The sequence below is a fragment of the Dermacentor silvarum genome, chromosome 1 (genome assembly GCF_013339745.2).
Source record: "Dermacentor silvarum isolate Dsil-2018 chromosome 1, BIME_Dsil_1.4, whole genome shotgun sequence".
NCBI lineage: Eukaryota > Metazoa > Arthropoda > Arachnida > Ixodida > Ixodidae > Dermacentor > Dermacentor silvarum.
In genome coordinates, this window is record NC_051154.1 from 54,820,879 (window position 1) to 54,965,057 (window position 144,179).

Genomic DNA, 144,179 nt, shown 5'->3' on the forward strand with positions numbered 1-144,179 from the left:
TAGCAAATGCTATGAGCGCTTAACCCTTTAACTGCCACTACCGAGATAACTTGTGAAACCACCCTTGCGCACTCCCCGCTACTCCCGAGTATACTCATAGTGCTTTTTAAACTCGCTCCCTGCCACTCCCGAAACAACTTGTGCAAAAAAAAATTGCGTTCATGTCCCGCCATCTATGGAGAGGTCACCTAAACACATAGAACTTCTAAATTAAATTTTAGACAACAGATGGAGCACACGTGTTTACACCCGCGTCACTTCGTCTCGGCAGAGCGCAGCAGCCATGGCGAGTTAGCACACCACGTGCGTCTGCGCTTTGACGGACGAAGAAATTCAAGAACTGCTGATGAATATCTTTACATGTCCTGTGGAGTATCGTGGTGCATTACTAGCATGAAATTTGCACTGAACCAACATGAAAAAAAAAAATACGCGGCAGGGGGTGAGAAGCAGTCAGAAAAAAACTCGGCAGTGAAAGGGTTAAATATGGCTGTACTTCAATGACGCCAAACAACTATTACGTTTTCTCAGAATAACTGAGCATACATAAACAAAAACAATTGTAAAAATGGACTGCGTTTCAATGGCACAATTATGCTGCTTGCGTATTCCTTGTCTATTCTCGCTGGCAGTATGGCAACCCAGTCTTGCATTTCAATATTTTCCCTCTTCAGCATTTGATAGTACTAAGAAACTAATTTTTCTTGCACTACTAAAAGAATGTAAGCACACAACAGAGCATACAAGGCAGGCATTGTCTAGTGCACTTGCATCCCTTTTGCACTTGGAGCGAAATTAATGTCAACCAAATTACCTAACTGTGCACTTCGCACTCTTAGGAACAACCTTGAATTGACATGTCAATGCAGAAATGACACTTGAATGGAAATTGTAAGCCACATTTCTTGCTAAATGGAAATGACAGCATGATTATTGCTGTTTTGTTAACTAGCTAAGGTGGCTCAGTAGGCAAAGAAGCTGCTAAACTTAGAGTACTGGTGAAAACATTAGGTGCCATTGTTGCAAACAAAGCAGACTCTAAAAAAATGCAAGCTAGTAGTAGTTTGTTGTATTAAGGACAAAAGGGGAAAGCAAATCAAGGGTCGCCGGCATCGAAACTCTCACTTGCCAGTGGGCACCTGAACTGTCCCGCTGCTGCGAGAGAGGTACAGGCTACGAGAAAAGATAGGGGAAAGTAAAGTTAAATAAAATAGATGTGAAAAAAAAAACAAAAAAAATTAAGAGAATTTACCTATAGGTACACTGTGCACTTAATATATTAAGTAGTACCTCACCCGGACCAAGTTATAGCATTCACATTTGCACATGTTCTGCGAGTTGCCACGTACAGTGGCAGCGGTATATTCTGTGCATTCTGCTAAGCATCAAGAATCATTTGCCATTAATTAGTTTTTGTAGCATCATTGAATTCTGTGACTCATTTCTTTCTTTTTTTTCTCTCAGGTGACAGAGGCCATGCAGAAGATGCATGACCATAAGAATGTTGGTAAGCTGACACTGAACCCCAGCCTGGAACCAAAGCCCAAACCCCAGCCAGAGAAGGTAGGCACACCTGACGCACACCCACGCCGTTTTAGTCTCAAAGTGAGCACAAGTCAGTTATCTCATTTCCTCACTAACACTAGCATGTTCATGTAATGCTGACTGGTAGTGATTACCAACAATGCACTAACCTCTTTCCTTGTCCGAGTTTGCATTGTGAATTTTGTGCTTTGTGAAAGTCATAATCGACAGCAAGTCAGCAAATGGTATGCTAGGGTTTTCCAGATACTGACTTCAAAGTATTTACATTATCTACTCCGTTTAACTGGGCAGAACCTTGATATAACCAATTTCGATTGAATAAAATTCTGTTGCCTTTATGTGGTAGATGGCACATTTTATTCAGTTCAGCAAAGTAGTTCTGCATTGCAGCTCTTCAGAAGCCTACATGAGGACTTGAAGTGACAAGCACAATTCATTGCTGCTATTAACTAACCTGGCAAGTGTAGCCAGTGTGCTCTCTTGCTGGCATGTCACCATTCATGTCACATGCTGCTATTGCGCTGTTGTCGGTCCGACTCTGCATTGTTGCAACAAGTTTCTAGACGATTCTAACTTGTGGTTGCCACAGAAGCTGCCATCACAAAACTGTTTTTGCTGCAACTCTGAACTCTCAACACGTGAAAGCATTGGTCTAGTCAAGTTCATTTCATGCAGGTTTGAGTACATTCATCCTTGCATACTAAGCTACAAATAACTCGCCCAGAATTTTTTGGGATATCAACCTGTTGATGTCCCAAGACACTCGGCTCTTCAATAACTGCTGTTATGCGAGCTGTACCACAGTTAAGCTAAACGACCTTGTAACTAATATAACCCTTCGAATCTTCGACCGGTTGCCTTCTGTTAACTCTTTCTGGTTCAATGATTCCTGTAGGAATAATACTTTACAACAAAGATCAGACATGGAAAAGACCAAGACTAATCTTGGAAATCTGAGCGTCAGCAATTACTACATAATTTTTCAGTTTGGTGTCGGATAAATGCGGTTCTGCCTGATATTTCGTAAATGTTAATGCATTGCATCCTGCTGACATTGGGCCTTTACAGTCGACCTCAGTTAATTTGACCCTGACGGGACCGATGAAACTCATTATCCAGCGAGTAGAATTAAGCAAGATGCAGAAAAAATGTCAACTGATTACTTTTTGATAGTATTTTCCCAATTCAACATGCCTCTGAATTACACACCCACCCAAAGTAGAAAACAAACGTAGATAACATTAAAGCTCTTAACCAAAGCATAAGATAACGTGCACCTGATTTTTAGCAAGAAAGAGGGACTAGGGTCTAATGTGTTGCAATGTGGTGGCCGGTTTTCTCAAGTTAGCTTCGCAGTGTTTGTATGCCATGCTGCATGACACAGCTGTATTGCTGCAAACATGGTTTTTGGCTCAATTTTCTTGCAAAAACAAAACGCACACCTTAGAATCCAGTATATACTGTAATTGGACAGTGCGATCTACTGTTATTGCTTGAAAACATTCCTAGGGCAGGCCGAAATAGTTTTCGATGGGAGATTTTGACATGTATTCAAAGCGGTCACTGTCCCCTGAGCTCTGCCAAGACAAACACTGCCAGTAAAGGCATTGGGCTCACCATAGGGGTCAGGCGCGTGCATGCCGACTGGTCAAGCTCAAATTATCCAGCGAAGACCAATATTAGGATCGAAATAACCAATTTTAGGATCGAAAAAGTTTAGACCCATAGAAATGCATGGGTACTGGTTGGGACCTTCGGTCAGGATCAAATTAACCGAAAAATTGAATTATCTGGAGTCAGGTTACTGGAAGTCTACTGTATATGGAAAATCAGTTTTGCAGAATCCCGCAAGGTGGATGAAGTGGCATGAAAGGGAAAATTGTCATCCACCCGAATGTAGCACGAAACTACAAAGGAAACCCATATGGGTTTCTTGGAAGCTTCGCATTTCAGGAAAAATTCTTGGACCAGGGTATATTTTTCCTCAACTGCAAAGCTTTCTTTCTGAAAGAAACTCGTACATGTTTCCTTTGTAGCTTTGTACCACATTCGTGTGGATAATTTTCCCTTTCAGGTTAGGCCTTTGTGCAGCATTGTTGGAGTGTGCTGCCATTGTTGTAGTGTGCATACCAGTTGGATGGCACAAAAATTGTCATGAAATATGTTGTGGCCAGATTTCACACCGTTTTGATTGTTGAGATCGTTGAGAAAGGCCTTGCCAAAAACTGCGCTGAACTCTTTCTTTTGCCTGCGTTTTGTCATTCAGATGCAGGAAATTCAAATTTCACTTGGACCAGAAAGATCCCTTTAAAAAACGGACGAATGTTGCCTTTTCGGTATTGAGTAGTTTCGTAAATGTCTTTTACCAATGACGAGCAGCAAGCATCATTTATTGGTTTAGAGCAGGAACACAGGAAGACATAGTAGTAGTAGTTCGACATGAGACTCTCAATCTTTCAAAAGCACGTTCATACAATACAGATTCCATATGTCTGGCTGCAGTAGTGTCAGAAGTGTCTGTACAAATTCCAAAGCCCTAAGTGGCTTGGGGTGAAGCCCACTTTGCTGCCTGGGGTTTTCCTCTTATTGCTAAAAGATTCCAAAAAATAGCTTTTCTTTTCATTGATTATGTTTATTCTCGATACGTTTTGCACATTTAGATTGAAAATAAATTTTTTTCTGGTATTTATATAGGTGCCGTCATTAAAAAAAATGCCAGAGGAGTGCAATATAGTTAGTCACTACGCTTTATTTGCTCTTCGAGATGCTTCTTGCTGGCTTCAGGCCAGTGCATGTGGTGCATTTTCATCTGCAAAAAAACTCTCCTGCTCCCATATTCACTTACCTTGATATTACAAATGCCACACCCCAAGTAACAGGCCTTGTGCTTGTGCTGCCATGGCAGCACTTTAGCCATTCTTCTCCTCAAAGCATATATTCATGCCTTGCCTAGTTGTATTTTCATTGCTACACAGTCGTGGTGCAAGCTTTGCAATCGTGTCATCAGAATTTCTCATTAAATCTTGCTTAATGCTCATTTACATGTTTGACAGTACTGTTACAGGGACAGAACATTTGCATTGTTTGCAGTGTTTATTTAATCAAATTTTAGTTACTGGTCAGGATTTACTTTTGTAAACTGAACTGCATGCATATGTAACTATTTTCCAAAGTTTTGCACATCCCTAGTGCATGCATGTGTGCTGCCCTAGAAAAACTACCACTGTCATGCATTTGTACATTTTCATTGTATTTGTAGCAGTGCATGTCAAGGCTGTGTGCATGGCAATACCATTGCTGTTAGTCATTACTAGTGATTAGATCTGTACCTTTTTTCATTTTGTTGCATGATGTTTATGAACATTTACCAATTGCTACCTTCAGTCAAAGGGAAAAGACAAGGAATCAAAGGATGGGAAGGCCCCCGTGCCTTCAGGTGAGAGCACGGATACAGAGAAAGATGCCAAAGAGGAACAGACCCCTCCTGCCAGTGAGTTTTCCTTCAATGTTTGTGTTTCTGTGCTTAAGTACTTTGCAATCTTTCCTAACTTGGTTACAACAGACATTACACAGATAACACAAGGTCTCTTGGAGATATCCTTGCAATGTCCAAATTTCTCTATCCTCGTTTGGGCGTCCTGAGGATGTCTTTGGTATGTAGCTCATAGAATTACTGTAGTATATGCCTGTGCTCCCTTTCAGTCTACAAGGCGATTCCAGTAGGTTGCAAGATTGCTTAAGGATGTCATTGAAATACCTCACAAGTGTCCATATAAACACAGCTTCACTGCATCAGTTTTCGTTGCAGCTATTTCACTCACCTTTACATGATAGTATAAGTTTTTGCAACTGTAGTTGGCAAAACATAATAAAGTGCATGCACTATGTAGGATCAGATATGTGGCTGTTTTTCATTTGCATGAAAAATGTGAATCGTACAGCCAGAACACTACACTCCAAACAACCAGAATTCAACCAACCAGGTTGCTAGCAACACGAAGCACTTCCCAAAAATGTGTTTACTGTATTTTAATGCAATACATGTAGTGTTACTGGAAATGTACCAGAAAGTCTCCCGAAGGTGTACCCTCCATGTTCGCTCAGTGTTTATAGCTGCTGCCAAGCACAAAATTGTGGGTTTGATACCTGCCCATGGCAGCCACTTTTTGATAGGGATGCAAAAATGTTTGTGCACTTACACTGATTGCAAGTTGCAGAACCTTAGGTAGCCGAAATCTGGGGCCTTCCACTATAGTGTCTCATAGCCTCAGTGCTTTGCCAGCACTGCATGAACTGCCCGAATTGTGAACCACATTTCCGATGTGCAAAAATTGTTGGCAGAAGCAGACAAAAAACGGCGCGTCAAACGTTGGAAGCATTTTTAATCAGAAAGGCAGGTGAAGAGTGTGTCAGTGACACTTCTATTGCGCTGTATAAAGCTGAAATTGATTTTCTTTCGCGATATGTTTGATGTTGTGACGATGCGCCTGCGCAGCCTGTTGGTATATATAGCTGGAGATCGGCCTTCAATAAATCAGTTGTCAGTTTGCGCCTGTGCTCGTCTGGTCTTATCTTGTGTTGTGTGGTTTTGCGCTTTTAACAATGGTTCCCTCAGTGCTTCTCTGGGACTAAACGCCATGAATCAAATCCTAGAGGTTTCCCGAGAACATCCCTGAAGTTGAGCAGTAAAGTATGAAAGCACTGTTGACATTTGTGGGTGTTGACATTTGTGGGTGGGTGTTCAAGAACACAGAAACCAGTCTCCCACAGATATGCAGGCACAGGCATGAACTCCATGCCAGCACACTTGCCAGTACTTGCTAGCTGTCCTTACAATTTACTAGAAGTTCCATGTACTAAAAATTTCCTGTGCTCACTGAGGGGTAGTAAAAAAGCTTGTGCAGAATGCTGTGTTCTGAACTACCAGATTCTTGCACAAGAGGAACAAGAACAGTCAGAGGAAATTAGTTTAGCTTCCCAATGTGCCTCCACAAGATCGGACAGTCTTGTATTGGCAGTACACTAACAGCACTGACCTGCTTTGTGTGTAGATTTCAAGCGTCCTCAAGGCCTTAATACTTTAAAATAAGGCCAGTGCTGACATCACTGCTGCTACATAACTGTCTTATCCAGCTGAATGTGCTTTGGCCTGATGATTTGCTTATGCTTTGGCTAGTCCTGATAAAAAGCCTGATCTTTGACCAGCTATGAAAAAAAAATGGGAATCTGTCTTTTTGCTTTTTGCTTTTACAATTGCTATCAAGGCAAATTCCATTTTCTTGCCAACATCTATTTAAAAGAAAATGCATGTTACCTGCCATGCACTCACTGCCTATATGTTTAGTTCTTACGCTTCTCACCTTAAGGCATTGTTTGTGATCTTCTGTGACCAGTAGTCTTTGCCATACAAATAAAGAGCCTGTGTTTAAATGCTTTACAGATGCAAGCTAAACAGCTTGCTGAACATGGGGCCCGGACATCTGTTGTTGCTGCAGGCTGCTCAGGAGCGTGAAGAAAACATTGCATGGTGGTCAAAGGAAATTTGTGTACTTCAATCTTGTCTGGAAGCTGCTTTGAAGCGAAGGGGTTTGGGACTAGCACTGCCAGCCCAACTCCTCCTAAACATGTCTTCAATCTGTGCTCGAATGACATTCCCTTTTCGTGCAACTCTTTAAAAGCCTATGCTTTGTCAGTGTTGTTCAAACAGTATCTATGCGAGTCTATTTGTTGTCTTGACTCCCAACTCTTGTTGACACTTAAATGTGCAGTTTTTCCATTGATTACATACTTTTGGGATGTTGTAGCATGTGGTCAATCAAGATTGTGGCTTTAAAGAAATGTGGCTATTGCTTCCCTTCCCTCCCTACCTGCCACTGGGGCTGTATCTTGGTACGACATATCATAATAGGCAGTTTTGCACAACTTTGGAGTCCCTGGCTGTGTTCACCAACCAACAGGTGCAAGTGGCTATTGATATTGAAATTGCACACATGTAATGTGAGCCCAAAATTTGCAAGCTTAATTTACAGCCTTCTGTGCACCCTTTGTAGTGCTGGTACAGAGTGGTCCTTTCCTGCCCTTTTGTGGAACCTTTTCCTAGCATTGTGCATTCTCTCCAAAGAGCACTGCAAGGTGTGCCACTCCTGATTTCATCGGTTCTTCAGGCTGTGCATTACAATGTTGGTCGCAACTTAATTGAAGGTTGGCTCTTGCAAAGATAATTTACATGTGTCGCTTTAAAGATGTGTATTTTTATGGCCGCTGTGCGTGCTGTGTTTCCACACTGCCTGTGATCTTGTTTGCATTAAAACTGTCTGTACACATATCTTCAAGTGCTGTCTGAAAAGAAAATGCACGAGTACAGTGTCAACATGCATGTTCATACTTGATGCACACAACTGCACATTTCAGATTGAGCTTCTTGCAATGCAGACTGCACATTACTACCTCAACCACTTAAATCATATCACTTGTACAACACAGAATTCAATAACGGTAAGTTAATATATTTCAGAGCTAAACAAATTGTAAATGAAGACATACCAAAGGGCAGGTGCTATCTTGGTAGTGTTCGCCCCCGTATGCACCAGCTAGCCAAGCAACATTTTCTCAACAAATCCTGTACATGCAGCCGCATCTACCGCATTTACTAGTGTACGGCCTGCACTTTCAAAATTTTTGTGTGCAGGCCTTGCAAGAGGCAGGCTTGCAGCTACTTGCAGTAGCCTCTAACTGCGCTTGGACTGCTATGCAAATTAATGCAGCCACTATCCGCAGACTATGAACACATTTAGGCCTACAAATATTTCGGCCACTTGACTAGTGCAATCTTGAAGCGGCCAACAGGTATTAACCAGTGCATGAGTATGCAAATGTCGCGGACCTTACACTAGTAAATAAGGTAATTAGGTGCACACTAACAAATCTGAACTTGTACAATTTTATCAATATGGACTCGAAGCAATAAGCACATGATGCACTCTGCCTGGCTTTTTTCTGAAAAGCCCTTTTGACACCAGCAGTTCAGTAAGTAAAGTTTACAACTTCACAATGCTCTTTGTTGCTGTACATGCCACATTTAGTCTCCACTCAAGTATCGAAAACGCATCAGTAGTCGACGATCGTGACGGCCAAAAGCAGACGTAGCTTTGAGGTGTGACATTGTTTAGTTAACCACTGCCAGACAGGAGTTCTGGTGCATCTTAATTGCAAATAGTCCTGCACAAAATGGTAGGGAGAACCATCACTTGCAAGGTGTGAACTATGGGAGCTGAATGGCAACTCGTTAGGTATGCACACTATGAAACTCCACACGGAAGCTTTTCCATGACAGCATGCAATGAATTGTGTACTATAAAGAGTACTGTGCATGCTTGTGCTACTTACTGTTTGGAAATCCTTTATTTACAGAAGGGTGCTACAGCCACTGCTTTTTTGAAACTGATCAATGTCCATGCACTCAAATAGTAGAGCCTTGAAAGCTAAAGCAAGCATCTGTTTCAGCTTTAGCCATTAGGCTATTGCTTCTGCCACATTAAACTTCAGGAAAATACAAGTGCAGGTCTGCCTGGTATGTAAAGCAACCCCTGTATAGTGAGAAAGTACCAGTTTGTTGCATTTGGCAAACCGTGAACATGTAGAAGAGGCATTCCTGCCAAGCACAGCCACAATTGGCACTTGGTCACATGTTCAGTACTAGAAGTATTGTGCTAGCATCTACATGAGCGACTTGTATATGAACTTATACAATTTTATATGGACTCGAAGCAATAAGCACATGATGCACTCTGCCTGGCTTTTTTCTGAAAAGCCCTTTTGACACCATCAGTTCAGTAGAGGCACTCCTGCCAAGCACTGCCATAACGCGAGCAGACCATCGCTCTGACACTGACCAAGCGCAAAAATCGCGAAAAGGCACTAGCATCGGAAAGGCATTGCTACAAAATACCAGCCCTGGTGTCAAACACCTGTAGACCCAGTGAACTGCTCTACCAGCATGAGAAAATGGATTTGTGCAAACTTCCTGCTTCAAGCACCCTTCATATGCAAGTTGCCTTTGAAGCTAATCTTTTAGTGCAAATTTGTTGCATAGGAACTAGAATTCTGAATGCTAAATTAGATTGGTGGCCTTCCTAATACCGTGAACAAATAGTTGTATGGCAAATCTTATTAAACCCCTAGTAAGCACACACGCACGTGAAAATGCTAATGTTCAGAAAATTATGCAATGGCAAATTGTGAATGTAGGCCTCTTAACTGCTCTTAAAGTGTTGGTATAGCATGCAGTGCAATTGAACTACAAATAAATTAAAAAAAAAAAGCTGCAATGCATTTTCGCAACAAGCCCTTCCTAAACTGAAGAAAAATACATGAACTACCCACATTTCCTGTAGTCAATTTCCCTCCAGTGGTATCAACAAATCTATGCTTAGTCCTTGACTGATGTACCACTTGTTCACAGGAAGAATGAACATTTAAATTCCCAGTAACAAATGTGGCAATATTTTTAAGATCCACTTCTTTGCAACTTTCTTGCCCTTTGTATTATCTATGGCATTGTCACATCATTAGCACCAGGATCAGCTGCTTGGCACAAAAGGTTAAAAAAAAAGTTACAAAATGCCTCTTTGTAGAGCTGGGGCACCCCTTCGACCTTCCTAGGCCTGGGCCGGTATTTTGTAGCGATAAGTTATGCTTTATTCTTTACTAGTCTTATCATCCACCGTTCATGGCCGGCTGATCCTGTTGATAACACGAGCGGACCATCGCTCTGACCACTGACCAAGCGCGAAAAGGCATTAGCATCGGAAAGGCATTGCTACAAAATACCGGCCCTGGTGTCCAACACCTGTAGACCCAGTGAACTGCCCAAAGTGTACTGCTACAGCTCCTACAGTAGACATTCACCACCTGTTGTGGCTCTACCTAGGAATAGGACTACTTTCAAAAGGATGCTAAGAGCTGACAAGCTACAAATGGATCAGGCAGATAGTTTAGGGCATAGGCTCATGGAAGAAAAGTTTAAGCCACTACTGCAGTTTCAACTTGAGGATTTAAATATCCAACACAGGATACGCATCAAGAACGAAAATTCACCGATTACGATACTCCCTGATGCGAAATTTGAGTGCAGCTCTATAAGTGTTTTCATTTCGCGATATATTGGCTGGCATAGACAATGTCTTCTGCAGCACGTTCCAACGCAGCAAAGTGTGGCGCAACTGCCTTGTTAATCAGGGGATTGCGAGAGGCAGTGCATGGCTGATGCATGGGCGTCATTCACAGCAGCCGCCACAGACAGACCTACACTCATGCAGCACTTTGGTGAATAGACAACGTGTAGATTGCCTTGATGCGCACACCCCCATGAACAGAGCAGAGGTGAGTGAGCGCATCGAGGCACCCTAACGATGCGCGCTACTCTGGCACCATCTTGTCGCCACAGTCCGCCTTGTGCAGCATTACGTTTTTCTTCTTATGCTTTCGCCATACCCTCCTCCACTTTCCTCCTCGTGCTCATCGCTCTTGCAGTCTTTCATAGCCCGCTGCACTCCACATTCGCTCATCTTTCGCTGTGCTCGTACAACACCGACGCTTGCCGCAGGAACGGGCGCCTAAGTTAAAAATGCATGTTTACAAAATAACGGAATAAGTGGGGGAGAAAAAAACTTGTGCAGCACTCGCAATGAGAATGACCTCACTGAAACTTTTAGCTCCTAGGTTTGATCATGGCAGTTTGTGCCATGACTGGCAAGGACAAGCCCTACTTGTCCAGGGCACAGCTCCATTTGCTTAGGTTCTCCTTGACTGAAAATATTACTGTCCAAATCTGGGAGTTCAAGGGTTGGGTGGCTCTTAAGACATGCCAAATTCTTCACCGCATTTGTCTGTAGACTGGCCAAGCTCCATTTTACTGCAGAACTGTTGCACACAATGCATACCACTCACTTCGGTGAAAAATTCAATGTGGTGCCTTTGGGGTTTCATACTAATACTGGGGATAAATCTGGTGGTGCAATCATTCAACCACTACAAAAATTGGGTAGTACATTGATTTACTTGGGATTTTTACATATTCTTTTGTGGCCGATCTGCGTGCAAGCCTGGAAGCACTCCGGGGCACTGACCAGACGTTTTGAATTTTATACCAAATTCATTTTGTCAAAGAATTTGGAGCCCACAAGTCATTCTCGGCACTTTTTATGCGACATGTTCAGACAGTCGCACCACATTTCAAAATATTCTTAGTGTGAAACTGTGTGGTGCAGTGTAGACATTTTTTTCCAAAATGCAAGTGGTGGTAGATATGAAATGTGATCCCTAACTGGCAAACTAGAGAATCTGCATACCCTAAAGCTACAAATTAAAGCTGGATGTTAAGACACTAAAATTGTAATTATAGATTTAAAGAAAGTCTATTGTCAAGGCATGTTCATTCTTGTTCTCAAGCTAACGCCAGCTGTCTGACATAGCCTTAATATGTGCCATGAAATACGATGTTCCCACAGTGTTGTTTCCAAATGTGTTTTACAATACATTTTAGGGGACATATTTTGAAGTCAATGATAGTCCAGAAATCCAGTACAGGAAATGCTTTTTGTAAACTGAATTGCTTAATTGGTGCATATAGAACAGTTCATGGCATCTGCCATTGAAGAAAGGGACACTTCCACCTCTCCAGCTCTGTTAGTGGTAATCTCAGTGAAACTGGCAGTAAGGCACAAGTACAAGAGTAGAGCAGAAATGTCAGTTAGGCTGCTATGTTTGGATTGTGTAGCTTGACAGTGTTATCAGTTGGAAAGAGGGATAAAGTCAGACAACCATTTATTTTCGCCATTCATCCAACATTTTCACTTTGTTCTAAAGGTAGCTGTTTGTGAAGGAGAAGCCTAACCTTGGAAAGGCAGCATATAAGAGGTCTTTAGCAAGCTATCCCATTGGCTAAGTTGAAACCTTCTCGTCATGATTGCATTATGAAAGACACTGATACAGCATCTAACGGGATCAACATTTGGGCTAGTTGGTAACTATCCATCTTTGACAACACTACTGCATTTGGAATGAAGGTTTAGTTGAAAGTGAACATTCATACGCGACCCACAAGCTGATGCCAACGTTAAGCCCTTGCTGCACAGCGAGTGCCATCAGGCTTGTGCGTGGTTTTTACATAGCTTGAATGTATGTCATTCAGATGCCTGCTTGTGCATTACATATAAATGTTTGCTTGCAAACAACCTTCAGCCTCAAGTGCAACTTTCTGTACACTGGTCAAGTGAAAGATGACAGTGACGAACTATTCCTGAATACCCAAACTGCGGAAGGTTGAGCTTGTCCAGTAAAAACTTGATCACGTTACTACCCAAAAAAATGTCTTGCATCATTCCACTTTAGCGGATGAACCTAGCTTTTCATGGTAAAATTTAACCTAAAGGTAGGAATGCTGAAACAAAAATTTTTCGCATAAAGAACATTTAATTCACTGAACATGCAATGTAGTACAAATTTTGCAAACTACTAGATAAAATAAATTGTGAACACCGCATCAAGATGGAACACATTTCTATTTCATTCTCTTCAATACAGCACCTGATTCAGAGACTTTATACAATACATATTCAACTAGCCTTTTGTTATGTACGAGGCCTGCCTCGGGAACACCTTAAGCCAATGCTAGTAATTGTACAAGCCCACGGGGCAACAGAACTATACAAAGTGAAACATTGCATTTCTTCAGCTCGGTGCTCAGGCCACAGATATTTTACAAGTATGTAGTAGCTCTTCACACAGCATTTTGACCATACATCATTTGTCAGCTTCTTCAACTCCTGCTTGTGCCATGAGGTCCGTGATGTTTCTTTCCAAGTCATCTATGCGATGCCCCATTTCATCAAGTACACATATTAAGGAAAATATACAAAGATACACAGCATCTTTAACATAAGCACTTTATCACATTGTCGTGTCCAACTGTAGTAGTTCGCTCAATTCACTAAATATTCTTGGATTATGTCAGAACTTGAAGTAAACATGAGCTGAAAAAGGGATGGTTACTATTTTTTTTTTTTTTAATTTTGGGGTTTACACACCAAAACCATGATCTGATTACGAGGCACACCGTAGTGGGAGACTCCCGATTAATTTTGACCACCTGGGGTTTTCTAATGTGCACCCATGAACGGACAGGCGTTATTGCATTTCACTCCCATCAAAATGCGTCCACCACAACCGGGATTTGATCCCACGGCCTCATGCTTAGCAGCGCAACACCATAGCTGCTAAGCCAGGGTGGTTATTAGAACGCAATGGTTCAAGCATATACAAGGTGTTTCTTTTTATGCGGAACACTTAAAAAAACTTATCTAGAGGCCCCTGCCATTATTGCTGATAGGACGCATGGCTAGGCAGACATTAGCAGCAAGAAAAGCTTCGATTACGATAATTAACTAAAATATGCTACCTAACTTTAATTACTAACTTTAGGACACATGTTGTAATTGGAAAATCAAGCTGAGGAATAGTGAAGTCACGTCTGCTTATCAGAAATCCTAAGAATGGCATCACTTTCAAGATAAGCAACCTTAACCTGTGCTATGAAACACATTGGCATTCCAGTTAAGTTACCCAAAAGCGTGCCTCTAACAGTTCGAGACCATCTTAACTGGAACACCAGGGCCTTATTTTTTATATATTGGGAATGGATATCTCTGAAGTAGTGCTAGTCTTACGACTTCTGCAAGGCAGACATGACTTCACTGCTTGGCTTCAATTTCGCAATTGCAACATGTGCCCTAAAGTTAGCAATTTAAACCTGTAATGCCCAATGTATCATAAATGCTACACAGAGCTTCATACCTGAAAATTCAGATTTAAACATGGAAAAAAGGTAATGCACAGCATATAGTAGCATTTTTTATACACTGGAGAGTGTTTTCAGATGTAGATAGTTCAGCACACCAATTACTCATTAATTACTATACTAAATAGTTTTAATTTAAATACCATTTGTTCTTGTTTTTTTTTTTTTTTTTTTTTTTCATGAGATGTATTCGCCGTGGCCAGAAATAAAGGTAACCAATTTTCTAATTGTCCTTGATGTGGAACTCTGTTTGGGCATTACAGTGTTAAATGTTACTTAGCTTACTTTAGTGTGAAATTATTGTTTACATTTTTCTTGCTGCTAAAGTCCGCCCAGTCATGTAACCGTTCTGCAAAAATGGCAGGAGCCAACGTATGACAATATTTTTTAAAAGTTTTCTGCATAAAAATCGCCTTGTACACTGAGACAATAATCAAGGAATTCCTTTATTCCTGCGGATGATGTAGATGTCTTTTTATCATCGCACTATTTGGTAGTTACGGAAAAATTTTCAGTTGCAACTGATAAGCAGTCTGAATGATAGTTTAGAGCAGGTGATCAACAGTGGTTGAACAAAGGAAGTCTCTGGAGTTTGGACAAGCAGGTTAACGAAAACAAAGTCAAAGTCAACCAATGTTGATCACTAGAGATAAGCAAACATTTGTGCAGATCAAGCTTTATCGCAATATTGCTGCACTGGACCAGTCTGATATTGTGAACCATTTTGCAATTCAATATATATAATTGTTACTTATAATTGTTGCACCGGTTATAATTGTTGCACCGGCTATATATATAACCAGTGCCAACATATGGGGCAGAAACTTGGAGGTTAACAAAGAAGCTTGAGAACAAGTTAAGGACCGCACAAAGAGCGATGGAACGAAAAATATTAGGACTAACGTTAAGAGACGGGAAGGGAGCGGTGTGGATCAGAGAACAAACGGGGATAGCCGATATTCTAGTTGACATTAAGCAGAAGAAATGGAGCTGGGCAGGCCATGTAATGCGTAGGATGGATAACCGGTGGACCATTAGGGTTACAGAATGGATACCAAGAGAAGGGAAGCGCAGTCGAGGTCGGCAGAAAACCAGATGGGATGATGAAGTTAGGAAATTTGCAGGCACAAGTTGGAATACGCTAGCGCAAGACAGGGGTAATTGGAGATCGCAGGGAGAGGCCTTCGTCCTGCAGTGGACATAAAATAGGCTGATGATGATGATATATAATTGTTCACTTTCTCAGATTGATTTCCAGACACCACAATACAAACAGACCTGGGCTGCAAAGTGCATCTGAGCTGCACGTCACTCAGCTGGATACTGTGTACTATGATAAGGATTGACAAAACAACTACAGTAAACCCTCATTAACTCGAACTCTGATATCTTGAAATATCGGTTAAGTCGAAATTCTTTCCTGGATCAGTGTCAACTCCATGTACTTTTCACCTGTTTTCTCAAATGCTTTGCACTGTACTCCGCATATCTTGAAATCTCAACTGCAAAAACGTCTGCAAAATGTCACTACCCAAAGGTGTCATACTTTGCGCACAACTGCGATATCGCCAAAACTTGACGGGACCGCAAGTTCATAGTGAATTGCGCTTGATTCTTTGCCACCCTTATAATCCACCGTTCACGACCAGCTGTGATCTCATTGATAATGCCAGCAGAACGCCGCTCTGACCCCTGTCAAAGTGCAAGAAGGTACACGTGACCTCCATCTACAACATTCATGCACACGTGTGCGCGGAGCATCGTCAGTTTGCTTATTCGTCGTGCTCTGTGTTTCTATGTTTGTGGATCCGTGTGCTAGATTAGGCAAAACAAGAAAGGCCATTTCTTAACAGAGAATTTCCAATGCCTTTTCCCATACAGTTTCTTATCACGCTTTGTCATTGGTCATAGCAAGGCTCTGCTCACGTTATCAATGGGATAAGCCAGCCAAGAACAGTGTATGAAAGAGTGGCATATAATCGAATGTAAGGCATGGCTACAAAATCACACCCCTGGGCTGCAATATTTCTGGCCGACAGAGCTCTGTGCAAGGATCGCTGTTGCCCATAGACGCTCGACATGGTGGGTGCAGAGTCGCACAATATCTCGCAAAAGTGACTAACCAAAAATACCGCTCCTGGTATAGTGAGCTTTTGTGAGAAATTTAGCAAATACTGGCACCTATTTCGAAAGGTTATGTGTCGTCTATGCACTGCCAGGGGTTTATATTTTCTTGAATTCGCTTATTGCAAAACTCCACTTATCTAGAAATGTTTTTTTCGGTTATTTTCGGAAGCTAGTGCTTCCAACTATGCCAACGCGGCCTGGTTAAACATCATAAAGACACTTGAAGAGCAAGCAGCTCGCAAGAACAGTAAAAAAACTTTGCAGTTTTGCCCATAATGCAAAGAGACACTACAGCTGGCGTAATATTATGTGCATTAAGTGTTGCATTGTTTTGTGTGGTATCAGTTGGACTAATCTGCAGATGTGCACGATCCAATCTCCTTTTGAAAACAAGAAACTTCAGTCTGATGCCTCTAATTTCTAGTACACTCAACCTCTAGTCCGAGTCATCATTTACGTAAGTGGCAATGGAGAAGGCCATGGTGGTGGAGAAGGCACAGCAGGCCACGAGTCCTGTTACAATAGCAAACCAGATGCACAAGTTCTGAATGAATGAATTGTTGAATCACATGTTCAGGGGGCAGGCAGCTCCACACTTGCAACTATTTTAGAGTGAACAGGAAACAACAGCATTTCACCTGACACTGGAGTCGAACTTTTAAGGTACTGTGCTACAGCTGCTAGGTTCTCATATATTTCCTTGGTACTTCACATGGTGAGCCACAGGCTGTGGCTCATGTAGCATTCACAGTGTTCCACAACACTAAACTATACAGCAGGGCTGCACAACTCTAAACCAGCAGGGGCCAAGACCAACTTTGGGAGTTACAGGGGCCGCATTTTAGTGAGAAACGTTGCATGTTTTGCTAGCAGAAAGCCAGTCCATCCACATTTTTGGTGTCATTGCACTTGTTGCTGTCCTCAGGATGCATTGTAATGTCACGTCTGTCAATAAAGACAGAAGGCAACTCTTGTTCATGTAGGTCAAACATAATGTCCGTTCACAGACCAAGGTGCTTCCAAAAAGAGGTGCCACTTTCATTACCGTCAGCCATGTTTCCGTATTAATCCTTATCGAGGTTATTAAAAAACCAAAGGAAGAGCTGCCCCCCCTTTTGTGTGTCATTTGGCTCCAGCAAAAAGAACAGCTCGATGAGCTCTAGTTGCACTATATATTCTTCTGGCATCCTTATGAAAAGGTCACAAAACACATTCTCAAGATCAAATGACTTGAGACGCTGTTGGAACTGTGCTAAAAGTGTATCAACTTGTTCTGCACATTTGGTCTTGCACCTTCTACTCCACATGCATGATGAACTTTTCCATTCGATTTTCAAAGTATGAAACGGACAAAAAACATCCTGCCTTTCACCATTAGAATGAGTCTCTGCCGTCTGTATCTAAATACTAATATTGCAAAGCAGGCTACCAGCAAGCCAATAAATCGGCCCACCAAGCTTTGGTGACTTTATTACAAGCTCCTTAAAATGTGCTGATGAAAAGCGGCATGTTAATTACCCTAGTGCAAATTATTTACCAAAGTCATTGGTGCTTTAAAACTCGTTTTCAGGCTAATTTATATCAGAATATTATGCTTTTTAATATATAATATTGATGCGAGCAAAAAATAATAGAACACTGAAATACCACTAATGTAAAACAACCAAATTTATGAAAACGCTACTTTGTACTTTGTAACCTATGTTGTGCTGAGTAATATTGAAACTTCAAAGTCTATTTCACCCTGCATGACACAGGCTACAAATTAGCGTATATTTTCGAACGGCGCAATGTAGAAGCATAATAATTTTTGCAATAGGTAAAGTGCTGGGTTACATCAAAAATTAAAAAATAATTTTTTTTAGAATTTCTGTTGGAAGAGTGTCTTCATATTTTAATAAGTTCATCATGGAAATATCACAGAAGTTTGGCATTCTAGGTGTACATTGGCATAATGACAGTGTTGTTTAATATGCTTTAAATGCATACATAGGACAGTGCACAATATGCCTTTTTGTCTTTTAAGTGGGGCAGGTAAAATGGTTGAAAAAGCTAGAATCCAATATTTTTTGGGTTGGCGAAGCTAGCATGAAGCTAAAACATAAGCTGAACTATGGTAACAATGGCATTTTCTCACTTATGTAATGCCCAGTGCTGCAAATTGCCTCAAGCATGTGATTACAAGTGCTTGTTGGCATTGCTTTAATGTTGCACCTAAGCAGAGTTCATCAACCTATGTCACATAATTATAGATCCAACCAGCAACTTGTAGTGGGACATCTGAATGCCCAGTCACCCTAGCTTGCAACATTACACCACATTTTACCTGTATTTCCAGCAACTCGGTCTAATACACGGGTCAGCTTTACTGCAGCCATCACTATCCAATGTGGTGAAAAATTATAGTTGCAGGCAACAAACACCTAAAGTCTTGCATAGCTCTCTTAGAAATTCATCGCAATGCAGCTGAGTTCACCCAGTAACACACCAAAGGATATTCCTTGTAAGTATCTGATCCGACATCACTTGAAATTTGTCTTGCATTTGCTGAAGCAGGGTCTGCACCTAAAAAGCAAAATATCATGCTCAGTACACTACATTACAGACACGGATGTAAAGTGAAGAACAGTAAACCTTAATTATAATGAAGCCATAAGGAAGGCAACAGTATGCTTATGAGTGGTGTTCAAGGGTGGAGGGGCCTTGACACAGCCATAATAATGTAGCAATAATTTTTAAATAATATGCAAGTTTTTTAAAACAGACAAAGTAGACAGATGCTTCTCATGTACAACATAAAAGCATTTTTGCGTACACAAAAAAGTGCAGACTGCCAAAATTTGTTGCCACCTACAACTCGCAATAGTGTCCCTCAACTCTTGCACACATCATAAGGCAATTCTTCTTGTCCTTATATCAAGAACATGTCACACATTGTATGTTATCTAAAGGAAGAGGGGGAGCTTTTGGACAGCATATAAATGGAAATAACCACACGTATTTTAAGAATATCTGGAAAAAAAAAAGGCAGAATTGCTCAAAGAACCCAGTACTAAGTCATCATAATACATTTTCATCAGGCAATGTCATTGAATGAAAGAAGAGAGAGAGAAAAAAAATTAATGTTGTCATAGGCACATGGTTACTATGCTACAGTAACAATTAATGCTTCTGTATGTATCGCGACGTATACAAGAACACTAATAACCAAGTGCACTGGTGCTACTATCTGCTGGCAGAAAGTAACCGAACATGCTACATGGCCAGCAGTAGCAGCAATGTGCTCTGCCAGCAGATGGCGGCACCAGTGTACTTGTCCAGATCTGCCATGGGCAGGATGTGCACATGACAGCAGCTTCTCAATTTTGCCAGACAAGCAGAGCAAGTCCTGCTGCAAACTGCTATATTTTACAAAACAGACAGCAATACACGACCTCAATGTGGCGGCAGACGTCAGCAAATTCTGTTCTGGGTTTGTAAGTAGATCTGGCATTTTAAGGTTCTTTAATGCATAGGCAAGACACTTGTACACAGTGGTGACTGTGATGGGTGAGGACGATGTCTTGACAAAGTTCATCGGCATGGTGCACTTGAATTATGGTCACAGTTGAAGCAGTGCCCAAAGGAAAAGAATTATGTGGTGCTCTTCCACTGGGGAGGTATTCTGTAAGTGTTTAATAAGTGGACTGTCAATTTGAGCACACGCTGAATGGATAGAGCTTCAGAGCCGGCAGTGATGAATGGTGCCTGCCTACTTTCTTTGAGCTCTATCCAATCAGTGCACGCTTAAAGGGACAGTCCATTTAGTGGACACTTACAGAATAACCCCCCTGGTTCTTCTGATATGATGATAACAGGGCCTCTTACCCTTTTATTTAGGTGTTCCCATTAGCACACCCAAATGCACTCCACACACTCAGGTCACAACATTAAATAATCTCGTACTGGTACTCTTATCACATTTACTACTTGTGAGATGTGCATGGGCAGTGGACACTTTTTAAAAGAGGCAGTTGTCATATTTCACTTCATTCACCCTATGTGCGTGGAGTTCACTACCACTGTGCCACAGACATTCATGTTTAAGAGAGAGAGGCTCTTTAATGAATCTTGGAAAGGTTTGCCTCAGTCATGTTTAAGGATTCACTCAGGACTATGGTAAACTGACTACAGCAACCATCTCTGTAAAATGACTGCACAGTAACAACCATTTAATGTATAATGTTGAGATCCCAGTAAACTTGCACATGCATTATGGTAGCAGCAATATAAAAATTGCAACCCATTTTATAGACAAGAACAGATGAAAATATGAAATGCTTTTGCTGAATTACTTGAGTGCATTCACTGCCAAGGCTACAGACACCTTTTGGCTGCACCATCTGTATGGGCCTGACCAGAGGCACAGTCAATGAAAATCACGGACAGTGCCTCTGGTCATTGAAATCGTTAATGATATGAACTCATGTCTCAAATCACTGGCTACCAACGTTTGTTGACTTCTAAGTCGTGCACCACAGAAATTGGGCATGGTTAACAGTGTCGCACTATAGTTTACTACACTACACACACTGTGCTATACACCTACATCCACTTGCCATCTTCCCTATCATAACACATGAGCACAATATTGCCAGAACTGGTTGTTTCGCACTTTTCGTGAACCAAACGTTTTCTTCGCCAATGCTGTCCACCATGCAACTTTCTTTTAAGCTATATTTTGAAACATGTTCTGGCATCTACAAGGCTGCAGCGGTATGGCTACATACAGTGCTTCCATGTCTTCAAAATTGGCTTATGCCCTTGGTGAAATGAATGTTTTTCAAGCTTTTCAAACATAACAAACAGCTAACATATCGTCAACACATATGTGCATAATTAAGCCTGTAGTTCGCCGAAAAACTAAATGAGAAAACCTTGATCAATTGTACCGTGCAACCTAAACGAGCTGGCTGGTTCTCCTACACGTTGCAGACGGACGGTTTTAGATACGTTTTCGATAGAAATACAGCAAAAGAACGCCTGTAATTATAGCTAAAAAACAAGGTCGTATTTTACCTCTCACTGAGGCGGATGGCATGATCTTTAATATATGCGGTGTATAAAATAAAAACGCAGTTCGTTGGCCAGATAGCTTTTAGCACTTCCAGACCGGTGTAATGCAAGCACTTGTAGCTTTTGTGTAGCTTTGTGTCGCTTTTTGCAGCCAGAAGGCAAGCCAAATGAGCAATAAATCGCCAAACAGCAAACAAGGATCTAATGTAAACAATAAATCCCAACAAAGGCACAAGCCCTGTGCTGAGGGTAACGATATGCTTACGTATTGTGTCAGGTCTTGTATATTCTTAGGATCCGGCACATGGTCTCCTCCAGATGTAGATTTATTGAGATCAGACTTCGAATCTTGGTTTTTGCCAGATGAGTAACCGGACTGCTCTGCCATCGCTGCATTAAAACACGATCACGTCAACTCCTATAACGCGAGTAGCACAATGCAAGCTTTTCTTGTGACAAGGATACCCACGACAACTCTGCCTGTTGGGGTAAATTAGTGTAAAATGATCTACAGGGAATTGTATCGATACATTTCGCAAAAGAAGCGCTGCGTTCCATGAGATCTGCCAAGTAGTGAAGTGGCTTACCTTGTATAGTGCGATGTATGTGTGCACTTCAAAGAGTGTTTCTAAGTTGGCTTTTCTTTTTCCCCAAACAGCGCGCACAACTATATTGCCGCCAAAGAGGGAAATAAGCTCAAGTTGGGCCGATTTATAACTGATCAGTCATTACCGGTGCAGCGGGCGCAGCCATGGAATAAAGGTTCAGCGTCTGACATCACATCAGTCGCCGAGGAGGCGCTATTGTCGCTAGTCGCCGCTTAAGCCGCACAGAATGTGATATGCTAGCCAAGTCAAGTCAACCAATTTAGGTTAAATCGTTTATTTCCTTTCTCCACCGTTAAGATCAGAATCTAGCTCGTGACTAATATGTTTGGTTCCCGCAGCAAACTTGGGCCACGTACCGCCCGGGCCTGTCTCGCCAACATCAAAATCTGGTTTTACAAACATGACGGTCCTGACGTCAACGGTCGTCTCTGGCGCCCGCAGTAATCTGAAAGCATGTGTCCTTTGAGATAAACGTCGCTGCCTCCATTACGAACATTAAAATCTTGGAGGTCATGCAAAACTTCATGCACACACAGAACTTCGTCGCAGCAGCGCTAATTATACATATATATATATATATATATATATATATATATATAATGCTTACATTTCACTTCTATACCTGCTTTGCTACCGCAGAGCAAGTCATAACGTCAACGCAAGGCCTTTCCCACTATTATTTTCTTCTTATCGATGCTAAGTTGCATTGGTTTCGATTCTAGTGCTTACTTATCACGCTCATGGCTAGTCGATGACGGCGAATCTCCGCCGTCATCGACTAGCCATGCGTAGGCGAAGCTCCGCGATCGGCGAAGCTCCGCGAAGCTCCGCGAACAGAGCGTGAAAAGGAAAAGAATTGGAATAGAACCGTTATATTTTCCGGTCCGTTACTCTGAGGGAGCCGTCGTTCAAGGGCTTTTATGAGGACACCATTTCACAGCATGCTGCTACAAAAACTAGGAGGGGCCTAGGCAGGCCGCATACTAACAATTTTTTGTAGCGTTAGCTACACTGGCCTAGCCAAGCCCGTTTCGCGCGGCACATCAAGAGCCGTGCTGCGCATGCGCAAGGATCAGTGATGTCACAGGGCTTGCGCACCGGAGCCACCGGAGCCGGCACCTCTCGCGCACTCCGCCGCCGCCGAGCGCGACTCACCGCCGCCGGTCTGCGCATTCCAGAGGAGTGACGTCGTAGCCGTGGTAGACGCACTGGCGCCGGCTCGCGCTCGCTGTGCAGTCGCCGTCTGACACTGCGCTGGAGCCGCTGCGCTTCTGACTGGCGTTTGCCAGTGTGGAGAAGGAGAGTGCAAATGCTGCTCAACAGCGCAGAAGAACGGTGAAGCTTGACTCATCGGATCCCGAAGTAGTTGCCTGGCAATTAGCGGTTGAGCGTAGGAGACAACCAGGAAAGCTAAGAATAATCAGCTGAACCTTTGCTAACGCTACGTATATCCGGGCATAGCCGAGCTAAGCCACTGCAACTTTTTTTTTTTTTTTTTTTTTTTTTTGGGGGGGGGGGGGGGGGGTAGCGCAAGCATTGTTGCGCACCACCGCCGGAATCGACCCGCGACCTCGTTTCAGCAGCACAAAAGCAAAGCCACTGAGTCACCGCCGCGGGTGAGTCCGACTGAGCCTTTCTGCACTTGACTGCTACTGATTCTGCTGAGTCCCAGTGAGACTAGCTGGGGTTCATTTTGGTGAGTTTGAGTGAGTTTTGGAACGTACTACGCGTCAATGTAAGTGTCGATCTTTCCGATACTTAGGAATGCTACATAAATGATTAAATAGTTACTGCATAAGCTGTTAGCTTATGCCGTAACTCGAAAGAAAACTAATAATGTTGAGCCACTTGTCATTCTCGTCCACTTCGCACGTCGTTGAAAAACGTCGCCGCCGGAAGAATCACTGAAGTGAGCAGGTTTTTACGTGCAAGCCTACCTGCCCCGCCTGTGAAATCGGCGATGTGTGAAGCCGCGGGGTGAAGCGAGCGCCGGAGGAGGAAGGCGCCTGGGGAGAGAGAGAGAAAGAATAAACATCTTTATTGAGATATTCTTTAAGCATTGTCTTCAGGGTGGTCTTCCCTTTCCAGGAAACCATAGGCTTTCGCCGCGTCCACGGCCCTCGCTACCAGCTGGCGCCTAGAGGTGGAAAAGAGAATCGCGCACCAGGGGAAGTATGGAGGAACGCACTGAGCGCGCGGCAAAGCCTAGGTGGAGTTGGGTGAAGCGAAGAAGGAGAAAGGAGATGAGGCGTCGCGGAGAAGGAGGGTAGGCGAATTGTGTTGACCTCCTCTGGCAGTTGCTACGGGTTCTGTGTGGGTTATGTGTGCGCTATGGATGTACCGGGTTCGTCTCGTGATAACATAGTCGCTGCGCGCCGTGTGCTGTAGTTGCTAGTGAAAGCGTTCTCGTGCACGCAAGGGAGGAAAGCGGGAAGGAAGCGCGTCATCTGCGTTCGCAAGCAAGGCACCGGGAGGAGGGTAGGGAAGGGTGGAGGGGGGGGGGGGGCTTCTACTCTGGCGGCTGCTGCGTATGGCGTGGCCGCGCGAGTCCTATTTGGAAAAGTGATCTGCGATGCGGACAGAGTCTAGGCTCACCGAGGGCCGATAGCTTCGTGTGCGCTAGAGCACCCATACTATTGTGCGTCACCCGCGTTCACGAAGTGAAACGTCACTGTAAAGTTTTTCAGAAGTTTTTCAGCGCGGCCTCCTCCTCATAGAATTTGTAGAGGGATCAAATACATTAATAATAACTGCATTGCCATTGTATATTAGATGCTGCAAACGAATTATTGAACGCTACGCACTGTCAAGACAAGTAAAATGTGTTTTTTTTTTTCATAAAAGAATATATTCGTATGTCCCAAAAATTGTGGCAGAAACAACTGATATCAATGGTTCCGCGTTTTTTTTTTTTTTGTCTATTTAATTAGTAAAGAAAATATCACGCGAACTTTAGGACTACATCAGTTCGAAACCAGCAAAGCACTGCATGCAGCTGATATGAAAAACGTAAAGGCCATGAAATGAACAAGTTGAGGATAAATATTTTGATGAATCTTTGTCATTCAAGAACCTTGGTTACATTTTTGTACATATGCAACGGCCAGGAAAAAACCTCAATGACGCTGTCCTTCGTTGCAATAGATTGCGCAGGAGCGCCTGTTACCGGTCGTGTATTATAATTATACCGAGATTATAGTCGTGACTACATATAAAAAGCAGGAATTCTGCAAAATATACATTAGAAATGCTAAGATAGAATGGAACATACAAATGCGAAGATACAACTTGATAAAGGCAAAATGTGTCGCTGGAAACAAACTTCACTGCTTGTATACACAAAACCTTGCAACAAGATGTTTAAATATACGTATAAGTCTCCAATAAATATACGTATTTCAGCAAACGTCACTGTATATAGTGCGTCAAACAATACAAATGAACATGTTGCGCAGTCACAGATAGTAAACCTTATGCATAGCAAGACAGACGATCCAGGCAAGAACAAAACTATGATCGCAGAAATTGTGGTATGTACTTGGGTCATGCGGCGGTAGTGACAGGACCATATGGGTAGAATGAAAGAGGAATAATGCGGAAATCAGTACGAAAATGTGCAATTTAACTGCCTGCAGAGCGGCAACAAATATTCTGCACCCAAAATTAAAGAAGGGTATTGCTTCGGTTCAAGAAACAAGTAAAAGCAGGTAGCTAAAAAGGAAAGGTCAAACGAAAGCCACAGATGATGCGGCAAGCTTAACGCAATATCTGAGTGTGTTTGTTGGGAAACGACGCATGGGCGGGGCTTTCAGTGAGCAAGGTCGGTCAAAACTGGTTATTGATTTCCTCGTAATTTTCGTATTCGCATGATAATTTTGATCATGATGCTAACTGTCAGAATAAACAGCGAACATTTCTGCGGTTTTAAAAGCTAATGAACAGGCATACGTTTTCATAATTAGGAGTTTATGGACCTGAAGGAACAGAGCGTTTTCCTTGCATTGATTTTTCTCGCTTCGCTATCTAAAGGACAAACTTCACTGGGTGGGGAAGTTTAGCGAAGCAGTCAATGACTTCGGACGCATTTATGCCGACGTCTCTGTGGGCGTATCGAAGCGCCAGCCTAACCATGCGTTCCTCAGACATTGTAGAGCACAAGTAGTTTTTTTTAGTAATCTCATGTTAAAAAAATATTCTCTCTGCTCTGGCAGTGGTCACTGGAAGGGTGACTAGAATCTGCAGCAGTTCGTACACATTTACATAGAACCTTCAGTCGCAATGAGATAGGGCATCTATTTCGGTGCTAAGGCCAAGAAACACTATAGTCTTCGATGTCGTTGGCATCCTTGTTTAGGTACCTTGCACAAACAGTAAGCAGTTCGATTCCTGCAATATCCGTCGTTTCGTCAGAAAGTATGGAGAAGCAGCCTGCAGCGTTTACTTTCGCATCTAGGCTTTCTTTGATAATTGAGAACGCTTGTACCCTTGTCTCGCTTTGTTTCTCTGCAATATCTGGGAGCTGCCGCTCCCTTGTTGCGGCAATGGACGAAGAAGTCCTCGAGGACCCTCCTGGCGCCCAACCATCACGTCGGGTCGCGTCCAGGAAACGTGGAAACGCGTCAAGTGACACGGACAGCGAGGCAACCGATTTGTACTCGTACTCGGACAGCGTCGACTCATCGGACGACGATTTCACACTTGTCATGAGCCGAACTACAAAAAGAATACTGCTACAGAGGTCATCATCGGCAAGTATCTCCACCGTGAAGACAACACCACAGCGCTGGCCGTACACTATGTTCTTCATGCCCGTGGACCCTGCGTCCAATCTGCGACTCCTAAACAGGCAAGTCGTTTCTGCGTTTATTGGGGGAATCGCACCAAACGAGATCAAAGACGTGAGAATAAACGCACGGAAGAATGTCCTCGCAGTAGACGTTCTACACCGTAGTGCGCTGCAAAGCCTGCGGCACGTAACGGAGATCGACAAAGTGAAAGTGCGATCCATGATTCCTACAGGCTGCAATAGCACTGTAGGCGTCATTTATGATGTCGACATTTCCATACCAACGGACGACTTGCCAATATTAATAAAGCCAACTACAGAAGGCACTCTTATCACGCACATCGCAAGACTTGGCAACACACGTTGTCTGAAGCTTGTGTTTGAGGGAGACATTTTTCCCTCACACGTCGAACTTGGCCACGTCGGCCATCCAGTCCGGCCATACGTACCGAAGCCCCTGCAATGCTACAAATGCTGCAAAATGGGACACGTAAAAGGTGTCTGTAAAAACAATCTCGTGTGCCCACGGTGCGCTGAATCTCATTCGGAAGAAGCCTGCCGCGCAACTGTGTTAAAGTGCCCTAACTGCAATGGTACCCATGAGGCCTCATCCAAGGATTGCCCGCGGGTGAGGAACGAGCGAGCGGTACTCAAACGTATGGTACGGGGCTATTCTACACACAGAGAGGCTGCCGCTACTCTCAGGCGACGACGACATCGCCACCGAAGAGCATCACGAAGAGTTGCATCTACTGATAGAGCTACACCATCTTCCGGCAAAGCGGCTACCATACCAACGCCGACTTCCACAAAGACGGACACCGCGAAGACGAAGAAAGGGGCAAGACACTCACCTCCTGAAGAGTGGCCTACACTTCCACGAGCCCAACCTGCCTCGAAGTCACATCAAATCGCGCCGCCCTCGATGACCTCACAAACCGCTGATGCGACGACAACTGAGGATCGCCAAGTCATAGCGATGTTGAAGTCACTTATGGATGCCATGCGCATTCTACTGAGTAGCATGAAAACCCCCGTCGGCGCAGAGCGCACTGCAGGTGCTGGACACCTTGAGGACACCTTGACAGTGAAGAAGCAAAAGCTCACGTTCACAATTCTTGGAGCCTACTTATCTCCAACAAGTCGTCTGGATTGTGAGCACTTACAGGGAATTTTGACATCGACTCCACAGCCGTGGGTTATCATTGGCGACTAATGCCCACCATTACCTATGGGGAAGCTCCAAAGTGAACCCTAGAGGCAGAACATTGGTGACATTTGCCTCTGAACGCGAACTTTGCCTGTCAAATGATGGAAGCCCCACTTATCTGCGTGGATCAGTGTATAGTAGCTGCTTGGACCTTACCTTCGTTTCACGTTCGTTTTCGAGAAGAGTGCACTGGTTTTCGGATTTAGAAACGCGAGGTAGCGACCACATCCCAACTTATTTGAAGATTGAAGGTTTGACTAGCTCCAAGTCCCCCGGAGCCGTCCAGTGCACCGATTGGCATAAATACAAAGTAATCATGGAAGACTGCTGTCGTGACGGTGCCTCCTACAACCTAGAGGGCGCGATAAAGGATGCCATACAAACAACCACGCATTCGCTTTTGAAGAGTTCTGCCCGCACCAATTTCTACATCGAACTCGAGAAACTTCGAGCAATTTGCCGTCGTGCGGAACGAAGATATAGACGCACGAAGTCCACTCATGATCTGAGATTGGCTAGACGAACACAAAAGAAAATACAGCGTCACATGAACAAGCTGGCTTACCGACAATGGGTATCCTTTTGCGAGTCCCTGGATCCGCTAAAACCTTTATCGCTTATATGGAGGACTGTTCGTGGCCTTCGCACAACCTTTGGTCAGCACTACATCTACAATGTAGAGAGATTGACGTCGCTGAATCTTTCTGCAGAAAGATTGCTGGCGAGGCAAATTCCGATGGAACGGGAACGCTCGACCACCCACTGTTCTCACGCGATCCCCGCATGGAGTGCCCGTTTTCTATGGAAGAACTAGAAGCTGCGCTGGCTTTGTGCAGGCGTTCTTCAGCACCAAAACCTGACGGCATTACGTACCGTGTCCTGTGTAACCTAGGAGACCAAGCTCGGAAGGCACTCTTGCTCCTATACGACTCCTGGCAGACGGGTACGGTTCCGCAAAAATGGAAGTCAAGTCGCCTCATTCCACTTCTCAAAGCTGGTAAGTCGCCTTTGGACATTTCCTCATACCGTCCGATCGCACTTGCCAGTTGTGTCGGAAAAACAATGGAAAGAATGATTTTAACACGCCTGGAATGGTACTTAGAGTACTATGAAATCTACCCAGACGCTATGGCCGGATTGAGGCGGGGCCGTTCGTCAACAGACAACGTTGTTGATTTGGTAACATTTGTGCAACACCAGAATGCCTGTAAACGACTGCTGCTCTGTTTCTAGACGTTAAAGGGGCTTACCATAATGTCACCCATGAAGCCATCCTTGGCGCGTTAGAAGCAGTAGGACTTGGTGGTAAGATATATATGTGGATGTGCAGCTACTTACAGAGAAGATCATTCTACGTGCACACAGAAAATGGCCCGACATCCGAGCATTACGGTAGCCGAGGGGTGCCTCAAGGCGGAGTGCTTAGCCCGACGCTTTTCAATCTAACCCTCATTGGATTAGTTGACAACCTGCCAAGCACCGCACGACTTTCCATCTATGCGGACGACATCTGCATTTGGGCATCAGGTGTCACACGACTTCAGCTTCGCGCTCGGCTTCAGAAGGCAGCCACAATGACATATTGCTACCTTCGTCAACAAGGACTTGAAATTTCATGTGGAAAGTGCGCAATGGTGGCATTCACCAGGAAGCCAATATCTGCTTACGGCATATCAATTAACGGACAACTTATACCATACAGCAGAAGTCACAGGTTCCTGGGAGTCGTAATTGACAGAGACCTTTCTTGGACTCCGCACGTGAATTACGTGAAAAGGCGGCTGACTGCTATCTGTCACCTGTTCAGGTTCCTTGCAGGAAAAAGTTGAGGAGTATCCATACACGGTATGTTACAGCTGCACATGGTGTTCTTCGTTGGATTCCTGCAGTACAGCCTGCCAGCAATATCCAACACCTGCAAGACTAACCTGCGTGCGATTCAGAGCATTCAAGCCCAAGCCCTTAAGATATGTCTTGGCTTACCACGCAGTGCGTCAACGGCTGAAACCATTGCCATTGCCCAGGATTACCCAATCACGACGCACATTACCGTTGAGACAATGCGTACGCATCTCAGTCACTATGCTAGGACCCCTTCCCACCACCTGGCGAGCCTCACTGCTGAAAGGACCTACTCGACATTTAGCGCTACTGTCAGTGCACATCGTGCATCGTTTACTTCAGGGTACGCACCTGCGGCCAAGCCAGTGTTTCCTCCGTGGTGTTAGTACATATAACGATTCCAGGACTACAGAAGAAGTGAGATCTACCGGCCTCTTCGCTAAAACAACTGAGCATACTCCTCTTGCATGAAAAGTACAGCAACCACGTGCACATCTATACCGATGGATTGACTACGTCGTCCAGTTCTGGTGGTGTGGTGGTTATACCAACGCGAGGAATAACACTGCGGTTCAAAACATCTCATGTCACGACCTCAACGGCGGCAGAACTAACGGCTCTGCGTCGTGCACTGGAATTCATTGATTCTGAAAGACCTAGAAAATGGGCTGTGTTTTCAGAGTCAAAACCGGCATTACAGTGCATTAAGTCAGTTCTCCGACGCGGCTGTCAACAACAGTTGACATACGAAACCGTGAAACTTCACCATCACGTGCAACAAAAAGGCCACGAGGTTGTCTTTCAATGGGTACCTGGTCATTGTGGAACTGATTCTGGCAATGATTCTGCATATAACGCTGCTCGCACATCACACCAAGAAGAGCTCAGCGTTCCAATTCCACTTTCGAGGACAGACGCCGCAAGGCAGCTTCGACACTTGGCACGCAGTTCTCACTGACTCGCCAAACTTACGACTTACACGACTGCATCAATTAAACCCCTCACTGCAACTCCGACCTCCATTCGGACTTCCTCGACGTGAAGCTTCGCTTCTCTGTCGCCTTTGGTTAGGAGTTGCCTTCACAAAGGCATACTCTACATTAATTGGAGTGACCGACAGTGCAGCATGCGAGGTCTTCGAAACCGAAGAAACTATTGACCACCTGCTTTGCCACTGTCCACGATATGCCCCAGAAAGACAAGAGCTTGCTAACGCGCTAAAAAAATCTGGACAATCGAACACTTTCCATGCAGGTGCTGCTGGAACACCGCCCCCATCGCTCGTCGGCCCATAAAGCGGTGAAGGCACTTTTGTGCTTCTTAAGGACGACGGGCTTGTGCCAACGTCTGTGACTATTAGTGCACTATAACACACGCGTCAGCGAACTAACCACTAATTCCCCTTCTTTCCTTCCCTCCTCTCTCTCTCCCTGTCATCTTTGTGTTCCCCTTTCCCATTCCACCGGTGTAGGGTAGCCAACGGGACGTTATTCTGGTTAACCTCCCTGCCTTCTGCCTTTCTCTTTCCTCCTCCCCTCACCACAAATTTCTATGATATGGTTGTGTACATCTGGGCTTAAATACGAGGCATGACTGGGGCAACTTTGAAAATTTTTCTTCAGATATCTCCACAATCAGCTCGCATGCGATTGTGAAGTCCTATCAGCCCCCCACCCCTCCCCTTTCTACGCCCCTGCCTCGTACGTTCGGCAGTGCTGACAACAGCTTGTGAGATGGAGTGTAGACGCGGACCAAGCAGAGGCGCGCAGGGCCGGACCAAGCTGAGACGACACCGTCTTTCTTTGAGTTTTATGTTGTCTCCTGTCAGAGTACCCCAGTGTACAATCTAATCTTGATCAACTTAAACAGTAAATAGATCAACTTGTCCAAATATGATCAAATATGTCCCCCTGTCCTTCGGAGTTCGTCTGTCTTCCTTTCAATGCCGCGTAGCGACTGCGCTGGGGAGGAGGACGGAAATATCAGCGGCGGCGCCTGTAGAACGTTCTGAAAACAGCGGCAGCACGCTGATGATGATGATGATTTATTGGCATCCCCTTTGAAACGGGGCGGCGACAAATAGTCACCTAGCCTGCTTGATTTAATCAGGTATACTATACATGTTCTTTATCTAGCATTTTTGTATACCTCTCATTATTTTTCTTTTTCAAAAATGTACCTTGTGCCGCTGCCTATGATTTTAAGAGATCAGGTCGTATCCATCTTTTTCCTGCTTTTCTCCACCAGTACTCTAATCGCCTCTTGCTGATCTCTACGGCTGATCTGTTCATGTTTCCTTCCACTTTAAACCCAAGCGCTTCTGACAGTTGCACGTTACCTACGGTTCTCGCTGGGTGGATCCCGTCGCATTCCATTAGGATGTGCTGAGTGGTTTCTGGATCTTTACTGCAGCATACACATGTCTCATTATAGTTCCGAATATTTGTTCGCAGCACGCTCGCAGCACGCTCGCCCGCCTTCTATACGTCGCCGCGTGGGCTCAGAGCTTCATTCCACATCGCTATGGGTTCAACTAGGCTTTCGCCTTCACATCCTTAGAAAGTTCTAAGCATCCCCCGTAATTTTTTTTCTCCTGTGTATAAGCATTCGTTTCAAGACACTGAAGACAGCAAAGGTAAATATGCGTGCAAAAAAAAAACATATAACTACACTCTTGGTTTTACGGGTTTTCTTTTGCTTAAAGTAATATCCCTGTTAATGTATATATTAAAAAAAAATACAAGTTGCCGTTCCCCATTTTGAATTTCACTTCTCTTATGTCGAAGTAAGGGGGAGGCCTCTGTGTCGTGTGCTAATCAGCTTCACTCGTCATCCACTTTCACAGAATAGAATGGCTCACGATTCTTTTTTTTTTTTTTTTGCTTCACGCGAGTTCTTCCCAGTTTTACACTAAGAACTTCATACCATGTTGTTACGCAGTCTGTATGTGACATATAAATTGTCTAGTGTGTTTCTACAAAAATGAAAGAACTACCCAGCCCGCACCTCAAGTGTATGACGAGCCTTTACCAATTAAATATAAACAAAGCGAGGTCCACTCATCACCTCTCGTGGTTGCCCTGCGTGGATTGTCAGGGAGCAAACAGTGCACAAATGCAGCAGTACGTTTTTTTTTTTAATACATTGTTTTATTCCCGTGTTACTTTCATTCTCCGTGATAAACCGTAATAAAATCCGTTCTTCGGGAGGAGTATGCATCTTTCAGTATCACGATTAATAAGATGGTTCCGCGACCAACCTGCTTAATGAAAAAGATATCTCGCTGAAGTGTTCATATATAAATAACAACTAACGACTGAACTAATAACTACGCATACGCAACTTTTATAACTGTAACGCTCACTGTGATCACAGTTACACGTTAATAATATTCAGTACAAGCACAGTGCCGTTCGTACGCTACAAGTTTTACATTATAACTTCGCACTGTTTTATTGTAGTAGAGTAAACATAGGAGACTCAATCCCACCGGATCTGTTTGTCTGAGTGGGCGTTTTCGCGGAGCGGGCGAAGCCTCGAGCCGCGGCTGCGCAGTGGGGGAGCGTGACGTTAGCGGCCAACGCCAGCGCGCGGACCTTTGATGGCGTCGCGGGGTAAACGAAACTCGAGCAGATGCGCACCTTGTGTAAAAGCATGACGTCGCGTGGGAAACAAAACATGAAGAAAAAGACGCTGGCTCGCGCTCTCGGCTACTACGCCACATCGTTCTTCTTGTAGGTGGCGTCGTGAGTCTTCATATACGCGGTGATTCGCATATCGTAAACAACCAGCGTAGTGGTTGGAGCGGAAGCGTTAAGGTACGTTCAGACTACGTACGTAATGCGCAGATATTTGGCAAGAAACGGAAACGCAAACGCAAAAAGCGCAATTAAATTGTTTAGACTACAATAGTGTGAAGCGTTAAGAGCGCAACAGTCGTCACGGTTGGAAGGCCCGCTACTTTTCCGTTTCATACAGATACGACAGTTACGGCGTGGCCAATAAGCGCCGCACTTTCGGTTTTAAATTTCCGGTGACGCGACTACCGGCATCCCCACTTAGAGCAACGGCCCAACGAACATGGCTGCGTGTGTGCGTAGTTGTGTGCGCAGTCTTTTTACAGGCGCCATGTTGAAATCCACTGAGACGCAACTGGACAGCTCACGTTTTGATTGGCAACTGACAATGTGAACGGCCAGCATTGTTAACGATCTTAACGCTTGTAACGCGCGATACGGTCTTTATGACAGATGCGCGCTTTGCTAACGTTACGACCGCAGTTTTAACATACCTTTAGTCCTCCAAAGCGGACGAAGGTGTCTCAGACGAACACAAAGAAGCTTCTTAACGAAATCAAGATGTCCCAACCAAACACCAAAGACGGAACCGTGCTTACGCACCTATAATGAATCTGCATCAGATCATCCCAAATTTTATTATCAGAAACAATAAAAACTTACATATATTATCAGACACAGCCACCAAGCACATGGCTGTGTTGGGCAACGTCATTTTCCTTCAAGTTCGGAGAAACCGATACCTGGCTTCGCTACAGGTGTTGCACAAGCCACGGTAAATCGAGGCGGGTTTACCGTGAGCAGAAACGGTGAATTTCGGTAAATAAGAAAGACTACTATCATCATCATCATCATTGACGGAAGCTGACCCCCACCCTCAGATTTAAACCTGGATCCGCCCCTGCATTGCACGATACGTTTTCATAGCTCGCTAATATTTAGCCTTATCGAGAAAAAAAAAATGCAGCTAGGAAGCTGTGACTGCGACACAATTTTACATATTCTCCCAGGAAATCAATGCACTTACGACATCTTCCAAATCGTCGTCCCTTCAGGGGCTTTTTGAGAATGAGGGAAAGGTGATAGTCAGGGAAAACCAGATCGGGCGAGTAGGGTGGATGGGGCATCACTGCACAAGGAGGTCAGTTTTCCCATTGTATCGCCACAGTGTGTGACGGTCGAGGCATTGTTATGCAACAGGCTGACATCTTTCGAGAGCTTTCCTCGGTGTTTTTCTTTGGTGCATTGCCTCTACTCTACTAGCAGGACCCCCGTCTTATCCCAAAAAGCTGTTGCCATTCGCATCTGCACAGACCTTTGCACATGGAACTTCTTTGGCCTGGGGGAACCACTGTGTCTCGATTTCTTAGACTGTTGTTTGTCTCGAGATCATAACAATAGATCCTTGTCTCACCACCAGTTAACAGTTTTTCCAAAAAAGCTGACTCATTTTTCGCAAAATGTTCCAGAAGAACCACCAATTAACAAGTCCACACGTTTTCTCTCTTGTTCAATTGTCAAAAGTGTTGGGATCCACTTTGCTGCAACCAGAGGAGCCTGCCAGACTAGCCAGAGGAGCCTGCCTACTTCGGACCATTCGGAAAGAAAAGCAGAGAGTTTGCTTCGTAGACGCCGCCCGACATGTGGACAGAAAAGCTTTCACTTTGCGCTGGTAGACAACAAAGACAAAACCATAAACTCAGCCACAGTCAACACTGACAAACCAGAGGTCGCGGAGCAAGTAGCGGTCGCTCTAGCACTAACTGATAGATGTAGACCATATATTTATAGCGATTCACGAAGTGCAGTCTGAGCTTTTCAGAAAGGTACAATATCACAACAGGCATTACACCATAGGCGGAAAGTTCTCATTTTTCCGGGGGGGGGGGGAGGGGTGGCGACCAGCTTTCTGAAACCTACCCATATATATATATATATATATATATATATATATATATATATATATATACAACCTCTGCTAACAATTTTCTATTTCTAGCTTTATGGCGGCAGCAGTTATATCGACACTTGAGGCAAATTGTCGCGGTTGTTGTCGTCGTGATGTTCCGCATTAAATCCAAAAGCCATATACATGAGCGACCTATACCCTGTGGGTGCAGGGAAAAGCACGTAACAGTGAGCCGAAAAGGATGGCGGCTTGATGGGCATTATTTCCCACGCGCTCAATATTCGTTCGGGTTAGTTGTAGGTCACGTAATCACACGCGAATGGGAAGGAGAGCACGCGTCTTCTCCTCTATAGCCCTGCCGTAGCTGTGAATGACTATGCGCGGCTGACGCTTATGGTGCCCGCGTGCCATATCTAATTGTTGGTAATCATTGGTGGGTGCAATGATAAAGGGCGACCAGGGATGGCTGCTAACTTCATGCGCGCTGTCTTCCTCGCCGGGCTGTCTTTCTGCGCCCCTAGTGTTGCAGAGTTAAGAGACAGGGGTCATCGCATATAACTCACAGAGGCCGTCAGTAGTGGACATAAAAATATGCAGATAATGATGATGAATCTAATTTTCAGAGTTGCGGTGAATCGCGCGGCTGTACGAACCGTTCGCCTCCCGCTGCCGGCGTCCTTCACAATGCTTGCGTTGTGAAAGCAAGTGCTCGAGGTCATCCAGTGGGGTATTTACAGGTTTACATGGTCTGTGCCTACTATGTCCACTATGTCCACTATGCTTACTATTTTAATTTTAGGTGAATGTTTACTACAATTTATATGGCCACTATAACTAACGTATAGACTCGTGTAAGGGCCACACTTTTCTGGGGCGATTTTGACGAGCCTTTCATGGAACCGGACCATTTGACCTCATTTTTCCAACTACGAGTATGAAATCCGCCGTAAACCTCCGCGATCGCCTCCTCTCGACATCCAGTAGCGACGCGCGGAAGTACGCTGCGCGCGACAATTCGCTGTTGAGCCCGATCAGAATCAGCGCACGGAACACGATTGCTTCTCGGTTGGATGTCTTTTTTTTTAATATTGGCTGTCAAGTTATGGGTGCGGCCCTTACACGGGTGCGATCCTTACACGGATATACACGGTGAGAATCTTCCTTCGTGTAATTGCCTTCTACTTCGCTATCACTAATACTGCTTCGCCTTCCCGCCCAAACTGCACTCTTTTTTTTATTTTTTTAGTACTTTGAGTCCGAGTATAAGCGCTGCTGCGCATGACTTCTAGACTTCTATTTATTCTGATTTTGAGTGAATCCGGCGTGGCATCATTTCGGTTACTGAGTGAATTCTATATACAAGGTGTTTCAGCGAACAGTTTCCAAAATTTTTAAAGGTGGCCTAAGGCAGATAGTACAATTCTAGTTCATGAGCTCGTCTACTCGAAGAGGCGGGCGTTACTTGCACAAAAAATTGAAATGCATAATCGACTAATTAACAAATTAACCAATTAAGTGTTTAGCTAATTACCTTATGGCTCATGTTGCAATTTACAAATTCTAGCCGTGGAGTGCGGATCCACTTTGAACTATAATCTTAGGCTGACACCAGTGTCGAGATAATAATTCTCTAACTTTGCGGAGAAATACATTGGCGTGCCAGTCACTTTCTCAACAAAACGTCGTTTTATGCATCAAAGCACAAAAGTATGAAAGGAACAAATTATGGGATTTTACGTTCCAAAACCACGATCTGATTATGAGGCACGCCGTAATGGAGGACTCTGGAATAATTTAGACCACCTGGGGTTCTTTATAACGTGCACCTAAATCTAAGTGTACGGGTGTTCTAGCAATTTGCCCCCATCGCAATGCAGCCGCCGTGGCCGTGATTTGATCCCGCGACTTCATGCTTAGCAATCCAACACCATAGCCACTAAACAACCACGGCGGGTAAGCGCAAAAGTAACTGGAACGCCAATGCATTTCTCCGCAATGTTCTGGAACTAATATCTTGAAACTGGTGCCTTCCTGAGAATTAGTTCCTAGTGCATCCGCCTTGCGAACTCCGTGGCTAGAATTTGTAAATTGGAACACGGGCCATAAGTTAATATGCTAAAAACCTAATTGGTGATTTTTTTAATTAGTCGATTATGCATTTCAATTTTTTTTGTGCAGGTAATGTCCACCTCTTTGAATAGACCAGCTCATGAACTAGAATTGTGCTATCTGCCACAGGCAACCTTTAAAAATTTTTTGAAAGTGTTTGCTGAAACACCCCGTATTTATGGCCTCTGCATGCAAGAGGTGATGTTTACATCACTAATGCGTAAATGTTGCAAATAATTAGAAGAGCTTTTTTTCTTTTATTTTGTCGCCAGTCGTTAGCAATGCCTACTGGAAAGAGAATCAATATTGAGACACAAATATATCACTCACGTGCTTTTCACACGCCGTTGATAGAAGACTCTGCCGAAGGGGTCACAGAAGTCTGCAGGTTCTTTTTCAGAGTCAAAAAAGCACGCAAAGTCATTTGAAGTGAGGTGAACATACATCAACATATTCATTCTCTAGGTATAGACTATCCATTTAGTTGGCTACCTCATTCTCTTTAAAAAATATAATAAACTTTGTCCTTTGTATATATTTAAATATATTGTGTCCGTGTGTGGTATTTTTAATAAATGTTAAAGTGAGGAAACACGGATGAGGTAGCCGCCGCTGGTGCTTCTAATGCGCTTGTCTTCCTATTGTCAGAATAAAGCGAAATAAAGCGAAAGTAAGAAAAGCCGTGCACGTCCGCGCTAACAGTGGTGCCGCCGGAAGCTTTTAGCCACAACAAAAGTGAAAATGTGGAGGCAACGCAAGGGAATAATCAAATTATGTGGGTAGCAGAACTCTGGTAATGACATTTAAGGGGCGGGGGTGGGGGGGGGGGCTCAGCCCCCCCCCCCCCTTCCGGGGAAATTTCCGGAGGGGGCTCGAGCCCCGGAGCCCCCCCGTAGTCGGCGCCTATGCATTACCCATCATCAAAAAGAGCAAGATCTATTACCACTCCTTATGCTGGTTCCCAGCACACCTAGGCAATATAGAGAAGCCCCCCCCCCCCCCCCCCCCGAATCTCAACGAGATGGCTCATAAGAGCGCGCGAGAACTGACCCTCCGCGACGCCACCCTCGAGGGTACAAACCATCTCCAAGAGAACATGGATGCCCCCTCTACATACAACGAGCTCACAAAACATTTCTATCTCAGCCGAAGAGAATTTAGCACCCCACACCCCACATTAGAGACGCCACAGGCACTTACTTTAAGACTACTACAAACAAACACTTATCCCACACCAAGAAGACTACATTTCTACAAGGCAGACAAATATCCTAACACACAGTGTGCAGACTGCAGGGCACCACTTAGAACACATGCTCTGGTCGTGCTACCGAACCAACGAAAATTTCGCCAAGGATCGGGACAGGCTAAAGGCAGCGATTCGCAGCCCGGACCTGACCGAGCAACTATGGGCCGTCCAGCAAGCCCACGACGCGGCCAAAAGGCTCTGCCTGCCGGTCCCAACGTGGGAGCAGCCCACTTTGTGAGGCAACTCACAACTTGCAGGACCTAATAAATGTTTTCCTTCCTTCCTTCCTTACGGGAAGGAAGGAAGCATTGCGCCACACTGTTGCGCCACACTATTGAAGCCAAACGTATCGGCTCAACACGTGATCGACACGTCAGAGCGCGCGGTAGGTTTTAATACTTTCGCTCTGCAGGCAGAGCTACGGCAGGCAGCCCCTCCATCGACGCGCCGCCGCCGCTTATGGAAAACGTGTATGGAGGGGCTTTAGGGCAGCCGAACAAGTGCGCATCGATTAAAGAACTACCGGGAACCAAACATTCCCGGCAGAGTACTTGATAAGGGTATGTCAGCAAACGGAAACGTTAACTAGAAAACAATCGCAAGGCAAGACACCGACAAAGGAACAGGAAGGGTGCTGGACTAACAACTGACTTTATTTCTGAGAAACGGCGTCCACAAAGACCAAACGGAGCATGTGTGACAGCACTGCATGTCACTTGAAGGCAAACTAACTACACGCGACAATCTTTATCTAGAAACCGGAGCTCTTTTCTTGTCAATAACACAGATGGTGCACCCACACACTTGCTCAGACCAAGTTTGTAGATGTTAAAAGCTTCTATAATCTCTCTTTCTTTTGCGTCTTGGCTTTCCCGATTACTGAAACGTCACTGAAGAGGGGTGCGCAACCACATTGTTTACAATGTATCGGTAGATTGCCGCTCGTGCCTGTGGGAAGTAAATTGGCATGCTCACGCATGCTATCATTTACACACCTCCCTGACTGTTCAATGTACTCCTTGTGTCACAGACCCCGTGAACGAGGCGCAGACGCCGGACCAAATTCCAAAGCCGACTTATCAGCTTCCGAAAATAATCCCACGAATGCAAGGACAATTAAGAGTGGGCCCTCTGGTGCGCCAGCGAACGCCGGTTGCTGCCCAAAGACCGAGTCAGAGCCCAGAGTTGACAAAACACAACAAAATATATTCTTCACACAAGGCAGTTACACACACACTTCCACACTTAGGCTAGACACAACACAATACAAATCAGATGGGTATTAACAAACACAAGAAAATAATTAACGACAAGCACTAAGAGTCCAACACGTAAAGTACAAAATAAATAGGAACACTAAGTGTCCAATCGTATTCACCAGTGTTGGTCTTGAAGTCGGACAATCTCGGCAGAACTCGGGGCAAATCTCGAAGAAGGAACTTCTTCCGGAAATGCAGACGCTCGATGATCCCGTCGACTAGCTTGCCGGGGAATCCCCTTCTTCCGCAGACGCTCGGTCTTCACGTTACATCACTTCACCGGTGTGGACTGAACTCTCTGAACTCCTGAATTCCTGAATTCCACTAAACGGCTCTCGCACGGCGGTTATATAGCTTCCACAGGCGTTCTCGAACATTCTTATCGGTGTCGTGATCTCGTAGCATGGCCAAAGCTTGGGAAGCTTCGAGTCTTTTCTCGTACCTTCGACCGCCGCTGTCGGAGCATTCTCGAGGGGGGGGGGGGGGTGATGACTCATCCTCTTGGTGTATGCTCACGCGGTAGTAATGTCTGTCGACTCGCCGGGTGAGAAGGTGTCTCGGCGCGCGTGTATGCTCTCTCTCTCTCTCCGGTTAACGTCGCTTCGTCGAGTCTCTTCCAGACGTTTCGGCGCCGTTGTTAGCGTTGTTGCTTGAGGCGTATGCGCTCTCCCCCTCTGTTGAAGTTGCCGCGGGGCCGGCGTGTTCTTTCGCTGGCTTGCGTGACACTCGGCGCGCGCTTGGATTACGCGCTCTGTTGTGACACCTTGTCACAAGTAATGGTAATACTATAAACGACACACGTGTCGTACAATTAATAAACTTAACATGTGCGGTATCGAACGCAGCCCTTTTCGTACCATGCTGCAAGACGCGCTTACATACCATGTAAGTACGGCATTACAACTAATGTTTTTCTCACTTGGTTAATTACTCTCTTCACAGTCACTATGGCGTCTGCAAATCATTTTTTTTGTCACTTGTGCGAAGATTCCGGCACAGCTGTGATAGTAAACGGAGAGTAGCCTGCAGTCAACATCTCTCAATTTGCTGGTTGAAAGTACTTTGCATTTGACGCGTACAACTTTCGTCTGAAGCGTTGGAAATGCACAAGCTGGTAATACCTCGCTTAACAAGTTTCGAGTGGGAATACTCGTACGAGAGCAACGTCTTTTTAGTCCTTGGTCTGTAAATCCGGCAAATATGACCATGGGGATGGAAGGTTAGCGACGAATATAAAAACCTGATGCAACTTTCTTGTGGCACTTCATGAGTGAAACGAAGATGGCTAGAGCAGGCCTGAAACAAGTACCATGTACCAACTTGCCCAACAAGCAACTTATGATCCCGGCAGAGGTCACGTGTTGGGACGATACTGGGAGTGAAAAAGCGAAGAGAATGGTTTCATGGAGAGTTCGCTTGCCAATGCTGGCGGCGCGACGTAATGGTCTCTCGTAGTTTATTTCCTTCCTCCATGCTGAACACAGATGAATTGGCCAATATACCTTGCAATTTGCAGCTATAGCTCAACTTTTTCTGTGTGAGGCTAAGTACTTATCAGTACTTAGCCTGTCATCACCTGTCATCACCTTCCTTCCCTCGACTAGCATCGTATACATCGTCTTCGGCACGTCGACGTCTCATCAGAGTCGTCACTATGCACCCGCCAGTTCACTATCTGCATTACGGCATAGCTTGTGCACGGTGTAGTGCATAAATATAAAAATTGCATGATAAATATGTGACGTTTGCAATGCATAAATTTACCAGGTGTTTCTGCGAAGACATTACGTGTTTCTTTTTTTAGTCGCCTGTGGCAGATAGCACAATTATAGTGCTTGAGCTGGTCTTCTCGAAGGGGCGAATATTTTATTTGCACGAGAAATCGAAATGCATAATTGACTAATTAACAAAATTTCACTAATCAGGTTGTGAACAAATTACATTGCGGCACATATTGCAATTTACAAATTGTAGCGTATGAGACTGACAGGCATATCCACTTGAAAAAAAAAAAAAACCGTCATTCCGACCAGTTCTGCGGCAGCCCGCATGGGTAAAGGTCAGTTCATGAAAGGGACTATTGGGGGGGGAGGGGGGGAATTCACCGACAATTACGATACTCCTTAATGCGAAATTTGAGCGCAGCTGTATACGCGTTTTAATTTCGCCATATATTGGCTGGCGTGGACAATCTGCCTCGTGCGGCATGTTGCAAACGGAGCGAAGTGTGGCGCGACTGCCTCGATAATTTGGAGATCGCAAGAGCCAGCGCGCGGGTGACGCGTAGGCGCGATTCACAGTAGCCGCCGCAACAGACCTCCCAGACGACGCGCGCTATACTCTGGCGCCATCTCGTAGCCATTGTCGCCGCGCTACCCTTTTCTTCTCCCGCTTTCTCCATACCGTCCTCCTCCTCCGCTTACCTCCTCGCATCTTTCATCCACCGCTGCGCTCCGCGTTCGCTTTCATCCTTCGCCGCGCTCGTTCGCTCGGTTACGAGTGACAACGCCGACCCTCGCCGCAGGAACGGGCGCCTGAGAGCTGCGCTATAAAAATTTACCGACGATTACGATACTGGGATATTACTGGCCTCGGTGAGGTTAGAAGAACTGGTTAGGCTTATACAGTGCTGACTAATGGCCACGTCGTCTGCTACAGAGGTCTTCCAGATAAGAGAGAATAGGGGGTAGGATTTCTAATACCTAAGGACATAGCGTGCAACATTGACGAATTCTAGCATTAATGAGAGACTAGCAGTTGTCGTAATGAAGCTGAATAGGTGGTATAAAATAAAGGTAGTACAAGCTTACGCCCCAATCTCCAGTCAGGATGATCAAGAAATAGAACAGTTTTATGTAGATGACGAATTAGCGATGAGACAAGTGCAAACTCAGTATACTGTAGTCATGAGCGACTTCAATGCAAAAGTGGGGAAAAAGCAGGCTCTTGAGCAAGCACTTGGCAACTACGGCCTCGATTCTAGGAACGTTAGAGGAGAGATGTTGGTAGAATTCGCGGAAAGGAATAGGATCTGAATAATGAATTCCCTTTTCAGGAAGCGTAGCAACAGGAAGTGGTCCTGGAAAATCCCTAATGGAGAAACAAGAAATGAAATAGATTTCATACTCTCTGCCGATCCCAGTATAGTGCAGGATGTAGAAGTGTTAGGTAAGGTAAAGTACAGTGACCATAGGTTAGTGATGTCTAGGATATCTCTCAAATTGAAGAGAGACAGAGAAGAAACAGGCCAACCTAGACGCAGTAAGGGTAAAAGCAGACCAATTCAGGCTGGTGCTCGCAAACAAATGTGTAACTTTAGAACAGAAAGATGACGATAACATAGAGGTAATGAATGAAACCGTAACTAGGCTGATCTCAGAAGCAGCAATTGAAGTGGGAGGTAGGGCATCAAGGCAACCAGTAGGTAAGCTCTCCCAAGGAACAAAGGACATAATAAAGGAACGGTAAAACATGAAAGTGTCAACCTCGAGAGGTCAGATAGAATTCGCTGAACTGTCGAAACTGATCAACAAGAAGAAAGTAAGGGATATTCGAAATTATAGTGTGGAAAAGGTTGAGGAAGCAGTAAAATATGGACGTGGCATGAAATCAGTGAGAAGAAAACTAGGCATAGGACAAGGCAAAATGTATGCAACGAAAGATAATCAGGGTAATATCTTCAGCAATTTCGATTACATAGTAAAAGCGGCGGAAGAATTCTATACTGACCTGTACAGTTCCCAGAGCAGCCAAGCTACTTTCATTCGAAGTAGTGATTAACAGGATACAGAGGCTCCTTCTACAACTAGCGATGAAGTTAAAAGGACCTTGCAAGATATGAACAGGGAAAAAGCTGCTGGAGAAGATGGAATAACAGTCTATTTAATCAAGGATGGAAGAGATATCATACTTGAAAAGCTTACGGCCCTTTATACGCAATGCCTCACGACTTCAAGTGTACCAGAAAGCTGGAAGAACGCCAACATTATATTCATCCATAAGAAGGGATACGTTAAAGAATTGAAGAATTATAGACCCATTAGCTTGCTCTCAGTATTGTATAAAATATTCACCAAGGTAATTTCAAATAGAATTAGGGTAACACTTGACCTCAGCCAACCAAGAGAACAGGCTGGTTTCAGGAAGGGATATTCTACGATGAATCATATCCATGTCATCAACCAGGTAACAGAGAAATCTGCGGAGTACAATCAACCTCTCTATATGGCTTTCATAGATTATGAAAATGCATTTGATTCAGTAGATATACCAGCAGTCATAGAGGCATTGCGTAATAAGGAGTACAGGAGGCATATGTGAATACCTTTGGAAATATCTACAAAGATTCAACAGCTATACATTGGTTCTCCACAGGAAAAGTAGAAAATTACCTTTCAAGAAAGGGGTCAGGCAAGGGGACGCAATCTCTCCAATGCTATTCTCTGCATGCTTAGAAGAAGTACTCATGCTCTTAGACTGGGAAGGCTTAGGAGTGAGGATCAACGGCGAATATCTCAGCAACCTTCGGTTTGCAGATGACATTGTCCTGTTCAGCAACAATGGGGACGAATTGCAACCAGTGATTGAGGACCTTAACCGAGAAAGTGAAAGAGTGGGGTTGAAGATGAATATGCAGAAGACAAAGATAATGTTCAATAGCCTGGCAAGGGAACAAGAATTCAGGATCGCCACTCAGCCTCTAGAGTCTGCAAAGGAGTACGTTTATCTAGGTCAATTACTCACAGCGGACCCTGATCATGAAAAAGAAATTTACAGAAGAATAAAATTGGGCTGGAATGCATACGACAGGCATTAACAAATCCCACGCCAGCGCTTTCTTTCCTTATATATGGTATCAGTGGACGCGCTCGCCACGTGCCTGATCGACGCCGTTGAGCACGGCTCGTGAGGCACTCCGCTTTCCTCCTCACCCTTTCGCCATACTCTCCTCCTCCGCTGCACCCTCCTCTTCCACTTTCCTCTTCGCTCTCGCCGTCTTTCATCCCCGCTGCGCTCTGCGTCCTTAAATACAGTGTGCGTGTGTGCGTGCGTGCATGCGTTCAACGCAGGAACGGGTGCCTAAAGAGCTGCGGTCTAATAAAGCTTCGCGTTTGATGAAAAATTCGTCCTGCTCTGGGAATCTTACCCGCGGGACCAAAGCCGTGCGGTAAAGCTCAGATGGTAGAGTCACTGCCCCAGTAATGGGGCAGTGACTCTACCATCTGAGCTAACCAGGAGGCCAATATTTATTTTCATGAAGCTTGTTCCACCTTCCGAGCTTCCGCAGAACTCATCAGCAGTATTCTGTGTTCCTGTGCTTCGAGTTGTCGATTAATTCGCCTTCGCTTTGCGACCTGCTAGCTTCCTGGTTAGCTCAAATGGTAGAGCGACTACCCCGGATAAGGCGTTAGCCCCGGGTTCGATCTCCGGACCAGGACGATTTTTTTCCCCCACCTGTAAAGCTTTGTTTGCTGGGAAACCCGTGTGGCTTTCTTTGTAGCTTCGGCTACTGTCGGGGGGATGACAAGTTTTCTCTTCCTTTAATGGATTTCCCTGCAGAGCTTGAGTACTTCGAGCTTACTTTACAGGCGCTGATCCAATTCCTGCTGAATACTCGTGAAGACGCTCGGTAATGAAATTCGTAGCCACAAAAGTAGGCGCCAAACATGAGAGCAATGCTTTATTGGGCTTGTTTTGTTTGCTGTCAACCATGCGTTGGCATCACGCATCTCCCCGCGCTTAATTCAGCATGCTATTTGTAGTCGCATGACTTAAAAGGAATTTGTTGCTAGCCTTATTCCGCGGCAGCTGCACTTAATTTGGTCAGTAGTTCACCATCATGCAGGTATGATCTGGATACCATGAGTCAAAACAACATGGCTGGTGTCAATATTAGCGAGCAGAGTGAGAAAGTGTACTGTACGATCGCAGATCCCACTCTCGCTCTATATAGCGTGTTTATTAACTCTATGATTCCAGCCATATTTTACAATACTCATCCACTGGCGCGTATAATCGTCAGCGGCGCGTATTGTCCCACCTCGAGCTGTACCCTAACCACCTCTTACAATTTTGTTTACATATTACAAATAAACACGCGCATCGCGCACAGTGCACACTGTACCGTGACGAGCATGTTTCGCCAACATGACAGCGCTGCGCGCTGTAAGGAAGCTACAGATCTAAACAAAATCCCGTTTCTCTTTTGGCATATTTTTTTTTTTTTTGTTCCGCAGTATATAGAATCGTAGAATGCTTTACCCAGTCATGTTCGGTCTGCTGCTGAATTCCTCTTGTATATTGTTAACCAGCGATTTTTATTGAATGTTGTTTTGCATTTTGATTTTGCTATTGCTTTTCTTTTTTTCCATCTCTGCATTTTTTACTCCCCACTCCTGCAATAGCCCTTCGGGGCAGCAGTATGTTGAAATGAAAATAAAATAAATTGTTCGTACGTCGTGATGTCACCAGGGTATTGTGCGTGACATCACCAAGGTAAAGACTGTCGATTGGTCGGCCGACGAGCGACGATATCGCCGACATGACGAGAGCAAACTGTGGTTAATGTGTGTTCTGAGAATGGGTTCACCCATTCTGCTCCACTTACTATTTTATGAAGTTACCATGCAGCAGTGTCGCCAACTACTTTTTTGAAAAAGCCATACGTTGCGGCTGGAAAAAAAAAAAATCTTACATTACCCTACGCTGCCTTCGCCTTAACTCTACGTTTGACCCTCCTACGCACCAACTTCTCGTCCAAATGCTTAAGTACTTAATTCAAAACAATAGAAATGTTAATAAGACACAATAGGCTGTCGAAACAAATAAAAAACAATTAAAATAGCTAAATAATGAAAAAGAAACGTTTTCTAATAAATTAAGCTTCTTGCAACTTGTGTCACATTTTCATTTATCAAGCAGTGATTTATGGCTTAAAACAGTGTATTTCAGAACCGGCGTTGGGTTTTGCTTGCACCAACAAGGAAACTATAATCTCAAAGGTCAGAAGAATTACAGCGCCAGAAATACACATGATCTATTGTTGAGCATGGCAACAAAGGAGAAGGCCCAATAAGTGATTATTAGCTATTTATTTTGAAAATTGTGCTGTCTTGCATGACCGTAATGAACATACCACAAAATCATGATTGCCTGTTAACTAATTCCTAAAACTTAAGCAAACGTATTTGTTATTTTGGTAGAGTTATAATACACGTTTCGGCGTTGGCAATATACGGTGTGTCTCTACAATTGATTCCATAGCTGTCCTTGCTTATTCGACGAATGCTCACACTGGCAGTTCCAGCCAGTCACAGCGAAAGCCGATTTAAAAGGGCGTTATTCAGGTTTTCAACTGAAATTTATCCAGCTTGTTTTGACGTCACTCATGCCGGAGAGAGTTCGTTCAGTCGGAGGGTTAGGGGTGCCGTAGATGTAACGCTTTCGGTTTAGTCAACGTGGACATAATTCTGAACTCTTCTGTTCCATTAACATGCCTTCACCTCTCCGATGTTTGGCCAGAATGAGGCCATTGACTCCTGCTTTCTCGTCGCTGGCAAAATTAGGAAGGCAGCTTTTCCCCTCGTGGTAAATTCTCCCTGGATTAGGCAACAAGTGAGCATTTTACTTCAGAAATATGGACAGCGTCGTTCTGGTCTACATATACCAACAGTAACAGTTACTGGACTTCATAAAAGAAAAACTGCCCAGAGGACGGCAGTCCTTCCTGAACCTCGATGGCAGCTTTCTCATAAGCGAACTGGTAGCGAACTTGAAGTCGAGCAATTCAGCTTGCTTGCCAACTTGTGAGGAAACTTTACTTGAATAGCTCCTATCTAAATGGATACATCGTACAAATAATACATCGTACATGGAACGGAGAAATCGTTTTTTTTTTTTTTCACCATCCACGACATGGAATTTGATGAGGTTCGTTGCATTTAAAAGAAATTTTTAATATCTACCGATTGTAGGGAGATTTTTTATTAAAGCCATAAATTTTTACGAAAGTTTTACGGCTGCATCAAGTTTACAGCTTTGTAACTCAGTACCACTATTCTGTAATTTGCACCTATCGAGACATGTAAAGGGAACAAATTATATGTTCCATACACCACTTTTTAAATGCACCACTACTCGGTGGGTGGGACTTTGGCGAAACCCTCGTAAACATTGTAATACCCTCCGCAATACTCTCACGAATACTACATTCGCCAGATATCATGCGTTGGTCATTCCGAGGTCATTAAAAGTACCCGGGCAGGGCAAAATACCTTATATGTCATCGGAAAATGGGCGGACGGCCCTTCAGCCTTACCAAGCAGCGAAAATGCTGAAAATATCATACTGTAGGATAATTATGCTACGGTTGGCAACACTGCCACGCAGTCGGCGATCCGTGTATGGCGATTACGAGCGGACAATGAAGGAGCCTTTCCTCTGGTGTGTTCACGCAGCCTTCGCTGCACTGCACAGAGTTGGCGAGAGTGCACGAGGAGGAGAGGGCGCCCGTGGGGGAGGGCAGCGTAGGCGAGCGAGAAAGCGCGGCGGTCGCGTATAGTCGATCGTCGCACGCCTTTAACTTTGCTATTATGTCATCACTTCAAAAAATTCTCGCGTCTACATGTTCAAAAAAAAAAAAAGAAGGGGGGGGGGGGGGGTTTACGTGCTAAAACCACAATGGGGTTGACCACATGGGGTTCTTGAACGTGCGCCTAAATCTAAGTACCGGCCTAACAGGCCGGCGACCATGCTATAGAGCACGCACACACGCTTCTAATTTATATATATAGTCGAGCCCGGATATATCGAATCTGAGGGGAATCACAAAAGAAGTTGAATATATAGGTAATTCGATATATAAAATAATAGGCCCTGAGGCAAACGGCGGCTTACGAATAGTGCGTCTAAGGGCCGCTAAGTTACTGCAGGCAACTGGGGGGGGAGGCACGCACACTTTATTTACCTGCAAATTATTGATGCATCGTTTTCAATTTTATTACAAAGTCCACGTTGATTCTTTTCTTTGCACTTGTAGCGGCCATCGCTTGCGGAAAATGAACTCAGCCTCAGGTACTCAGCCCACACGACGACGCCACGAAAATCGGAAAGAAGGAATGCTGACGTTCGAGGTAGCACGCGGGCTAGCCGAACATGGAGGAAGGAAACCTCCATGTAGCCGAACAGCTCGACGGGGCTCAACTGACTGCACATTCTCCTCTCCACCTCCAGGTGTCACAAGACCTCAAAGTGCAGAAATAAGTGCACTTTTGAGGTCTTCGGCGTGGCGCAGCGTTCGATATATCGAATGTGCTGGTGAACAGGCGTACTATGTACGCGCGCACCAGCTTAAAATTTTACTTACTTAAACACTTACTTAAAAATTGGAGGGTGAGCCGAGACTTTAAGCACTGGTTATGGTCCACAGCCACTACGCTGTTGTCATCGTGATGATGATGAAGATATGAGCATCTCCATTGTAACGGGGTGGTGGCAAATGCCATCCAAGCTCGTTTTCCTTTTTTTTTTCTGCTTTTCTTTTTTAATTTCTGGTTACCTTTATACCGTAAGCTACATTTACTGCCATTTACTGCCGCCTAGGAAGAACGGTATACACTGATGTATTGTTCATGCACATTCTTATATACGTTGAATAGTACGTATAATCTGCACGTCACTCACCGAAGCTTAACGTGAGATTATACGAAACTATACAATGCAATAAAAACAAACAGGCAGGAAGATACGACGCTAGGCCCGTTTTACGATTGGACCGTATCAGTACATCGTACCGATATAAAAAATGCGACATGAAACAATCGCTAATTGCGCAGCGTACCGGCGTTGATCTCAGGCGCGGATCCAGGGGGGATGTCCGGATGTCCTGACCCCCCCCCCCCCCCCCTCAGATTTCTGCATCGCCCCCTCACTGACAATCGCTAATTGTGCAGATGGCCCTGTCGCAAAAAAAAAAAAAAAAAAAATATGGCCACCAGCATTCTTCAAAAGTATTTTTCGCGAGTACCAGTGGTATCAGCCATGTAGAAGTAAAGCTAGCTCGCTAACAAGCTTAGTTGTATTCCGTAGGAGTGTGGTGTCGCGAAGTTGCCGTAGTTATTTTTTCTCATGAACACCTTGGACCTCCTGGCGCCTGCCGTGCCTTACTCGTCCCGTCGGTGGCGTCTAATGAACGAGGGGACGTCCCTTTTGCCAAGCACGCCGAGGTCCGCTCGAGCGCCTTCGCGCCTGATTAACTTAGTTTCCCCTTGGGGTGTCAACGGTTGCCTCATTGGCTGTCATCGGTTCCGCGACCAACCTGCTTAATGAAAGAGATCTCTTGCTGAAGTGTTCATATATAAATAATAACAACTAACAGCTAAACTAAGAACTACGCATAGGCAACTTTTTTTAACTGTAGCACTCACTGTGATCACAGTTACACGTTGACAATATCCAGTACGAACACAGTACCGTTCGTACGCTACAAGTTTTTCAGTGTAACTTCGCAGTCTTATTGTCGTACATTAAGCATAGGAGGCTCAAGCCCACCGGATCCGTTTATCTGAGTGGGCGTTCTCGCGGAGCGGGGCGAAGCCTCGAGCCGCGGCTGCGAAGTGGGGGAGCGTGACGTCAGCGGCCAACGCCAGCGCGCGGGCCTAGGATGGCGTCGCGTGGTTAGAGAAACGGGAGCAGATGCGCGCCTTGTGTAAATGGATGACGTCGCGTGGGAAACAAAACATGAAGACGCTGGCTCGCGCTCTCGCCTACTACGCCACATCGTTATTCTTGTAGGTGGCGTCGTGAGTCTTCATACGCAGTGATTCGCATATCGTAAACAACCAGCGTAGTGGTTGCTGCGTTGGAGCGGAGCGTTACGCCCGTATTCAAGAACGTTCCTCTAGTCAACACACCACCACGACTCAAGAGAGAAGATGGCACCGCCATCCCTCCACAGAAGTGGTCACTGAGCTTCATGATCATTCACGGGAATTCATGAGAATTGTCGCGTCTTTATTCTCGATTATTCTGCGCAGTACGACAATTGAAATTTGGAGTCTGATATCTCGGAGCACGGACACGCTAGAATAATTCTTCCGACTGATACTGTGTAGAAACTCGACTGTCTCTAAGTTTTCAATACAAACATATACCCACTTACTGTAGTCAACAAAAAATAATTGTTCAATTTTAGTTAATTGGGCTGCTCACAGCGATAATTATCATCGCACTTTGTGCCCCCCTAGCCACATAACTTATTTGCGCAGGTGGTCTTCGCGTGCCTCCCAGTGCCTAACTTTAAGAAAACCATAAAACTTAGTTCTAAACACCCTGTATTATCAGGCGCAGCCGCCAAGCACATGGCTGTATTGGGTAACGTCCTTTTCCTATAAGCTCGGAGAAACCGATACCTGGCTTCGCTACAGGTCTTCTTCCTCTTTCTGGGGTTTTACGTGCCAAAACCAGTTCTGATTATGAGGCACGCCGTAGTGGAAGGCTCCGGATTAATTTTGACCACCTGGGGTTCTTTAACCTGCACTACAACGCAAGAACACGGGCGTTTTTGCATTTCGCCTCCATCGAAATGCGGCCGCCGCGGCCGGGATTTGATCCCGCGATCTCGTGCTCAACGCCTGGGCTGATTGAGCCACCACGGAGGGCTGCAGGTGTTGCTTTAGCCGTATAAAACGCGGGTTTATCGTGAGGAAAAACGGTAAATTTCGGTAAACAAGAAAGGCTACTATCATCATCATCATCATCATCATTGACAGAAGCTGACCCCCCCCCCTCAGAAAAAACCTGGATCCGCCCCTGGTTGATCTGATGCAAGTCCTGCCAGCCCCATAGACTGTTGCGGAATGGCGATATAGCACCCCGGAATGAATTTACGTGTTAGTAGAGGAGAATCGAAAGAAAGGAGATGCGTTGGTAGGAGACAAGAAATTTTCAAGGCAACTATTGTAAACTTTAAGCTAGTACACAGGGTATCAAAACTTTTTAGAGGTTGCCTGTGGCAGATAGCACAATTTTAGTTCATTAGCTGGTCTACTCGAAGAGGCGGACACTATTTGCACAAAAAATTGAAATGCATTATCAACTAATTAACAAAATCACTAATTAAGCTTTTAGTAATTTTAACTAATTACCTTATGGCCCATATAGCAATTTCCAAATTCTAGGCGTGGAGTTCGCAGGGCGGATCCACTTGGAACGAATTCTCAGGATGCCACCAATTTCGAGTTATAAATTCCCGAACTTTGCGGAGAAATGCAATTTTTTTTTTTAAAGTGTTCGCTGAAGCACCCGGTATTTCATCAGTATCTCAAGTATGTATCGCCTCAGTATCTTGTATCCGTATTATGACAAATTTCAGAGTATCTTTGCCCGGACTTGCAGTCGAGATATGACATCTCACCGTATGTCAATGACTGTTCCCGCAGATAACACAGACCGTGCGTACGTAATTTACCCACGCTCGGAGACGAAGTTATACTTTACCTAACTCTTACAAGTCTATGGGATACATGTGTGACATTCCTGTAGGACGCGAATCAGCATTCATGTAGTCCGTGAATCAGCGTCGCACCGCTATCTACGAGGACCGTCCATTATCCGAGAGGTGGACTAACAGTTTTACAGTAACATTGGACATATCGTGAGCACTTGTATATTGCTTTCCCATTTGGCCGCTTTCTTTCTCTCTCTCTCTCTCTTTCTTGCGTGTGCGTGTGTGTTTTAGCCATCGAAACAACACAAACGTCTATGTCACAGGAATCGATTTGCCGGCCAGGCGTGGAAGACTGTTCGATCGTGATGGCGTCTGCTTCGAGAGGGGCCTTTTCGGACAGAGAGCTCCGGCCGGCGCTTCGCGCGCGGCGAGGACGATAATAAAAAGCGGGTGCGTTCGTATCGGATGAATTAAAAGAGGCCATCGGTGGTCGGCCGACCAGAAAGCGAGCCGCGGAAACCGCTGTCAACGGCAGCGCGGGCGGCGAGGAGGAAGATTTCACACTTGTCCGTCCCCGTGCGGCCAAATCGCCTGGCTGCCGGCGGATAATGCCCGTCATGCAACGCGGTGCCCGCCCATCCCAATGATAGGTTTCTGGAAGTCGGCTGGGGGTCATTTTACGCGTTTCGGCGACTTCAAAGGGGCATCGTAAAAAATAAACGCGGCCCTCTCCCTTCCCCGCGCGGCGGCTTCCCTCGGCCGCCCGCCGTCCAGCTGTCGCCGTCTTCTTCCGCGCTGCGCCCACGCGCACGTGGGCGTGCGTGCTCGCTGCGGCGGCGACGTGCACGTGGCCCGCGCACAATGGCACCGGGCAGCGCCGCCTCCCCTCCGCGCTGGTGGCGTGCAGCTGCGGGCCCGAGCACCCGGCGGCGGCTGAGGTACCACCTTGCGGGCCCACCGCGAGGTCGCACCTGATAAGGAGGACCGCGCGGTCTTTCCGCGAAGACTGAAAATCGCATTGCGACGCGTGCGACTGCACCGATTTCTTTTTTCTTTTTTTCTCCCGTCGCAGCTTGTGAAACAGGCTTTTCACGAAACTCAATAATTCGTCGGTATGGCACGCACTACTGAGGGGGGTCTCCTCCCTGTGTTCGGGTGGTGTTTTTGCGGTTATGTTGGCAAGTTTCGACGCAAAAGTAAAGAATTAAATTAGCATAGGAACGAGATAGGTGGTTCGAGATCACAGCGCGGGTGATAACGACGAGATTGTGCATACGACGCCACTATCGGCCAAATTATCGCGTGGAGGCGACTTTCTCGGCGACAGAGCGCGGAGTGCAAACGGACAACGGTTTGACTCGACTCCAGCTCCACTTCGTCGCTTTGTCTGCGCGACGTATGCAGTTATCCATATGTGCTTATTTTCTTCTCATAAAGATAGCGGCAAACGCGAGGCAATTACAACGCGTGAGACGCTGCGGTTGGATGGCACGGACAGGTGCGGGGACTGCACGCTGAGCCTTTATCAGCTACTTTAATGGCTTATGTACACTTCGGACCACGACGTTGTATACGTGTTCTAGCATAACACCCTATTTGAGAATGGACTGTAAGACAACCCGCGCACCACTTTTTCCACAGGCAAAACAACCACCTGTTGTCCTTCACGGAGCCCGCGGAGTCGGAACCTGAGCCGAATTTTATTGTAACCATAGCCGCTATAATACTTATACGATACCGCATAAGTGAAAAGACAAGCGTATGCGGATGTCGAATGTGTAGGTGCCTATGTAGAGCCGCTACAAGCTCATTGTTTTAATCCGAATTTTGTGCATGCGGATCACTTGCCAGTATTGAAGAAGTTGGATGTTGCACGGCGTAAAACAGACAAAATATTTTGGACCTTTGTGCATGCAGAAAGCATGAGAGAGAGAAAAGGAAGGTGAACGCGATCGTGTTGTACTCGGGTTGCTTCATATTTGTCTGATGTACATAGATTGTGTGCTGTAGCGATAGTGTGCATGACTTCCGCGTATGGTTATACAGGAACGTCCGAGAGCGCAAAATTCCAGTCTGGAACTCCACATCATAGCAGTACATTTATTCTCCGTCTATAAATTTACTGACATTGTTTTGTCTTATCGACAATGCTGAGGGTTTGGTTCAACATGAAGACTTATCGTTGAAGATAAGCAATTGCCGACCCTTAAATCTTATCGCACGCCATTTCTGTGATTGCACCCGGGCACAAGAAAGTCAGCTCGGACTAGGGCAACACAGAATAAAATGCCATGAATACTCACGCACAGTATGAAAATATATTATAGTTGCTCGTCACGCAATACTCGAGCTGTGATCACATGATCATCAGTGTTCGATTAAGTGTTCGATTAAGCTGACAGACCGTTAAAGCAGCAAAGCAATCACGCGCTGTATAGAGGTACGCTTAGTTGCCATATGACACGTTACCCGAAGGTTCATTGAACTGACTACAGTTCATCTAACATCAGCATATTCCTAAAGCAAGTATTTTATTAATTGTGTCTAAAATACTCGCATTACGAAGTGTATTCGAGCATACGAATCAGCTCCGATTGATCCATATGAATTTTAAATATGCACCAACGGTGGCAGTCACATCGCACCGCAGTCTCAATTTGTTCAGTGGAAAAAAAAAGAAAAAGAGTAGAGCGGTTGGTCAAAACTGATGAATATCTGAGAAGAGCCGAAGAGGTCAGGGCGACGGAAGGCCGTAAGGCACGTGAGGGGCTGATGTCTTCGGGCTTCTCGCGTCGAAACTTCTGAAGCCGTTTCTCTCCACTAATGACGCTGTTGGGAAATCTCGCAACGCGGCAGAGAAGGAAGTCAGCGGCGTTGCGGCCAGTCAAAGCGCAGGCACCGCAGCAGTCGAGTGGGCGCGGTTCAAGCCGAGGGCGACAGCGGCCGCGGCTGCTGCAGGCGCTCGCTTGCCCGCCGTCCGGCCGGCGGCCCCACCTCAGAGGACGGAGTGCGCCGTTCCTGCGCCCATTGGCTGGCGACGGCTTTCGCCTTGCGCTGCGGCCTCGCCAGCCGAGGAAAGGGGGACTCGAGCGGCTGCAAGCGGCGGCTCCTTCATTGAGTGCGTTGCCGAAAAGAAAGAAAAGTGTACTACAGCAGGCCAGTTCTGCGGGCGACCATGTCTTCTCGCTTACCGCCACTGTCGACGTTCGGAGCTCGGCTGTAATGCTACGGCGCTATTTTCCTACGCGGCACCATGGGCAAGATGCAGAGCAAGCACGGTGAGTGTATTGAAACCACGGCTTCCTGCTAGTTTTGTTGCAGCCGAGTGCCGCGGCGGCGGCGATACGCTACCGCGCTGTTGCTCTTTATGTCTCACAGGGACGCCGCCGTTGCTACGGCCGCTTTTCATCTGGCCGCCGCCGCGCCGTGATGGAACTTCGCTCACTGCCGCTTCCTCGGCGTGCGAAGCGACGTGCCGTCCACGGTCACGATCACGCTGAATAATGAAGAGAAATCTGCATGGCGTCGCTACACTGACGTAACGGTAGATTGCAACTCCGCGCACATGTTTTCCATCGGAAAAGGGACGCTTTTTGGTGGCTTTCGTTTGCAAGTGAGCTGATGGAGGTGGCCAAGCCATTTCACAAATCACGGGAGAATTGTTGGCTCGAAATTATATGGTGTGCTTACTCTTCACAGTACCTTCAACAAGCGGTGTTCGTGTGCGCTTTGCGAAACTTGAAACTACAATTACGAAGACGCATGCACTACGCTAAACAAGGGGCGACACGCACCCGCTGCCATACCGCCCTGCGGAAATCCACCGCGAATCATTCGCACGTAATTCCTTACTGCACCTCTTACGAACGTCTCTGACGTGGACAGTTGAATGAAAGATGAGCCACCGTACTTTTATCGCACGAACTGCCGGCGTCACCGCAGGTGCGAGAGAAACGGCTAGTGTTCAGCAGGTCTACTATACGCTTTTGGCATAATGAGCGGCAGGCCGCCGTTTAGGCGGGAGATCATTTAACAGAACCTCACAGATTCCCGAGCTGCGATTCCACTAAGTTGGTGCCATCCATCACCAACGGCGAAAGCAGAAGGGTCGCGGAGGGCGCCGTGGATTCCGAGCGCGTCGATACATCTTGTGTCGTCACCCTGGCAGGCGGCGTGCTTTCTTCAGTTGGCCCTGTTTGCTTGCGCCGGGGAAGCGCCCTTCGCGGCTTCAATCGGTGCGGCCGCCTGCTTCTCGACGCTACCTTTGCATGCCAGGTTCATTTTAGTCATTTTTATTTATTGTTTCCGTGTGTGCGCGCGTGTTTGTGTGTGTGTGTGTGTGTGTGTGTGTGTGTGTGTGTGTGTGTGTGTGTGTGTGTGTGTGTGTGTGTGTGTGTGTGTGTGTGTGTGTGTGTTGGCTGACGTTCAATTTAGAAGGCAGGTTTTAGGTGCCCGTTTTGTAACTGTGATGTCTTCTGCAGGGTATTCTTTCTGGTTGCGTTCCCTCGTGCTTGCTCGTACGCAACCTGCGTGCACCTTTAGCTGCCGCATTTTCGCTAATAGGTGAAGGGCGAGGTGGACTTTAGGCACTGCGTGCCTCCGCCGTGCAGGTCGATGCGTTTCAAGAAACAGGAGAACGAAAATATTGGGCTGTTTAGGGTAGTGGAAAAGGCAGAGATGTTACGCACTGAATATTTGGAGCTTCTCTCTCTGCGCGCACACACACACACACACACACACACACACACACACTATATACTACTATATATATATATATATATATATATATATATATCTTCAGCTTGAGATTATATTATTACTATTAGAGAATACATATGGTTTACTGTCAACATTTTGCGTTCTTGTGGTCGCTTATATAGCATGAAAACGGCGGTGCGATATTTTCGAAAAGGGGCTACCCGAGTATTTATTATTATTATTATTATTATTATTATTATTATTATTATTATTATTATTATTATTATTATTATTATTATTAAGTATTAGGGCTGCAGTGCAAGACAGAGAGGAACACAATGGTGTAATGATGTGTTGTTTTTTTACAGGACTGAGTACAAAAAGAAACTGAACGCGTATACTGGTTATGAATCTTTCTATACCGACGTGTAAAAAAACATAGCTCGTATACTTGTATAGCAGTTATAAACTGATCGTAATTCTTAATGACTAGCGTACGTCCTCACAACAACGAATGCTCTACTATTAGGAAATGAGAGCCGTGCCGCCCATCACTACCGACTCGAAAATCCTGGCACGGTCCCTCGATGGAAATTCCATCGAGCGGCCGTGATGCTGGCATATAGCATACCGGAAATGGCAAGCTCACACATTTTCTGAGTCGATGTTAACGAATTATGCGCACTTATTCTCGCTCAGACGGAAGAACAAGGGAGTCACTTCGGCATAAATTAAAGATGCCAAAAGATCCTTTCAACCACATTATGTAATAATGAAAAGGCAGCTTCATCGAGCATATGTCTCGCAACATATTTCCCGACGTCCATCGTAACGGCAGAAAATTTTTGCGACGGAGCGTAAGGAAAGGGGGAGGTCCGTCTGCATGAGGTAGGCTGTTCAATACTGCTATTCCGCATCGGATGATACGGGAAGGTAGCAAGTATTAGGTTATGAGTGACGGGTCACGATGGACAAATCCAAACAAGGCGGAGGGATAACGGAAGATACAGACTTGAATTCATCAAGAGTGGTTGGCTCAAGGGAAGCCTCAACGCGGAGCCGACGTTTCGACTAGGGAAATCCTTGTCGAATTGTTTGACCAGACAAGGACAACCCCTCTTGTCAAGACTTTGGCCCGGGCTGAGGTCTCTCATTCGCCCACTGTTGATCGGGTCACGTACGAGCACGTGACCGCAGAGAAAGTGCATGGTCGTTAGTCAGTATCGTTGATGCTTGAATTTATAAAATGAGGCCAGCATGATTTAGCAAGTTCGTTTAGAGCCGGTTCTTCGTGAAGCCCACGGCCGCTGGCCGTTTGTCTGGACAGACTAATTAAAGGGCACGTTGCGATCGCGGTCGGACGATTTCTAAACGTTTGACAGGTATCCTGTGGGGGCAAGGGTACCCCAAATAGCGGACGGTTATATATGTTATTATGAATTATCGACTCGCGGAAAGCTTCATGATATTGAAGAACAAAATTATCAATAAGTGACATTAGTCAACAGGTTCTTCGTATAGCTTAGCCAGCTTGGCGAAATCACAGGGAGCTCGCTGAATGCAAGAGTAAGAGGCAAATAAGTCTTGGAAAATCTAAGAACAGTTACGAGTGGCTTTCCTGGCGGCTGAGCCCCAAGATCGCTTTAAAGATCTCACCCCGCACCCCCCAACGAATCTATACAGAAACCGTGATTATTCTCGAGTTATACTGCCGCATGGAACGCGGAATGTCTGGCTGATGGCTGTACGTTAAGGAGCCTAGCCAACTCCCGTCTTTGGAAATCTCTCGAGTGCATATCCAGGCCAGGGCGGCGCCCTCGCAGATGAAAGCCCTCGTTGGCAGAGCGCACGGAGTGGACGCCGCATGATTGCGTGTGACTGGACGAGCTTCGCGGGAGCTGCGCGTGCCGCGCACCGGGTCCGATGCAACGCGGCTGCACTGATGCGAGGAGAGGGAAAGCAGAAAAACAGCCGTCGCGGCGAGAGCCGTTGCCGGGCCCCTTTAATCAGGGCCGCCGTGACGTCGAAACAGGGGCCTTCGTTCCCTCCGACTGGCGATACCGGCCGGAGACGGCACTCCCGTCATCTTTTTTTTTTTTCTTGTTCTCTTTCTTTTCGCTCTTCTCGCCACTGGTGGTGGCGAGAAGAATCGCAGTTCTTTAGAACTTGCTATTGTGCTGCCGCCATGAGCACAATTCAAGCTATGTCCATTCTTTCAACTTGTGGAAATATTCAAAACTCTGCAAGTTTCTGCTTGAGGACGGCTAGAGAGTTACCGAACTAAAGGAAAGAAAGATGTCTCTTGGAAGGTGAGCCAAGGCAAGTGGATTGCAGATTGGAATGGCGGCAGCCGCGACTGGGAACCGAACCTGCGACCTCGTGCTTCGCAGCAGAACGTCATAGCTGTGGACCCAGCGCGGCGGGTTATATGTAAAGTGCGACGAATGTAGCGCTCATTGAAATGCCTATCACTCTGTTAATCAACACAAAACTGTGGAAACTCGGACGGAAAGTGCCTGCCTATCTGACTTCGGGTCAGCTGTTGTACGAAGGCGCAGTTGTAAACGCGGATCACGTTCGCAGCATGGGAACCGAAAGTAAAGTGCAAAATTACCTGCTTGCAATGCAAGTTGCATTCGCAAGTACCTGTTTTTCGCTGACGCCACGCGCAAGGCAGAACAAGAATCACGTGTACAGGCTTCTCCAGAAGTTTTGAAGCCACTGCAAACGTGACTGGAGCTGGCTGTATAACTTCCGATGCTCAAAAGCCCGAGATTGAGCGAGGCATGCAGCCACGGGTGCGTGCTACATGGATACTTGCCACGCTGCCAGACGGCAGCCGCTGTCGCCCGCGGAATGGCTTCGATACGTTGGACAAGGACTGTACCTTCAGACATATCCAGACATCGGTCGCCATGCCCATCTCACGCTCCAACTTTCAAATTTCCGCTCACCAGTATATACTGGCTACCGTCTGGACTTATGCCTGCGGCGAAACCTTCCAAGTCCACCGTGGTACCTGACTGTATAGATCCAAATCCACCGTGCTATGCATGTTATTCACGCACACACAAATCGGCGTACTTGTGATTAGCTGTGCAGCAGCTTACGTATACTATATACCTTAGCACGAAAAGCGCTGCAGCCGCACCGTCCTCCCATTTTGTGCAAATACTCAATAACGTACGCCTAACGCAGCTCTGCCGTAGTTGGGGTTATCTCAGCATACAAGTCGCAACTGCGAAGTTGGCCTGGCAATAAGCACGGCTGCAGAACTTGCAGCCCGTCGTGGAGCGCTTTGGTTAGTGCTGTAAATGTCCGTGATCCGTTCCCTTCATTTGGAAGGCAGCAGTTCAGTATTTGTTTCCAGTCCTGAATCGCGGATTACTGGAACAATTAGTGTTGGAAATTAAAGAGACCACCCAGCTCAGTAAGGATATGAAATAGCATTGCAGTGGCTACAAATCCGCTGCATCCTCAGAGGCAATCAGCACGTCGATGAAGCTGTTCCGGTTAGCCTATGAAGGCCTGCATGCCTGTTTCGCACGTTTGCACGCGGTTAAACGCTATATTCGTATGGAATACACGCACTTATACAACCAACGTCTGGCTATACACCATACACAAATCGACCCTTGTGCACCGTATAGTTTGAAGTAAAATGACCCTTCTCTGTCGACAATGTTTGGCACGACCTTTGATACGCCTTTCCTATCGGAGTGCCCCATACTGCACCACGAATGTGAGACGACTGTACAATCACGAGGAAACTGTCGACCTTATTACGTATTAGTTCATGATCTGCAAATACCGGCCCTCTTTTATGTCTTATTTCTAGGTGCCCCTTGTTTTTATGCAGTGTTATTCGCCGATAATAAATTGCCAACTACAGCACTATGTATAATTGCCCTTCCGTGTTATTGCCTGTCACTGCGCTCAGTTCTTTGATCAACCGACTGGTGTCGCAAGTGTATAGATAATACATCTTTGCCAATCATCGCATCAGGAAGTAACGTTACTTTGTTTGACGATGCGTCGTGCGTTAACGCGTGTCTCCTTCGGGCGCGAATTTGTCGTATATACATACTCGATCCCACGAAATCTGTTCCATATGTGCAGTACGCGTCTTTCTTGGACTCGTCTAGAACCGCGGCGATCCAGTGAAAGCGTGCTCATAAATATACTGCCATTTTGCAACCCCAAGCGCATCGTAAACATGACCGAGTGTGCATGGCGCCGCTTTTCCAAGTCAAAGAAATCGCTGTCGACCTCGCGAGGCGGCTCTGCTCGACTTGTGGGTTAAGTGAATGTCCAAAATTTCGATGCGGCCATCGTCCGTAGATAATGACGGCGCTCTAGTCAGTGACTCTGGGCGAAACGAATGGAAAATGAAACGGACCGTTATACGGTACCCAGTCCCTGCATGGTCGATATCGGGCGCTTTTCGCAAAGCAGTTCGTGCGCTATTGAGAGCGGTTCGTAATAACGGGCGGTATCCAATCGGGTAACTAACTTATTAACGAAGGTGGTCGGCCAGTGATTGAAAGCTTTTAAAATTGTCAAGATTCGTAAATCACATTCCTGGTTATGCCCCATTTCGCCTGTCTGAGCTGAGTATGCAACCTTTTTCCTACCCGCAAGTGGCAAAGTGCTATGCATGCACTTTGCTGCTTGGTATCGTCCATGTGTGGGAGGTCTTTCCCACGGTGTTATCTCCTTATTGTAAACGCAGTCGGCAGTACACACTCGGATAACAGCCGGGCACAACGAAATGCTTTGGCTGTGAGACCACTGGCACATGCAGGGTGTTTCACTTAACTTGGGCCAAACTTTAAAAATATGCAAATGAAAAATATGCAAATGCTACGTAGCTGTACAGAACCAAAGTAATGTTGTTTGCCGTCGCTTGGTGATGCTCAGATTATGCCGCATTCCGCCTAATTAGATAATTAGTCTTAATTAATAAACTTCTAAATTCTTATAATTAGATTTATTAGAATTATATAGAATTAGTTAGATTTATTATAATCAGAATTAAAATTTTGCGAATACACGCAAAATTCCCGCGCGACTGGCCGCTCGAGGCACTTTGCGTGTATTCGCGGGCTTCTTTCACGCTCGGTAAAACACTTTTATGTAGCACGTACTGAGCGACAGAAAGCTGTATCGGGAGCTTTTCGTGTTGCTCTACAATTTTCTCATCGACGCGTTTCATTTGATTATAATAATAAATAAGTTGATTAATTAAGACTAATGATCTAATTAGGCGGAATTCAAAAAATCTCGGTATATCCAAGCGACGGCAAACAACATTACCTTGGGTCTGTCCAGCTGCGTATCATTTGAACATTTTTAAAGTTTGGCCCAAGTGATACACCCTGTAGTGAAACATCCTGTCACGTTTTTGGTAGGCTATAGTCGTATAAATTAATTCGGCACACTGCCGCACTACACGCCGCTATTAAATCCGTCGCGGTGGTTCAGCCGAGAACAAGTGCCCCTCAGATGTAACGAGTACGCAGTCATGGCGAGGTGACGGCTAGAGGATTTCCTGAGCGTGAGCACATAACGTCGTGACGGAGGATGCTCGCTTCATTTTGGTTTCAATTGACGACACCCGTTCGGCCAATGATTATTAGGAAGAGACTACGGAGGGCCAATGGCGAACTGTTACTGTTACACAATAAAAGATGGCTTGCAAACGGTGGGAGCTGAACCAACTTCCACTTTCTACCTCATTTGTAAGTTATCGAAAATGTATTCCTCATCCATAAATAATTCTACATTTAAAGAAAGAACAGTGAAAAATATCCCCTATGATGTTTTAGCATGTTTGTCTGTTAAGATCATTCTGTATATGATTACAACGCGCGCCGCGTTGTAAAATGCGTGAAATACGTGAGTATATATACGTATACTGCACCGAAGGTATAGGGCAACAGGTCAGGTAGCCCTGCTGAACAAACAAGAACGAGAGAAAAATTAAAGAAGTCTGCGTTGCCACTGTACGGCGGATCGTCGTTTTCCTCTCAGTTCTGGCTATTTGCAACTGCCGTATCGCGATGCCACGCATGCAGCTAACATGCTCGGGCCTCCATTTTATGACACAGCCTATATTGTAGGTCGTATTTCCTGCGCGCTTACTAAATTTCCCTGGTGGCTGGCAGCGTTTAATTCGGAGTCTTTAATGAAGCAGGAATTGGCGCTCCAAATGGACGACCTTTCGCGATGCGCTCGTTTTATACGAAGCGGAATGGGAGCGCCGATACACCTGCGCACGCGCGCGTCCGCGCATCGGCTGGCACCGGATAGCTGGTCCCATCCTGGGGGCCTCCGATTATGCAGCTTTCCGGACAGTGTCGGACGCCTTTTCCTGTTGTCTTCTCCGCGGCGGCGGCGTGTGACACGGCGTGTAGCGCCTCTGTCGCACCGGCGCCGTGATTGTGGCAGTTGCAGCAGTAGCAGCAGCAGGTGTCGGCTCGCCGGCACGCGTTTGTAGCGCCCCGGTGTTTTGGCGAGCGCCGATTCGCCGGCGTGCGACGTCCCCCTCGGTCCCCCCATGCGCACGGCTCGGGTGACCGCATTCTGCAACGGCGGCGTAAAAGCGGCGCCGGGGCCCCCAAAGCAGCGCTCGGCGGCTCCCGTTTCGCGGCGACACAAGGCATGCCGCCGGGCGACCCAGCGCGCACCCCCCTCCTCTGCGCTTCTTTGCTAATCCCGCGGCACGTGAGTGCGAGCCGCGCAGAGTTTTGGAACGTCGGCACCCGCTCCCTTTGTTTTTCGCCGCGCGCTGGACTATCTCGCGGTACCGTTCCCCCTGCCGCGCTTCGCGTCTGCCGACGACGAACATGGGATGATCGTTGTGCGCCGTTATTGTATGCTCACGAAGCCAACTTCGCCGTCGCTTGTGTCGATCCGATGCTCCCATCTATGATGCAGCTTTAAAACAATATAGCGTGGTTCTTACAACACGGCCTTGGGAAGACCCGCATTCCTCGGCCTGCTTCAAGTTTGTCGGGACTTCTAGCGCTTTAACCAATACATTGCTTCAACTGTATCTGGAAGTAGAGCTGTTGTGGCGTTTGCCAACTGTCCTGGCTTGGTTAATCCACGAGAGTGCTCGGTTCCCTAAACGAGAGCGCTTGAGTGTTAGACTTATGTCACGTGGTGTCTGTAGGGGTCGCTATTGCTGCTCGGCAAGGCATGTATCTGGCACCACGCGGCGTCCTTATTTCTTCTCAGAGCTGGTTTTGTTCAGGTACCAGTTGTAACGTCGATATGAACCGCGAAAAGTAAGGGATACTGAGAAGAAACGAAATAAACTGTCAAGTTATGAACTGCATACTTACTGTTAGGGATTGCGCTGTTTCTTCGCAGTCCGACAGTGGGATCCGTTCCAACAAGCCAGCTGTTAAGATTAATCGATTGCCGCTCGGGCAAGAAAGGTCAAAGCACGTAGCCACCTGTTCTCAAAGAACACGTACGGGCATCCCCTCGTTCAGGTATATGTTATAACACGTTACATGTTCAGTAAATTTAATTCTACTAAGTACAAATACACTTGACTATTCAATGCGTTCCAAGTGGTTAATTTTCTGAAACTGTTTATATCGAGAGCCAAACGTGTTGGGCGGGTGAAGCCACGCCTTGACGTACATACAGTGCCCGCCTGTTGTGTGATTGTCTTGTCTATTCTGTTTTGTATGTTTGGCGCCTAAGCGGATATACTGTGTAACTCCGGATGTATTTTGTCTCGTTGGCAGGTGACTGCATCGTTGTGAACGCGCATTTCAACCCCGTTTGCCAGCTGGATGACGACCTGCCGCGGCAAAAACCGCAGAGCCAGACATTCGCTTGCTCGGTAAGTTTCTGCGAGGTTTGTGCCAGGCGGCTTTAGCAGAGGTATAGACATCCGCTAACTGGGGATGGAGGCTCGACTGTAGTGTTTTCGTTGATAGGTTTGTGTGCAGTGTCGGTCGCGCACACCTCACTTAGCGATTTGAATTGTACTCGTGTAGTGAAAAGTGATGTAGCGTTTCTTTCTTTCGGTCACCATCTAGAGGGGAAAAAAATAACCGTTAGCAGACCTATGCACACCCTTAGTAGGCACGCATAAATAACATTGTCTCGCTGAGAGCGAACTTCCAAAGGCCCAAGGATTTCCAAATGGAATCATTAGTTGATGCTGGACTTTTCACAGAGATAACGCAAGTGTGCAGAAGCGCACGAAGACCGTTATAAACATTTGAGAAGGATCTTCGCCGAGCAGCAGTGGCTCAAGCCTTCTGTACCAGGGCTTGGCGTGTTACATTGTTACGTGCACGTTGACCTCTTTGTTCCAACGCACGCACGCATGCGCGCCCACGCCCCCCCCCCCCCCCCCCCACACACACACACACTATTTCCAGCATATTGAAATATGGGACAATTTATATAAGAGTCATTTACGAGCTTTGTAATAATGCGTAAGCATTCTTTGGCGAGTACGCCAGCAATATCTGTCCGTCCCGTGACGCTGCAAAATAAATGCATAATTGGTCATGTTCACACATGTAATCGTTGTAATAGTGTAATAGTAGATGACTTCTGGCGTTAGAAAAAAATACTTCGGGATTTGAACCGTGGACCGCAGCGTGGCAGACAAATGTCTGAGAGCCACATTACATTCTATTTATTTTATTATTTATTTTATTATTATTACATTACATTACATTACATTACATTCATGGGAGTGAAAGTTGCTGTGGCCTCAGTTTACGTCACACCCGGTTCAAGTCAAAAGGATATTAAGAGGTTTCTCTCCATCGAGTACCCCAGCAAAATCTGTCCGTCCCTTGACGCCTTATGTCTGTGTCTACCGGCCCCGACCTGGGTGGAGCCACCGGATTGATTGGCGGGGCCTCCGGCCCCGCTTTAATTGTTTCTCCTCAGGACCTCAATAAAGTTCGTACTCACTGTCTGCAAAATAAATCCACAATTGGTCAAGTTAACACATGTAATTGTTATAATTAACAGTGTAATATAGTTGATGATTGGTTGCGATGAGTAGACATGCATAAGCTATATTATAGCTCAATAAGTAAGCAAAAGCCAATTAGCAGTCGAGCCAAAGAATGCGCTTCCGCATTAGTAGACAATTCTCAGGATTTCTGTAGCATTCTTGTGCTCCTGATTGCTCATTAGCAATATAGAAATTGCTAATGCTATCATATCACTGACGCCCAGCGGCGCTCTGTCTATCTAATACGTACGTCCCTCTTGGCGCGTGCTGACCGTGCGCTCAGGGATCGCACAGCCCGCTTCGCAGACATGGAGGGGAAATATATATATATATATATATATATATATATATATATATATATACCAACCGTCTTTGTATCCTAATTGGTTAAGTTTTTTTTTTTTTTTGAAGTGAGGGCTCCGGTGTTTGTGCGTGCGTGTTTGTGCGCGCGCTTTAGCGGTAACACACGTGCGCACACGTGCGCACCTAGGCTTATATACACTTCGATGATCTGCTGAGAAATTCGCTTTGTACCGAGCTGTTAATGTTTAAAAGAAAGGGAGAGAGAGAAAACTCGACAAGGCGTAGTCTCTGCTAGCGTTTGGGTCATCCGAATTGCTTTTTTTTTTTTTTTTTTGTCTGGCCGGAATTTTGATCTCCCCTGCTTTACAGTCCGGTTCTAGTAAATCGGGTCGTCTCCACAAAAGAAAGATAGAAGAAGAAACGCCATTGAAGCTTGTTGCATGGCAGCCGATGCTCGTAATTATACACCATCGGTGGGGTTTCGAAAAAAAAGGAGCTGCATTTGATTGTTGTTCCAGAATCGACATGTCCCGAGTTCGGTTAACAAAAGGTCAATCAACGTGTGTCTATACGCGATATCACCACGGGGTCGTTTCTACGGGCGTCGATAAAATCGTTGATGGCATCATGATATGAATGCAGCAGTGATTGCTTTCTTCGTAATTCCATGTTTGTATAAGTTCTACGCGCAACTGTTGCTTGATTGTTTATGGAACACTGACGAGAAAAGTTCTCGGAGAGCGGAATTCGCGAGAAACGTATTCCCCCGCGAGTTCCCCACACATCCACAATATAGGGTATCGGTGAACACAGTGTGGCAGCCGTGCCGGAAGTATCCACTGCACCTTTCGATTCGGGGCCGGACGCAGTGACTGAGAAATTATTTAGCTAATAGGACACTCATATGATGTTTAAAACAAGAGGGGAAAATAAATAATTAAGAGCAGTTTACTGAAAATAAGAGCTCGAAAGCAGCTTTCTTCCTTTCTGCTACTAATCGTGACGTCGCGTGTTTGATCACCGGCGTTAAAACCTCTTCAGTAAATCATATTTTTCATAGAGGGGCGTTAAGCCCCGGCACTGCCCTTGCGAAATGCCGGTGTCAAGGCCGCACAATGAAAATCCAACATAATTGCGAATAGTTCATTATCTGCCACCGCCATGAAATGTGCAAAGAAACAGTCCGCTCGTTTGCTCTGAGAAGTGACCAATCACATTTCAGAGTCCGTCATACGATCACCTGCTTTCTGTGGTGATACTGCTGTGGACGCTATGCGTACAGCTGTCAGAGAGAATACTGCTACGAATTTCTAGCTATCGCTATAAAAGCATTAACGCGACTCTGTGGACACGCTACGCAGCTCTAAGGAAAGGAACGCATATTGCGCAACTCGTTCCGCGTAGCGAGAACCGCCGGGTCTCCGGACACGGGCACAAGAAAATGTTGCCTCCGTGCTTTTCGCGTTGAAAAAACGCGTAGTGCTTGTTCGGCAAATAGCATGGTGCGTCTGACCTTCCTGTTCCGCCATGCTGATTGACCGGACATTTTTTTTTTCTCGAATATTTTCGTGCGTTCTGTAGAGACGCTGCTGTGAAGCGAGCGGTCCATGCCGCTTGAGCAAGCTATGTGCTCGATGAGGTTTGCCGAGCTGTCGCACAGGGGCCGGCATCATCGGTTGTATGCCGCCGCCGGCGCATACGGCACGCTTGCGGCGGGGCGCAAAGGCCCCCGTCGGAGCCTTATCTTAATTTCCAACATGGCGGCGCCGCCGTATCGTGAGCGGCGGCGGCGGACATCAAAGGCGGCGGCCACTCGAGCGGTTCCGGCGGCTTCCCTGCTGGGGCGCCCGCAGGCGGCGGCCGCGCCGCTCGGGGCCGCTAATTAATTGGCCGCCGGACATTGCGGCGGCCATTTCTGCCATGGCCCCCTTCTTCACGCCTGCTGGCTGCACGCAGTACAGGTGGCGTCACCCCGCTCCTTTGCACCCCTCGAAGCAGCTGTAGGCAAGGGCTCGGCCCCCAGTTGAAGCTCAGGTTTCTCGCGCTCATTGTTATGCGGCGCCAAGTGGTTTCGCAGAGGCTGTTTGTGGCCGCGAGTGGCCTTGCAGGGCCTTGATGCGCAGTACATCCTCGTCCAATATGAAATGGCACACCTCATCTGTGTTCGAACCGCGATTCCTGTAAAACCTCACTCTCTGCTATTTGTTATTTTGTTGTTCTGTTTAAGAATCCTGCTCGTAGAACTTTTCCTCATTACAAGCACACACAAGGAACATTACCGCCTTTGAACCCAAATCCGGTGTTCCCTTTCATAATGGACGTAAAGTGGCAAAAATCGCTGGAAGGCATTTCTCGAAGCACCGCCCATCAGCGGGCCCCATTCGTACAGTGCATTTCGAAGGGGGTGAGGGGGTGGACCGACGGGACGCACGTGCGTCCGCGGAGCTGTTCGGTGGCAGCGCACCTGAAATGGAGTGGTGCTAGCGTGCTTTTGGAGCGCCATGGTAGATATACAAGACAGGGCTTCGACAGCAATACGAATGTTCACGCGTCGATGCTGCGTTCTCGCCAGAAGTGAGTGAGCAGCAGCATGCAACACGCGTGCATTCCGAAGGGAGTGCCCGCTACGCGCGCATACGACTTCGGGCGCCGCCGATCCCCTCGCCCGAAGTGGCTGTCGGGCCGTTGCGCGCAGTCACGCGCGCTCCCGCGGCGGCGGACGCGCGTGTGCGTTGACCCCGCGGAGCAGCCCGCCGGGCGAGCGCCGCCTGGCGGCCGGCGAGCATCAAAAGCGCCGTGCAGCGCCGATAATTCGCCGCGCCGAGTGTGACAAACGCTCAAAGGGAGCCGCCAGGAAGATTCCCTCCTCGCGCCACCGAGCACTTGTGCCCGCCCGGTCCGATAGCGCGCGATACCCCTTGCCTCCTCCCACCACTCTCCGCCCACGCCTCGCGGGAGCCCGCTGAGTAAACAAACCGTTGATCCTCCGGCCTTATCGAGGATCTCCTTTCGAGCTCTTTATAACGCTTCTATCTCCCTGTACAAGTCAACAGGGGAGAAATCTGTGCCCTGCGCACCATGGTGGACGCCGTCAGCGCAAGAGCTTCGTTCTTGGCCTCGTGCATGGTTAACTACTCGGCCAGACAGGAGAGCGGTCGCATGTCGCCGATAGCTTCCCGATACTACTATTGCTCCGTCCCTTCTATTAAAAACCAAGTCTTTTCTGTGACATTCATTTTTATTTGGCCGTGTAACGCAACTGCGATAACTTGCAGCGTTGGCGAGCCTTTGCCATTGATGAGGTAACACACCACTGCGACACGTTTCATACAAATGTCATGATGACCGAATAGTAAAATAATATAGATTTGATTAATCACATTTCGATTCTTCCTGTATCCATCGTTCTATCCCAGTCCCTGGTCGATATCGGGCGCTTTTCGCAAAGCAGTTCGTGCGCTGTTGCATGTTGCATGTTCGTGCACCAAAGCATGTTACAAATTACGTCTAGAGCTCTAATTGCTGGTGCACGTACTTGCGATTAATCTGCACGCAAAAAAATTGTTTATCTCGCCCCCGAACGTGCCTTTACGTCTGATATCACTCTCATTTATGCCATTCCATTCCTTGTCCCCACTAGGGCGGGGGCAAAGATGAGGGATCGATTACTTTCTTATTTGTTTCGTGTGTAGCTCAGTGCGTGGTTCCCCCTTCCCTCTCTTTCAATCCGATGTCTGCAAATATTTACATAGAACTCCCGTTTTGTTGCAGAAAATTTGCTTAAGGTTCCCTTTTTTACGACTATTGCCGTTTAATGTCTCCTATGATGCAGATATCGCGGCGCTGTTCTAGACAAATGTCGCACGTTTGCTCATAATGCGCGCTACATTCCTCTCTCCCGACTTCACTTCATCATTCATGCACTTCTTTCCCGTTCTATCCGCAGATGCGTTATGATTCTGATGCTCGGTGGTGTTGGATCGCGGCATACAATCCTCGTCTTCTTTAAATTCTGTAGCACCCGGCAAACTTGAGTGCGGTGAACACGTGCTTTTCTTTTATTATTCCTTTATTTTTATTCTTTTAGCATTCAATTCTATGGTGATTCCTGTTATACTTTGACACGGTGGAGACGGAAGTAGTGTGGAGGAAGCTACCGCCTGAGTCTATGTTCGATGCGCCGCATGTATGCTCATGGCTCCTGCTGCACCCCGCCTTCGTTTATTTCTCTGGCCTGCGTGTCCAAGCTCTTAATCAGCAAGACGTGTCGAACCTCTGCAATTTAAATTAACTTAATGCGTGTTCTGTCGCATTGCCACGGCGAGTTTTACAGAAACGCGCGTGGCATTCTGCGTAATGCAAGTCTGTGCTGCACATATCAAACTTCAAGCTTGAATGCTTACGAAAACATGTCCAGCACATGTCATCCGTATCGTTGCGCCGGCTTTAAAGTATTCACGTCTGCCGCGTGTGACGGGGGCACCAATCAAATCACACACAAGGCATACCGTCGCTTTTCGCGGCACCTTTTGTAAGTTCTTGAAGTCGTCTGAGCACCATGGCGGTATTTTGCCACGAATCTGTGGCCGGCACCTCGCGCGGTCAAAGGATGCATCTGGCAGCGGGAGTTTAATGGAGAGCACAATCGCGACAGGGGGCGGCAGCCATCAGGGGAAGGGCGAGACCTTGCCGTGCTCATTTGCGCCTCCCGCAAAGCCTGCGAGCGATTAGCGACGCGGCACGCTGGCTGGCAGTGGTCTCTCCGGTCGACAACAATGCTAGGGCGGCGAGCCGGCGTTGTTGGACGGCCCCCGCTGGCGGCATCTCGGCCGAGGCCTCGAGATCAAAGGCGCCGCCGACATGTGCCCGCCAAGATCGGCGCAGCCCTCTCGGCGGCCTCGACCAAAGGAGCGCTCCCCCTCTCAAGCGGCGCTCCCTCCGATGGCCGCCGCAGACCGGAGCCCAGCACCCGGCGACCCTCGGACACCCATTAAAAGCCGCCGGCTGCTCCTTCCTTTTGGCCCACAGTGGCTGCGGTCGATTAGATCCGCGCTGCCTCCTCGCGCAAAACCCCGTTCCCAGCACGCGTACAGCCGATTTTTTCCCTTGTTCCCTTTTTTTTTTCTGCGGGAAGTTTCACTCGTGTTCATGTTGCCGAAACAAAAAAGAAAAGAAAAAAATATCCATGGCCGGATGGCTGAGATGCTTATCCCAGCTTTCTGGTTGTATTGGTTTATGCAGCCCAGGTTCATAGAGCTTCCTTTCCTGGCGTGTATTTTGCATGGGCCCAACACATGCTGAACGCTCACGTCGTACTCCGGCGAGCAGTTTACGAGTACCTTGCGTAAACGTATTATGCAATCAAAATGTATATTGAAACATACAGAAGCGCCTCTACGTTGGTCAGCAATGCTCATGTGTATACTATATGGTGCGCTTTTCAAATGTTTTCCTGCGCACACGTGGGAAATAGTTAACTCTGAAGGCATCGGCTACTCGTGGCGGCTATGGAGTGGCATCGAACGCACCGCTCTGCACAGTGCGCACGGCCTGACGCAGCTAAATGCATAGTTAAAGCCTGAGATCATGGCAGAGTCTCCTCCTTTACTGTTACCCAGCTTCGGTGCCGCTCACTTGGCCGTACGCTTACTTGTAGTGGTTATGCTAGCTCGGAGGCATCTGCAGATTCGTGCTCAGGAAATATTCACATATTCATACCATTTGCTGCAGATTCAGTGGAGGGTCCTTGAAGAGTGTGTCTTTGAACAGCATCATCTCTGATCTAACGCGCGTGTGCGAAACTATTGTTTGTTTGCCGTTGAGGCTATGCACAGCTATTTCCTAATGTTTTTTTTTTTAATTTTTTCTTTAAACTAGAAATAACCCGCCGCCGCGGTGATTTAGTGGCTGTGGCTATCTTCTGCCGAACACAAGGTCGCGGTCAATGTTGCCAAATTAGCGGTTTTTCCGCTAAATTTAGTGGGTTACACTGTTTAGCGGCCGAAATTGTATTGCGGTAGGCGAGATCTTTGGCGGTTTTTAAGTCTTGTTAGCTTTTTTTTTTTTTTTTTTGCGGTGGTTTTTGGTGGCTCAACGATTTTATTTCTGAAGAGTCGGAGTTTTTAAAATAACACTCTTTTCTGCGAGAAAGCGTCGCTTTGCGCGTATGACGTCTATGAGGTGTCACGGTACCTAACATTGGAACACAACACACCCAACGCTTTGAAGGGGCCTTTCTTTCGGTAGCGCGCCCCTCTAGTCTATATCCATGCTAGTCCCGCCCTGGTTTAGTCAACTGTGTTCAGTCAACTGAACATTATCAAATGTAAACAGAGGAACAGAATGTTAACAGAGATGACGAATGTCATCTTAACTGTTCGAGCCGGACTCCGAAGGTTTAGTGAATATTGTTCAAGGTACGAACTGTTCGCGAATGTAGTGCAAAAGATCGGCGCTGAAAGCCCGCCTGGAACCAGCGGTACAATCGCCCGTTGAGTGCTCGACAAACCAAAACGAAGCAGACGACCTCTTTCTGTGAATGAAAGTGCCTGCAGTCAGTCAGCAGATTCTAGCAAGGAAAGAACAGTGATATGTTAAAGTTGAGTCCGCGGTTTCTAGTCAGCAAATGAATAATTTCTTCTTTGCATAGGAATTTTCGGCGTCTTGGGTACAAATATTGAATGTAGCAATTTAGCGGGTTTCGGAGGTTCCTGTTGTAGATTTTTTTTTTTTTTTTTTTTTGAGTTGGTAAGACTGGTCGTGTAATCTCTCGAGTTTGCTCAAGGGTATAATGATCGTATATGCGCAAATGCAGGCCGGTTACAGCAGCATACGTATTGCGTGTGGAATATTCGAAGCAGAAAGCCTCAGCCATTGTATGATTTAGCTGCAAGTTGTAGAAACCCATGAGGTCAAAATTATTTAATAGCTCAACGGCGTCTCTCAACTCGGGAGTTGATTTGAAGCCTTAAATGTCATCAGTTATCACAGGCACAGTTAGGCGATGTAATGGCTCAAGGAGCTGTTTCTGGTCCTTATTTGTTAATTCGCGGCGCTTTATCATATATGCAACACATGAAGTTAGTTTTTTTTTTTTTTTTCCCTATCCTAGGGAGCAGTTTGTCGTACGTTCTGGTAAGCTTCGTTATAAAACGCTAAGATGTTTCAGGTATCTAAACGCATTCAAGTGCGCACTTCACAGTCGTACAAGCTGTGTCACTTGTGAAACGTTATTCGTACTCGCTCCGGGGCCTCGTCCTTCTCTAACAAGCTTTCTGCTTCATCTTGAAGGGATTTGCGTTACTTTGTGCGTGCAGTGCTAATATGTAAAGGTGCATCTGGTAAAAATAATTCTTCAGACTACGTCGCCCTCACTAGTAGTAAGGGCACGCGTGTGCTCGGTGGCGCCGGCTGCAAACATTCACGGTCACTTATGTGCCGGTCCTGGGGAAGCCCCTTCGTGCTGGCCCCCGTTGCCCTCACGCTGTCCAGCCCGGAGAGGGGCCAAGGCGGATTGCAACCACCGGCCTTCCCTCCAAGGCGAATGAGCCGCTCCTAGGCTCGCCGCGCATGCGCGTTGTGCCAGCTGTGCAGCTTGTGCCGCTCCCGCCGCGTCGTTCGCGGAGTGCCCGTGTGCGTCCGACGAGCCCGACTCGGTGCGCGCGACTGTGGTTGCGGACGGTGGTGATGACTGCTTGATTCGTTCGCCGACTGCTGCACATGACAGTTGTTGACATGGCAACCATACTCAGGAAGATGCCTCGCTTTACCGTCAAGTTTTGCTCGGCGTTCAGCAAAGCGGAAAGGTCGCTATCCGAGTGTCCGCTGGTGAGCGTTCCGCAGATTATTATTATTATTACTATTATTATATTCACACTGTGCTTCGCTTGTTCCTGACAGAATACCGGAATAGCATGTTTGTTGGTTGGTCTGAAGCCGTGAACTTATGCGTTCATGGGGATGATGATAAATACTACTTCTAAAGTTGCATGATTAAAAAGAAAGAAAAAGTAGCGCGACTTTTTGAAGGACTAGCGCTGCTCTTCTACTTTATCCTCGTCAAAAAAGTCGCGCTCTTAACCTTGCATTATGCAAAACCAACCCAATATTTAACGTTACTAAAGTTGCATTGTATTCTCTGAAGAGCTGATGAGGCGGTATTGATGAGGACGTTTCAGCGGAACGTTTTCACCACCGCCGTCTCTCTGCTTTGTTTGATCAAAATGTAGGTTTCCTTGTCATTTTTTGACCAGCGGTAATTACCGGCGTTTGACAGCCGCCGGCAAGGTCTCTTCAGCATTGGCCCGCCATTCCTCTCTGAGCAGCTGAGATGGAAATGAAAATTCCCGGGGAAGCATTTGCGGTATTTTCATAAACCATTAGAAGCTGCCGTAAGGAATGCTCCCCCCCCTTTAATTAAGGGAGGTACACTTAGGTTTGAATTATGCGAAGTATCGTATCGAACGGACAGCTCAACATTACGAAAATTTGGTGCACCAGTGAAGAACGGTGTCCGTAGCCCAGAGGTAGTGCTTACAGTGGTGTGTACCTGCACCGAGGTGTACTGCATTCCTTGTGTGCTTAGTCACCATCAGGGCGGGTATTTGATTTAACCCTTTAACCCCCATGTAGAGTGAAGGTGAAACGTGTGCGATGTAACATTTTCGGCCCAGCGGCGTGTATGTCTTGTGAGAGAAAACTAGGCGCAACTAGTTGCGAGTAACGGCATGCAACCGAGGTCTCACGGTGTGCCTGACATGCGATGGACGTGACGTGTACCGTGCTTTCCAAGCCGGATTGGATGATCCATGTTTTAAACGGCAGCTGAACCGGCCAGCAGTCTTGTGCTTTGTAACGCTCGTATTGTGTGAAAGACATCCGTAAATAGAATAAGCAATGTTTTTGCGTTGCATAGCGGAGCCCTCGTGGATCTTTACGGATTGGTTGCTAAAGTAAACTAAAGTGCTGGTTAATACAACGACGTAGGGGTACAGGGGAGAAACGGTAAATGCGAGATAACGATGTGTGCTATGCTGTCAAGCCCTGCTTTGTGTTTGGTTTGCGGTCCTCTGGCAAGCTGAAGACCGCAGATTTTAGCTCATAAAGCCACTCTGAGACTGTCTCGGAAAAATTAAAAGGAATTTAACCAGAGCGAAGTGTGCGGTTGGCTACTGTGTATGGAGGGAAGTGGAAAGTGTTATCTTATGCGCTTATGTATCTCATCTTGTGTGCTTTCTCCTCAATAAAACCACGTAACCACCCGCGACGCCATTTTTGTCTGAGGAAACACTAGTACAGCGATAACCATAAATTGGCCGTCTGTACAAATAGTAAACCTGGAAGAACGGTCTTCCGGTATAATAAATTGCACACGCTCGTATTGAATGCTGTAATAACTACCTTTCACTTTAAGCAACGGGGCCTGTGTCTACAAGCGGCTGTGCCGTTACAGCTTGAATGCGATGCGTAAGGTAGTGTTTTGACGGAACGTCCACTTTTTTTCAAAAGTGCTAGGTAAACCTTTCTAGTAGCAAATCCCGCCGGAAGTCGAGCACCAGAGCTCGTGTGAGATGCAATACGACAGCGCGTATACTGCCATACCGTTTGCGAACCCTTTGTTCTGTACGCTTCTGGAATTAACGGTGCTCGAAGCATTTGCAGGCACGCTCGTGTTTTCACGCATCACTGCATAAGACAGTATGCGCTTATCTGCAATACTGGTCTCGAAAAACATATGCGGCGTCTAAGTGCGCACTCCTTCGAACAAAGGTACCTGTAAACGTGCAAGTGCGATGCTCCGTTACTGATATTTACTGTATATACTTGTCGTCTAGCTAGCCCTCCCAATGGATTTTTTCTTTTAAATTTTAGTGCAGAAAAAAAAAAGAATTTCTGGCTTTACACTGAAGTCGGTGTTTTCCTTCATATTGGCGCGCATCGTATACATTTCTTTTCGCTGAGGTTAGCGCTCCGAGTTTTTTTTTTAGGCGACCCACTTTTATGTGCTCAGCGCACAGACTTAGCGTTCGACAAATTGTCGGAAGCACGCATTCAATGTGCTTACATGGCTGCAGTAAAACGCCGTCCGTGAACCGCGAGTGAGCTGGCCCAGCGAGTGCGTGAAATTTGCGTAACTAAAGATGTTCCGGCACAAGAGCGGGCTCTCGGTGGTAGCCCAACCTATCCCAGCACACGGCTTCTCATGATCCTTCAGTTTCAGTTTATTTCTTTCGTAAGTGGTATACATGCTTATACATACATGCTTACATAAGTATACAGAAGGAGGTTCCAGAGCATGTAGCTGAAATGGGACTTCCTGTCAGAAAATATACATTTGTGCGAATATATGGCATAAAACAGCAATGTAGTAATCACTTGGGGGAATATTATGCAAAGTAAATGAAGTACAAACTGCAAATAATACGAAGTCAATAACTAGTTGTACAATTAAGGGGACAGTAGTTAAGGCATTCACAACGCTTATATAAAGTTCACAACGCAATGTTTATAAAGTGTACAATTGGAAAACATATGAAAACGAAAAAAAAAAAAAAACGAAAGAGAAATGAGCGGGAGATTAGATATGTGGATATTTTTGGTTCTCTAGTAGAAAAGTGAATGTTTTCTTGGAGACGTAAAGAGCGCTTGACATATAGTGGGAGGCTGTTCCAAGTAGATAATGCTGTGGAATTTTCCGATTGTTTTTCATAATTAGTATATATTAGTGACAGTACCAAATTGGTGTTAGCTGCTAATCTTGTGCAGTTTAAATTAACCAAGGTAACCTCAGAATATATAATTACTGGGGGGGGGGGATTACTTATTATTTTAAATAACATTACGGCTAACTTATATTTAGCAACATTATTTACTGAAAGTATTCTGTGGCTGTGAAGCATATCAGAAGCACTGCAGTAGAATGAGGTGAACGATATCCGGATGGCCGGATTCTGCAAATGCTGTAGCGGTGTGCTTATATGCATGTGTTGAACGAACAAATCCCTACATTTGTGTTCCCGATAGTACGGCTCTCCTCCGTCCATTTACTTTCGCGGCCAGTGGCATGCATGTTCACCCAATTTCTTTTGCGTAATAGTCCTTGAGTTCCCGGCCGTGTGTGTGAAATTGTCGGTGCGCACCAAGCACCAACGAACCCTGTTTTACACATATTAGGGGCTTAGCCTTGTGACTGATATTTTATACCAGCCAAGTCTCATAGCATTTACGGCGCTTGTCTTCATGCTCGAGTGTTTTGGTTTATCTATTATAACGGCGCGGGCTTTTCGTATAAATACAAAAAGTTTTAGTGGTGCGATGAAGGCGTGTGGCTCGGTAATTCACGGAGTATAACTATCTGTGCCCGTGCCACATGGAGCCGTGGTCTCAGGGCATTCGTTGTAAATGCGGGCTAGGAAGGTCTTGGTCAATCCAGTACGCCTCGACGATCGTTCTTCGTGACCCGTCGGGCCGTTTCATAGCTGTCGTTTTCTCCCGCCGGCGGCGCCATCGCCTCACATGTCCGGTAAATTAAAAGTTCGATGCAGGTTCCGGCTTTTCAAGGAAGGAGTGCAGGTTTTCATGCGGCGCGGTCTTCCTGGAATCGACGGCCATGTTCGCCTTGGTAGACTGCAGTGCACCCCTTCTTTTGATGTCGCCAGATGCGCGCTACATAACAAAGGTTACGACGAGCCTCCGGGGATTACAGGATATCATTCGTTGTAAGACACGCAGGACGATTCCGTACGTCGCATGGTCCATTGTTCCACAAATGACGTGCGCCGCTGCGTTTGGACGTAGTACGCACATCGCATGGCACATATATAGCTTTCGCGTCCATGGCGGCCTCGTGCCCAACAGCACAACTCCAGTCAATGAGCAACCGCGGCAGGTCTTGCAACAAGCGGGAGGGATCATTACCATTCAAGTGGTCCGTCTGATGAAAACTTAGTTTGCCACGTCCATTGCATCTCCAGTGTCATGATTAGACAACAGATAAACACACCTACCTAATATCTTTAAAGAGGAAGAACAGCCTTCCTCTTCTCCCGCCGCCGGCTCCGGCACCGCTTAATATGTACTGGTTAATGGCCTTGTTATCTACAGAATTACTCAAACGCTATCGAAATGCCTTCGCTGATCTTTCATTTAATAAAGCGAATAGCTTTCTAGCACAATTTAATAAACGATGGTTTCTGCACTTTTTTTACAGCGAAGCTGTTAAGGGCTAGGTTCCCCAGGATCGTGTCCGCGTGTAGAAAAAAACTATCATCATCAGCATAAGCTTGTCTCCATGTGCGTGACGTCACGGTTTCCCGCCAGTTGTGCCTTAGCACAGGTGTCAAAATGGATGATGGATGACCCATTGTTATAACCCTCGCCACCGCCGATGCCTCTTTCACACGTGTCGCGATACTCGGCGGCGGCACGTCCCGCCCATCGTTGTGCCCCTTTATCTCGTGGCGCTGTTATCAGCAGTTGCCCTTTGGACTCGCTATGGGAAGGACGCTCGTTTAACCACATCTTCCAGTATCCTGACTTCAGGATCCTGATGATGCCGTGCAGTGTGCCGCGGCTATGAACGCTATGGCTCATGACGATGACGATGGGGAGGACTTGGCGAAGCTAACGCACTACTTGGCCATCGCGCCGGGCGAAAACAAGACGCCGGTGTCCTTGCTCTTTGACGAACATGCCGAAGACGCTCAATATAGTCAATAATGATATATAAATTCACTATAGAAGACCCACCATAGTCAGAGCTTCGCTGGCTTCTATCATCACAGTAGTGGAAGGGCTCTGAATTTTTTTTTTTTCGCTACGTTTATTCACGTCGTTTGAGGAATTGCATCCGCCATCGTAGTGTGTGTCGCTGGCTGTCCACTAGAAGTAGAGTTACTGCATATGCTCCCTTTATACAGTAACTCTAAAAAGAAGCACAGATGACGCGCTTCAAAGCTATATTCTGGCTCCACTACTATTTAACTTTCGTGAGAACGGCATGGTATATGATTTGTTACTCTACAGTTACCCCCTAAGGTGATGATACAGTGCAGTTACTTGCAACAGTGTTGCAAAAGTTATGCTCAGGCATTTGCTAATTTACAAGCAGATTCTCTGCAAATAATGAAGCGGTGCCAGAATAGTTGAATTACCATATCAACCAAGACAAAACTAAGGTAATCTGTTTTCACTGCCCCTGCAAGCACATTTTTGTGTTTCCTCAACTGCATCTTGTTTTGAATGTTCCTGTATACTTTTCGACATGTCCGTATATGTCTGTGACTATCTGAGGGAAATTGTTCATTTGCTTACTTTTCACCGTATTCTTGTACTGGGGTGTAGCGTTTACTGTTCTCAATTTTGTTCTTTCGTTCTGTAATAAAGTTGACATTGTCCTGAAAAGTATCTTAGGGTCTATATTTTGCAGAATGTCATTTAAAGGTCCAAAATATTATACCTCTTATATACACCTACGTACCCTCCGGCCGCACTAGCGCTTCGTTATTTCTGAACATCTTTTCAGAACCATGATTGAAACTATGGTGCGCCTAGCTTTTATCAACAAAGTGACACAGGAACCATTTCTTGCAATAGTCACGGTAAGACTTGTAGGCTTCAACAATTTTCTTTCACTACTCATTGTATTGTAAACGTTAATATTTCCTTTATAACAGCAAGTACTTGCGTGCATCTACATTTCTGATACTGCCGCTTGCTGCTTTTATTAGTGTCATTATAGTGGAACTCTTAAGAGTTGCCTGATAATATGATAAAGCATTTACATGATTTACATAACAAAGCTGCAGCAAACCTTGGATTGCATTTGGAAAACGTTGCAAGCGATTCGCTCTCAGCTGCTGTTATTTATGCACATGCACCGAGTGTTTGAACAGATGTGCTAGTTTTTGTGTGACCAGTACATCATTTATGGCCTGTTGCCGTGACGAAACCCTTCGCCGCTATGAAACCTTTTCGTGACCGATTTCAATTTGTTCTTCTGAACCATACACAAGTCGGGATAACTATAATTTCGCTCAGCTTTTACAGGCTACGGCATGCATGTAATTAAATCACTTGTCGCCCTTGTGTCCACATGGCTCCCGCTTTTCGCAGTTAGTGATGTGGGTGAGCTCGTGAGCCGGTGGGTTAGAAGGCGCGCTTTTGCGCCAATGCCTTCTCTTCAGGAGTACTCATTTCGACGATCGTCAACCAAATGGAAGCGGCGTCGGTCGGCCAGCAAAAAACGCATTGACTCTGGCGCTCAACTCTGTGAGGCTGTGGCGGCGCGGCAGTCCGAAGAGGACTGTTTCTGCTCGCACTGGCGCGATGAGATTGCTCGGGCGACTGGTAGCAGTCGTGGGGAGCACTTTTTTTTTTTTTTTTTTTTTTCAACTCTTCTTTTGCGCCCGGAATGCACATAGGCGGAGGCGCGCGTGTCGAGGCGGCCGCCTTGAGGGGCGCCGCCGATGCGCGGCGGGCGGCCAGGATGAAAGAGGCCTTCTGGCTGCGCCGCCGCCTGGGGCTGCGACTCGCCCTTGTGCGCCCCCTCTCCCTTCTCTCTCTCGCTGTGTGTGAAAAGGGAGGGGCTCCTTCCCTTTTGGCCGAGCAGGATGGGTAGGCCCCCCACTTGCTTTGTGCATTTTCCTGCTGTAATACACAGGGAAGGCCTTAATTTCGCCCGTGCCCTGTAATTTCGCACGGGCCCTGCATGACGAGCGCGACGAGCGCTGATGAGGTCGCTGATGCTGCTCACGACCGCCGGATTCTCGACGGCCCTTTGTACCGCTCGCGCGGCTTCCGCCATGTCCCTATTTCCAGAGCTGCTGATACCAGTCGCTGTACCGGCTTTCGCTACCTCCAACGTATCCGACGGTTCTCTCTGGAGCGCGTCCGCCGCGCGATGGCCTGCGCGTCTAGTGGCCGCATAAGCCAACGTTCGTCTCCCAGGGCGAGCGACACGCACTACACTCGGGCGCCGTTGCTTTCGCTGTCGTCCGCGTCAATGACGGCAGCCCGCAGGTGGCCTGGCCACAAAAGGGCCGCGCTGGGTCTCGGGGCCACCGTGACTGCGCTGATTTGCTATCTACGCGTCCAGTTTACTTCCGGCATTTGGCATGCACCGCAGGAGTCGTTTCTTCGAAGGCTGCGTGTTCTCGTGGCTCTTACCGGCGGTTGTCGGCGTGTGCACGGTCACCTCTGCGAGCCGTTTTACGCGCGTTGTTCAGCTGAAGAGAAGTTCGCAGTCGCGCCTGAAGGAACGGCACCCTGGAATGGGGTCCATTCCAAGCCGTTAGTGCGCGTGCTGCCCGCGCTTCTGTGAACCAGTTGCGAGACTCTGCCAGAAGAGCTTTCGGAAACCGCAAGGCACATTTGATGCGCTAAGTAGATGAATGCACTGGCAGTCGCGTCGTGTGTGGTCCGCGGTCGTCCGCAGCGTCGGAAGCTGGGCAGTCCCCATAAGGGCGAGGACGACTGCTTTGTCAAAGGTCAGGAGCTTTGGGCGTGGCTTTTTGGGGCACCCGGACTCCCCTTGTCGTGACTTTGTGCAGAAAAGGTTGGACAAAGGACCCGTTTCGCGCGCGCACATACACACACAATCGTATGTGCTGCCGCTAAGAATATTACGCCATCGCGTTCCGTCTTTCGCGTAGTAAAATGATTTTTTGTTAGAAATGATGTGGGTTAGGAAGGGAAGGTGTGGTGCTTGTGACAGCGTTATAAAGTATAGTGGGATATAGGAGAAAAGGATATATGAGGAGAGTGGAGAGATACTGTGAACTGCCCTCAAGCCACAAGCAGTGGGGAAAGGTCGTCTCCACAATCAATATTTCAGACAAAACAGAATAAGGTGTTTCGTGACTGTACGAGGAGTGGGAGAAAGAAAATTTGAATTGTTTCACATCTCGGGCATGCAGGAGACCATTGTAGAGGTCACAGACTGATTCATTTGCCCTTATGTATGAATCGGTAGGATGCACTTGGATCTTGATGTTCCCCTGATAAAGGTGTCTTGAATTGCTGTGAAAAATGCTGAGTCATTATAAATAGTTAGCTACGCTGCATTGGCAGGTTGCCCCTTTTAAGATTTTCCAATTATTTATTGTTCAGGGAAAAGAAAAAGAAGAGTTAATAAAATAGCAGTGTTATTTAGCAGTGCTAAATTTCAAATTTTGCGCACCAACTGCAAATATGAGACGTCACTTGTGCAAATTATGTCTCTGGTGCAGAGGGTGAAACACATTTCTAATACTTGTTTATCCATGCCAAAGAAGAATAGCTGTAGTGTAAAAGGCATGGACTGTGTTTGGTGATAACAAAACCCAAATTGGTGTCGAGCACTCTCGTGCTTCAACACAAGTAGTGAAAGCACAGACCGTTGCTTTCATTCACACAGAGCCCCATGTTGCCATTGGACGGCCGCAGCTCAACCTGATGTTGTGCTGTATTCTTCCTGAATCGAAATGTCTCCCAGAAATGCAAGAGAACCCACCTGCTTTCCTTATTCAAACACACTGTCTTCCTCACGTTTACCTTAACTAGCATAGTCGAAGGTTCAGGTTGGCCATGTGCACACAGTTTCATTTTGCGATTACATCCTGTTGATAGACATGGGCAGGTGCCCACGTTTCACACAGCCAAGGGGCCCCACACTCATCCGAATGGGTGAGCATGGTGTTTTGTTGTTCATATGTTTATGCATATTGATGTCAGAGAAGCTAACATGGACAGGATCCTTCTAGAGTTTAGTAACAGACTCAAATGGGCAATCAGTTTTGAAACATTCGCCTCTGCTTCATGCCTGTAGATTTGCAGATGAGAAAATGTTTTGCTTTGCACTTGCTGCTGGTTTCACCAGTCCCCTTCAGCCTATCTGTGATGCATTTCTGTGCGAACAGAGTTAATAAAAATATGAAATAGAACTTCAGCAGCTTTGGCCATACAGCTTCCTAGTTGGCCTGGCTATGATCAATAGGCCTTTGTTCTCAACTGCACCCCTGTCCTAAGAAATGACAGTAGCAAAGTTGAGATCTAGATGTTTGCATTTATGGTTGTTTTATTCATGTTAAAGGTAAAATGCAGCACCATATAGCCTTCTATTACCAGCACGTAAGTGACGCAAACAACTTCGGCAGGTGTACACTCTTGTAACACAAGAAGGCGAAAGCCTGCGGCACATTTGGTAATACATAAAGTTATACAATTGGGGTTATACTTCTTTGTAAGACATATTGGTAATGCATTAAGTTATACATTCGGGGCTAGACTTCTTGCAAGATATAACGAGCCGCAACGGGAAGTACACGTGTGGCACTAATGCGACCTCCTGAATGCCACATATGAACACTTAACATAGTACCTAAAGTGCAGCATCTTGGTGCACGCCCTAGGCCACACCTTCAGTCAGCAAGATGGCTGCGACGTGATGTGTGCAATCATACATGCACTAGGCACACCTTTAGTAAGCCTGAACCGTGGAGCAGCCGTGGCTTCAGGGAAGCGTGCTCGTTTTGCACCCTGGAGACTCCGGTTTGATTCCCACCCAGACCAAAATGTACCAAATTTTCTTTTCAAAGCCACTAATTTACTTTGTTTACAGGAACCTCCCTGAGAAATGTGACATCAATCCGAGCATTTTTTACGTGTTTTTACTATTTGCGGCGTCGGCAATTTTTCGTCAAGGCGCCCTTTCGCCAAGGCCACTGCCAAGGGCAACGCCAACATAGGCACCTAAGGGTTTCGCCTTAAAAACAGCACAGACAACAATAATTGAATGGTGGAAATTACTGTGGAAAATTTTGCATGGCAACTGAATGAACAGGTCGTAATGGACTTTACATAAACTTCGTGAACGGCTGATCAACAGAAAAAAACCTTTGCGGATGTATGCCAGTCTGAGCATAACTCGTACATCAAAGTCGGCGAAGCTGTATGAGGGAGTTCTTGTACCCTTCAGAAGTCCTAGGGGTCTGTTTTGTCACTGCCCAAAATCTACCCAATAGTTTGAAAATGCTTCACTATATCTGGTGCACTGTATCTGGTTCCCGAGCCTTTTGATATGTTTCACTATATCCGAGCTTTGTATGGAGACATGTTTTTTCTTTAAAATAAATAAATAATAAGGACAGACGCTAAAATTGATCTCAGTCAGAAGGCCCAGATGCGATATTCAGAAAATGTTTATTGATTTGGGCTCCTAGTTGACCTCCACCGTGGAGCCGGTAAAACACAACATGACAGTAGTGCACCCAGGATCTCTGCCAGGGGGGGGTTGACAGTTTGCCAATACCATCTAAACAGCACTAATTTCGATTTCTTCACGTGAAATTGTCAATAAAATGCGCATTTTGCGAGTGTGCAGACGATTGCGCGTCTTACATCTTAGTTGCAGTACTCAAATGCGGTAGGAAAGAAAAGGGGTTCAACAAAAGGGGGGGTTAAGTCGGCCTCAGGGGGGGGTTCTAACCCCCGAATCCCCCCCCGTCGGTGCGCCACTGCAACATGAGAAACAAAAATTACGGATGACTGGCTAAAATACCAGGCAAAGAATTGAATAATTATTTATTGTCTATTCAAATGAGGCATATGCAAGGTAACCTTTATATTATAACCATTGTTAATTAAGTTTTAAAACAAATTTAGATAGGCTGCATTGCTGGCTGTAAGCTGCTGCACTCTGGACTTCGTCGGCTTTCATTGTCGCTGCAGGGAAATAACTTCAGAACGCTTCGCTCTAAAAAAACAATGCAGTTGGCTGATGCCTGCTGTTATGCTTCTTGTGGTGTCCATTAGGTAGCACCACAGCGCAATGCAAAATGTGAATTTAGATTTTAGCTGAAGGCTGTTGGCAGGGGCACTTAGCTTATTAACCATGTGTGGATCCAGCTAGCAGTACTCAGTGTAGTATATAGGAGAAAGGTGCTAAATGCTTTATTTTGTATAGGCACAACACTGTTGGCACTGTGCTACATAATGGGAATGTCAACATTAAATTGCAGTGATTGTATGTGGGCAGTCCACAGAAATTCAAACTGTCTTGCATTTGCCTTGATTTTCTTCAATGTCCGCTTTTGTTTTAGGAGCTGTCCCTGTCACTTTGTGATGATGAAAGCTGCAAACCAAATGACCAATTTGAGGAAGAGAAATGTTTGCATCACGGTGAGTGAGAGGGGGGGGGGGGGGTATGCTTTTTACGAGCATGTGTGACTTGTCAAGTTATAGTTAAAGGTCAAGTTATAGTTAAACCTCATTGCAACGAAATAGGATATAAAAAAGTAATGAATATAACAAATTGAGTAAAATTTGCTTTGAAATCCCCATAGAGATTCATAGTGCAATAGTATAATGAAGTAATTCTGGCTCCTCCTTCAACTTTGTTATTACAAGGTTTTACTGTAATAAAACATGATTGAAATGGCAGGCAGAAATAAATCAAGCGTGTTCCCTGCGATTCAATATCAGTTGGTAATCACTAGATTGGAACACATGACTTGAATGCAACACTTTAAGTCAACTTGAATACTTCCTGTCATACTACAGAAATGACTGAAGGTAGTAATTGCTTGGTCACGTCATCATGCTCCTGTTGCGGTCATGTTTTCTGAGGACAGCTTCTTAATCTACTAGGTACCCATTTTTCCTTCTGCCCCATGCTTTTGTTGCCGCATGCCTCTAGATTATTCAGGGGTGAAAACAACTAAGAGCATAAAGAAATGTGACATTTTCTTGACTTAAGTGTACTGCATAGTTTTTCGGTGGTTTTCACAGTAATAATGCTCACAGCAGTTGCTCAATGGGTGTTGTACTTGCTGCTGAGCGTGAGGTAGTGGGTTTGATTTCCAGCCACAGTGGTTGCATTATGACAACAGTGGAATTAAAAATGCTTGTGTGTGCCAATTTAGGTTGCATTAAGAACTGCAGCTGAACAAAATCATTTCCGAAGCATTCATCATAGTGACTCTCATAGCCCCAGGGTTGCTCACTTGTTAAATCCCATGAATCAGTACTAACAATAATGCCAAGGGATGGGGAACAGTGTGATATGAACTTGTGTGAGCATATGAGCATACCTACATTTTCAGAAATGTACCTTAGCTTGAAGCCTATTTATGCTTGACTTATGGTCAATATAATGCCTGGCGTGAACGTGCCCAAGACACTCATTGCCTTTCTTTGGGCATTGTCATGTTGGGCATCCACTTGACCAAGCTAAGCATTCGGCTTCAGCATTCAGCTTCAGGCTGAAATTTGGGCAAGTTGGTTTACATACATGGTGAAAAGCAGTGCAAATTGAACACGGACAGAAGAAACTCACTGACGAGCACTGACTCGCAACTGACGCTTTATTTAATTCGCGTGAACTTGTGTACATACGTTATCAATAACCCTGATTTAAAAAAGAAAGAAAACATAAAACCCCTATGATGAACCACAGTGAATGTGCAGAACAAAGCACGTATCACCAGCTCAAAGCTGACTACGTGGCGTGAAAAAAAAGCCGTACAAGTGTAATAAGCGCTGTGGAACAAATGATTGTATGTCTAAAAACGCTGCTTCTTTCACAGTGAGGGCAATGGACGGCTAGACTTTTGCACAGGTTGCCATTTTTGCTTATGTGAAAAGCTTCCACGATTTCGCGTGAATTGATCACGGTGTGTAAACAAAACCTCTGTTTCAATAAACATTTTCCAGAAGGCAGCACAGGCAGCACAGAAAAGGTGACTACACCATCATTGACGGAGGATGACGAGCGACCAGAGAAAGCTGAGGAAGAGAGGAGTGAGAAGGAGGAACGAGGAGAAAGTCTTAATGCAACGGTTAGTTCTGGCCTTAGAGTTGGTGTTACTTCAAAATGTTATATTTCTCTTATCACATGAGTGCAAATGTACTCTATGTATGAATGCCAGTACCTGTCGAAAATTGGATGACACTCGCACCGGCGGTCCACCTGACTACCATCTGTGGATTTATGGTGCACACCATAGACAGCTGTTGGACTTCATCTAATGCAACAAATTGTACATTTAAATGAATTTCGATATCAACAGTTACTTCGCACTCCCCTCCTAAAGTGATAGTCAACCCCATAATTATGGTGTAGAGCCTCTCTTGCTTGTGTGCACAACAAATGGTTAATTATAGCATCATTTAATGTGGACCAGTTCAAAATGCATGCCAAGTGCAGTGTGGATTTGGGTGGGAAGCAGGCCACAGGTTACATTAATGTAAATTAAAGGTGGTGTCACATGGTATTATATATAATTGATAGACGGCACCATTGAGGCTGGCTGCAGTTGTCGAAAGTCGCATGCTGACCATGTAGCCAAAAGTCTTATTTTTTCACTCGGCACTTAGCACTCAAGACTGGTTAAGTGTGGTCAGTAGCTACAGTAACTCCAGTAGCTATGACTTTACCTGTGGCCTGCTTCATGTTTGAAGACACACAGTTGAACGAAATGAAAAATGAAATAAAAAATTATTTGCTGTGCTCATTAAAAACTGAGTCCGCATACCCTAATTATATAAAAAAAATCGTACCCTGACTAAATAAAAACAAAAACAAAATTTTGTTCGTACTCCTTCAAAATTTGCTTCATACATGTCTTGCAATATAGCTCGAGTGCCTGTCAGATAGCATCCGCCACTGTACCTAAAAGCTTTGAGAATGTTTATCATGGTGCATTGTGTTTTATGTACATTCAAAATTGTTCTCATTTTTCATTTACTGCATGCATATCCAGAATTACTAGGAGGATGTAATACTGAGGCTGAGCTGTCTTTATGTATACTACATATACATAGTGTTATGTGTACATTCAGTCTACATCATGATACATGAAACATTTCTCTGTGATGTCAGTATTAATACCGTACCTGATTATGCTGCAATTAATAAAGATATGCAAACAGAATTGGGCAGAATTTACAGGAAAACGTACTGTTTTAAATTGCAACTCTATCAACATTCATATACAGGATTAAGAAATGTTAATGGGGAAGGGGAGTGACCGCCTAAAGATCTTGCGTTGCAGCCTCTTGGCTTATTAACAGGTGGCAGAGGATGCACATCAATTATTGACACATGGTAAGCATGCACAATGAAAATGTCAAAAATCACAGCTAAAGAAAACAAATGTTCATTAGAGCAATATACCTGCTGTGGATAGTCAAAAGATAATTTTCGGCTTAAACAATGCTGAAAAACTGCTCTTTATACAATTTGCTGCAGTTAGTTTTTCATACACAGACATTAAGAAGTAAGCAATTACTGCAAATATTGTGTTATTTGGGTTGGTGATATAAACGCTGAAAAAGTCGAGAAATGCCTAAACATTTAATATGTTTTAGATTAGTGTAAGTGTATGCCACAAGAGGTAGCCTATGACTTCAAATGAATGTAAAGTCTCCAGATGTTTTATGTTCTGCTTCAAAGATTGCTACCATCCTGTATGTTTCCCCGTTTGTCAGCATTGACAATTGAATCTGTGGCGACAAGCGACTGGATGTAACCATAGGTCTCAATTGGACCCTAAAGGTGGAGACAGGACATGTCAGCTATGCATCAGGTTTCGAGTTTAATCTGCCGAACATTAGATGGTGCTGGCATGTGCTGGGCGAAGCATCGGCGTTGTTTGCGGATGAGACCGCCTGCAACTGGGGATTTGATATGATACCAGTCCTTTGGTCGCTACAAGTCATTTCATACTTTTTCTTTCTTTTTTTTTATAACAGCTTTTTGCGTGTTTACATGTTCACAGAGTTCTTTTTTATCCTGTGTAATAAATGGGCACACAGTTGTTGAATCTCTAATAATAATGACAATAATAATAAGAATAAAAATAAGAATCTAATGCATCTTTATGTAAAAAGGACTTGGAGTGAGAATCAAGTAGACGCAGATAAGTAATAAATACACATGATGTTTTTTCATACATACAGGATGTGTCTTGCAATAAATCCCACCATGGTGAAGAGAGACAGGAGTTTTCCTTTACACTCTACGATTTCAATGGTCATGGCAAGGTAACGAAAGATGTGAGTGGGCCAGTTGTTTTATACTTTTATGCTTTTACACCCGGTGAGGGGGCTCGGTATGGCTATGGCAATTTGCTACTGAGCATGAGGTCGTGGATTCGATTTCTGGTCACAGTGGCTGCATTTCAATGGGGGGAAAATGCAAAAATGCTTGTGCACTTGGATATAGGCACACGTTAAATAAACCCAGGTGGTAAAAGTTCGTCCAGAACTCTTCGCTACAACATCCCTCGTAACACACTGTGACATTAAACTTCACAATTATTACTTTTATGTTTTTAATTTTAATTTGAGTAAGCAGCTCTTGTTTCCCGCTGTGCTATGACTTAAAGGAACTATTAAAGATGAAGAATTATTGATAAATATATTTTTGTTGATTTCATGGTGAGAGGTGATTTCTAGAAAAGAAAATTAAGGCCGAACTTCCATTTCTTGAATTTCACGCTGGAGTCTCCATGCCGGTACATCAATGTGATGTCTTGGATTTCAAATTATTTTCATGCATTTAGGCTGGTGTGGTGCAGTAAAAGTTCTATAACCTTGTTAAGTCGTTGGCTTCTTTAGAATACATTGTGGTCCACTTCCACTGATAAACAACTAACTAGGCCTGAGCAGACGCCGTCAAAGTCCATGCATCACGGTGAGCTGGTGTAGGAACTTCAAGGCAATGTCACTACTTGTCTCATTTCTGTGGCTTTTTTGGTGCTGTAGAAGCATCTAATACAGCTCAACTAATTTTTCTCTTCAGTGTCTCTTTAAAAGCAGCTGTTCTTACCTTGAATCTCACCAGTTCTGTTTTGTGATTTCATGCGTCTGAGGTGAAATTTTATCACTTCTTTACATTCTCAGTGTTTTGAAGTTTGTTTCTCGAAAACGTTTAAGCAATGGTTTGTAAACCTGCTAATGAATATTATAACCAATATTCATCAGCTGGTACATTGGCTTGTTAGATTTCATATTGTGCACATTGTGCTTCTATCATTGAACACCTTTGGTTGCACACTATCAACATCAGTTTGTGCCAAATGGTACTTGGCAGTGCACAGATTTCAAGCTTGTTTGCATGTGTGCATTTACAATGGACATTTGTTTGCCGATGTCTGCACTGGGGTTGGCGTGCATAATGTTGCTGGTATGGAAAATTATTTTGGTCTTGTTTTTAGGACATTGCAAGCCTTGTCCGCTCCATTTATGATGCACTGGGAAAGAAGAGCCTGCCGAAGTCGGGTAGTCGAACCATCAAAGTGCGACTTGCTATTGGACCGGATGAGGACAGCTGCCCAGTGCAGACCCGGCCACTTTCTGAGTCTTCAGCACGCAGCAGTGCTCCAACAGCTTGCACATTGCTCACAGATGAACCACCTCCTAGTCGCAGACCACCAGAGAGCCTTTCAGTTCCTGTGCACAGAAAGTTTCCACCACAGGTTGGCTATTTCTTTGACAATCGTTTCTTACCCACTGGCCAAATACTGGTGACTATTCTCATACTCTTTAGTAACATTTATTAAAGGGACCCTAAATCACCCCCTTGGGCTTGGTTAAAAACACAGTCTGCGGATAGCATACGCTGCTGTCAACATCTCAGCCAAGTTCTGCAGTGCTGCGTGGACCTTGCAAGCTGAGCGCTAAGTCACCTTTCTCTCAAACGCTCTCTTTTCAACAGAAGCTTGCTTCTCACTCTTTTCTGTGCGCTCAATTTCATAGTGAAGCGGATGCCCATACGTGGCTGCCATTATCAATAAGGGTGTTCGGATCAGTGCGCTTCTTCCTACTGTTACTGTGTATATTTATTTACGCAGGCTGAAGTAAGTGAAAATCTGCTTTCGAATTTGGAAAATAATCACATACTTTCGGAAGAAGCCGACTATCGTAAGCTCACGCTCAGACGTCGCCGCCTGCGTAGAAATTAAACTTTGGCCACCCGGCTTATCGATGTCGTAGCCGTCGGGTCTCGCTAATTCTGACTAGTTTTGAACACTCAACTAGCGCCGAACCACGCGAAACTTGGTCAGACCACATGCACGCTTGCCAGGGCGTGCTCACTCCTGGCCGCTCCTGGTTAGATGCCTTGGTACATTCCGCTTCATAATGAGTTACTGATAGCGCTTTAAAGTTAGGAGTGGTTACTATGCGTTGGGTCAAGCTGGTGCAGGACGAAGCCGGTCCACACCACGTAGCACAGCAAGACAGGAGCATGTGTGCGCGAGCGTGTCATGCCAAGTCATGCACAACGCAAACACTGCTGTTGCATGTAGTTGCGGTCTACTACCTAGCGTAGATACCACGGCTGCCACGGGCTGCCGCGATGAATCCACTGGCTTAGGGTGTCCCGATGTCCTCCTCGCCGGCAGGCAAGGAGGATATCGGGACGCCCTAACAACTGCTTGAGCGCGCTGTGGCTTGCTGAGGACAGTCGTAGGCACTGAAATCGGAAATAGTGGCGCCATGGTGACGTTCAGTAGGCGGAGCGTTGTGGGCACACCCCGCTCCGCTGTAGCCTTTGCAGTGCAAATCATTGAAGAAGGAGCGGATGCACCACTATTGGTGTGTTTGATTGCCAATAACTCCACTTCTGCTGAACACTTGAACTTTTTGCGGCAACATATTTCTGAAAGTCTAATTTAACTTCATGTGCATTTCTCGACTTCGATGAAAAGTGGTTCGGGGCCCCTTTAAATTTATATTTTCAATGTATACACACACATTGTACATTACCTTTGTACCGGGAATCTCAAGTTTAAGCACCATTTAGGAGCTTCATGGGTCACATGCAGCCCATAGGATGTGTGTGCTGAACACTACTCCACACCTTGTAAGTTGTATTCAGTGCCATGCTCAAGAGAACATGTTGAAGGCAATGACACCAGTTTGTATTTCATGTGCACATGATCTCTGATATTATTGCATGACTGATATTACTGGAAAAATAAAAGGAAGTTTATGTTCTGTGAAAACAAGCCCTTGGTATTATATTGAAAATTCGGGAAATTGCTATTTTATAAACTGACTCTGCTAGTTTTTTGCGCATTGACCAAGCCAATTCAAGCTAGTGCAAAGCATTGTGATGGGTATTTTTTCTGAAAATGTTAACAAACTTCGAGGAGCATTGACATTGACGCTGAAATAACGGAAACCTACTTATCAGTCTCATTGGGTTTTCGCAGGCAGAAAATGTTCCTTCAGCAGGAAACAGGTGCAAACACCCATCTGGTGGAGTGCCACCGTCACCATTGGGAAATCGCTCACGGAGGGTTAAGCCTCGTGTTCATCAGCGACATGAGCTGCTACAATGGCTGAAAGAGAGCACAGAGAAGGCTTGCCATCAGTCATCTGCTGCAGAAGACAACAGGTAAGCATGTGTGAATAATGGTGAATGAAATGCATCATGCCTCAAATTTGCAAGAAAATTAAAAAGCTTCAGTACAGTTGCTGTCTTGACGTGTTTGTGTAGCATGTTGTGTAGCATGTTTGGTGGAGAGCATTATGCATCATGGTAAAGTGGTGGCAACTTATATTTGTTAACAACAATAACTCGCTGTCATGAGTAAATCATCATACCTGCCAACTCTCCTGAATTTTTGTAATGTTTACAAATTTCAGCTTCTACAACATTGCAAATGTTGCATTTAAAGGTGTGAAAGTATGGGACAGCACAAGATTGCAAAAAATTTCGTACAAGACAGAAATTGTGATATAATGTGTGCTGCCCTTTTATGGTAGTGCAAGACACCATATTCCAGAGGGGTACTTGGTTCAAGGAAGTTTATTTACACGAGTTCCTGAAGCAGTCGAAATCAGCACTGGCAATGTTGCTGAAAAAGTCACTGTTATCTAAATAGCATGTATTGCTTCTCAGTGTCTGCTGTTTCTGTTGTGATGACAATCGTGTGCTGCATCTGAGGCGAATCATTGTAAATAAAGTGCATACATATCCCACAAATGCTGTGGACTCAGGGAAAATTAAAAAAAAAAAGAACAATTTGTGCTACACTCCTCCCCCCTCGTATTATGTCATTAGGATTTTTACTAATTTTTAAGTTCACTTTAAGTTTAAGTGAAATCTTATATTTTTTTTGCTTGGCGTTAACAAAGTAACTTTTGGTGTACATGAACCTGCTTTGTCATCAAACACGTGGATGTTTAGCGAGTTCTGTTTTTGCTTTGTAATGTATTGTACCTAGGTCATGTAATGAAGAAAATGGCAGTCAAACACAATATACTGAACCTCAAGATAATGAAATCCACAGTGTAGCAAAGATTTTCTTTTTTATTTCGCGATCTTAGTTTCATCGAAAACCATGTATTTTCTCCCGCAGTTCACCAAAGTTATTCTGTTCGGCAGTTTCGATTTAATGAAGTTCATGTGCATTGCATATTGTATAAACCTTTTGCGACAAGCAAAAAAAAAAAGCATTTCCAGGAAAGGAATTCACCGTTTGCATGTTTCCTGTGGCATGCAAACGTTGCCAGCACGCCATGAAAAACACCTAGACTGATATCACTGGCCCTCGCACACTTGTGTGAGTTTTTTCCCCTAGGTTATGTACTGCCATTTTGCTAGTAGGCCTCTGATCGCATCAGTGCTGGCTTAAACACTTTCGTTAGCCGCACTCTTTGTTGGATTCCCTTTGCAAGAAGATCTGAAGCGTTGCAACGATGTCAGATAAGAAAATCTAGTATGAACTTCTATGTGTCGATACAATATGGCTGTGTTATTAAGAAAGCTGTATCGATTGTAAAATGTCTAGATGAGATATACTGTGACATTCATTTCTATTCTAGCAAATTTAAAGAGGTACTTAGCGCATACCGCCGCCTTGTTTTTACTCAAATTTTGCAGCAAGATCACATTTTAAAAATCTGCATCGTTTAAAAAATCATTTGAAACACTCGACATTTTTGGCTAACCAGCACGTACAAGAAAAAAAAAAAAAAGTAACACCATCATAAGCGCAGCTCACCATGGCAGAAGCGAGGTTCTGTGGGGACGTGCCAGTTACGCTGCCTACCAAGTTCAAACCAGGCAAACAATTCCAGTAGTTTTATTGAATGATGCAGGCCAAAAATGCTGTATTGGCGCAAAGTCTCGGTAAAGACAGAGCAACGATAAGCATTAAATAAAATCTGTTTACTTTATTAGAACAAAAGTGCAGGTCACTGCAAGTCTGCATACACTGTTACGAACGACGGCAGGCCGACACGTCCACCACAAACATTCACTTTATTACCGTACTCCACAAATCTCCACCACGCCATCCATCCGGGCACACCACACCTTATCGCCACTCGCGTCTTCCTTCCTCTCTCACTGCCTCACTCGCGCCACCTGGTCCTTCCCCTGGCAGCTACAGCCAACCGCACGTGCGGACTCCCAAGAACCGCACTTTGCCTCGCCTCACTTGGAGCTCTCGGTTACTTTCTCCTCGCAACACACATTGCACACAATGAGCAAATGAGCATCAAGTGCTTGCGAGCTTTCTATGCGCGGTGTTGACAAGCTTTTTTGCCTTTTTCTCTTTCTCTAAATCGACGACTGCTCTACATAGCTCAGCCAATTATAAGTTTGTTTGTATATACTTAGAATAAAGCAAGAAAAAGCCCAAAACAAAGCACCTTATCTACGTCTTCCCGGCCCCGCTGATATTCTGCATCCATTCTTCCCGCTCTTGTTTTTCTGCTGGAAAGTTGTAAAATCCGATGCCTTTATGCCTCTTGCTATTGTATCGAGCATGAATGAAGCTTGAATCACTGGATAAAAAGCGCCTGATGTTCAGCTGAAATAGTGATACGAAGGCTGTGAAAGCAAAGACCAGAACCGACGGGGAATTTCGGGCCCACAGTGCACTGCGCAGGGCTGGTGCAGCGGTGGTGTAGGGAAACTGCTCGTGATATCTGTCGATTGTCAAGCAAGGAGAAAATGCACCGCTGTGCATCATTCCTGCTCAAGGGTATGCTCCGAAACATGTTGGCAGCCTGTCGGAACATAAAAACACCAACTGGCAGTTGGCTTGCAAGTACCCCAACAATGCTGAAAGTAATGTGCGTTGTTTCAGTGCCATTGCTCCATTGACCTTGTCTTTATCGCAAATGATCTTGCAGTGATCTTGTCCGCACCAATCACCACATCACTGCAAAGAAAGGGTGGCCTTGAGTTGGCAGGCGATGATGATGATACACGTGTATGCATGGTGTTATTTGATGGTAGTTGCTAGCACTAGGTGCAGCGCTGAAGATTTGCTCTCGATGTGATCTCTACCACACGCACCAGCACTTTTGATCCTGTAATTATTGCTTGGTTTCTTGAGATATATTATTTATAAATGCTTTCGGTAAAGATTCTAGCCACAAAGACTTTAAAGTATAGCCAGTGACTGGTCAAGAATGCAGCAGTAAGTGCTTCTCAAAGGGTATGTACACATACACTACCAACCAATAGCCTTGTCTTAACTCACTGTCCTTCCTTATCCTTTGTATCCATGTCTCCCCCTTTGTCTAGCTTAGGCACTTTCTTGCCATGAAACTCCTCACCCTGCAGGCACGAGTGATATCCGTGTCTGCTGTGGGGTCAGTACGGCCTTTCAGCTTTCGTAGTGCATATTCAGCAGTGGTGCACACCCACACAAGACTAAGGGGTACTTTGTTTGTAGGAGGTCAGTGAAATCCCTCTCATAATCGCCTATTCAAGTGATACATTTGTCCTGTGAGCTGTCTTCATCCCCACTAATTTTCACTGTTCTGTGTTTGGTGCACGACTCCAGAGTTCTCATTGCTACGGGACAACTCATTGGAATCTGTAAGGGATTTATTTGTTGAAGCACGATGGAACAAAGGGCAGAACTTGTGCTTTCTTGAGAGGAGCAGTTTCATTTCATCACTGTCTACAAGAACTTGTGTAGTAATTCCTGAAGCATAGAAACCTTGACACAACAAAGTTATTTATTTAACAAAAGCTTTTCACTGCAAGCCAAATGCCTTGCCCTTTCTTCCACTGCTTCAAATTGTCATAGGAGGTTCTTCATTATCATAGGTAATGAATGCTGAAACTCTAATCGCATTGGCTGTGTGACTGAATCATATTCCAGGATGGATCTTTTTTTTGTCAGTTGTGAAATGATGCTTTTCAAGAGAGCTTTTCGCCTGCCAAATATTTGTTGAATCTGTGGTTGCATTCTTATTGTGTGCCACAAACTTGGTGCATTGGCTTATGATGTCAATACGAACTGTCATAATGTGCAGGCGATCGCAGCAGCAGGCGGCAGGCCGCAGAGCTGAGGCCACCTCTCGCCCAGAAGCGGCCCCATGCCCCTATCAGTTACTAGACCGAGGCCACGAGTGTGGCGGTGCTTCTGCAAGTCCTCAGTGTGAGCGGCGTCAGCATAGGCGCTCAAAGTCACACGAGGAAGAGCCACCCTGCCGCGGCTGGCACCACCACTACCGGCACCGAGAGCGAGACTTGGAGCGTCAGCGTGCCATGCGCCAGGTGGCCAGCTGGATAGAACGCGAGCAACTGACCGGCCCACCACCCCCTCCTGCTCAGCGTCACGAGCACCACCATCTGCACGAGCATGTGCATCATCACTACCATCACTACGTTGACTGACAGTGCGCCCATGCTTTGGCTTTTCCCTGTAGGTACACTGGCCGGGAGCATGATGTAGTACGCTGACTGGGAAAGCAGGCTCTTGCTTCTCTAAACATAGACACAGTGGCAGCGGGCAGCTGACCATAGGCATCCACTGCACAGCACCACAGACGTACACATCCTGACCCTGTTGACCATAGTGACAGTGAGAAAGACAGTTCTGCCATCGTGGAGCCAAGCATTAGGATCTACGGCATCCCAAAGGTGCACATTGTTCATCACTAACTGGACCACTGCACCGAAATGTTAGCCTGTTCTCCACACCATCAGGCCTCCATATTTGTGGGTTTTCTACTCTGCTGAGAAAGTAATTGGGTATGCCATGAAATGAGGCTGGGAAGATCATCCCATTTCCTAAGCCTTAATGGGTGGAACTTTGTTCCTGGGGTTAGAAAAAGTGAGGTGAAAGATAGCTAAACGAGGTAACAGGTTAGAAAAGATACATGCTGCCTCATATTTTATTTACACTCACATGTACACATCCAGAATAGGCTGTTGCAATTGTAATTTGCATGTAAGTGTTCTGTGGAGAATGTTTAGTATTTGTTAGTATGATGCTTTTAGAGTGTGTTTAAAGTATTTTGTCATGTGCCAGTAGTTGGATGCCGGTGATGGTATTAATCATAATTAGCAGAGCCAGTGTATCTGGCCCATGTTTTGATAAGCTTTCCAGGCATAGGAATATCTCAAGCATCATTTCTTTTGCTCTGCATTGTGGTTGCTCATAGGTGCATCTGATTAAATGCAATAATGTACTTTGATTTTATTTGGTGCAGCTGTCAACACTTGCACGTCTTTCTGCACATTTGCTTAGCAAAATGCATGGCAGGTTACACACGTTTTCTTCATGTATATCAGGGATGGTACTAAAATGTTTTAATCCATACAGTATATGTGTACTTTTCTCACTTTTGGCTCGCATCCTTTTAACATTAAATTATAAAAATTCCAAGGAATGCTGCGTAAATGTATTAGGTGCTTGGCTAGTTGACCTCATACAGCTTTCTGTAACAGTCAAGTATAGTGAAAAGTGAAAATCTCCAGCATAGTTGTTGGACATGAGCCTCATGCCTATTTTCATGAGTCCCAAGTGGAAAGTACTATTAAAAGTGAAAATTATGATAGCAAGTGTATCGAGATAACTTGGTTGATAGGACTATTTAATACAAGCTTCCATGCTTTGAGTGGATCTCAACTAGTTAAGAGTCAATAACATAATGAGCCTGCGATTTTTATTTGCATTATAATTTACTAAATTTGCTGACTGCAAGAAATGCTTACCTTTGGAGAATACGAGAAGGCACTTTTGAATTTGGTAGAATAGCCATTGATGGAATATGAACAAAGAATTTGTGTTCAAGCTTAAACATAGAAAAGAAAGCATCTAAGATTGGGGGTGCATGTCTTATACTTGGCATAAAAACAATCATGTTATTTCTTAATGTGTTAATAATGCAGTAAATGTATGCTTCGGCTCACTCACTGGTAGTAAAAATTATACTGAAGGCAGACTACCAGCCTTGATTAACCGGTTTACTGCTGAGGTTAATTTCCGGTATTTATTGATGTACTGTAAAAATGAAGATGAATGAAAATTGATGACAACCACAATTTGCAGTGTGGTACTGTTGAAAGCAACTTTAAAGCATGTGAACCATGGGTTGGAGGTGTAGTAAAGTCGAGCTCACTTTTAACGGCCCCACTTTAGAAGAAACTCTCATTTAGTACAGATAGGTTTTCATTGCCCAAGACAGTTTGCAAGAAGTGCAGAGTGTGCTGACCACTTAAGATGACTTGGTCACCGTACTGGGCAGTTCGAACAGCACAGCTCGCTATCCTGTTTATGTAAAAAATTGCCATACATCTTTTTTGCACAAAATGTTAAACCTGCAACTTGTTAGCTTCGTAAAAAGATGTTTTAAGAGAAAGTACAATTACTGTATTTACTTGAAAATAGGTCGAACATGAATACAGGTTGACCGCTATATATTGAACTCACCGAGAAATAAAAAATTGTAATTCGGTGTTGCCCTAGGTGGCGCTTCTCAGGATGCTTTGAATAAAGTTCTTCGTAACCGTAATTTGAATATAGGTCCACCCATGTCTTTTTAGACAAAGTTTTAGACAAATAAATGACTTGGAACATGGCATGTTTTTCTTTATTGTAAGCTCATCTACGAAAGCTTGCTAGTCAATGCTATAAGCTGCATGCTCGTCGGATGCTTTGCAGGCGTCCTTGGCACCCCAAACAATGTTTTCCTCGGTGCTGTTGAGTGCGTTGGCTGTGCAGCATTTCTTGAAGGCCAGTCGGGATAATATTCAGTGGGCACGATGAATAAACTTTGTTAGCTCAGTACTTTTGCTAACTTAGTTGATGAACATAGGTCAAGATTCTTTGGTCACGAATATATGTCAGTAGCTCATTTTAGGGAACATTAAAAAAAAATTTTGTATTCTTGAATTGAAAGATTTGTATTCGTATAATTACGGTATAATGAAACGTTATAGTAAACACTTTTTGTATTGTAAGTAGTTCGTTGTAAGTGGGCTCGACTGTAATTGATAAAGGGTCTGTAAATATGTGCCTTGTAAAAACTGAAGGTGCTACAGCAGACAATTTTAGCACTTTGTGGAGTCCAAGCTTTCTTTACTGCCGACCCTAATTGCAGGGTCTTGTACTGATATACTGATATACATGGGTACATCAACACATCACTGCCAAAAACTTATTTTCTGTGCCTCCTAGCCAAAGAAAAAGAAAATGAAGATATGCTTTCTGACAAGGTTTGCAGTCTTGAGTTACTCCTTTCTAGGATCTAGTGCACATATAGTGAAGAGAATTGATATTAGTCTAAGCCTGGATGATAATCTGCTGAGAAACACTCTGTTTTGGAATATTTGTCACTGTTGGGCATTATGAAACTGTTCTCTATTTAAAAGCTAGTCCTGTTTGGTATTTGGGATGATGGCCTTGATGCTTTTGTTTGAGATTGTGTGTTCTGTACTGTTCTAACATTTCGTTTTAAAATGAAACACTGAAAATGCTAGTGCATTTTAATCACAGAACCTTTTTCATGTCTGATTCAGACATCAGACTTCACTTGTGCTATTTGAAACTCTTCACTTGAGCAGAAGATTTTCAAGTTTACTTTCATTTCATGCTTTCCAAATACAATGGAAACCCAACCACTATCACAGCTACTCTGGAAACGAAAAGCAGGGATAACAAAAATTCCTTTATAAAATGGTATGCTCCTTGCCATGTAGGCTTGCATCTGCTAAATTGTGTGTTGTAAATAAATTTATGAGAAAATGGTAAATGTAAAATTTATTGAAAGAATGTAAAATTTATTTGAAAGAATGACAGTAGGCACCCATGTGATTATGTCATTGCTACCAGCTTGTTTCCGTCTGCTAGCCTGGATCATAATAGCATGATAGCTTGTAACAGAAGACTTCCTTTAAAACGAACTTTAATGCACTCTGTTCATTACATATTAGGCTTGAAGCAAGTTTGCTGCATCTGCAGGAAACCAAACAAAGGTGTCAAAACTGTTCAGCTTATCCAAGAATTGAGCTCTAAGGAGAGGCTATTGGATATGCATTCTTCATAGAACACTTTTTTTTTTCCATGGTTGGATATAAAATGTTCTGAAAACAAGTGTTTTATCAGACTGTGTGAGCTTTGTAGTTCTACAAGCAAACTTGTTGCAACCATGTGATGAAAAGTTGGGAAAACATTAGTTATGCTTTGGCACTGCTTGATGTTTTTAATCTAACTGGACTTTGAGAGTCCTTAAAGATGCTGTGGCTGGACAGTAGGATTTCACCAGTGATTTTGGTATACTGTGTGCATGTGGTACATTAACCCTTTCAGGCCGAAATTAATTCTGTTCATTGTAAAAAATTGGTCTTTGCAATTTGAGATGTGCATGATCGCGGTAGTTTTAAAAAATTTTTAAATCTGTGCTCACACTTTTCAATCAAAACTTATTAAATGATTCCAATTGGAATCAGTGGGGCTTGGTGGACTTGAGATGCGTCGTTTCAAGCAATACGTGAAAAGTCTATTTTAGGTGAAATTCTTTGAAGCAATTCTTTTCTTTGTTGAGGCAGAGGTGTGTGCCACACTTCTTGTAACGAATGCGGGAGTAAGAGCGCATTCTTTATTTTTTATAGTTTGCGCAATGGCTTCTTTTTCATCGGACGAATCAATGTCACCTCGAGGGATCAGCTCAAGCTTCGCGACTTCTTTCTTTTTCCAATAAAACTCACATGCGCTGATTGTCGCCATCTGTTCCGAAAGAAATTGCCCCCATTGCCCCCAAAAAAGTTTATCTACACGGCATAAGCTCATATCAACAGCATAAAATCACAAAAAGCTGAGCAAGGCTCCACCAATAATACAGGCTCCTGACGTGATAATGATCCATCAGGTAACACGCGCCCAAAAAATGGCCAAGTATGGCATGGAAACGCCGTTTGAGCACGAACAAACACGCGATTTAGTCAGTGAGGTAACGTCAATCGAAAAGGTATCGCGTGAGTAGTCGGGGCCGCTACATCCCAATGATTCCATTTGGAATCATCAAGATTCGCAAAGATCTCCGGTACCCGCAAATACTTTTTGCCGAATAATTTTACTGCGAAGGGATAGCATAGCACCTAATAATTCAAATCGAAATGTTCGAGACAAAAATAAAATTATTGTCGTACCTCTGCACGGTGAAAAGAAGAGGGGATCTCGGCTAATGGCAGGAACAGTGCAAGCGATTCTTTTATTTTTTTTGTTCAGAGGTGACAGCACTTCCTTGAGTCTACCAGCTTGCCAGCATATGTAGAGCAAGGACTAAATACGAGTTGTAGCGTAAGAACACTCTTTCTTTTAACCCGGGGTTCCCCACTGAGCTACAAAATTGATTCCATTTGGAATCACTGGGCCTTAAAGGGTTAAGGTAACCCAAATAACTTCCCTTCAATATGCCTTTGTGCAGTTGGAAAAACCTTATTTATGTGGCCGTATTTAGTACAGCATTTTTACAAGCATTCCTATGTATAGGTAGCATGTTTTGAGGGACCATATTCTTTTGATATTGTTTGGCAGGTGCAGAAGCTTGTGCAGAAGATGGACATGCTCTGTTGTAGAAAGCTGAACATAATTCTACAAGCTACTAGTTTGACCTGTATATTCTAAAAGCTGCTGAATATTTTATGTAACTTGTTTCCTCTCGCAATGGAAATCACTTTATATGTGTTACATGCTGCGCTGCATTGTGGACTACATCTGTGCATCAGTGTTTTTTGCTGGATTTGGTGATATTGCATCAAATGTGTGTCAATGTCAGCACTCCTATTGCCCACGTGAGGGGAAAAGAAAACTGAAAGATATGCTCTTGCAGACTTTTTTCTTGTATGTGTATTAGGCGCATCCTTATGTACAGCAGGCTGTGGCAGTTATATGTGAAGAGTGGCCTAATTTTTTATTACATTTATAGCTGTATACCATTCAAATTTCACTTCCCTGAGCGCTGCTAGGTTTTGATTTGAACTGAAGAAAAATTGAGGTATTTTTATTTCTATTACATGAGTAATGCGGACAGACTGGGAGGGCATGGACATCATACTCAGTAGATATGTACTACTTAGGAAGTGGAAGGTAATTCTTCAAAGCTTCATATGAGTACTTGATGGGTCAGTTTGTATACCTGTAGGTGTATCACTGTGGTTATTGAAGTTATACTTCAGTACTGTCAAAGTACTCGCCAACTTTTATTACAAAGATAGAAAAATTATGTTTAGCAGTAGTGGTTTATTGTAACACTCACTTTGCCAGATATTGTGAAACCTGTCCAGTCTTCCACTGCTTTTCTTTATTCACTTAGTAGTGCATAATTGGAAGAAAGCTGCCAGTGATGAGTTTTTCTGCATTGCAGGAATAACCAGTCAGTTCTTTTAGACTATACCTGCCGATAGCTCAGGTAGACATGTATATTTATAAGTTAACCTAGCGAATTCCCCACAATTTGGAGCAACCCATGAAACAGCTTTTACAGAGGAATGGTTAGCATGTGCTATGAAGCAAGGAAGTAAGGCTGTACAGTTCCCTTGGTTTGCACTCTTGGGTGCTTTGTTAGTTCAATTGGTAGAATAACCAATTAGTGGAAATTACTTAAAAAGGCAGAAATAGTGCTGAACTTTTATTTTAGCTGAATGACTTTGTTTGAGTTGTTCAATATTCCCTTATATAAAGTAGGCATATTGCCTTCATTATGCACTGCTAAATGCACCCCTTCAAATGCCTGCCTGCTTCTGTAAATTCATGGCAATAAAACACAAACATTTTCTTTTTATTTTTATATCAGTCTCCTTTCTACCCTGCACATTTATCCTGACTGCACTGAATACTCGGTTGTTGACGTTTTCAGCTTGTACATAAACTGCTCAAGGAGTCTCAGGGATCATAGAAATAAGAACTGGGCAAACATTCTGAAATTTTTTGCATTTGTTGTGTATAAAGTGTGGACATTCTTGCCATTATATAAATGTATACATATGCAGATATTGTAATGCCATGATGCGATGGTGCATTGATATTAGGTGCGCCTGTGTTATTCTGCCATAATTGCAACCTGTGGATTGTGTGTAAGTTATTTTGTACATAAAATTCCATACCTTAAGCCAAATGTCATGTCAATGCTGCATTGAGGGCATTGGTCACACCAAGGACCTCAGCAAGGGCTATTGCACCACTTTGAACATTTGTACAACGTCACAAGTGGGGAGCAAGCCTCGTTGTACTGAGTGTGCTGAATAAATGTAATAACTTCAAATCAAATTTAGTGGGCAGTTGTCATTTCATTGGTTGTAATATATACTCTCTCGCGGTGATTATTACTGCCTGCCATTTCTGTGCAGTCAAGCTTTTAACAGTGCTTACAAATTCTTTCTGTCAAAAGCCATGTGCCTAAGTAGAGATGCTAAGAAGTGACTGACTCTCCTAAATTTTGATTTGATGACGTCTCGAAATGATGTGCTTTCCATAGGTTATGACAACTGAAGTGCGTGCACTTTTCAAATGTGCATGTATTGTTGTGCGTGTTTATTTTGACAGCCTTAATAAATTCTTAATGTTTGCCACTGGCTTCTTGGTGCTCAAAGTTGGCACAGAAATATCATTTTGTGGTCAAGTCTGCGTAACAGCGCATTTGGGATCAATGTTTTTTTGTTCCACAATACCCAAATATATAATTAGTATGCCGAATGAAGCTTTGCCTGGCTACACAGCCCTTGTCAGTATACTGAGTGATTGGTGTCAGAGAGGCTCTGCAGACAGCTGTTGAGGTCAAACACAGCTGCTGAAGTAGTTTTCTGTGCTGTGTTGAATGTATTGGAACGTTAAAATCGAGAGCTGAAGCCACTGTTATGGGCATACGTCCAGATGCACAATGACTGGAATGAACATCTAGATGTGATCTCCTTTGCCTGAGAACAAGTGTAAACCACACTGTGCACTGTGCTTGCATGCTAGCAGACAGCGTGAAAAGCGAATATAGAAACTGCACTAGGGTCAGGTTGAGTCAGAAGGCTGCCTATGACTGAGTACACTAGGACATGGAATTTCAAATGGAAGATTTGGTCTTGCAACACATCCATGCACTCAGCGACACGAGCACTGGGCTCACTGCGGACTTATCACCCAAATCAGTGGGACTCTTTGAACTTGCTGAGAAGCTCTTGCAACTGATCTACAAGATGAGGGATCTGACAACAGGTCACAGGAATCTGACCACAGGTCGTATCAGTGGAGCAGTTCGTATCGGTGAGCTGAAGCGATACTTTCATAGGGAAGGTGGGAAGCTGTGGTGCAAAACCACAAGAAAGCTAGTTCCAGTTAATTTTGTGCTTCAATGCATAAAGCGACATTTTGTTAAGCAGCTAACTGGAACGCCAATGCATTTCTCCTCAAAGTTCGGGAATTAATATCTCGAAACTGGTGTCATCCCGAGAATTCGTTCCAAGTGGATCCGCCTTGTGAACTCCGCGGCTACAATTTGTAAATTGCAATATGGGACATCAGGTAATTAGTTAAAAACTTAATTAGTGAATTTCTGGTAATTATTCGATTATGCATTTCACTTTCTTGTGCAAGTAGTGTCCACCTCTTCGAGTAGACCAGCTCATGAACTAGAATGGTGCTATCTGCCACAGGCAACCTTTAAGAATTTTTTAAAGTGTTCGCTGGAACACCCTGCAAATATATATATATATATATATATACATATATATAAAACCTTTAATAACAGTTACACTGGAAACTTCGTATGACCTCAAAAGATTGTTCACTGAAGTGAGGAGCTTATATGAGTATTTGCAAGACCTCAGAGTAGGAGACAATTCAGTTTTACAGCCCGAGTTCCCTCGCACCGCCAAGAGACTGGCGTCTCTTGGTTGAGCCATGCGACAAGCGGATTCAGTTAAGCACGTTGGGGAGATATGTGTTTTGTGCGTATTAAGTAGCACAAGTACACGTCTATGAAAAAGCAATGTAACGCCTTGTAAAATTTAATACAAAAGATACAATCAAGAAATATTTTCCTGATGAAAGGTCAGTTATTAAGAAGATAAGACATAACATATATAAACATTAAACGATATATAACACTTTCTGAACACAACTTATGATTACAATTATTAGCACAAGTATAATGTGATTCCATAATGCTATAGTTTCATTACATGTCAAAGCATGCCTTATGCCACTGGTTTCGTTTATATTCCGGAGGCAGCTGGAACAAAGGATTATAGAGTTAAAATTATCAGGTGGCCAAATAAATAAGACAGCGATATCTCAAAAGCGCGAAAGGACTCTATATCAAACAGGAAGAACGTGGATTGTGTTATTGAGAGGCAAATGCAGCATACGACGAATAAAAATTAATAAGGAAAATGCACAGATAGACTTTTACAAATAGCGCAACCACGCGTCTTTTCTTACCCAAATGCCCTCACTCTGCCTGCGCTGTTATGGACCCCATTTTCGTTCCTTTGTTTAACTTTTTGCGTTGTTTTCTAAGCCAGGTGGTTTGCTTTGAAGTTGGTGCCTTTTTCTCCCCTATTAAAGACATCAGTTGTCTGATGCGATGATTTCACCATCATTGAAAAAGTGTTCATTCGGGCATTTGATCTGGAAATGAAGTCGTCGGCAATCTTAATCAAATTGATTTTGCGGGAGAGTTCTTTGTGGGCGTGAAAAAATTGCCAGATGGTTCAAACGGGCTTGTCCAGTCGTCGACTGCAAGTACATTTTCAGGCAAGAAAAGGACCTCTCGGATGTGGTCGACGAGACCGGTATGGTCAATGCAATTTTTGTAGCTTGGCAAAAGGTTTCGCAGGTGTTCGCCCAGCCCCCCCCCCCCCCCCACCGTAAACATGTGCACGACGTCTTCGAATGAGTGCAATGATGCCGACCTTTGTTGGCTTAAAATGTCAATCAGCATATCTCTGTGCACAATCGGGGTCCTGGTTCAAGGTGTCACCGTAGAACTATGTTATATATGCTTCGTCTTCCTTCCCAATGGCAAGCTGCTAAATGTGGGACTTATGCTGCCACATATCATGTGGATACCTGCTGTTTAACGAAGACAGCACTTCAGTACTTCATAGAACCTGCGGCGGTACATGTCACTCGCTGATGGAAACACGTGAGGTGATCGAGGAACCTTCTTGATAGCAGCGTGGAGTCTTCTTTCGCTTAGCGGCTAGAACACACGGGTCTACTTTTACTTCTACTTTTCCTGTCTCTGCCATACATATGTGGGTCACGCGCTTCATTTTGGAGTTAATCTGCGCCGAGTTCAAGCTCGGGCCATCCCAGATGGCTGGTCCCATCGCGTGCGCTGTCTCCCCGCGCGCATAGTGTTATGTTTCCGCTGGTGCTTATACGGTGGAAAATACGCTTCCTTTTCAGCGTTAGACCGGTTCTGGCGAAGTACCGATAAGCGAGGTGCCCACTATTGCTTTTATCGTTGGTGCTATTTGATCTTGCCGTTGAGTGCGGTAGTCGGGGGACGTCGAGGACGGACTTTGGGAAATGGAGGTTTATTTACATTATTTACAGTGCTAATATACAAAGTAATGAACAATCAAACAGTGATCGACGGCCGGCAGCAAGTCGGACGCTGCGGCCCGTGGCAAGAAGATTAATCTCTCCTCGATTTGTCGCTCTTTTAACCCCTTCGGTCTCTCGGGGTCCCGTCATTTTTGGTCAATCGTCGAGCCAGCTCAGGTGTCGTCATTTTCCTCCCCTGGTATTGGCCCGTGCAAGTGCCGTCATATTCGGCCAATGGGGACGCTCCGAGGGCTTCATTGTCCGATGGCTGGTTTCCCTCCCGCTTTGCCTCCTCGCCTGGAAGCGCTCGGCTGAAGGAGACGGGATGTTCTCGGAACGGCCCTCCAGAGCTGCAAAACCGCTTTGCACTCGACCAAGGCTTCCTTCCTGGAACCGTGCCAGCCTCCCGTTCCACTTTTGGGAAGAGTCAAGCAGGGGGAGAGACAATAGCTCGACGTGCGGTGCGTGAGGTAGGAGTCGCCAACCTGTCTGACGGGTCCGGTAGCGTGGTTGACGCGCCTCGGTGCACCATAATTTGAAATGCGACGACCTTTTAAGGTGGTGGGGAAACTTGATTGATTCCGGGAAAGGGTCCGTATGCAACAGTGCTTATGCTGTGTTTGTAGCCGGTGCACATTGCAACGTCCGCAGCCGCGGTAGAAGCGAGCTCGACGCCCGTTTTCTATTTCTCTTTTTATTGGGACAGCAATTGTATCGACACCTAAGGCAAATTTTCGCTGTCGTCGTCGCCGTGATATTCCGTAAAGGCTCCCTTCAATGGTCAGGCGGCGCAGCGATCGGCTTAAAGCCCCTTAGATCGGCTCAGCCGTCAGCGCCGCCGTGTCAGTTCCGCGAAACACCGAGGCGGCCACTTCTACGAAGGCATGCTTCTGCGGCGCTCATTTGAAACAAGTCGGGCGTTCTAAACTGCGGTTTTTAAGGCAATTGAAAACATTGAGGCCCATTTTCGAACACCGACACTCGAGAAAGGACGTCAACTTTACGACAACAACCATGTATTTCGTGTCAAAAGAGTAAACACGACGGACATCGCAGCAAAGTTCTGGTCACGACAAATAAAGCACGTTTACAACGTCGAACTCAAAGTAAGTGAACAAATAAATAATTTATTCCGCTTAAGTGGGCAAATACGGCCGTAGACGTTTTTCAACTTTCATTTGTAGCTTCTGTATCCTGCGAGCGTGCCTTGCTTATCACATTTGTCGAGGTTTTGGCAGGTAACTTGAATGATTCTTTATGGAGCTTTTTTCTCCGTTGACAAAGAGCCTCGAGCATATTCTGGTGTTTTCATTCGGGCTCCAGTGTGAGAGGTCATCACCGGAAAAGGCCCTCTCCACGGCCGTCGGTCGCGCCACTCAAAATGTTCTGGTACACTCTAATGGCGTTTTTCACTGGTCGATCTGGAGCGGCCGCCGAAATCCTGGAGCGAGCGCTCGCAATTCACCAACCCTAATCTGCCAGCGGAGAGCGAAAATGCTCCGCGCTGGATCGTACCGGAAGTCTGCGCACACACATCACAAAAATCAACGTCCGCTCTGCATGTTTCTATGGCCACCAATACAGTGGCTAGAATAGGGAAGTGTGATTACCGCCCGGCGGCTCCTATAGGCTCCGTACAGTCGAGTTTGCGGCTGCTCTGGCGCCATCTGGCGCAGCGACGCAACAGTGTTGGGAAGTGGGCGCCGCAGCTCGGCCGGCTCGATGAGTGTTCTTTCCCGCGCGCTACATTTAGTCTCGGCCACGGTTGAAGCCGTTTTGCTTTGTTCACCAGCCTCCTTATTTTTTTATACGTCTTGCGACGGTGCAATGGCATGCGCTTCATCGGCAAGCGTCGGAGGTGAAAAAAAAAGGCAAGTGGAACCGGTGATACTGCTGCGTAAAGGGCTGTCACAACCACGAAGGCCAGCCGGTGATAAAGTTGTACAGGTTTCCTGGCAAATCTTATGAGATCGAACGGCGAAAGAAATGGGTCGCAGCTGTGAGGAGAGTAAAGTAAGTCAGCTTCTTTGATATTTGTGACAAGGTTTTTTTCTGTAAAGCGTGCTACACATGTGCGTTTCACAGCTCGTTGTGCGACGCCAGCGGCCATGGCCAGCTGCTGAACATTTAAAAGAAATTTGTCACGACTTTGCTGATTTGACGACTGCTTGCCGTTGTCTTAGCATTCGGTATGATCAGCATAGCACTGGCATGTGCGATGAGCAATATTTTATGCCAAGGAAGCCTATTTTGAGCTGGCGAGCACTAACTCGACGATCCTCGTTTCGGCCGCTGGCGCTTGAGAGGCGCGGTTTCACATGGTGCGATTTTTCTTGTGATATACATTTGCGACGTATCTTTGTAAAAGCAAAGCGCGTATGCAAGGAAAGGAATTCGCATGCGATATCGTATCTCGTGAAAGGGGCCTAATGAGCCTCGATCATTGTACATGATGAAGAACGAACATTTGCGTCATGTAAATTAAGATCGCCTAGTTAATAAATCTCGTTTATCAGCGCAGCAGGTGGCTCCGACTGGGTCCCAAACGAGTCAACGAGGATAGCATGGTCACTGCCACACGATCCAACAATCCGAATCGTTTAGCTCACTCGACATGACTGTGCTGACGACAGCCTACGAGTGAGCGTGTAGCTGCACGCGGTCCAGATCGAGCTGTATGACAATCTAAAGTAACAGTGTGACAGGGGCATCTAATGATAGGCCGCGGCGTACAACGCGCCGGAGCGAAATGAGGCATGCATTGCCAACAGTGAGGCGTCGATTAAAAATCGGTTTCAGGGTGTCATGTTTTCAGGGTGTCAGTTTAGTGACTTCAATTTTAGTATAACAGTAAGCTTTATTCACGTGAAGGATGACGTCGTATACTTGCTTTCCCTGTTGCGAATGGCACTTCGCGTGAACGTCCACGCCGTCTTTCACACAAGCAACATGCGAAGCAGCGTAGAGCTTGTCTCCGCTGGTTACCGCTGCACCGTGAAAGTAATCGTCTATTCATTTAATAGGCCTGAACCCCGCAAAAACTATTTGTGCCATCACAGAGGGCCACGCTTGTACTTTCACGTACACACACGCACAAAAACAGAAAGCGGATCGCGGATATACGAGCGGCTTTCGGAGGCGTGTATACGTAGTTCCGAAATCTCGCTGTCTTCCCCCCTTCCCAGGTTCGCGCCGCCCGCCACATGCGACGCTGAGCATCGCGCCACCGCTGCTGCGCAGCAGCGCCGCCTGTTCACTGTACGGAGCCTATGGCAACCACCGTCGCCGCTTGTGATGCATCCGCCAGAGGGCGCTCGCACTCGTTTATACGTCGAGCTGCGCGCCCGATACGAATTGGTCCGCGAGTTTCTCCCGCTTTCTGTTGGAAATTCTCGTGCGTAGTAATGTTTCGTGCGGTGCCGACAAGTGCTCAGGTATGAGCCGCCGTCAAAGTCGCTGTTTTGTGCCTGTCTGCACGACTGGTTACAAATCGTGCAAGAAGAAGTCGCTCTTCGGGGTACCGTAAGACGAGGAGACGTACCGAAAGTGGCAGCGCAACATACCTCGGGTGGACAAGCCACTCGAACGAAATGCCGCTTTGTGCTAACTGCATTTCGATCCGCAGTTTGTGTCGCGTCACTTTGAACACATCATCAGTGGTGAGCTGGTGCACCTGGAAAGGAGCAGGCCATTGCTACAGCCGGATGCGATACTGACGATCTTTCCAAACGTCCCCAAGTACATTTCCAAGCCAGCGCCCAAGAAAAGTAATCCGAAAGAAATGTTGGACCCACAGTTTGCACCTCCACAAAAAAGTAATAGCGAATCGACGTGGCCTCACCCGACACGTCGGATGAAGCACCCACGCTTGCCGCCAACTCTGGATTACCAAAATGTGATCGTGCCTTCCAATCAGTGGGGTAAGCACGTTTTTTTCTGAAACTTCCCTTTTTGTCGCATATAGCGTCTGCATACTGGGGCCAATCATGAGCTTGCTTCACGCCCAAAAGCTTGTGCTGTTTCGTTGCGGGGACAGCATGATCGAACACTAAGTGTTTGTACGTGGTGTCGAGCTCTCACTTGATGAGCACTGCGATCCTCCATCCCTCCTAGAGGCTGTTGACAGCATGCAGCTCTGTTCTGACGCTGCGCGGTCGGTGGAGTTCCCTCTTGCGCGCAGCTCCAACATGACAAGCTCAGTCAAGCTGGTATGAAAGCCTCTACCCCACGAAGTGCAAGGGGCTTGTAAGTGGCCCTGAGAAGTGCTGCATCGCCTCCAGGTACCTCAGAAGGCTATTGCTCAACCAGAGGTGTCGACCTAGGCAGGTAAAGCGTAAGGAAAATTACGCCAGGAAGCTATAGGCAAGGACCCAAGCTACGGCGCGCCGCCTAAGAGCCAAAGCGAAAAGCTTGGACGAGGCTCTCGCGCAGAAAAAACAGGCAAATCACGCGATTGAAGAAAGTGCACTGAAGAAGAAGATCGAGAAGCTCCCACCCAAACAGAAGACAGCAATCATGCAGTGCTTTGAAGCTGCAAAAATGACCAATAATTGCACCATATTTTGCTTATAACATACCAGTTTTCAAGAAATCTTGCAAACGTGAAAATATTGAGCGAGCCAAGGCAACTTTTATGTAACATAATCATCGGTGCATGCCAATTAAGGGCAGTTACATATATTTAAGTGAAATCTGATTGCATCTTTCTTTAACGAAGAACTCGGACTCAATTCATCGTTGCAAGCAAGAACAGTTGTTTTCGTTCAAGCGTGCGTTTATAGACAGTAATTTGGCGCGTAAAATAAGACCGCAGTGAAGCAAAACTCGAGGCGTGTCCGCGCGGCCTCCGAGGTAAACATGCCAAGCGGGCCTAGATCTCGCAAGCAAATGACATGTTGTACGCGAATTTATAGGGCGCATATGTCGCTATAATGTTGCTGCGATCTTCGCGAACACGAGTGGGTGAGCAAGATGTGCCATTTGAGGTAAAGAAAAGGAAATTCGCATCGCGAATCGGGGCGCTTATCCGGCTAGTCGATCGTCGGGCCTGGTCGGGCGACGTGAATACAAGCGTCAGCGCCGCCTTGCGGCTGCATCTGAAACGCGCACGCGAGCGGCGGGGCCTTCGTCACACTTCCCTATTCTAGCCACTGTACCACCAAGATCGCCGTCCCCCACTGAGTGGAAGTGACGTAACCTTTCGTCCTATTTCCGCCCGAATCCGCGCCTCGGCAGCGGAGCAAGTGAGAGCGATCCGGCGTGGAGCGAGTTGATCCGAAACGACCAGTGAAAAGCGCGAACCCGCTCCAGATCGACCAGTGAAATTCGGATTCGCAGCCGTGGAGCAAAAAATCCTGCTCCGGATCGACCAGTGAAAAACGCCATAACACAGCGCTGAACGGCCAGCTGCGAACAGCTGTTCACGTCCGCCATGTCTTCTGGTGTTGAACTTCATAAACCGCAACATAACAGAGAGCAATCAGCTGACACTAAGCAACACCAAGACTGAACAAATGTGTGCTAGCGTGCGCGAGAGAAGTGCTATTTTGCGAATACTCGATGTGTGCTGCGGTGCACTCCAGCCTTAGTTGTGTTGTTCTAAACGCGAGAAAACGTCGGCATGAATGAGCCCGGTTTCAGCCGTCGCGTATTGATCCAGGCGCAGAAAGGAGCTGCACGTTGGCTTATTAATGCACAAGAACTACAGTGCGTACAAAGGTCCAACGCGGAGCGCTTATGAAGCTAGATTTGAGACATAACAACCACTGCGCATTTGTTTTGGAGCGAGACTAGCTAAACAACTAACCAAACCAATTTACAACAGCGGGAATCAGATCACGCGTGTTTATGCAGTTGTCGCTTTATTGTGCGTTTTCATGGATGCAGCCTTGTTTTTTTTTTAAATTTTGGTTTTGCGTCATAGTTCAACAGAAATTCGCAAGAGCGACTCATACTTGACGGCCTGAACCACGACGATCCACCTTCAGCCACCGGGTTTCTCCCCCGCAGCCTTGAAGGGAAGCGGCACAATTTGATGCCGACATCCCCTTCGCGGTTGCGAAAATACCTAAAGCAGCAGTATATGCGCATGTTATTTTTGTTCACGCTTCTCACGGAGGAGCTGCCGAGTGGTCGCGGTGAATCCATTGAAAAATCTGAAAAGGAAGCTTTCAGGCGCGCCTGAGCGCAGTACGGACCAAGGTGAAAGGGCGGTGAGGGCCTACTCGCGGGTGCTCACCGCCGCTGCTAGGTGGCGCGACATGTACAGCCAAACTGCATTGCAGGGTGCCTATAAAGTCCAAAAGTCATACGAGTGAGCGACCCATACACTGTGGGTGCGAGAAAAAGCCCGTAACACTGAGCCGAAAAGGATGGCGGCTTGATGGACATTATCTTCCAACGCGCTCAGTATTCGGTTTAGTTGGAGGTCACGTGATCAAATGCGCGCACGGTGAGGAGAGCACGCGTCTTCTCATCTAGCCCGGCCGCAGCAGCGAATGATTGTGCGCGGTTGACGCTTACGCGGCCCGCGTTCCGTATCCAATTGTTGGTAATCATTGGGGGGTGCAATGATCAAGGGCGAGCAAGCATGGCTGCTAACTTCATGCACGCTGTCTTCCTTCTTAGGCTGTTTTTCCGTGCCCCAAGTGTTGCAGATCGCATAGCCTAAGTTAGAGACAGGGGTAATTGGAGATCGCTGAAAGAAGCCGTCCTGTAGTGGACATAAAAATATGCAGATGATGATGATGATGAATCTAATTTTCGGAGTCGCGGTGAATCGCATGGCTGTACGAACCATTCGCCCCCGCTGCCGGCTTTCATCATAATGCCAGCGTTGTGATAGCAACTGCTCGTGGTCATCCAGCGGGATGTTTATACAGGTTTACATGGTCCGTGCATTGCACGATGTTTGTTCTTTTAATTAGTGAGTAAATGTTACAATTCATATAGGCGATATAACTAACGTACAGACTCGTGTGAGGGCCGCACTTTTTTGCTGCAATTTTGACGAGCCTTGCAAGGGACCGGGCCTTTTTATCTAATTTGTTCAACTACCGGTATGAAAACCGCCGTGAACCTCCGCGGTTGGCTCCTCTCCCCATGTATAGTCGTGTACAACTTTAGAAGGTAGCGGCATTTGCCCCTCAAAGGCGGATGCACACGAGCATCCACCAATGGGCGTGCACTCTAGACTGACGTCATGAGCCGTGCGGCCGGTGACCCCGCCGACAGAGGACTTGGCAGCCCGTGCTTCGAGCTGAGCCGAGTCGCGTCAGCGGGACTATTTCTTTAGTCGCGGTGGAAATCCGCTGCTGCATTCAGTGGTCAGGGCGGGGCGCCTCTCCTGTTATAACCGACTTTTTTTATAGTTGCGACGCGCAGAAGTACGCTGCGCGGGAAAATTCGCAGTGGAGCGCGATCGGAATCGCGCTGAACGCGATTGCTTGTCGGTTGAATTTAAAGAAACAAATGTTTGCTTTCAAGTAGGGGGTGTGGCTCTTACACGGATTTATACGGGAAGAATCTTTTTCGTGTAATTGTATTATGCTTCGCTATCATTAATACTGCTTCGCCTTTCCAGCAAAGCTGCAGCCTCTTTTCTTTCGGAGTCCTAGTAGAAGCTCTGCTGCGTATAACTGCTATTTATTCTGATTTCGAGTGAATCCGGCTTGGCCTCATTTCGGTTACTAAGTTAATTATGTATATTTAGTCCTCTGCATGCACGTTGCGATGTTTCCATCCTCAATATATGTTGTAAATTATTATGTTTTTTTTTTTTCATGAGTCGCTAACATTACCTGCTGGAAAGAGAAGCAATGCTGAGACACATATCATTTGCGTGTATTTCACACACCGTTTAAAAAAAAAGACTCTGCCGAAGGGGTCACTGAAGTCTGCAGGTCTTTTTCAGTGTCAAAAAAGCGCGCAGAGCAATTTGTAGCTAGTTGAACATACAGCAACATATTGATTCTCTAGACATAGGCTATCCATATCATTAGAAATAATTGTTAGTTGGCTATCTCTTTCTCTTTCAAAATATCATAAATTTTGTTATGTGTACACATTGAAATATAATGTGTCTGTGCATGGTGTTCAAACTGGAAATTAAAATAACATGTTGCAGTGAAAAAAATACGGATGAGGGAGCCGCCGTTGGTGCTTCTAATGCGGATTTTCAGAAATAAAGCGAAAGTACGAATAAAAGCCGTGCACGTCCGCGTCAACAATGATGCAGTTAGCTTTTAGCCACAATAACATTTTAAGGGAAAATGTAGAGGCAACTCAAAAGAAACCATAAACGGTTTGGGTGAAAGGTCTCTGGTACTGACATTTTTGGGGCACGGGGGCTTCGGCAGCGCCCCCCCCCCCCTCCCCCGTAGTCGGCGTCTATGTAAAGAACCCCAGGTGGTCAAAATTAATCCTGAGCCCTTCACTACGGCGTGCCTCATAATCAGAACTGGTTTTGGCACGTAAAACCCCACAAAGAAGATGTTTCCATTGGTGGCAGCGCACGCGACACCACGTGCGCTTCCGCCAATGAGAGAGGAGTGGCTCCGACGAACGAACAAGCCATGTGGTCACAGAGACAGGCCGCGCCGGTCACCGGACGGGAAAAACTTTATTGATAAAAGCACCTGCGAGGTTGCCGGCCCGGGCTCAGGCCACCCGGGCATTACGTGCGGTGAGGCATAGCCTTTCCACCGCTGCCCGGTGGATTGCCCGTAGTTGTTCGTGTAGATCCGAGCTAGTCAGAGCGCTTAGCCATCCTCCTCGAGAAGGTCCGGTTCTATGTTGTGCTCCTTTGATCTCTGTGCATTTCTACATATAGCGCGGCGCTGCCATTCGGTGCGGTGATTTCAGTAAGTTCTGTCGTGCGTTCCGAAGGACGAAGTTTCGACTTGTCAGCGTGTAGCTGCGCCCGGCTCCTTCGGACGTCCACGCGATTACGCTTTCGCATTCATCCACGTAAGGTGCCGTTGTCAGACTGCAAGGGGACTTGGCACCCGTAGGTACCGTGCCCCAGAGCTTACATGTACTCATCAACCCAGCATCATTCGGTACATTGACCCCGGCACCCCTACCCGTGCTGACTGGGTGGGGGGCTTTGGTTTGGGCCAACGGTCCTTCCCGGACAAGGGGGCCACTGTGGAGCGGCACTAACCGTGCTATTTCGCGCTTCACACAAACAGCCATGTCGGTCGTCAGGGCCACGAGCCCATCAGACCCTCGGATTACCTCGACGGAAAAGGTGTGAAGGCAAACAAGCATGGAGACCACAGAAGCCGTCCGCGGCGCAGCGCATTCTGTTGCGCTAGAGTTACTGTATATGCTACCAAAGGTAGCATACATACACCCGTAGGGAGCATATACAGTAACTCTATGTTGCGCCACCACTGGTTCCAATTCTGTGTTCCACTGAGACGAACGGAAACACGTGGATCGACTGGCACATGCTGCCCAGTCGAGTGACCTTAGAAGCATGCATCATAACTTAATGGAAAGCTTTCCACCAGACTCATCGAAAATCACAGCAGGGCGAGCCCACACTAGGGTGGCTAGGGAGGTGTGAAAAGCGGCCGCGAAAACCGGTCCCTAAAGCGCGCCGGTGCCGCAAGGGGCGCTGTACGCGGGGGCGCCGTGGAGATGAGGCAATGGAACATATAAGAACAATGATGACAGAAAAATTTAAAGAACGAAACATAGCATGTTCTCAATCAGGTGAGGATGGACTAGTCAGTGCAGTGGCTCCACTGGCACAAAGCGAGTGGGAAAGGGCAGAGAAGAGGATTCCTAGTAGCACGTCGACAGGTCCTGATGGCATCCCAATTATGTTGATAAAGACATTGGGCCCAAAATCTAAGAAAGCATTAAGAGAGGCAGTGAGCAAAATGATAATGGACGGTAAAGCCCCCGACGGGTGGAGACTGAGCAGGATGAGCATGATATATAAGGGAAAGGGGGACAAAGCCGACATAAACAACTACCGTCCCATAACAGTGACGTCAGTGGTTTACAGGGTGGTGATGCAGATTATAAAGGACAGACTGCAGGCATGGGTGGAGAGCGAGGAGGTGCTGGGGGAACTACAAAATGGGTTCCGAAAACAAAGAAGGTTAGAAGATAATCTGTTCTCATTGACACAGTTTATTGAAATAGCAGAAAAGGAACACAGGCCCCTATGGCTTGCCTTTCTGGATATCAAGGGAGCCTATGACAGTGTAATCCAAAAGGATTTGTGGGACATACTGGGCACTCTAGAGGTGGAAGATGGAGTAAGAAATCTTTTAAAAGATATCTATAAAAGTAACAAGGTGCTTATAAAATGGGAAAACAAGGTATCTGGGCCTATAGAGATACAGCAGGGGCTTAGGCAGGGGTGCCCTCTGTCACCTCTGTTGTTCATGCTGTATTTGCAAGGATTAGAGAAAAAATTAGAGAGGAGCGGACTTGGCTTCAACCTTTCCTATTTCAAGCAAGGAGAATGGATTAAACAGTCATTACCAGGACTGATGTATGCAGATGACATTGTACTTATGGCTGACAGCAAGGAAGACTTGCAGAGATTAATGGACATCTGTGGTAAAGAGGGAGATAGCTTAGGTTTGAAGTTTAGTAAAGAAAAATCGGCAGTCATGACTTTTAATGATAATCAGGGCAGCGAGCATAGGATACAGGAGGTTACGCTGGAGGTGGTGGATAAGTACAAATATCTTGGAGTGTGGATAAACAATGGGGCTGAGTACCTAACGAAACATGAAAAATATGTCACGGCTAAAGGTAGCAGAAATGCAGCTGTGATGAAAAATAGGGCACTGTGGAATTACAATAGGTACGAAGTGGTGAGAGGGATTTGGAAAGGGGTGATGGTCCCTAGTTCGACTTTCGGCAATGCGGTCCTGTGCATGAGATCAGAGGTTCGAGCAAGGTTGGAAGTTAAGCAGCGAGGGGTAGGTAGACTGGCTCTGGGAGCACACGGTAATACACCAAATCAAGGGGTACAGGGTGACATGGGATGGACGTCATTCGAGGGCAGGGAAGCCAGCAGCAAGATAGAATTTGAGGAGCGATTGAGAGAAATGGCAGAAAAGCGGTGGGCAAGGAAAGTTTTCAGTTATTTGTACATGAGGAATGTTGATACAAAATGGAGGAAGCTGACCAGAAAACTGTCAATCAAATATTTGGACTGCAGTAGGGGTGCAAACCAGGAAACAGCGGTTAAGAAAAAGGTTAAGGAAACAGAGAGGGGTCTGTGGAAAACGGGGATGCAGACGAAATCAGCACTGGGAACATACCGAACTTTCAAGCAAGAAATTGCCAAAGAAAATATCTACGATAATTCTAGGGGAAGCTCTTTGTTGTTTGAAGCCAGGACGGGAGTATTGCGGACTAAGATGTACCGAGTCAAGTACCAAGGTATAGACACGTTGTGCTGTGCGTGTGGAGAAGAAGAGGAAACGGCTGAACACCTCATACTTTTCTGTAAAGGGCTTAACCCTACAGTGCAAGGCAACGGGGCTGATTTTTTCAAAGCATTGGGGTTTAGGGACAGTAAAGGCAAAATAGACTTTAAGCGGGTAGAAATAACCAAACAGAGGTTATCTGATTGGTGGATAAAATCAAGGCAGGGGTGAAATTTCACCCACCACAAAGTACAAATTATGTTAATAGTCATGGCTAGGTGGCGTATGCCACCGCCCGATTTAAAGGGTTCAGCCTCATCCATCCATCCATCCATCCGTATGAGGTGGTGCGTGGAATCCGGAAAGGAGTAATGGTGCCAGCGCTAACATTCGCAAATGCCATTATATACTTAAAATCGGATATATTGGCGGGTTTGGAAGTTAACCAAAGATCAGTAGGCCGGTTGGTTTTGGGAGCCCACGGTAATATACCACAAATGAGGCAGTGCAGGGTGACATGGGTTGGGCCTCTTTTGAAGTCAGAGAAGCACAGAGCAAAATTAGTTTTGAAGAAAGGCTCAGGAACATCGATGAAAATAAATGGGCGGCTAAAGTGCACAAGTATATCTACATGAAAAGCGTGGACACAGAATGGAGGAAGAGGTCAAGGAAGTTGGCAACCAAGTACAGGATAATCGAAACTGCAAATAGACAACCAGGAGCCATCAGAAAGAAAGTGAGAGAAATAGAGACCGTGAATTGGATGCAAAGAATGGAAACAAAAAGGACAATGGAGATTTACAAGAATGAGAAGAAAGAAATTAGAAGGGAAAAAGAAGGGAAAGGGCAGTGCCTTGCTATTTGAGGCTCGAGCCGGTTGCCTAAGGACGAAAACATATCGGAACAAATATTCGGAACTAGATGAGACATGTGCATGCTGCAGTAAAGATCCAGAAACCACTCAGCACATCCTGATGGAATGCGACGGGATCCACCCAGCGAGAACCGTAGGAAACGTGAAACTCCCAGAAGCGCTTGGTTTCAAAGTGGAAGGAAACATAAACAGATCAGCCGTAGAGATCAGCAAGAGACGATTGGAGTACTGGTGGAAAAAAAGCAGGGAAAAGATGGATACGACCTGATCTCTTAAAATCATAGGCAGCGGCACAAGGTAAATTTTTGAAAAATAAAAATAATAATGAGAGGTATACAAAAATGCTAGATAAAGAACATGTATAGTATACCAGATTAAATCAAGCAGGCTAGGTGACTATTTGTCGCCGCCCCGTTTCAAAGGGGATGCCAATAAATCATCATCATCATCATCGTCGGGACCGTGCTGCCCCCGCCTTCGCAGATTCCCTGTAGGATAACGCGGCGGCATCTTGGGGTTGCTTGCGTCGTATTTTTTTATTTTTTTTTATCGGTTACGTGATTTTTATTTTGCGCAGCTGTAGTAAAGATGCACTCTAAAACGAAGAATAAAACTGAACGCTGGTGCTTCGTTCCTGACTGCAACTCTGGGTACCGGTCGTCCGCCGAAAAAGTATCATTGTTCCCAGCACCGGCGTGCAAAGACTTTTTTCAAAAGCGGGCTCGCGCAATACCGAGATCTGACAGGCAACTCCAAGAGAATAAAGTAAACTTCTCTTGGAAAGTTCTGCAAAGTTGAAATAAACTTGTTGCTGCATGCATGTGTTTTACAGCGAAGCAGTTAAGGGCTAGTTCCCCCAGGATCGTGTCCGCGCGTAAAAAAAAAAAAAAAAAGTACTAGCATCATCAGCATTTCGGCTCCATGTGCGTTGCGGTTTCCCCCTAGTTGTGCCTTAACACAGGTGTCAATTACTCAAGTATTATTGAGTAATGGATACAAGTAATACTTGTATTCCATTACTCCATTACATTACATCCATTATACTCAAGTAATACTTGAGTAATGTATAACTAACTTGACTGGAATGCTGCTCTCACAGGTGTCAAAAAGGATTAGTAGCATGACTGATAGGTCATGACATCAATAAGATCACATGCTCGTCAGTTACGTCACGATTTACGATAATAAAATCACGTGTGGCGCATACCCGCATTGGGTATGCTGGTATGAGCCAGGAAAGAGAGTACGAAAGAAAGAAGGAAGGTAAGAAAGAAATCACGTGTGGCTCATACCCTTGCCCTTGGCTTTGTTCTCTTCCGCGGCTGCGTCAATGGTATCCCCCTCATGACTATCACTGACGGTTCCGCCACTGCCTCCCGGCGTGGCGGGTTCGGCTGTCTCTGCACTCGCATCGGAGCCAGCTCCATTCACCAGGCGACGCCACTCAGTCATGTTTGGAAAAAGCGAAAAAAAAAAAAAAATCTGCTCTTCGCCGCCGCAGCATGCCCCGGGATGGCCCTCTTGCGACGCGGCGACAGGTGATTCGCCGAATTGAGGAAAAGTCCCCCTCCCCCCTTCTTTTCACGAGTTGTCCCTCGCACCATTGTTGTTTTGTTGCTGCGCGTGGTGGCTTTCCCCCCACTGATACTTTCAACAATAGCTCGCTCAAACTTTGTAAAATCGTCAATGCCACTTTTGATGTGGCCGTCCGGTGAGTGCAGGCCGCTGCTTCGGAAGCCGTCCCGGCAGATGGCCTGCAGACCAGTGCTCACTGCAGAACCTTGAGTGTCGTTGATCGTCAACACGTTTTGTTTCTTTCTCTTCCAATTGTATTTCTTTAGCATTTTTCAAAGTGCGGACCCACTAAACGAAGGCTCTAGGCTTGAAATGGTCACTGTTGCTTTGTGCCTATAAAGATAAATAAAGGAAAGGGAAGGACATTGCTACGGACCGCAGTAACTGTCTAGCGTAAGCCCTGTTTACATGAATGCGACAGTGTCGCATCGCATCGCATTTCTAGCGCATCGCATTCATGTAAGCAGCGGTAATGCAATGTGCCAGGCGAGGGTAGATTTACGGGCGCTAGTCGACTCTCGGGGAGCATGTAAACGCAGGGCGCCTAACAAGACCTTCGATGACAACCGTGAAGCTAATGAGGCGACGCTACTGAGAGGGGAGAACGGAGGCGAGGGCGCCTAACAATACCTTCGCTGACAACCGCGAAGACGCTACCGAGAAACAAGCGAGAGCCAAGGGGGGGCCTCTAAATACCACCGTGCCCCGTGTCACCGACCCGACAGTGGCCACTGCGCGCTACGTTCTCTGCGCTTCATGTAAACGGCGTCGCATCGCCTTTCCCAAATGCGCTTGGAAATGCGATGCGCCACTTTCGCATTCATGTAAACGGGGCTGTAGTCTGCTGACGCCTGAACGGCGGTCAGCAGTGGAGGAGAGGTGGCGGTAAAAGAGTAGGGGTAAAGGTTGGTATAGAGTAACAACGAAATATTTAGCTTTCACTCGCACATACCGCATAGAAACTTAGAAAGTGAAAGCGCGCGAGGGGAGCCGCCGATCACGGCTCAATCTGGCGGCCGCAAAAGAGGGAAGCCGCCTTCCGTTGCGCGAAAGGCCGTGCAGGGATGGGAGAGGGCGGTGTTGCTCTCCGACAGCGCATTTCGTGACTGCGCGCATGGGGAACCGAACTCAGGGCCCGTAGTTTGTAGCGATGCCTTATTCTATACCAGTCTTATCATCCACCGCTCACGGCCGGCTGATCCCGTTGATAACGCGAGCGGACCATAGTGCTGACCACTGACAAAGCGTGATAAGCGCGAAAAGGCATTATTACCGGAAAGGCATCGCTACAAAATACCGGCCCAGCTTTTGCAAGAGGCCCACCGAGAAGGCACATAGAAGCGACTGTGTTACAGCGAAGCTGTTGCATGCTATAGGTTCCGCGTCCGTGTACATCGGAAGTAGGCAACTTCCTGCCTGAAGCAACTTCAAGAAGGAAGGTAAGAAAGAAATCATGTGTGGCTCATACCCGCGTTGGATATGGGGGTATGAGCCTCCGAGAGCAGGAGCGGGAGAGATCTCGTTGGCGTCGCGCCAACGCCTCGGCAGAAGATCGGGCCCGCGATGCGGAGCGTATCGTGGGCGGACTTGGCGCAGCAAATGCACTACTTGACTATCGCGCCGGGCGAAAACAAGATGCTGGTTTTCTTGCTTTTTGACGAACATGCCGAGGACGCTCAATGTTGTCAATAATGATAATATATGAATTCCCTATAGCAACATTCACTACAGCAGACCCACCATTGTCACAGCTTCGCGGGCTTCCATCTTCACAGTAGTGGAAGGGCTCTGAATTTTTTTGTACTACTTTGGAATTTCTTCCTCACAGGGTGCATTGACAAAGATGCGCAACGTGATGTGCAGAAGCTAACTATTTAGTTCTGGTGCTGAACTCGATGCATACTTGTACTTTCAGTGCCGCACAAGATTGCCCGTTGTGTCGTAGGCGTAATGCGTGCATTATTTTCAGCTGTCCACATAGCGGACATGTAAAATAATAAAGAAAAAAAAAAAACACAGAGAGTGACGGGAATGGAAGAACGCATTCAGTGCAAAAGCTCCACCGAGGCATCAATAAGGTTGGTCCTGACAAGGACCGTTCTTTTTTCTAGCTTTCTTGCTGCTAGATGGGGCGGATTGCGCTGCATCCTATGTCGCCGTCTTCTTGGGATGCAGTATCACTCAGTACTGCAGCAATACCACAAAATTTGCTGGTTTTTCTCTTTTCTCAGAGACCGGAGAAGGCCGCAAGTGCCGAATAGACTTCAAGTATAAGCAGCCCGATTACCTCATGCAGCAATGGTGCAGAATTATTTCCCATTTCTTCGTCCATGTGCGGGCACGCTTTTAGCTCACTTGGTGTGTGATGGGGTGTGAAACTTGAGAATGCGCTCTTTCACGCGAGTCTTCATATCGATGCCCGTATGAGGCACTTTCTTGTGTACCCCTTTGCACAAGTATGCGTCCCGCATAAAAGTGAAATCAGCGTTTCATGTGTACCTACCGCCTAACACAGCATGCAATTCTATATCATGAAGAATTCGACAAGCGAACACGAAGCAATCAATGCAACCCGAAGAATACTGCTTGGGTGTCACTGTACCCTCTACAGGAGCAAAAATGTATTCTCTGCAGGAGTAAACACAGAAGTAAAAGAAGGCATTATGATTGGACTGATAACTTTCATTCAGTGACACGATGAATATGCGTATGTGCGTACATGAAATGTTTTTTTTTATGATATGCGTTTGTTGCAACCCTTGCCATCTGCAGTTGCTGATGTCCTCTTGTTTGCTTGTTTCCCCAAATATACTGTAGTCATCAAGCCCGTAGCCAGGAATTTTTTTCGGGAGAGGGGGGGGAGGGGGGGGGGAGACTTACTGAAGGCCTTGACTATTTGAGGAAAGCACATATTTTGCAGCAATTATTTTCGGTAAAGACGACAATTGCGGGGGAGGGGGGGGGGCTAGCCCCCCCCTCCCCGAAAAAAGCACCTACTGGAAATCACGAGAAAAGCACCTACTGGAAATCACGTGTTTCAAAACTTCACTGCGCGTCGGAACACGTGACATTTGTTTAGTAGCACGCGGCTTGGAATGCAGCAGGTCACGCACCCATCAGCACTTTTCGCTGCAGTCTGTAAGGCTCGCTAATTGTTTGCTGCTAATCCTATCGTTCCACCGGCGTCGCGTACAATAGTCAAACACAGTACCCTGCCACACACATCGCACCTCATCGCATGGGGAAAGCAAGTTTCCCGATATCCTCGTACAAGCCTGCAAAATAGAGGGGGCGAGGGCAATTTGCAATTCTCCTTGGCACAATGGCCTAACCTGCTGGCGATCTGGCATGCACTCATGATGTACCGTGCACGGCGCTTTCTTTCTTTTTTTTTTATTTATTTTTCTCCCCGCAGCCACAAGTTAGTGAACTCATGTAGGACTATATTGAAGGCGTGGTTGCAGACACGTGTGCTTGAAGGAAGTGGGGGAGGCGCCGTGACTAGACTGAGCCAAACACTAAAACCTGGAGAAAGAATTCCCTCCGCGTTTTGCCCGCTTTGTAATGTTTATTGGCGCCACATTTGACAAACGTTGGAACTGACATGAAACAGCTTGATATCTTTTTGCACAGATGGCGCCACCACCGAAAATCGCCTGTGAGATTTATTATTTATTTAAAATCTTCTCTTTCAAGCACTGCTTAGTAAAACTCGTGAGTGCTAGTAATTACATGACACTGTATGGTTATAGTAATGTGCAACAATTGTTGTGAATTAGCGTTTACATGAAAAAGAATGTCAATTTGCACGGACCTGGTAAGCAGATAAATTTGCTAAATTCACTACTCTCCTGTAGATTCCCTAATTAACATAAGCCAATTTTCTCTTCATGGAAATGGAGATAAGGGCTTGCTGCTCGATTATTGAAAATTTCAGAGTTTCAGCTCGAATAGTTTTGTCCCGTCGCCGGTAATGCGTGACCAAGTATAGTCATAAATTCCCAAATGTAAGTAATAATACCTCACAAACTGTTCATTAGAACACAAAACAACTTTGCATAGATGATAAGTACACTGTAGCCTAGAAAACCACTAAATATTGTTGTCCTGAGTTTAAAAGGAAAAAAGATATTAATTCATAAACTTTTGTAGTTTTGCCCATTTTTATTGGCGCCTATATAAATTTCTAATTGCTTTACACGCAATTTCTTTTCATAGAAACCTTGTATAACATTTCATTTAAAGACACAGCAAATTTCATTTTGTTATGTTGAACAGTTTAGTCGGAATGGCAGTACAGCGGAGGCTAGTACAGCAAAAACGCCGTTTTTTGCTCCCACTGTTTTGACTGCCGTTAGCTGACGCTTCAGGCTAGGCGATAATACTGGGTATCATTGGAAAGCGCAGAAAGTAAGTTTTCTAACGCAATAACGTTTACATTTGTCCAATGAGCGCAGGAAGCACAGTGCGTCCGCAAACAATGACTAAAATGCCGAGAGCGTGCCGCCGGAGTGGGACCGCCACCTCCTCCCTCTGTTTCTGCTCACTTTTAAGTTCCTTTTCAAGCTTTCCAACCCGCTTAGCTAGCTTATCTTTCTCTTGCTCGAGACGGTCTAGCCGCGACCCTAGCACACACATCCTACTGATAAAATCGGCACCGTTCGCTTCGCGTGCAGACTTAAACCGCAGACTTAAACCCGATGATGATGATGATGATGATGATGATGATTTATTGGCATCCCCTTTGAAACGGGGCGGCGACAAATAGTCACCTAGCCTGCTTGATTTAATCAGGTATACTATACATGTTCTTTATCTAGCATTTTTGTATACCTCTCATTATTTTTCTTTTTCAAAAATTTACCTTGTACCGCTGCCTATGATTTTAAGAGATCAGGTCGTATCCATCTTTTCCCTGCTTTTTTTTCCACCAGTACTCTAATCGTCTCTTGCTGATCTCTACGGCTGATCTGTTTATGTTTCCTTCCACTTTAAACCCAAGCGCTTCTGGGAGTTGCACGTTACCTACGGTTCTCGCTGGGTGGATCCCGTCGCATTCCATTACGATGTGCTGAGTGGTCTCTGGATCTTTACTGCAGCATACACATGTCTCATCTAGTTCCGAATATTTGTTCCGATATGTTTTCGTCCTTAGGCAACCGGCTCGAGCCTCAAATAGCAAGGCACTGCCCTTTCTGTTATCGTACAGATTTTCCCTTGTAATTTCTTTCTTCTCATTCTTGTAAATCTCCATTGTCCTTTTCGTTTCCATTCTTTGCATCCAATTCACGGTCTCTATTTCTCTCACTTTCTTTCTGATGACCCCTGGTTGTCTATTTACAGTTTCGATTATCCTGTACTTGGTTGCCAACTTCCTTGACCTCTTCCTCCATTCTGTGTCCACGCTTTTCAGGGGCGTAGCCAGGGGGGGGGGGGGGAGGGTTGGGGGGGTTCAAACCCCCCCCCCCCCGAAATTTTTCCTGCAACCCCCCCCCCACCTACCCACCCTTTTTTCTCGTCGCTTCGCGCTGACATAATTCATGAAACCGGTGCTACTATCACAATTCATTCCTGGGTGCTTCCGTTTGGGTTGGTAATTTACAGCGAATCATGTCTGCATATGGAAAAAACTGTCACGGTGTTTGTCAAGGCTTTGACACTCAGTGAAGATTTGGGCGAGAATGTGGCGGCCGCATTCTAAAGCAACAAATGCGCAACAAATGAAGCAACAAATGCGGCAGCCGCATTTTAGATGATGGCGAAAACGCTCGAGGCCCGTTTACTTAGATTTAGGTGCACGTTAAAGACCCCAGGTGATCGAAATCTCCGGTATGCATTTCCGCCGCTTGCCTTCAGGTGCCGGTTAGGCCGCGCTCGCGCAGGATTAAGGCTATGTTCACACTTGGTCTCGAAGCTGTCGCAAGCGGCAAAATCTTGCAAAAATCCGCCCGCCTAGGCGGAAAAACAGGCTGCGAACCAAATTGGTCTCGGGCCGATTTTTTCGCCATGGCGAGGCGGAAAGTCGTTCTGTTTCACTGGAAGCTACACTAGCATGTAAACAACCGGTCGTAAAATTGAACATGGCACCAAAAGTGTAGGCTGTAATGCTGATCGACGCGATCAAGAACTAGCCCTTGCTCTACGACAAGAGTGGCGCTAAAACGTACTGTCAGCAATACTCGCGATAGTATTCAACGTCGCGCAACCGGAGGTGCAGCAACGAAGCCTTGGGGTGACCCAACTTCTCGCGCTTTTGCAAAGCCAGGCGAACCCACCACCCCAGTTTCCGAGGTGTCCGCGTCTTCCGTTTATTCATTGTCCATTTCTAGAAAACAAGTAGGTAGAAGTATAAAAGCCATTTCTTCTCTCACTTCCATGGCAGACAATAGTTTGGCAGATTCCTCGTTGGCGCTCCATAATTCTCCTCGCACGTGTAAGGTATGTTGCAGAAGTCGCGGGGTGCTTTTCTCGTCGCGACAATAGATTGAGAGCGTAGGTCTCACGTAGGACGCGCATGCTTTGGCGAGCCCCAACACAAGGGTCAGCCCGGGTTTTACCTGTGGTGTTCCTGTTGCCCCTTTGGTGTCCTGGAGGCGCCGACAATACGAAATGATGAAATGTTATTACGACTTGTAAATAAAAGCTATTAAAGAAATATTATCACGCCTAGGCACCAACCTGTGACTCAGCGCTACCGCGCCCGTGTGAGGAGAATTACGGAACGCCAACGAGGAATTTAGCGAAGGTCGCAGATGACACGCGAAGTTGCGTAAAATGATCACTTTTGATGACGGTACGTGGGTCAATGAATGAACATACCGCTCGAAATAATGCGATAATGAGCGCCACCACGCCGACAAACGTACGCAGACTAGATGGATCTGGACGAAAATGGCAGCGGCGGCCGCGGCGGTAGCAAAACAAATGTGAACAACTTGGACAGGCGCGGAAAAAATTTTCCGCCCGCTTTGGCCTTTCCGCCCGCTTGCCGCTTCCCAAGTGTGAACGTAGGCTTAGTCTGCACGAGAAGCGTCTCTTGTTTGCGATTGCGCCCCTACGGAAGGCTGGTAATTACTGTTGTGTTGTTGAATCCCAAACCAGCAATTAGGGAAGGCTGGTAGTTGCTGTTTTGTTGTGGAATCGCAAACCAGCAAAGTACACACGAAGGGGTTGATGACAGCCGTGAAATTCCACCGACTCGCAACAGAATGCACGAAACAGACAGCCGACAAGCATGAATTACTGCTGTGCGCAGTACAGCGTGAGTAAATTCTTGTTGCAGGCGCTGACAGTTCTCATCGGAGTTCACGCGTCCTGAGAAATTGATTATGTGCACTATCCACTGAACAAGACCGGAGTTCATTTCTGCATCACTAGCACACCAATCAGTCGAGATTCTGTGAGGTACAAGGCCGCTTCCTGTTTGCACCGGCATAAGTGAAGCAGAAATGAGTTGCACGCACTACTTAAAATGCGTACACATGCCATATCTATGCTATGCGGTGAAATATTCTGTACAGTTCTGAATCTGTTAACGTAAAGGCAATGACGACTGCACGCTCGCACACAGCGGAAGACACAGCAGCCCATGCACTTGCCGCAGGAAATGCAACCCTCTCGTATGAGGGAGCAGGGTATTGCGACTCGGGGTCGGGGACGAGAGACTGAGTCTTGAAGCAGGCGAAAAGGAGACGAAAGCTTTATACACTATGTACAAATATGTACAGATATAGCAGGAATAGTAGGTAATAGCTGGTAATATCTGCCATTAGCTGGGGATAGCTGGTCAAAGCAGTGAGAGCTGGTAAGAGCGCACCAGACCGACGGGGCGGCCGGTGGCGACTCTCTCGCTTAACAATGGTCCGGTTCCTCCTTAAATCCCCTTGGCGGCGGCTCCTCGTCGACAGGAGGAAGAGGGGACGGTTGCTGACGTCACTCGCGTCGCATTGTGTCGTCGCGTCCCCCTGGCGACTCGTCGACAGGACCCCGAGGGACGGGTGGCGATGATGGCCGGGGCTGCTTGCACGTCGGCAGGACACGACGGGGCAGTTGCCGAGGTCCCCCCGCGCCGTATTGTGTCGCCGCCTCCCGTTGGCGACTAGTCGGCAGGACCCAGAGGGATGGGTGGCGATGATGGCAGGTGCTATGGCACAACAAGGGCGACGAAACCTTCGGAAAAAAAATCGTTACGCGTTTTTGCGCGTATTTAAGTTTTCTAGCGCAAAGACGCAGCGAACAAGCTATTGCTATGGGAGTAGGTATATATATATATATATATAGCCTGGTCACACGTGCATTTTCACGCGTATAGCCGTCCTTGACTTGTGAAACGCACTTCGCCCCGACGAGGACGACGCCATCTATGCTTAACGGAAATTAAAAATTAAGGATGTCTTCTCCGATCACACGGGTCGTCTCAATGATGCGTTTTCGAAGACTGGTCCATTCAGTGGCGCGATGAGAGACCGTTGCTCCAAACCCCCACTGTACCTGTCGTACGTAATGTATTTACTGAGGTTACTTTACTTTTTACTTAATTTCTTCACAAGCACACGCACACGCGAGGGGGGGGGGGGGGCGGTCCCATGTCTTTGATATACATGTATAGAGTCTGTTTAAACTCCTAATATTTATTATCGATCACGTGACGTAGAGGAAAGCAAAAGCTTGCCCCCCCCCCCCCCCCCGGTCGGGCCGGTGAACCCCCCCCCGAAAAAAATTTCTGGCTACGCCCCTGACGCTTTTCATGTAGAGATACTTGAGCACTTTAGCCGCCCATTTATTTTCATCCATGTTCCTGAGCCTTTCTTCAAAACTAATTTTGCTTTGTGCTTCTCTGACTTCAAAAGAGGCCCATCCCATGTCACCATGCACTGCCTCATTTGTCGTATTACCGTGTGCTCCCAAAGCCAACCGGCCTACTGATCTTTAGTTAACTTCCAAACCCGCCAATATATCCGATTTTAAGCATATAATGGCATTTGCGAATGTTAGCGCTGGCACCATTACTCCTTTCCAGATTCCACGCACCACCTCATACTTATTGTGGCCCCACAGTGCTCTGTGTTTCATTATTGCTGCATTCCGCTTCCCCTTTATTTTCAGATTATCTTGGTGGCTGCTTGCGTAATTCTTTCCTTCGTTTATGTGTACGCCGAGGTACTTATATTGCTTCACTATGGGTATTACTTGCTGTTGAATTGACACCACGACGTTACTCGTGTGTTCACTAAAGATCATAATCCCTGATTTCTCTGTGCTAAACTTAAGGCCTAGATTTGTCGCTGCGTTCCCACAGATATTCGCAAGTATCTGTAAATCTTTTTTTATTGTCCGCTAGTAGCACAATGTCGTCTGCGTACATCAGTCCAGGGACCTTCTGTTGCACCATTTGTCCATTACGCATGTAGGATAAATCAAAACCTAATTCGCTGTTTTCCAGTCGTCTTTCTATGCCCTTGACGTAAAGCGTGAACAACAATGGTGACAGAGGGCATCCTTGCTTCAATCCTTGGTGAATTCCCACCATTTCATTTCGTTTTCGGCCTTCCCGTGCCACTTGTACTTGGTTGTCTCGATATATCTCCCTCAGCAGCTCCACGAAATCGTCATCTATGCCTTCGTATTGAAGAATATCCCACAACAATTCCCTGTCTACGTTGTCATAAGCTCCTTTAATATCTAGAAATGCTATCCATAAAGGTCTTTTCTGAGCTACTGAAATCTCTATGCACTGAGTTAGTACAAACATATTGTCTTCTAAGCGTCTGCCTGGCCTGAACCCATTCTGTAGTTCCCCCAATACACCGTTTTCCTCCACCGACTTCGACAGTTCTAATTTTATGGCTTGCATTGCCATTCTATATATCACCGACGTTACTGTAACTGGCCTGTACGAGCTCGTCTTATCCTTATCTCCTTTGCCTTTGTAGATGAGATTCATCTTGCTTTCACGCCATCCAACGGGAATATTCTTTGCTCTAATCACTTGCTCTAATCACTTGCTCTATGGCATTAGTCAGCAGTGCCTTGCTTTTTGGAACGAGGTTTTTGATTAGCTGTATTGGGATTTCATCGGGTCCTGATGCCGTGTTGTTAGGGACATTTTCTGCTGCCTTTTTCCAATAAAAGCTTTCTATGCTAAATTTTGATCTCTCAGGCCTCTCTGTTGTTGCTGGAGCTGTTGTCTGAACTACGATTTTTCTCGTGCCGAAGTTATGCCTGATAACGTCTGTGATGTACCGCAGCGCATCATCGCCTCCATAGATGCTACCGTCTTCATCCCTTATAGCCGTTTGCGAGTTTCTAGTTGGAGCTCCGAGTGCTTTTATATGGTTCCAGAATCTTTTTGGGGCGCCTTTGTCTCTTTTGTGAATGTTATGCACCCAACGTTCACTTGCGCATTTAATTTTCTCTTGCACGAGCTCACTCGCAACCCTTTTCTTTTCTTGGTATGTATTCCATCTAAGGAGCACCTCTTCTTGTAATCCCAACTTTTTGGCTTCTCGATGAACCCTAGATGCCTCTTTACGCTCTTCTATAGCTTGTTTAATTTCCTTGTTCCACCACTTACGTGGTTTCCTCTTTCCAATCCAACAATTGTTTTGCCGTGTCCGCCTTATTTCATGCTGCATAACCTCCACCAGTTCCTTATATTCCCAGACTGCTGTAGGAAAAGCCTCAATTTTCTTCTCTATGTTGTTTGCGATCTCTGTTATTTGCTCGTCATTCATTTTTAAAAACTCTGAGGCTATTGGTTCATGTTCTGCGCTGGTATCTCGCCCAAACTTTAATGCTAAACGTCTATGATCGCTTCCCAGACTATTTTTTCCATTTTCGTCTATTATCATTTGGTCTAGTTGTTCGTAGACCATTTCTGAGACTAAGGCGTAGTCGATACATGACTGCCTGTTTCCGCATTGCCACGTTACCTGCCCATGACACTTATTCTCCCTGTTAACTACTATAAGGTTCTGTTCATCACACAAATCCAGCACTAGAGAGCCGTTGTAATCAGTATATCCGTCTAAATCGTCCATGTGCGCGTTCATATCTCCCACTAATAACACCTGGCCCGAGTTACTGAACTCATTAATATCGCTTCTAATGCAATCGACCAATTCCTTATTTTTTTTCTGCTATCACTACCTGTCCATAGGTAAGCTACTCCCAGCCACGTCTTTTTACCTTGCCATGTACCACTAATCCATAAATGCTATTTACATGTCTCGTTTACCCTTCGCCACTTCAGACCTCGCCTCCGCCTTTCCTTGACCTGGTCATTCTGTTGCCCCCTTCCCATACAAAGTTGTCAATAACAGGCGGCTGCTCCAAATCTCGTAGATGCGTTTCGGTCAAGGCGTACACGCTAATCGCTTCATCATTCAGTTGCGTTTGAATTTCCAGCCATTTTTCCTGCTTGCGACCACCCTGCATGTTAATGTAGCAAATTTTACCTTCTCTATTCTTATCCTTTCTGCGTCGTTTCCTGACTCCTGGTCGCCTAATTCTGCCCTTTACTGGTGTTTCGCTATGTTCAATACTCAATCCTGCTTCCTGATTGCCTGGGGCCCGCCTGAAAAAGCTACAGCTCGTGCCGCGAATCGACGTCCGACCGGTGTTGCTACACTTTCACTAAAATGTATCCCGTCACTCACAAAAGCGCCTTCGCGGCCTGCTCGGTGCACTTCTCGGTTGATGTCAATGACCGTAAAATTCATTGCTTTAGCTAGAGTCCAAATTTCCCTGTTTACTGCAAGAACTGCCCTTTCAATTTTATAACCCTGCCTTTCAACCTCTGGCACCATGCACACCGCGATTTGTACTTTGAAACATTCCGCAGGTCGGTGACCCCTTTGGCTATTTGCTTTGTGATCCCTGCTCCTCGTCCGTGCAGTACGTCAATCACTCCGCCCATTATCACCACTAGGCGTCTCTCCTCCATTGTGTCCCACATGCGTTCCTTGGCCTTCGCTATCGCCTCTCTAATCGGCTTTCCCGGAAGCGCGCTAACCTGGACTCGTTCGTCTGCCCCTACCCTCTCTGCTATCGCCGGTTCTACTTTACGCATATTGGAATCCCCAACAAAGACAACTCGACGCTTTCCTTCCCCCTCACCGCCGAAAGCTGCCCCCGAAGTCACAATGCCCTCCCCTCCTTTCTTATCCTTGCCCTTGGCTTTGTTTTCTTCCCCGGCCGCGTCAGTGGTATCCCCTTCGTGACTATCACTGACGTTTCCGCCATTGCTTCCCGGCGTGGCGGGTTCGGCTGTCTCTGCACTCGCATCGGAGCCTGGAAAAGTTCGCGGTGCTCGCCTCGATGCGTTCATCATTGCTTTGCAGAATGGTGGCGCTCAGCTGGATTTCTGCGTTAGCTAGCTTTTCTTCGGCCTCCTTCCTCTGCTTCTGCTCGATTTTAAGTTCCTTTTCCAGCTTTCCAACCCGCTTAGCTAACTTATCCTTGTCTTGCTCTAGGCGGTCTAGCCGCGACCCTAGCACACACATCCTACAGATAAAATCTGCACCATTCGCTTCGCGTGCTGACTTATGGCGTTTTTCACTGGTCGATCTGGAGCAGGATTTTTTGCTCCACGGCTGCGAATCCGCATTTCACTGGTCGAGCTGGAGCGGGTTCGCGCTTTCCACTGGTCGTTTCGGATCAACTCGCTCCGCGCCGGATCGCTCTCACTTGCTCCGCTGCCGAGGCGCGGATTCGGGCGGAAATAGGACGAGAGGATACGTCACTTCCGCTCGCTGGGGGACGGCGATCTTGGTGGCCATGAAAACATGCAGAGCAGAAGTCGATATTTGTGACGTGTGTGTGATCCTAGTTCGCTCACGAACTAGGATCAGAGCGAGGATCGGAGAATACTTTCTTATTTAAATGAAAAACACGGTGCGGTAGTCTAAACATTCTTGACACTTACCTCGCAAATGCAGGAGTTATCCGTTGCCTTCCAGTGATCGCGCTTTACTTGGGCTTCCCATCTCTTCCGTCGCTCTGGGACCCGGGGGAAGCGAAAACAACGCAGTGCTTTACACGTCGATCCGGCGCACTTGGGAACACAACAGCCCGTCATGTCGACACGATTCACTTGATAGCTTGTCAGTCATGCGGCTGAACACTGTCTAGCAAGTAGAAGCGTCCGCGAAGCATCCGCGCGCACTGTGCCTCGAACTCAGCACCGGCACCAAACAATCTCAACGGCTCGCTGTGACACAATATGGCGTCGCAGCGAGAAAGCGGCGGCGCGGGGGCGGTCAAAGGTTGGCACCACCCTGAACGGCGGCGCTGGCATCGAGGCACCCTAGGCTGGATGGATGGATGGATGGATGAGGCTGAACCCTTTAAATCGGGCGGTGGCATACGCCACCTAGCCATGGCTATTAACATAATTTGTACTTTGTGGTGGGTGAAATTTCACCCCTGCCTTAATTTTATCCACCAATCAGATAACCTCTGTTTGGTTATTTCTACCCGCTTAAAGTCTATTTTGCCTTCACTGTCCCTAAACCCCAATGCTTTGAAAAAATCAGCCCCGTTGCCTTGCACTGTAGGGTTAAACCCCTTACAGAAAAGTATGAGGTGTTCAGCCGTTTCCTCTTCTTCTCCACACGCACAACACAACGTGTCTATACCTTGGTACTTGACTCGGTACATCTTAGTCCGCAATACTCCCGTCCTGGCTTCAAACAACAAAGAGCTTCCCCTAGAATTATCGTAGATATTTTCTTTGGCAATTTCTTGCTTGAAAGTTCGGTATGTGCCCAGTGCTGATTTCGTCTGCATCCCTGTTTTCCACAGACCCCTCTCTGTTTCCTTAACCTTTTTCTTAACCGCTGTTTCCTGGTTTGCACCCCTCCTGCAGTCCAAATATTTGATTGACAGTTTTCTGGTCAGCTTCCTCCATTTTGTATCAACATTCCTCATGTACAAATAACTGAAAACTCTCCTTGCCCACCGCTTTTCTGCCATCTCTCTCAATCGCTCCTCAAATTCTATCTTGCTGCTGGCTTCCCTGCCCTCGAATGACGTCCATCCCATGTCACCCTGTACCCCCTGATTTGGTGTATTTCCGTGTGCTCCCAGAGCCAGTCTACCTACCCCTCGCTGCTTAACTTCCAACCTTGCTCGAACCTCTGATCTCATGCACAGGACCGCATTGCCGAAAGTCAAACTAGGGACCATCACCCCTTTCCAAATCCCTCTCACCACTTCGTACCTATTGTAATTCCGCAGTGCCCTATTTTTCATCACAGCTGCATTTCTGCTACCTTTAGCCGTCACATATTTTTCATGTTCCGTTAGGTACTCAGCCCCATTGTTTATCCACACTCCAAGATATTTGTACTTATCCACCACCTCCAGCGTAACCTCCTGTATCCTATGCTCGCTGCCCTGATTATCATTAAAAGTCATGACTGCCGATTTTTCTTTACTAAACTTCAGACCTAAGCTATCTCCCTCTTTACCACAGATGTCCATTAATCTCTGCAAGTCTTCCTTGCTGTCAGCCATAAGTACAATGTCATCTGCATACATCAGTCCTGGTAATGACTGTTTAAGCCATTCTCCCTGCTTGAAATAGGAAAGGTTGAAGCCAAGTCCGCTCCTCTCTAATTTTTTCTCTAATCCTTGTAAATACAGCATGAACAACAGAGGTGACAGAGGGCACCCCTGCCTAAGCCCCTGCTGTATCTCTATAGGCCCAGATACCTTGTTTTCCCATTTTATAAGCACCCTGTTACTTTTATTGTCACTCAGAACAACGCACAGCGCCGCCTCATGGCGCGCGGGGTAACTTCCTCAATTACATGTTTTCAATGGGGCGCGCGTGGAATGGGACGGCCGTAGCAACCCCGCCGCGCGCGCCGATCCAGGCGGCTACTAGCCACCGTAAAAGGCGGCCGTGGCTACAGTGGCTAGAATCAATGCCTCCTTTACTGCCTGCCGCGTCGCTCGCTTTCCCATTGGAGCGGAGGTTCCCGTAGTTCAGGGTGGTCGCGGAGAGACGGCGCTCGATGCCGACCCTACTTAAAGTCCCTAAAAGAAACTAGTTTTTTTTTTAGGGACTTTAACCCTACTTCCTGTTGCAGAAGAAGTGACGATTACGAGGCTGGGACGCGCTCGACCAATGGCTTGACGAGAGATCGCGGGTCCTGCCTCCGGGATTGCAACAGACGCCGCTGTAATCTCGGAGGCAGGGTGTCGTGGCTCAGGTAGAGTCAAGGAGGTTATAAAAAAACTTCTGGAGTGGAGATCCCCTATGCGCGCCCATGCGACCGGCTGAAGCCTGGAAAACCGGTTGGCGGCCATCTTGCTCCAGGCAAGAACGAGCGCTGCTTGCGCGCTGGTAGCGTAACCAGTGCGATTTCGTGGTGGCGTTTTATGATGAAAGCGGGAGAATTACTATGATTTATTTAGCGCAGATGTTTTTTTTTTAATGCGACAGCCTTTTATGCATACCTCATGGTGGGGTGTCCGTCTCAAGGCCGTTTCAAAACCGTGCTGTTGACATGAAATGATCCTCTTAGGATAAGAGGTGATAGCGCGCGCAATATACCACTATTAAGTATACAATATTAATTAAGCATGTGAACTGCAGTAACAATGAATATAGATAGGTGAATGAAGTGTGTTGAGACTATAATAATGTTGAATTAGGAGTAAAGCTGGGTGATAGGAGTTCAACGAAAGGTAATGATGGGAAGAACACGCGGTGCTGGGCTAGTTGATGATGATGGGAAAGCCACATTTAACATTCTAAAAGTGATTACGCGATTGAACTGAGGCGATAAAGCGTGCACAGAGAGGTGAATTAGACGAATTTAGATTTACTTTTTGCTGAAAGAATTGTGACGAAATAAAGTGACGAAGACTCCGTAAAAGAAGTGGAAAGCGGCCGTCGTATCATTGAGTTAGCGACGCTAGGGCTTTCATGTCGCCTAGTTCTATCATCAGGAATCCCCAGTAATCTTTGTCATGTCAGGCTAAGGACAAATGCACAAGGCAGTTGTTAACGCAAGGATACGTGGGCTGAAGCTGTAACGCGTTTCGTGCGCATCAGCTTGCCACATTACCGAAGTGACACGAAGTACAAGGTGAAACCAGTAAAGTGGTAAATAAATTTTTATTGTGTCCTGGCTATTTTGATAAAAATAAGCATAAAACAAAACAACATGGTGGAAAAAATGAATAAAATATTGCATAACTACCTGGTGCAACACAGTGTATACTATAGGAAAACAATACCAAACAGGCATACATAAAATGCCAACACATCAAAACATATTTTTGGCTGCGCAAAAACAAAAAAAAAAAAACAAAAAATTGCACCAATGCCCAAAATTAAAGGCATGCTGATAATGTCACTTCTTAAGGCGCACGGTTCAGTAACTACGAATAATGGCTTTTAAATATTGTAAAGATCGTGAGTCCGCAATAGACGAATTTGTATGAACTCTGATTTGTATAGAGCTTTACACGACGGCATGCAACAGCAACTTGATCTCCGAAAACAGTAATATTCGCGATCCAGCCTAAGTTAAATTACGCCGAGATAGGATACCTATGGCTGCACAAGAACTGTTGTTGCTCCAGGCACATATCGTGTTGTTACACACACGATATGTGACTGTCAATACTCTTTATTTGCCAGTTAGGTCAGTTATTTTCTTGTTTTGATGCGAAACAGTTGCGTGCCACGCTTATAAACACTCAACTTGTGAGACGCAGCTACGACGTCCGCCAGGTCTGTGAGCTGTATCATTTTATATAAATAAGTAGTAAATAATTCCTCTCGACATGCGGAATCTCATATGCAAGCGCACCGGAAATATATACGAACAGCAAGCATTTCTTACGAACTCGCTTTTTTATGCAGATGTGCGGAGAACACTAGAAAAATGGTTGGAATGCTGCCCTGTCGCAGCCTTGTCGTTTGACCAGACCTGTCAAAAAAACCCTCTTCAAAGTGCACCGAGCAAAGAACATCCGAATCTTTAGGCGCCCAGCCATCTCTGCGAACAGCGGGCAGCGCAGCGCTTTCTCTTTCGGGAACCTGTCGCACAAACATGCAGAAAAAAGCTTGTTTCAGCCTATATTAGCCAATTAAAAGTAGATTTCATGTACAACAGCGCTCCTCGACGGAGATAGTGCACAGCAATGGTCGAGCGATTGAAGGCTTTTTCGCGCTACATATACACGTGAAACGTTACTCCTGACTTTTGCTTCGCACGATTCGTGCGACGCAGGTGTTCACCATCCCGTTCAGCAGAGCTTGGATGTTCCCTTACAAACGCAGAACTACCGCTCAGCAGACCGTAACTAAGCACTATAAATGCCGCAACTGCCGAACTACCGCAAGGGCCCAAGCGGCGCAGCTGTGTTTTCTGCCTGGAGCAATATGGCGGTCGCCGGCGTCAGCCGCGGCGCGGCATCTCCACTCCAGAAGTTCTTTTATAACCTCCTTGGGTAGAGTGTACTGGAATATGGTCGAGTGGGACGAGCGGCTGGGGCGGCGCATACTTTGCAGTGAGGCGCCTGACGTGGAAAAATGCTGGGGCGGCGCTGCGGTCGAAGTTGATTGGGCGCATCCAGGTCGCGTCAAGGTCGCGCCGTTGGAAACTGCTGGCGATACTGCTCGGCAGGGTCATTCGTACTACTTCGCGCGCTGTTAATTGCGTTCAGACCGATCAAATGGACTTCATAATTGCATATGACATGTATTTATGCCTTAAGAATAAATTCCTTGTCTTGCTCTTGTTTATTTATTTTTTATTGTTTTCTAATGCCGCTCAGTGATTGCGCGTGCATTGTGGCCGCAGTGTCGGCTTTCATTCTACTGTTATTGTACTGTTCCCTTTGGAGAAAAATATGTTTCCCGTTCTTCAAGCAGCATGTATCTCTCGTGTGTATTGTTGCGCATATAGTTTGCTATCAATAGGTGTTGCGAAACGCAGACGAAGCAACATATATGTAACCTTCCTGCTTGCCACTTCAAACAAGTAAAGCATATCTGTCCCATCCGGCGCCTTGTACTTAGATTTACGGGAAGCATTGGTATAAATTAAAAAGAAGAAGAGTAAACTGCAGTGCAACATTCCATCCAAGTTTCCGCCTTTCTCGCGTAACAGAATGCGGAGTAATTGGTGCGGGGTTTTTTATTGCAGTCGGACCTCGAGCACCGAAAACGGTTTTAGTTAGCCATTTTATATGCTAATCTTTGACCGTATGCCGTACGTGGAATTTTTTTTTACAGTCGATACTTCAAAAAAGAAAAAAAAAGAGAAAGAAAGCCTGCGCCGTAGCATATAATTAGTGCCTATATAGTGAATACGGCGTTGCGCTGCTAAACTGGAGCTCGCGGGTTCAATCCAGGTCGCGGAATTCGATGGGAACGAAATGGGAAAAGACTCGTGTACTTCTATTTAGGTGCGCGTTAAAGAACCCCAGGTGGCAAAAACTAAACCGGGTGCCTCATAATCATATCGTGGTTTTGCCACGTAAAACCGAAGAATTTTATATTAAATAAAGAAAAAGAAAAAAAAAAAAGCAGGTGGCTGCGTTCTTCGGCTTATTTCTGGGGGTGCAACAACATAAATTATTCTCGAGTGTGATTTCCGAGAAAAACATGTTACGCGCTTATCCTATATTTCATATATAAATGTAATGCCGTTCTCAAATGTATGACCGCTCAACTCTGCAGCTTGTACATTATAAACGGCTGCGTTCAGTTATCCGGTGCACTATCATAACGACCATAATGAAGCAATTAAAGGAACGGCAATGTCTCACATACACGCAGAGATATGTGCAGATCTGTTGCCTTCGTTGAAGAAGATAAGTGTACGTACCACATGGGGCACCCAGTTTTAATGGGTTGCAAACATGGTGAGGCTGTCAAACAAAGTTTTCCTTGTCTGAATCAAGTTAGCAGATTTACAGGCTGCCCCAAAACGGGGCGTGTATATTGAATGCCAGCTAGGAACTTGTTAAGTAGGACTTAACACCCGGCCGTGCGTTAATTCTCTCAGGAACTGCGCCTCGGCGCAACAGCCGAGACTCTCCGGCAGTACAATCATTCGGAACAGTGCTCAGTTGCATCGTTCACTCACATTTGAGACTTCCACAGTGCTGTTCTGCGTTACATTCGAACGGAAATGACTATTCGGCGTCGTACAGTATATCAATGACACTTGTACACACACACACACACACACACACACACACACACACACACACACACACACACACACACACACACACACACACACACACACACACGCATATATATATATATATATATATATATATATATATATATATATATATATAAGGTGGTTTTGCTTGCTATGAATATTATTGCTGTGAATGGGAGTTTTATTTTCAGTATTCACTAATAAGTGTGTTTGTTACTGCAAACACGTGTGCTTATTCCGGTCGGGAGTTCTCACTTTTTCAATTATTGCATTTAGAATATTTGTTATTTTTCCCTTACACACACACACACACACACACACACACACACACACACACACACACACACACACACACATATATATATATATATATATATATATATATATGTCTATGTACCCTTTGATTTAATTACCTAGAAATACATTGGTCATTCTTCACGCCACGCAGTTAATAAACCTGGTTTATTTCACTCTAATATTGTTTTCTTCGGTCATTGTCCCTGATCAATATTCATCAACAAGAAGCGCGCGTAAAATGACACGATATCAATAATAAAATTTTCTTACGTAGCTTTCGTGGTGCGGAGATACCATTTACTTGTAGAAGACAGTGGTAAAAACAGCAGTTCACCTGGCTAAAACTACATTTGGCACCGGCCGTCAAGAGTCAGGGGCGCACCGAAGCAACTAAACCATTTAAAAAAGTTGCAGTGGCTTAGCTCGGCTATGCCAGGATATACGTAGCGTTAGCAAAGGTTCAGCTGATTATTCTTAGCTTTCCTGGTTGTCTAGATTGTCAAGGATTAGCTTGATTGCCATGCTTACTGCTGCTCCAATGACACACGGGCACGTCGCTCAGCCTCCTGGCGACGCCGCTTTGCTAGACGTTCGTCCCTTTGCTCCAGTGTCTCCGCAGCACGTTTAGCCTTCTTCTGTTCATTCCTCCTACGCTCAACCGCTAATTGCCAGGCAACTACTTCGGGATCCGATGAGTTAAGCTTCTCCGCTCTTCTGCGCCGCTGAGCAGCATTTGCGCTCTCCTTGCTCCGTACAGTGAACAGGCGGCGCTGCTGCGCAGCAGCGGTGGCGCGATGCTCAGCGTCGCATGTGGCGGGCGGCGCGAACCTGGGAAGGGGGGAAGACAGCGAGATTTCGGAACTACGTATACACGCCTCCGAAAGCCGCTCGTATATCCGCGATCCGCTTTCTGTTTTTGTGCGTGTGTGTACGTGAAAGTACAAGCGTGGCCCTCTGTGATGGCACAAATAGTTTTTGCGGGGTTCAGGCCTATTAAAGGAATAGACGATTACTTTCACGGTGCAGCGTTAACCAGCGGACACAAGCTCTACGCTGCTTCGCATATTGCTTGTGTGAAAGACGGCGTGGACGTTCACACGAGGTGCCATTCGCAACAGGGAAAGCAAGTATACGACGTCATCCTTCACGTGAATAAAGCTTACTGTTATACTAAAATTGAAGTCACTAAACTGGCACCCTGAAAACGTGACACCCTGAAACCGATTTTTAATCGACGCCTCACTGTTGGCAATGCATGCCTCATTTCGCTCCGGCGCGTTGTACGCCGCGGCCTATCATTTGATGCCCTGTCACACTGTTACTTTAGATTGTCATACAGCTCGATCTGGACCGCGTGCAGCTACACGCTCACTCGTAGGCTGTCGTCAGCACAGTCATGTCGAGTGAGCTAAACGATTCGGATTGTTGGATCGTGTGGCAGTGACCATGCTATCCTCGTTGACTCGTTTGGGACACAGTCGGAGCCACCTGCTGCGCTGGTAAACGAGATTTATTAACTAGGCGATCTTAAAGTACATGACGCGAATGTTCGTTCTTCATCATGTACAATGATCGAGGCTCATTAGGCCCCTTTCACGAGATACGATATCGCATGCGAATTCCTTTCCTTGCATACGCGCTTTGCTTTTACAATGATAGATCGCAAATGTATATCACAAGAAAAATCGCACCATGTGAAACCGCGCCTCTCAAGCGCCAGCGGCCGAAACGAGGATCGTCGAGTTAGTGCTCGCCAGCTCAAAATAGGCTTCCTTGGCATTAAATGTTGCTCATCGCACATGCCAGTGCTATGCTGATCATACCGAATGCTAAGACAACGGCAAGCAGTCGTCAAATCAGCAAAGTCGTCACAAATTTCTTTTAAATGTTCAGCAGCTGGCCATGGCCGCTGGCGTCGCACAACGAGCTGTGAAACGCACATGTGTAGCAGGCTTTACAGAACAAAACCTTGTCACAAATATAAAAGAAGCTGACTTACTTTACTCTCCTCACAGCTGCTACCCATTTCTTTCGCCGTTCGATCTCATAAGATTTGCCAGGAAACCTGTACAACTTTATCACCGGCTGGCCTTCGTGGTTGTGACAGCCCTTTACGCAGCAGTATCACCGGTTCCACTTGCCTTTTTTTTTTCACCTCCGACACTTGCCGATGAAGCGCATGCCATTGCACCGTCGCAAGACGTATAAAAAAATAAGGAGGCTGGTGAACAAAGCAAAACGGCTTCAACCGTGGCCGAGACTAAATGTAGCGCGCGGGAAAGAACACTCATCGAGCCGGCCGAGCTGCGGCGCCCACTTCCCAACACTGTTGCGTCGCTGCGCCAGATGGCGCCAGAGCAGCCGCAAACTCGTGTATTGAAATAGCAGAAAAGGAACACAGGCCCCTATGGCTTGCCTTTCTGGATATCAAGGGAGCCTATGACAGTGTAATCCAAAAGGATTTGTGGGACATACTGGGCACTCTAGAGGTGGAAGATGGAGTAAGAAATCTTTTAAAAGATATCTATAAAAGTAACAGGGTGCTTATAAAATGGGAAAACAAGGTATCTGGGCCTATAGAGATACAGCAGGGGCTTAGGCAGGGGTGCCCTCTGTCACCTTTGTTGTTCATGCTGTATTTACAAGGATTAGAGAAAAAATTAGAGAGGAGCGGACTTGGCTTCAACCTTTCCTATTCCAAGCAGGGAGAATGGATTAAACAGTCATTACCAGGACTGATGTATGCAGATGACATTGTACTTATGGCTGACAGCAAGGAAGACTTGCAGAGATTAATGGACATCTGTGGTAAAGAGGGAGATAGCTTAGGTTTGAAGTTTAGTAAAGAAAAATCGGCAGTCATGACTTTTAATGATAATCAGGGCAGCGAGCATAGGATACAGGAGGTTACGCTGGAGGTGGTGGATAAGTACAAATATCTTGGAGTGTGGATAAACAATGGGGCTGAGTACCTAACGGAACATGAAAAATATGTGACGGCTAAAGGTAGCAGAAATGCAGCTGTGATGAAAAATAGGGCACTGTGGAATTACAATAGGTACGAAGTGGTGAGAGGGATTTGGAAAGGGGTGATGGTCCCTAGTTTGACTTTCGGCAATGCGGTCCTGTGCATGAGATCAGAGGTTCGAGCAAGGTTGGAAGTTAAGCAGCGAGGGGTAGGTAGACTGGCTCTGGGAGCACACGGAAATACACCAAATCAGGGGGTACAGGGTGACATGGGATGGACGTCAT

General features: G+C 45.9%; 3 protein-coding genes across 5 annotated transcripts in view; 2 read left to right on the forward strand and 1 right to left on the reverse strand.

Annotated features, from left to right (window-relative positions):
* Nucleotides 1–7,870, forward strand: part of LOC119463513 (synaptic vesicle membrane protein VAT-1 homolog-like) — a 68,508-nt gene extending 60,638 nt beyond the window's left edge. Inside the window, exons 8-10 of one of the 2 annotated variants that reach the window (XM_037724355.2) lie at nt 1,465–1,605; nt 4,930–5,035; nt 6,986–7,870. In XM_037724355.2, the coding sequence (XP_037580283.1) occupies nt 1,465–1,605; nt 4,930–5,035; nt 6,986–6,996 (258 nt within the window). In that variant the 3' untranslated portion in view covers nt 6,997–7,870. The remainder of the gene's footprint in view (nt 1–1,464; nt 1,606–4,929; nt 5,036–6,985) is intronic. The other variant, XM_037724358.2, reaches the window with a different exon arrangement.
* Nucleotides 7,871–13,087: 5,217 nt separating this feature from the next.
* LOC119463525 (heat shock factor-binding protein 1-like) lies at nt 13,088–22,375 on the reverse strand. The gene is made up of 4 exons (XM_037724367.2): nt 22,171–22,375; nt 21,849–21,973; nt 19,027–19,093; nt 13,088–13,436 (listed from the first exon to the last, which is right to left on the reverse strand). Exons 2-4 carry the CDS (start codon nt 21,969–21,971, stop codon nt 13,348–13,350), a joined length of 279 nt encoding a protein of 92 aa, XP_037580295.1. The 5' UTR covers nt 21,972–21,973; nt 22,171–22,375; the 3' UTR covers nt 13,088–13,347.
* Nucleotides 22,376–55,604: 33,229 nt separating this feature from the next.
* On the forward strand, nt 55,605–104,614 carry LOC119463535 (protein naked cuticle homolog 2-like). Of its 2 annotated transcripts, XM_037724371.2 has the most exons (8): nt 55,605–56,075; nt 65,259–65,356; nt 85,876–85,954; nt 87,488–87,612; nt 89,735–89,830; nt 90,994–91,254; nt 92,995–93,179; nt 97,067–104,614. In XM_037724371.2, the coding sequence occupies exons 1-8, from the start codon at nt 56,051–56,053 to the stop codon at nt 97,428–97,430; spliced, it is 1,233 nt and encodes a 410-aa protein (XP_037580299.1). In that variant the 5' UTR covers nt 55,605–56,050; the 3' UTR covers nt 97,431–104,614. The 2 variants fall into 2 exon arrangements, with proteins under 2 accessions (XP_037580299.1, XP_037580305.1); XM_037724377.2 differs by lacking the exons at nt 55,605–56,075; nt 65,259–65,356 and adding an exon at nt 74,410–74,626.
* The last annotated feature ends 39,565 nt before the right edge of the window (nt 104,615–144,179 follow it).

Bases quoted from the DNA above. Each gene is read 5' to 3' on its own strand.
- LOC119463535 (XM_037724371.2), top strand. From the start codon at position 56,051: ATGGGCAAGATGCAGAGCAAGCACG. The intron at 65,357-85,875 runs GTAAGTTTCTGC...CTTTTGTTTTAG, and splicing joins GCCAGACATTCGCTTGCTCG to GAGCTGTCCCTGTCACTTTG. The intron at 89,831-90,993 runs GTGAGTGGGCCA...TCTTGTTTTTAG, and splicing joins ATGGCAAGGTAACGAAAGAT to GACATTGCAAGCCTTGTCCG.
- LOC119463525 (XM_037724367.2), bottom strand. From the start codon at position 21,971: ATGGCAGAGCAGTCCGGTTACTCATCTGGCAAAAACCAAGATTCGAAG. The intron at 19,094-21,848 runs GTAAGCATATCG...TTTGCTTTTTAG, and splicing joins TACAAGACCTGACACAATAC to GTGCAGACCCTGCTTCAGCA. The intron at 13,437-19,026 runs ATATCCTTTGGT...TAATATGTGTAC, and splicing joins GGATCAGATACTTACAAGGA to TTGATGAAATGGGGCATCGC.